This window comes from Scyliorhinus torazame, chromosome 5 (genome assembly GCF_047496885.1).
Source record: "Scyliorhinus torazame isolate Kashiwa2021f chromosome 5, sScyTor2.1, whole genome shotgun sequence".
Lineage (NCBI taxonomy): Eukaryota > Metazoa > Chordata > Chondrichthyes > Carcharhiniformes > Scyliorhinidae > Scyliorhinus > Scyliorhinus torazame.
In genome coordinates this window covers 294,981,052-295,103,941 of record NC_092711.1, presented here as the reverse complement: position 1 = coordinate 295,103,941, position 122,890 = coordinate 294,981,052, and the positions used below count along the sequence as shown (strand labels likewise).

The 122,890-nt window shown below is 48.7% G+C and overlaps 1 protein-coding gene across 1 annotated transcript; it reads left to right on the top strand.

Annotated features, from left to right (window-relative positions):
* The first annotated feature begins 8,092 nt into the window (after positions 1–8,092).
* LOC140421224 (uncharacterized protein CXorf65 homolog) lies at positions 8,093–95,860 on the top strand. Its single transcript, XM_072505776.1, has 9 exons — positions 8,093–8,150; positions 13,521–13,635; positions 19,746–19,832; positions 31,371–31,493; positions 38,051–38,119; positions 55,996–56,072; positions 81,214–81,305; positions 84,167–84,244; positions 95,731–95,860. The coding sequence occupies exons 2-9, from the start codon at positions 13,611–13,613 to the stop codon at positions 95,744–95,746; spliced, it is 567 nt and encodes a 188-aa protein (XP_072361877.1). The 5' UTR covers positions 8,093–8,150; positions 13,521–13,610; the 3' UTR covers positions 95,747–95,860.
* The last annotated feature ends 27,030 nt before the right edge of the window (positions 95,861–122,890 follow it).

Below are 122,890 nucleotides of genomic sequence, written 5' to 3'. Positions count from 1 at the left end.
CGTCTCAGGAGGTTATGCCGGTTTAAACCTTTGGCAGGTGGGGCAGTTGAGCACCATATTGGCAATGTCATCACTGATGCCCGGCCAGTATACCGCCTCTTGGGCCCTCCGTCTGCACTTCTCGACCCCCAGGTGGCCTTCGTGTAGTTGGTCGAGGACCAGCTTGTGCGTGCTGTGCGGAATCACAATCCGGTCCAGCTTTAGAAGGACACCATCAATGACGGCCAAGTCGTCTCGGACATTGTAGAACTGCGGGCACTGCCCTTTGAGCCACCCTCCCGTCATGTGGCACATCACACGTTGTAGAAGGGGGTCAGCCGCAGTCTCTCGGCAAATACGGGCCAGACTGGAGTCGTCAGCCGGCAGATTTGCCGATGTGAAAGCCACCTGCGCCTCGACCTGACAGACGAACCCCTCCGAATCTGGCGGTGTGCTCGCTGCTCTGGACAGGGCATCTGCAATGATAAGGTCCTTACCCGGGGTGTAGACCAGTTGGAAGTCATACCTCCTAAGTTTAAGTAGGATGCGATGGAGGCGAGGGGTTATCTCGTTCAGGTCCTTATTTATGATGCTGACCAGGGGGCGGTGGTCAGTCTCAACGGTAAACCAGGGGAGACCATACACATAGTCATGGAACTTGTCCAACCCGGTTAGCAAGCCCAGGCACTCCTTTTCAATCTGCGCGTAGCGCTGTTCTGTGGGGGTCTTGGCCCGCGAGGCATAGGCCCATGACGCAGTGTGATCCCGCTGTAGGAGCACCGCCCCAATGCCGGACTGGCTGGCATCCGTCGAGATTTTAGTGGCACGAGATGTGTCGAAAAACGCCAATACCGGTGCTGTGGTGAGCTTAAGTTTGAGCTCCTCTCATTCCTGCTGGTGTGTGTGTAACCACTGGAACTCCATGGACTTCTTGACGAGGTGGTGCAGTGCTGTCGTGTGGGAGGCAAGGTTGGGAATGAACTGCCCCAGGAAGTTGACCATGCCTAGGAAGCGTAGCACTGCTTTCTTGTCTGCCGGCTGCGGCATGGCTGTAATGGCACTCACCTTGTCTGCATCCGGACGGACCCCTGACCGGGAAATGTGGTCCCCCAGGAACTTCAGCTCGGTTTGGCCGAAAGAACACTTGGCTCGGTTGAGGCGCAGGCCATTTTCGCGTATGCGCGCAAAGACGCGCTGGATATGATAGATGTGCTCCTGTGGTGTGGTGGACCAGATGATGACGTAGTCCACGTAGACGCGCACCCCTTCGATGCCTTCCATCATCTGCTCCAGGACCCTATGAAAGACCTTGGATGCCGAGATTATGCCAATTGGCATCCGGTTGTAGCAGAACCTGCCGAAAGGGGTGTTGAAGGTGCACAGCTTTCGGCTGGACGGATCCAGTTGGATCTGCCAAAAACCCTTTGAGGCATCCAGTTTCGTGAAGATTTTAGCCCGGGCCATTTCGCTCGTGATCGCTTCCCGTTTCGGTATGGGGTAGTGTTCCCTCATTATGTTGTTGTTAAGGTCTTTTGGATCAATGCAGATCCGGAGCTTGCCGGAGGGCTTCTTAACACACACCATGGAGCTGACCCATGATGTGGGCTCCGTGACCCAGGTTAGGACCCCTTGGCCCTGGAGATCCTGCAGCTGCTGCTTGAGGCGGTCTTTGAGTGGCGCTGGGACCCTGCGAGGTGCGTGAATGACCGGGGTGGCGTCCGGTTTGAGCCAAATTCTGTAGGTGTAGGGCAGTGTTCCCATGCCCTCAAATGCCTCCTGGTTGTGGGCGAGGAGTGATTGGAGCTGTGCGCTGAACTCTGCATCCGGGAAGTCAGATGTGCCGTCTGGAGAGAGAGAGTGGACTCGTTGCACGAGGTGGAGAGCCTTGCATGCCTGTGCGCCTAGCAGGGTGTCCTTCGATGATCCGACTATCTCGAATGAGAGTGTGGCCGTGTGTGTGTTGTGTGTCACCTGGAGCTGGCAGGATCCCATAGCCGGGATAACGTTCCCGTTGTAATCGACCATCTTGCAACAGGATGGCCGAATTGGTGGTCTGACCTTCATGCCGTAGAAGGCTGACCATGCTATGAGGTTGGCGGAGGCGCTAGTGTCCAGACGGAATGTTATGGGTGATCGGTTGACCGTTAGGGTGGCACACCATTCATCACCCGGATTGATCGTGTTAACTTGCACCGGCTGGTGAGTCCTGGGTGGAGACATTCGGTTCCCATCAATGACCGCAACACGGAAGGCGTCCCGGTCGTCTGTGTCACTGTTCTGGATATCGTCTGGGCACAACTCGTAATAAGGAGGCTGAATGGGCCGCACATCCCTGCGAGGTTGTCGGAGTTGGGGAACATTGACAGGTTGAGCTGCTCGACAGCAAGCAGCGTAGTGGGCCACCTTGCCACTGCGGCGGCATTGTCGGGTTCTTGCGGGACATTGCCGCTTTAAATGTGCGGCTCCACAGTTGCCGCATGTCGTGACGTCATGGCGTTCGTTGCGCCACTGCGCATGCGCAGTTCGGTCTTGCGTCGAGCGCGCCTGCGCATCATGTCCCTCCATGTTGCCATAGATTTTGGCGTGCACAAGCGCGGGAGGCCTCGAAAAGCGCGCGAAATGGCCGCCCTCGTCCGGGCCGCGGGCCGGGAGGAACTCGATCGCCTAGACCCGTTCGGCTTCGTAAGGTGCCTGCCTCGCCGATCCGGCCGCATAGGACCCCTGCCACGCCAATTCGGCCGCCTGAAATTGGGTATAGCGGCTAGTCGCATTGTCGTGCAGGTCACAGGCTTCGATTGCGGAGGCTAAGGTGAGGCCTTTTATTTTTAAGAGCTGCTGGCGTAGGGTGCCCGAGGTGACCCCAAAAACGATCTGGTCCCGAATCATGGAATCGGAGGTGGTGTCGTAACCGCAGGACTGCGTGAGGATACGGAGATGCGTAAGGAATGACTGCAAGGGTTCATCTTTACCTTGCAGGCGCTGCTAGAAGAGATACCTCTCGAAGCTCTCATTGACGTCGACGTTGAAGTGTTGGTCGAGTTTGAGAAGGACCGTCTTGTATTTGGTCCTGTCCTCGCCTTCCGCGAACACCAGGGAGTTGTAGACATGGATGGCGTGTTGACCTGCGGTGGAGAGGAGGATGGCGATCTTTCTGGTGTCCGAAGCGCGCTCCTTTTCGTTGGCTTCCAGGAAGAGCTGGAAGCGCTGTTTGAACAGCTTCCAATTAACGCCGAGGTTTCCAGCGACTTGCAGCGGCTGCGGTGTGTTGACGGTGTCCATGGCGCAGGATGGCAGATTCCGGAGGATTTGTAGGTAGGTACCAAAGTAACTCCTGGTACTATGAAGTGTTGGGTGCTCTGCTACACAGACAAACCAACACGGTTGCGAATGGTACAACGCAGTTTTATTTCAAACATCTATTAACACTGGTAAACTGTTTACTGAGGTTCGATCATGACCCTTGAATCTGTGGACCTATTCCTAATTCTATCGTGTAGTGGCACTCAGCACATGGTGGATGTCTGAGTGGCTTGTAATGAGCTCTGTGCCCTGAGCCGTCTCCTGCTCGAGTGCCCAGGAAGTGTCGTGTTCCCCGTTTTGTACTGTGTATGCTCTTGCCTGTGATTGGCTGTCGTGTTGTGTGTGTTGATTGGTCCGTTGATCTGTCCATCAGTATGTATGTGCTATGATGTTTATCTGAATATCACGACATTGCCTTCTTGGGCTACTGCAGTTCAGCTGGACTTTCCGTTCCCGCCCGTGGTGTGATTCTCGGCGGAGGAGGCACCTCGCCATTGGCCACCGGCAAGATCTTCCAGCCCCGTCGATGTTTCTGGCATTTTACATGGCCGTTCCATCCTGTCGCACAGGAACTCCCAGCAGGCGGGCGGTCACCTTCGGTGGACCGGAAGATCCCGCCAGCAGGAAGAGCCAGGAATTCCTGCCCCGCGTGCCGTAGGTACACCCATTGGGCTGTCGGAGGGAATTCCAGGAAGCTGACCCTGCGACGGTGAAGGAAGGGTAATATATTTCCAAGTCAGGATGGGGTCCGGCTTGCATCGGATCTTGCAGGTGGTGGTGTCACTCCTGGTTTCCGTCAATGGAGGCCAGGCATGATGACCACACCCGGTAGGATGGATGGGGTAGTTCGGAGGTCATTGGTCGGGGACAGGGCAGGGAAATGACAGGGTGCCAAGAGCATTTCCAGTGAACCAAGGGGCAATATCAAGGGGCAGGGCCCGAGAAGGGCATCGCCATGAAAGGGTAGTATTGGAAAGGGCATGAAGGGGATGGGCCGAAGGGGGACTTGGGGGTGTGGGGTGGGGGGGGGGGTGACCTGAAAGGAGAGAGAGCCTGAAAGTGGGGCAGAGGGTCCTCAAAGGGTAAGCCTTAAAGGGTGGGAAGACCTTTGGCGAACCCAAAACGGGATGCCGATCACTTGCGGGAGTGGGGTGAGGGGAGGGGGGGGAGGGTGCCGGTACCAGCGAAGGTGGGGGTTGGGAGATGGGGTGGGGGGGGGGCACGGCTGTCATCTTTAGGCCCTGCACATATATTTCCCAGTGGGCATCTCCCCAGGCTCCAGAAAAGAGACTACGTGTAGGAGAATTGCAGTCAGAATCGCGTGGGGACCGTCAGCAGGATTCACATCAGTTTTCCTGCCTGAAAGTACACTTAAGACGCAATGTTTCCAAATGGCGACTAAGTGCACGCGGCAGCAAGAAAACAAGAGTGACTCCCACGGGCACTGGGAATGATCCTGACGTGCCATTCAATGGCACTTAGAATTTAGTTGTCCCTTATTTGGGTTTTCAGTGCCATTCAGTGGCACATCTAGGTTCTCGCTGGATCTGAGAGGGGTGGGACCTGATCTTGCTGACAGGTCCCCCTCCTCAGAGACAGGGGTGCCCTTGATATCAAAATGCTGCTGCAGCCCCCCCCCCCACCCCCCCCCCCCCCTCTGCTGGATCACTGGCAGGACCCCCCTCCACCCTAATTTCTGGAAAGGCGCACCCCTCCCTCAGTAATCCCCCTTCACCCTCCACAATCCCCCTTCAGCCCCCCACTGCCCTCAGCCCCAGTCCCCCCCACCCCTCATTCCCCCCTTCAAGTCCCATGCATTGGCAGTGCCAACCTGGCAGCTTGCTGTCCTCAACACCCCTTTCTAGGAAGCACTTCAGAACAAAGAGGCAGCCTCATTTAAAAACTAGTTAGAAAACCATCTCCTCCCCGGAGTTCATAGATTCCTGCAGAGCTATATAAATAAATAGTCTTATTCCCCCTTTGAAGCTGCCTTGACCTCTCAATCAAAAAGCTTTTTGGAGGCAATGGTACGTGATATTGAATGTAAATAATACAGTTCAAAGCTTTTAGTCTTCTAGACATAAAAACAGGTTTCAATACTTTATAGGGTAATGAAATCGACTGTGAGAAAACCACTTCAAATGTTTACACCACATTAAAGGAGTAAAATCCCTCCAGTGCAGAAGGCTATTTAGCCTATCGAGTCTACACAACCCTCCGAAAGAGCACCCTATCTAGTCCCAATACCCTGTCAAACCCACCGTAATCCTGCCTAACATTAAGACAAGGAGGGTCAATTTAGCATGGCCAATCCACCTAGTCTGCACATCTTTGGAATGTGGGTGGAAACTGGAGCACCCGGAGGAAACCCACACAGGCATGGGGAGAATGTGAAAACTCCACACAGACAGTCACCGGAGGTCAGAATCAAGCCTGGGTCCCTGGCGCTGTGAGGCACCAGTGCTAACCACTGTGCCACGTTCACCTTCATCTCACAGATCTTTGAACTTGACATACCGACTGAATGTTTAAAGGGTGTAGGGCCACAGATGGGAAGACTTCCACTTTAGTATGAGAGAACATTAATTTCTAGATACTGACTGACTGTTTAAAGGCGGCAGATGGGTAGAGCAGCCAAATTGCCCCATCTCAGGAAAGACCCCCAATCTGAGCCCTTCTGCCTAGCTCAAGCCTCTCTGATCCCCACCTCCCATGAGGGGCCCCCTCAGCACCTTGGAGAGAACTGTAGGGTGTGTTCTCACCACCTTGCCACCCCTCAGACTGCAGGCCACCAGGAACCCTTTTAAAATACTTGCACCAAATCATGCCCGCGTAACTCCCATCTGAGGGTGGGGCAGGAGCAACATAGGCAGCACTTGAATTAGGCTTCCAACCCAATAATAGCATTCAAACAAATGCTGATGAGCACTTTGTATGTTCCCACCACTGTGGGGCACTAAACCCGTTATGGCTGGAGGGGTGAGCTGGGAGACGTGCGACAGATCTGACACCTGGCGCGTATCCTGATTTTGGCCCGACGTAGGATTCAGTGGGCCATCGCGAATTCTGTTGCTTGCAGGCGACCCCAGAGGATCCTGGCCTTACACACTTTTTGGGAGAATTCTGCCAACCCGCCTCAACTGAATTGAGGTTGAGCTTCTGCAGAAGGAAGTAAACAGATAGATGATGAACCACACTATCATTTGGAAGTGGGAGCGATTGGTAAATCACATCCCATTAGCATCAGCTCTGACCATTGGTCAAGGGATTCTATGGTCAAGAGGATATTAGTTGGTAAAAATGTTCTTCTTTGAAATTTGCCACCAAGAACTCAACAATCGTACTCAGAGTATGGTCGTACATGCAGAGGGGGCATGGTTAAGAGGAGTTTAAATGTGGGCCTCAAGTTTTCAGATAGCGTGGCCCCGATCCTTTCCTGCCATCCAAAGAGTCGGAGGGGAACATATCCCAGCCACCTCCAAGAGCCTTGAATGAGCGTTAAGAGGCTGCAGGTGACACTTCCGCCCCTCGCTTGGGTGGAAGTCCCATTTTAGAGAGCTGCTGGTCAATCGGATTGTCTGGTAACTCTCCTGTCCCTGCTGCAACATGATGTGCAGTGGACTGAAGAGGAAATGCGACAACATGCCTGAGCCTAAGTCCTGGCACAGAGGAGGACAAGGTAAGTTTGAGGGCTTCCAAGAGGCTGCAAAGGAGGTGATCAGGGCATTGTGGCGAGGCCGGGGTGTGGGTGGCAAGGCATGTGGAGCTCCAATGGTCACTGGACCTTAAGGAAATGCGCTCCCCGTCTGAATGGGGCTTCTGATGGACGCCACCCCCACACCCCACCCCACTACCCGCCTGAGACCTAGGCCCATTCTTTTTCCCGCCTCCCCCATGCCGTGTAAGTCCTCTTGCCTCAAAAATGAGGCTAAGTGCAAAACGGACATTGAGTGGCCAATGATGGCCATCGAAAGGTCTCAACTGAGGCAAAGGTGGGGTTCCAATCTGAGGCCTTACCCACCCCAGCGTAAATTCACTGCAGAGTGTGTGGGAATCCGGAGGGAAACCTTTTCCTTAATTTCACGTGCCCCCTCCCACCTAAATACCTGCTGGCAGGTTAGTGTGGGATTCTGGCCATGGAATATGAAATCAGATGCTAAGAATTTGACAAAACGTGAAGTTCAAAGGATTCCGATTCTGATCTTGGCGTGTTTAGTGACTGGCGTTGACATGACGGGGTCACGTATACACCTGAATTCAAGCAATGGAAAAACAAACATGTTCCCCATATGTCTGCAGTTAAGGTGTCCAAACCATATCCCATTCTCGAGTTTGCCTGATGCATTCATGGCCTTTTAGATCTCGCAGTTTAGAGACCCAACAACTCAAAAGGGGAGATATCAGCAGCAATTCTGGGATTTGAAATGGAGGGGAGGGCGTCATAACACTCACTGCTTCAGTGTAATTTAACTTTGTTTGATTTAGTTTTAAGTGGCGCAAAGGAAAGCTCCATTGGTGTTAGGAGTGGCAGTGGGGAACATCCATTGTCAGAAAACTGTAGAAGAATATTTATAATATAATATCATCTTTATTAGTGTCACAAGTAGGCTTACATTAACACTGCAATGAATAGAGGAACGGGTCATTATTCCAGCACAGCCACCAGGCCGTATTATTCTGGGAATCTAATCTAGCTTCCACATTGTGGCTTACCTCACGACAGGTGAATACCAGTGACTTCAGCTAGCCTGTGATGCCCTTCATGGTTGAATGACCTGCAGCACTGACCACTCTCATCAATTTATAACGATCACTTCGGTGAGGAGCTGGAGGGCTGCCAATTCCATTCCAAAGAAAATTCAAGGGAGGAGGTAAGGAGGAAGAGAAATTGGACAAGAAAAGTCAAATGTACTTATTGAACATTAAGGTGATGTGGCACAAATCGATTTTGTGAATTTATGGACAATAAGAAGTATTTTCCACCTACCTGGCTGTGAATACAAGGGCTATTTAATTGCTTGATCACAATCATCTCTCCATTGGTGTCACTGTGATCAATAAGGGAGATTTGTTGTTCAATGCATATTATTCAATAGCAGCTGAGCAAGAGGAAGTGTAAGCACTCTCTGTTGTGTGACCGGATTAAGATAAAATGAAACGGCAAAGCTTGTCTCAGCTAGCATGTCTTATTTCAAGGCTCAACTATTATTCTTTAATGGAGATTTAATTGAAGTCACGCTGCCAAGTTGAGAATAGGCTTTACCAGCTGAAGCACAGGGTCGGAGATTAATGTCATTTTTCTCTCCTTAGGCCTGTTTTCCAATGAAAAAGTATAAAGAGTATAAAATAAAATAGTAAACGTTTACATTTTTAAAAATGCTATAGCTGTGGAATGATTGTAGAAAAACACTTTGAATGTCTGTAGTGCCTCACACAGCTTCTGGGCAGTCTGAACAATCGTGAAGTTTGTTTTAAGGCCTGGCTTTTCACTCCCAGGTTGGGTGTGGAGTAACAATATTTTCCTAATGTGGCCTGGGAGGGTTATTGCCTCTGGAATGAATGTGAAGGATGCTGGGGGAAGAGACAGGCTGGCCCAAAGGCCTGTATTGTGGAGAGACAAATGATTAGGGTTTACTAACAACAATCAATTAGGGCAATCAACAATTATTTTTAGGAATTTTTGAATTTATATAGTATGCTAGAGCAGTAAAGGACAATTTTGCAAGATGCCAGCTAAAAGCTGACATGGCACCATCTGTAGCCGTCAGCATAAGGGTCAAGCAACATGCTTCCACTTTTTAACTACTTCTAGTGACCTTAACAGCTTGTTCTTAAAACATAATCTATAAGTAGTCAGGATAAAGGTTAACAACATGTTTTCCAAACTCGACCTAAGAACCAGGCACATCTATTGGATCTAGCACCAGGTAGGGAAATTGGGGAGGAATCCATAGAAAAATGAAGAGTAGATAAAGGTAAATAACACTCATTCTGCCTGGGTACACATATGCAACTTGTTCAATGTAAACTTTAAAACAGATATGACCAAATGTAAACAATATCTGTGCCCACGTAACCTGTACTGTATAAAGGTTACTTGATTTAATGTTTTGGGCCGAGTTTCTAGAATGGGCCGTACCTATTGTTGCTGTCGTCAAACCAGACAAGACAGTTCACATTTGCGGGGAATTACAAACTGACTGTCTGTCAGGACAGGTGTCCCGTCCCCAAGATCGAGGATCTACATGCCAAACTAGCTGGTGGATTGACGTTTGCTAAACTCGACATGAGTCATGTTTACTTACAACTTGAGTTAGATGAATCATCCCGGGTGCGTGTGACTATCAACACACACACAAGTATACCCATTTACCCTTCGGAATATCGCTGGCATGCACACAGTGGAAAATTAGTTACAAGGATTACCTAGGGTTGCAGTTTATCTGGACGATGTGTAGATTATCAGTTCCACAGAAGAGGAACGCTTGGGCAAATTGGAAGAGATTCACAAATGCCAGAGCAAGCTTACAAAGAGAGAAGGGGAAATTTTTAGGCCAGTGAGGGAACCTATTTGGGTTACAAGGTAGACGCAAAAGGGCTGCAACCCTTGGAGGAAATAGTGAAGGCCATAAAGGAAGCATCCGCTCCTTGGAATACTACAGAGCTGAAATCTTTGCTCGGTATGGTGAACTACTATGGTAGGTTCATTCCAAACTTGGCCACTTTATAGCACCTCTGCACACCTTACTGAGAAAACGCCAAAGGTGGCTTTGGAACGTGCCTGAAAGTGAGGCCTTCCATCAGGTGAAGCAACAACTTCTGTCGACAAATCTACGGGTTCATTTCGACTTGTCCTTACCTGCGATCCGTCTCCATGTGGAATTGAAGCCATACTTTCGCACATATCAAAAGATGGGGCTGTGAAACTGATAACTTACGTATCAAGGACCCTCTCAGAAGCAGAAAAGGGATACTCCCAGATTGAAAAAGAAGGGTTAGCAGTGCTTTTTGACATCCGGAATTTCCACTAATACATATATAGAAGGCATTTCACAATAGTGACGGAGCATAAACTGTTATTGGGGTTATTTAAAGAAGCACCCACACCAGTGCCAGGAGGAATTGTAATGACTGTAAACTTCTTAGAGATGCTGCCAGTATCCACAAAACAATTCAGAACATGGATGCAAAGGGACCCTATACTACCAAAAATCAAGAATATGATATTGAGGTGCAGTCGCAATGTTCAAGCTTCAGAGACCTCAAAACCCTACTTGGCTCGAAAAGTCGAGTTAATCTGTGAAGACGGTGTAATCCTTTGGGGGTCACGCGTGGTTCTTCCCAATCCCGGGAGACAATTATTGTTGGAAGGATTGCATTGTGCCTACATGAGCATATCAAAAATGTTGGCATGAAGCTACGTGTGGTGGCCTGGCACTGACGCCGATATAACGGAGATAGTTAAGCAATGTGACTAATGTCAAAAACAGCGGAACTTACCCGCTGCTTCCCCTCTACACCCATGGGAATGGCCGAGTAGGCCTTGGCTAAGAGTGCGCATTGACTTTGTAGGCCCTTTCAGGGGCTCAATGTTTATTTTATTGGTGGACGCACGCTCTAAGTGGATAGATGTATACCAGATGAAGTCAACTACTTCATACGCAACAGTTGAAAATTTGCGTGAGTGTTTCTGCATCCATGGAGTACCAGAGGTGCTGGTTTCAGATAATGGTACTGGTTTTACCAACATGGAGTTTCAAAACTTCATGGCCTTCAATGGCATTAAATACATTAAAACCATGCCACCCATCGCCAAAACTTTGGAAGTGATCCTAGCTGGGTCTCAGGGATCGTCATAGCAAAGACTGGGCCATTATTATACAAGGTAAGAACCCAGGATCTTGAGGGAACATTTAAACCATTTGAGGAAAAAAGAGCCTCCAACAGAGCTGGTAGTGTCACCAATCCCAGATATGCCAGCCACTAGTACGATCAAAATGTTGAGAGAACTAAACACCACCGTGAACCCAGAGCCTGTTGCCGTGCGAGCTGAAGAGACATCAGCGGCGGATGTACTGGTACCAGGTGAAACAAATGGAGTGTCTGGCCCGAGCGAGACCACCTCCGAGGAGAAACCCCAACCAATGATATTTCATCTCTCTCAATATAGAAGGAAGTCCCCCAATAGACTGGGATATTGATATTGACAACCCGAGGTAATAGGGGAGCTGAAGGGGGAAGGATGTCGCTGCTATTCTCAGAGACTATGTAACTTCTCGTCCAATAGGATGGAAGCGAGCACAGTTTAAAGGAGAGCACAGGCTTTAAACCTGCAGTTTTCTGGCTAGACTAGAAGTATTGTATGAATATGGATTGTTGTTCCTGTGCCCTGTAAATAGTTTCCTGTAAATATATTTTCTGTATGTAAGTAAATACAGTATTGCCTTATTCGCTAACGGGCCGCCCACAGAGTGTTGACCATCCATTAAAAGCAGGGCAAATTCAATCCAGCCAATTACTGTCCCAATAGCCTGTGCTCAACCGTTAGCAAAGTCAGCAGTATGGTGGCACAGTGGTTAGCACTGCTGCCTCACCGCTCCAAGGACCCTGGTTCAATTCTGGCCTCGGGTGACTGCCTGTGTGGAGTTTGCTTTTTCTCCCCGTGTCTGTGTGCGTTTCCTCCGGGTGCTCCGGTTTCCTCCCACAGTCCAAAGATGTGCGGGTTAGGTGGATTGGCCAAGCTAAATTGCCCCTTGGTGTCTAAAAGGTTAGGTGGGGTGACGGGGATAGGGTGGAGGCTTAAGTAGGGTGCTCTTTCCAAGGGCCGGTGCAGACTCGATGGGTCGAATGGCTTCTTTCGGTGCTATAGGGATTCTATGAGATTCTATGACTCTATGATGGAAGGTGTTACTTTCAGTGTTAATAATCTTCTCCCAATTCATTGGCCGTTTCTACCTAAAAGGACAAGTGCATCTTGCACATGGGAGCAGCATCGACTACAAGTTCCTGGAGGGCAACCTGGAGATGATAAAGACCTTGGGGGGGGGGGGGGGATCCAATGGGAGCAAGGGTACCTTTAATGAGGGAATTGCCACTCTGCCCATCATCCTCCAAAGGATAACTGCCAGTCATGCTGCTTGGCATGGACTTCTCCAGCCACTGGTTAAATCCAGGCAGCGCTGGGATGAGGCTCTTCAGTGGCCATTCATCACCCATTTCAGGACCTCAATGATGCAGCCCCCACAACTGGTATAATTTCTGTGAATGGAGGGACAGGCAGGCAGGTATGCAGTGGGTGGGCTTACCCATTGGGCTAAACAATATAATAAGACCCCTTGCCTTCGAGCCCATTGATGGAGGAGGGGCACATTAAATCCAGCTCAATGTCACGGGGCTGTGACCAAATTTGCCCCTTCAATAATCACTCCCTCCTGTTCTGCTCATGACGTACACATTCTCCACCATCTGGCCATCCTGCTTGTTAATTTCTGTATCATCTACCGACCTTGAATGCTGCCCTGAACTTGTACAATATTCACGAGGCTTAACATCATTTGGTGTCTGACTGTATTTGTTTGCTTCAAAGATCCAGAAGTCATAGTCGGATTGGCGTAGAAGGAAACCATTTGCCCCATCAAGTCCACGCCTGCTCTCTATAGAACAATCAGTCCCATTCCCCTCACTCTATCCCCATTGGTCTGCAAGTTTATTTTTCTCAAGTGCCATCCAATTTCCTTTAGAAATCAAGATTGTGAACAATTGGCCCGTCGTTTGATTTCCAAAAGTAATTTTCATTTTAGTTTGTGCCTTGAGGCTATCTTGAATTTCGATTTTAGGCGTGAGCGATCTACTAGTTTGAATTTGCTTGACAAAAGTGCAATGATTTTATTAAATGTGGAATTTCCTCTTAACAGCAATGAAATAAAAGAACACTTCCCCAGCAGATAATGATCAATGGAATGAACTGAGGCTGAGGTCAATCCAATTCTCAAGGATGAGTCAATACCCCCATTGAATGGCGCCTGATCTACTGAGTGTTTCCAGCAAGTTTATATTTCAATTGCAATGCTGCTACTGCTTACTTTTTCTGGCCTATATTAGTGCATAGACAATTCTTTCATTCTATATGCTTGAAGGAGTCCCACAGAAAGTGTTTGAGAAAACTATTGTATAAGTTCTTGCACTTAAATTCTTATCCAGCTTGTTAACATTATGCATTTGTTATCCAATGACTTCATCAGGCTCCTTGATGTCACAAAGCTTTTGATGTCAGATAAACAAAGGGAAGGAAACAGAAATTTGATCCCGGAGAGGAGGCTTAGCAAGAGGATATGTTCATCTACATCAAGTATGGGGGTGAGCTGATCTAGCATTGTGCATGTCTGTGGAGAGAAAAAGAAAAAGTATCATTTACATTTCAAAATGACAAGCACATCAATACTTAATGTGACGAATAAAGCAGGCATTGCAGATGCTTAACCCACAATAAAAGCTTTGACACGTGTTCAGAAGCTGAGGATAAATCAATAAGTAACCGCAGAGGTCAACTAGCTTGGCCATCTTCACATGGTTGTTTTTAAGGGAATACAAATTATAATACTGATTATCGACTAATTATTTGTTTACATTACTGTATTTTTGTGTATAATCAGTCACTGCTTGCTAACCAGTGAAATACAATGTGCTACTGTGTTAAAACATCAAATTAGACTTTGGAAATAATGTTTAGCATAAGAAACGTACAGAGGAGTCTGATGAAGGTTGATCATATAGAAGGTAATGCTCTCCTTTAAGATACTGAAATTTGGAAGGAACTCACCAAGGATCTTTAAGCAGCACTTTCCCAACCCATGACCACTACCATCCAGGAGATCAAGGGCAGCAGACACATGGGAACGCCAGCGCCTGGAAGTTCCCTTCCAAATCATTCACCATCAGGACTTGGAGATATCATAGAATTTACAGTGCAGAAGGAGGCCATTCGGCCCATCGAGTCTGCACCGGCTCTTGGAAAGAGCACCCTACCCAATGTCAACACCTCCACACCCTATCCCCTTAACCCAGTAACTCCACCCAACACTAAGGGCAATTTTGGACACTAAGGGCAATTTTGGACACTAAGGGCAATTTATCATGGCCAATCCACCTAACCTGCACATCTTTGGACTGTGGGAGGAAACCGGAGCACCCGGAGGAAACCCACGCTCACACGGGGAGGATGTGCAGACTCCGCACAGACAGTGACCCAAGCCGGAATCGAACCTGGGACCCTGGCGCTGTGAAGCAATTGTGCTATCCACAATGCTACCGTGCTGCCCTGGACTCTGAATTTGCAAAGCTGCCAATAAGGTTCTAATGATTGAAGAAAGCTCATGCCTTGTGCAATAATTCAATTCAGTTCATGGGAATTAGGAATAATTAGGCAATGAGGAAGAAAACTAAGGAAAGGACCTCGAGTGCAGCATTTTCTAAAATGCAACCCATGCCACATGTTGCAAAACAGAAAATGCTGGAAAAGCCCAGCACATCTGGAGAGAGAAAATAGAGTTCATCTTTCGAGTCCATGTGACTTCCTCTGAGCTAAAGAAAGGTAGAAATGTGATGGGTTGCATACTGTATAGGAGCAGGTGGAGCGGTGTAGAAGGTCAATGATATATCGTTGTTCCTTCACAGCCACTGGGTCAAAATCCTGGAACTCCCTTTCTAACAGCACTGTGGGTGTATCTACACCACATGGATGATAGCGGTTCAAGAAGATAGCTCACCACCACTTTCTCAAAGGCAATAAACGCTGGCTTAGCCACAGAGTGTTCAGGGTGGTGGTGGTATTTGTAAGAGGAATGATTTCAGTTGGGTCTAATACTCCTCCGAGGTGTAAAACATGGCTCAGCAAAGGTAAATGGCTGTGTTTCTGTCGTGCCAGCAGCAAACCAGGAACACCAGGACAAGTTCAGCTGGGGACGGAAAAGGGGAGCCGACCATCTGACCAGGTGGAAGGGTGCCGAATCTTTTGAACGAATGCGAACAGAAGTCCAGGTACTAGGTTATGCTAAAGGATGAAAATGGTTGTAAATAAGCTTTGGAGTAAAGATCTCCAACCAGTACCAGCCAGTGAGAGACTCAACTCCTTACCATCTTTGGGCCAGTGTAATATTGAGTGGTTCCAAGGTCAATACATCCGGAAGAGGGAACTAGGTCAAGGGAAGGCCATTGAGTTGAGGGTGGGGATTGTCCAGAATGGCAGTATTATTATTCTGGAGCCCAGTGGAGCACAGCGCTTCCTTCAGGGACACGAGAAACCTCAGAGACTTACCATTTTAGGAACAGAGGGCCTCCAACATTTTGTGGCCTCTGCCTCACGACAACCATGGATCACCAAGCTAAGCTTCAGCCGCACAGGTTCTGCCCAGCAGACCCTCAGAATTGTATTAAAGGACTCTGAATTTGCAAAGCTGCCAATAAGGTTCTAATGATTGAAGAAAGCTCATGCCTTGTGCAATAATTCAATTCAGTTCATGGGAATTAGGAATAATTAGGCAATTAGGAAGAAAACTAAGGAAAGGACCTCGAGTGCAGCATTTTCTGAAATGCAACCCATGCCACATGTTGCAAAACAGAAAATGCTGGAAAAGCCCAGCACATCTGGAGAGAGAAAATAGAGTTCATCTTTCGAGTCCATGTGACTTCCTCTGAGCTAAAGAAAGGTAGAAATGTGATGGGTTGCATACTGTATAGGAGCAGGTGGAGCGGTGTAGAAGGTCAATGATTGGTGGGAGCTTGGAGAGAGTGCAACAAAGATGTGGAGGGCACTAGACAGAGGAAGCATTAATGGGTGGAGGGGGTGCCAATAGTTGCACAAAGGCAGGATATCAGACTGTGTTAATGGGAGAATAAACTTCAGTGCTCAACGAAAGCAAAACTTGAGAACAAGTGACAGATGGCCCGGTGGGGGAGGGGAAGGATCACCACATGTTAGTTAGGAAAGGTAGTGTGTGGCTAAGCATTTTCTGTAAAAATCAGGTTTCACATCCTCGAACAGAGAAATACTATTTGAGAACCACTGTAACTTCTGCCACCTCCAAACAGGAAGACAACATCGGAACGCCAACTTGCACAGTTTCTATAACCGCTTACGTCATCATTGTGTGCCCAGAAACCTTGATTCCTCCCCATTGTCCACTCTCTCCCACCCACTGACTGGTTCCTCGTGCTCTCTTCACTGCTCCCCCTGGCATCCCCACCCCGCTTCCTTTCTGCTCATCACTTCTCTCTGTTTTAATGTCAATCACCTCACAGGCTCCATCTGTACATGAGCAGAAAATGCCGCTCCTGGTGTTGTAGCACAATGGGAAGACGGTGGCATCATCGCTATGTGACTGGAGTCGTGATCCAGAGATCCAGGCTAATACCCTGGGGGCCTGGGTTCAAATCCCACCCTGAGACCTGACGTAATTTTAAATTTGATTCATAAAACCTGGTGTGTATTGGTGACCATGACAACAATCATTATCTGCCTCTTAACCGCTGTCTGCAATGGCCCAGCAGGCCACTCAGTTCAAGTGTAATTAGAGATGGGCCCACATCCCATGCAAGAATACAGAAAAAGAGCCCAAATAAAGGTACCCATTTTGAGAGGCCGGGATTTATAGATATTACTGGCTGCAACTAAACAAGAAAGTGGTAGATGTGTTAGCAAGATGAATAGATAGCATCGTGGGGAATATTTAAACCAGATGTGGAGTGGTAATGGAGGATGGCCTTTCAGCCCGCCACATCTATGCCGACCATCAAATGCCAATCTTTACTAATGCCATTTATCACCACTTGGTCCGTAGCCTACTCTGCCTTGACAATCTAAGTGCTCGTCCAGATGCTTCTTAAATGTTGCGAGAGTATTTGTCTCCACCACCCTCCCAGGCTGCATATTCCGTATTTCCACCAGCCTCTGGGCGAAGAAATGTTTCCTCAAGTTCCCTTTAAACCACTTACCCCTCTGGTCTTAGGCACCTCTGCCATGGCAAAATGATGGTTACAATCTAACGATCGTACGATGTCTTGGAAACAATCAACCAACGGTGTTCGTTGGACTGAGATTAGGGAGGTAATTAACATTCAGGTGGGAATCTTGAGGCTACACTCGCACGGTGCCAACCTGGCAGAGCCAACCTGTACCAGGGGCAGTGCCACAGGCAGGCTTCTATGATGTGTAGTGAGCATGGGGAGATCAGGGATGGGGTGGGGAATACTGGCGGTGAATGTCGTGGGGTGGTGGTGGGAAGAGATATGTCAGAGATGAATGTTGGGGGGTTGATTGGGGGGGAGGAGAGAGAGCCCCCAAACACTGCGATGTGTGCTGAGGGCCGTTTGGCTGCAGAGCTGGTCAGGGCACTCTTTAAAAATGGCTCTCCGATCTCTTTGGAGACGGTTCCCGGCTCTAAGAGGCTCTGCCTCGCCAGAGTGACGGTGTTAACAGCGCCCATTCAGTTTTTTTCATCAAAGAGGCTCAAGATTCCGTGATTAAACTGATCTGTGGAAATGGAGAGTCCCACACCATTTTTCTGTGTGAGCCTGACACGTTGCCATATTCTGGTAAGATTCCGCCCTAAGGTTACGCTGTGAAGAAGAAGTGATGGGAGTAATTGCTGGTTGTGTAAATGATAGTGTATGAGATGAGAAAGCTGTTAGTGTGTTGTGTGACGAGAGGTGAGTGAATAAAAAAGTGAAATGTTTGTGTAAGTGTGCGCCTTATGATTGTATACTGAAAGATGTGGTGAAGTGGAGGGAATCATTCAAAGTAGGTAAGGCGGCTTTTGAGAGGTGCCTGTGAGAGGGAATGGTGAGCCGAATGGCTGTACTCACTCTTGCTGTTCCAGTCAGACATTTCATTCCTTTCCTGTACTGAATGCAGCTTCAGCAGGAAACGCTCTCATCATTGGGCGAGGTGGTGGCATAATGGTATTAATAATAATCTTTATTAGTTTCACAAGTAGGCTTACATCAGCAATGGAATTACTGTAAAAATTCCCTAGTCGCCACACTCCTGTGCCTATATTGTCATGTGAGAGTACCTTTAAGAAATGGGTGTTTAAGAAATGTACCTTTAAGAAATGGGTGTTTATCAGTGATGTCAGAGTGTGGGTGGAGCTGGGTTGTCTGTCAGCTTTTTACTTTCATTTTAGGCAGTTTGCTGCAGGGTGTGTTTTTGTTTTGTTTTCCGTGTTGGAGCTGAAGCCAGACAGAGCAGGTGTACTGTTGATCTCTCTGCCCTGAAAAGATTATCTCTTGATCATTTGGTGAATTCAGAATTATAAATGTTCTCAGTAGTGAATGTAAACCTAATGTGCTTCTGTTAAAAGGTGTTTCTTTTGTCTTCTGGATGTTGTTTGGGAAGGTATTAAGAATTACTTAGTGTTGTATTCTTTGGGGGTTGTATTTGAATTAATGGTTGCTAAGGTGTTCACTGTATGTTTTAAAAAGGTTAACTTGAGTTAATACAATAAACATTGATTTGCTTTAAAAAATACTTTTCCATTTCTGCTGTACCACACCTGTAGAGTGGGCCGTGTGCTCCCCATACCACAATCTATTAAAAGTTGTGGGTCAGGTGAACTCCATGATACACTTTGGGGTTCTCTAAACCCTGGCCCATAACAATATTGTCACTGGACTAGTAATCCAGAGACCCGGGGTAATGCTCTGGGGACCCAGGTTCAAATCCTGTCTCAGCAGATGGTGAAATTTGAATTCAACAAAAATCTGAAATTAAAAGTCCCATGATGGCTCTGAAACCATTGCTGCAATAAGTGATGGCCCAGCCAGCCATGGCCACACCTCCTGAATGAATTTTAAACAGCTAACCCAGACTGCCAATGCTCTCCAGGGCTGCTTCATCACTGCATTGGGCATGTGCTTGCGGATTTATAATAATCGCTTATTGTCACAAGTAGGCTTCAATGAAGTTACTGTGAAAAGCCCCTAGTCACCACATTCCGGCGCCTGTTCATGGAGGCCGGTACAGGAATTGAACCCACGCTGTTGGCCTTGTTCTGCATTACAAGCCAGCTGTTCAGCCCACTGTGCTAAACCAGCCCCTAGCTTTGAAGGATTTGAAGGAAGAGCTGGAACCTCCTGGCCCACACTTCGTTGACTGGCTCTACGACTCATCAAGCCTTTTAAAAAGTCTTGCAGTATTCTTCGCTGATCAATCCAAACACGGGATGCCATCGCACTTCAGACTGGATTCCTGCCTCTTGAGGATGTGTTTCCTGACTTTGCCATGCATCAAATTCCACTGAGGCTTGGGAATTAAGCCTGTCCAGAGCCCACACTGGAATAGTCATGAAAGCTTGCTGCCCAGGCAATTTCTGTCCAGGTTTGAAAATTGAGCTTTTGTAATTGAATTTTAATTTATTGGAGGGCATTACTCTGCTGCATATATTTTGACATTTTTATTTTTCTGATTCCAGATGACCAGCATTTTCTTGCTAACCCTAACTGTAGTCTCATAATTTTCCGGAATTACTTGGAGGAAAAACTGAACATTCAGCATCCAGGTAATTGGATGAAATTAATTAGACATTCTGAGAATAACTATGGGAACATTGCCAGGATTTACCATTAGAGTAAATATGTTAAGGGATACTTTAGTGGTCCTGATGCACACTGGGATGGTGACAGGATGACTGAAGCAGGAACATCACCGGTGGTAGGCGAAGTCAATGTAACCGTAAAAATCTAACTATCCTTCCTAAACACCTTCGGTGAACTGAGCCTCATGCGACCATCCAATCGCCCTTGCCCCTGTCCCCAGTCGCATTACTGTAAGCCTAGAAACATAGAACAGGAGCAGATCTTAAGCCTCCATTCAAAATTATACATGTGGCTGGCACAGTGGTTAGCACTGCTGCCTCACAGCACCAGGGTCCCAGGTCCAATTCCGGCCTCGGGTAGCTGTGTGGAGTTTGCACTTTCCCCCCCGTGTCTGCGTGGGTTTCCTTCGAGCTCTCCGCTTTTCTCGCACTGTCCAAAGATGTGCGGGTTTGGTGGATTGGCCACACTTAGTGTCCAAACGGGGATAGGGTGGAGGCGTGGGCCAAGGTAGGTTCCTCTTTCCAAGGCTCAGTGCAGACTCGATGGGCCGAATGGCCTCCTTGTGCACTGTTGGGATTCCAAGCAAATCTTATCACCCTTGCTTAACAAAAATCTCAGTTTGGGAATTTGCAATTGACCCAGCCGCAACAGGGTTTTGGGGAGAGGGTTACAAATTTCCACCTCCCTTTTGTGTGAGAAACGCTTCCTCACCTCACGGTGAGCCCTAATTTTAAAACTATGTGTCCTTGTTTCACCCCCCACACCCCGCAACCTCCACCCCACCCACCCCACCTCCACCCTCCTCCCCCCAGAGAAATTCAATCTACTCTACCAAATCCGTTAAACGTCTTGAACATCCCAATTAGGTCACACTTTAATTTTCTGTGACGTCCAGCCTACGCAGCTTGTCTTCAGAATTAAACTGCTCTCAGGCGCTCTGCTCTGGTTAAAACTCACCGCGAATACATGGAGAAAACAGCTTTGGGAGATGAATCTGTGGTAACCAATGATGTACAGCTTCTAACCAATACCTGGAAAATATCAAATGGTCTGGACCAACCTACTGGAGACCCCTACAAAGTAATCACTTCACATCATCAACTCCAGGCCTCAGCCCACAGAAAGGTTGTAATGGGGCTAAGATGGAAGGATAGCAATCTGGCTGAAAGGATGCTGGGAATGTTCAGGAATGGGGGGCTAAATTGATTGAATTTAGTGTGATCAGCTCAAACATATCATGCAATAAGTCCCCTTTGTGTTTGTCACAAGACAGAATCTACTATAGTTGCCGGAGCAATATAATTGCACAGAGGCAGAGAATCCCCTCTCTCTCTCTTAGGTTGCTACTCCTGCTTCACACCAACTGTGTTTTATTGACTTCAGGAAATGAACCAAATCAATGGTGGAAAATGGACAGCAAATGTCCGGACCATTTGTGTGAAGAAACTTTGGATGCTGTGTTGGATGAGGTGTGACAGAGGAGGAAAGTCATGCTGGTGGCTGCATGTAGCCCCCTCTGCACCACAATGTGCATTGGGCATGGCAGGAGGTGTCTTATCAAGTCAACACTCTTCCGAGGAAGTTGCTGAAGACACTCTCTGTTTGTCAAAATACATATAGCTGTATGCTTGTCTGCTTTGAAAGGAAGAATCCATCCTGAACTACATGTAGATTACAAGTACAGATAGTGACCTTGACAACCCAATTAGACTGACAGCACATGAGTAACTAGCCTTGAAAAAGTTGGAGTAGAGGTAATTGAGAATAAAGAACAACTTGGTAGCTTCATGCGAACCTACACGAGTGAATTTTCACTTTAACTGTCGGTAGCTGATTGTTTCTCTGTTTAAATCCATTTCCATTTTATAAACTGGAAGAAAAAGACTTGAATTTATGTATAAAGCTGCTTTTATAATATGTAAATCAAATGTCTCCACAGTGGCGCTGTACTCAATGCATTGCACAGCATACCAGGAATCTGGCACAAACTTAAAAAAATCCAAGGAAGCTTACTTGGCAGCTGAAGCCTGCAATTGGGAGTTTCAAGCTTCATGTTGCCAGGGGAGTGAGGAGCTGCGGGCATTTCACCATGTTGGTGTCACCTGGCAGCCTGGTGACCACTATCCCCTATTTGTTGTCACTGTGGTGATACGTATAAGCAGAGCAATGTATATAATTTGGATGTACGACCTCCGACCAGCAGGTGGGGACGGTGATCCACCATGTGCATCCACGGGTCAGGCAGTTGGTAGTAAGTCGTACTAGAGGACATTCGCATTAGAAGTAGCTCCAGGAGAATTTAATTATTTGTTACCGTTTGTATAGGGGCAGCACGGTAGCATAGTGGTTAGCATTATGGCTTCACAGCGCCAGAGTCCCAAGTTCAATTCACTGTCTGTGCGGAGTCTGCACGTTCTCCCCGTGTCTGCATGGGTTTCCTCCGGGTGCTGCGGTTTCCTCCCACAAGTCCCGAGAGATGTGCTATTCAGTAATTAAGTATTCTGAATTCTCCCTCTGTGTACCTGAACAGGCACCGGAATGTGGCGACTTGGGCATTTTCACAAGTAACTTAATTACAGTGTTAATGTAAGCCTACTTGTGACAATAACGATTATTATTATTATTAGTTCTTTAGTTATCTTTCCACGTGACCATTTTGTTCATAGACTATCTTACTAGTCAAACAACTAGATGTAAATCTTTACCATGCCCACAACACACAACATAATAGTCACCAATGAGAGTAAGACATTAAAGAACATTCTAGAACAATGGTGGCAACCTGCTGCCCAGGGGTCACATGTGTTCTCTGAGTGCAGCCCACAAGACATTTTGTTGACCGTTGCCCACGCACTGGGTTGCCTCATTCTGCTGAGATTTTTCTTCCTACCGATATCTCTGAAGTGATAGGCACATAAAGAAGGGGCAAGTGAAGTGAGTTGCAGACCGATTGCACGCAACATTGACTGTGAGAGTTCCCTCTGCATCCAAAGTGTAAATAATTATTTTGTTTTTACCATATAAGTTGGTAGTTCTATTAGCATATAAATGATTAAGCATTTTCTGTAACTCGTTGTGAAATATTCGGTGTGGGGAGGCGTGGTGGCGCAGTGGTTAGCACTGCTGCCTCACGGCGCCAAGGACCCGGGATCGATCCCAGTCCTGGGTCACTGTCTGTGTGGAGTTTGCATATTCTCCCCGTGTCTGCTTGGGTCTGCGTCCCCACAACCCAAAGATGTGCAGGATAGGTGAATTGACTACGCTAAATTGCCCCTTAATCGAAATCTTTTTTAAAAATGTAATATCCGGTGTGTATTAAATGTATTTCATCTGATTCATGGAGTCATGGTTAGTGAACAAGCCAGATTTCAATCTTGCGGCCTGTCGTGTTGGGTGTTCCGATACACAAATGATCCAACACGGTTTTAGATGGTACAACTCTGTTTTATTGTCTTAAACAATAACAACTAATATCTGCTGGCTGAGGTTCGTGCTTCACCAGCTAACCCGTGGACCCAGCCCTTTCACTAGCTTGGTGATGCACTCAGCACATGGTCTATGTCTGAGTGGCACGCTGTGAGCTCTGTGCTCTGAGCTATCTCCTGGTAGAATGACCGGGAACTGGGGTGTTTCCTGTTTTATAGTGCGTGTGCTCTCACTGGTGATTGGCTGCGATGTTGTGTGTGTGTTGGTTGGTCCAACTACCTGTCCATCAGTGTGTGTGTGATTGCACCGTGATATGCTAATGTGGATATTATGACATCCCCCCTTTTCACAAGGATATGTGCCGACATGCTAATAAATAGAAATGCGTACTGAGTGCATCTGAGTATGTGTGTGCAATATTTACAACATGTACATGAGGCTAAACTATATACATAGGAAGGTGTCAGGTGCAACAGAGCAATGCGGTTGTACCAATAAAAAAACAAATGCAATCAGCAAACGACGAGAGAGAACTTCTGGAATGACAAGAAAGAATCACGTTAACAGTACTGAAAAACAATTCAGTGAGTCCAATGTGCTAACAGGCTCATAAGTCAAGTCTATCAGGTAGGCGACGAATTCGGGTTGACCGCCTCAAGGGTGGGTCAGGATCCACCGGCTGAGGAATGGGCCTGGCCATGGGCGAGAGACGAATAGGCAGAGTGGCAGGAAGCTCAATGAAGTCGACATCAGGAACAACAGGAGGGCGTGGCACTGGCGCATGATCTCGTAGCGAGCGCAGAACCAGATGAAGGGCCCGCCGATTATGTCGGCGAATGGAGCCATCAGGCATGCGAACCAGGAATGAGCAGGGAGCCACGTGGCAGAGAACCTCGGCGGTTGCCGACCAGCCAACCTCCGGTAGGTGTATGCGGACGTTGTTTCCAGGCGCCAGGGCAGGAAGATCAGTTGCCCGAGCGTCATGTGCCACCTTCTGCTGAGCACGCTGTTGTTGCATCCTTCGCAGTACTGGAGCATGGTCAGATTCAGGAACATGAATGGACGGCACAGTGTCCTGAGGGTGCGACCCATCAACAGCTGGGCTGGTGGACAGTGGGACCGAGCGATAGGCCGGCAGGGCTAAACAGAAGTCAGATCCGGCATCAGCAGCCTTGTAGAGGAGCCGCTTCACGATATGGACGCCCTTTTTCGCTTTGCCATTCGACTGGGGATGCAAGGGACTGGACGTCACGTGCATGAAGTTGTATGAAGTGGCAAAGGAAGACCATTCTTGGCTCGCAAAGCAAGGCCCGTTGTCAGACATAACGGTGAGCGGAATTCCATGGCGAGCGAAGGTTTCTTTGCACGCTCGGATGACAGCTGATGATGTCATGTCGTGCAGGCGTATGATCTCCGGATAATTGGAAAAATAGTCAATCAGAATGATGTAGTCCCTGCCGAGCGCATGAAAGAGGTCAACGCCCATCTTCGTCCAGGGGGACGTTACCAACTCATGGGGCTGAAGTGTCTCAGGGGGTTGCGCCGGCTGAAACCTTCGGCAGGTGAGGCAGTTGAGCATCATGTTGGTGATGTCGTCGCTGATGCCCGGCCAGTACACCACTTCTCGGGCCCTCCGCCTGCACTTTTCAACTCCAAGATGGCCTTCGTGCAGTTGTTCGAGGACAAGCCGGTGCATGCTGTGTGGGATCACAATCCGGTCCAATTTCAAGAGGACACCAGCAATGATGGCCAAGTCGTCCCGGACATTGTAGAATTGTGGGCACTGCCCCTTGAGCCACCCTTCCGTCATGTGGCGCATCACACGCTGTAGAAGGGGGTCAGCTGCATTCTCACGGCGAATGTGGGCCAGACGTGCATCAGTGGCCGGCAGATTGGCCGATGTGAAGGCTATTTGTGCGTCGACCTGACAAACGAACCCCTCCGATTCGGGCGGTGTGTTAACCGCCCTGCAAAGAGCATCTGCGATAATGAGGTCCTTCCCTGGGGTGTAGACAAGTTGGAAGTCGTACCTCCGGAGCTTGAGCAGAATGCGCTGGAGGCAAGGGGTCATATCATTGAGCTCCTTCTAATGATGCCGACCAGGGGGCAATGGTCAGTCTCCACAGTGAACTGCGGAAGACCATACACATAATCATGGAATTTGTCGATGCCGGTCAACAAGCCTAGGCACTCCTTCTCAATCTGCGCATAGCGCTGTTCTGTGGGGGTCATGGCCTGCGACGCATAGGCGACCGGGTCCCATGATGCGGTGTCGTCCCGTTGCAGGAGTACCACCCCAATGCCGGACTGGCTGGCGTCAGTTGAGATCTTTGTTTCCCGTGTAGTGTCGAAAAACGCCAGTACCAGGGCGGTGGTGAGCTTGACCTTGAGCTCCTCCCACTCACTCTGGTGTGCGGGCAGCCACTGGAATTCTGTTGTCTTTTTGACCAGGTGGCGAAGAGCCGTTGTCTGCGAAGCAAGGTTAGGAATGAACTTCCCCAGTAAGTTGACGGTTGACCATCCCGGGAAAGCGCAGCACTGCCTTCTTGTCTGACGGCTGCTGCATGGCTGCGATGGTTGCCACTTTGTCGGCATCCAGCCGCACCCCTGACCGGGAGATGTGGTCGCCCAAAAACTTTAGCTCAGTCTGGCCAAAAGAGCACTTGGCTCGGTTGAGGCACAGGCCCTGAAATCGTATCCGTGCAAAGACACGCTGGAGACGACTGATGTGCTCCTGTGGTGTGGTGGACCAGATGATAACATCATCTACATAGACGCGTACCCCTTCGATGCCCTCCATCATCTGTTCCATGATGCGATGGAACACCTCGGAGGCCGAGATGATGCCAACCGGCATCCTATTGTAGCAGTATCTGCCGAATGGAGTGTTGAAAGTGCACAGCTTTCTGCTGGACTGATCGAGTTGAATCTGCCAAAAGCCCTTTGAGGCATCAAGCTTGGTGAATATTTTTGCCCGAGCCATTTCGCTCGTGATTTCTTCTCGTTTGGGTATGGGGTAGTGTTCCCTCATAGTGTTGTTGTTCAGATCTTTTGGGTCGATGCAGATCCAGAGCTCGATGGAGGGCTTCCTGACACACACCATGGAGCTGACCCATGGCGTTGGCTCCGTGACCAGAGAAAGCACTCCTTGGTCCTGCAGGTCCTGCAGCTGCTGCTTGAGGTGGTCCTTGAGTGGTGCTGGGACTCTACGAGGTGCGTGAATGACCGGGGTGGCGTCCGGTTTGAGCCGTATTCTGTACGTGTAGGGCAGTGTGCCAATGCCCTCAAAAACCTCCTGGTTGTGCGCAAGGAGTGAGTGGAGCTGCGCCCTAAAGTCTGCATCCGGGAAATCGGACGTGCCTTCTGGAGACAGAGTGTGTACCCGCTGAACGAGATGGAGGATCTTGCACGCCTGTGCGCCTAACAGAGAGTCCTTCGAGGATCCAACTATTTCAAAAGACAATGTGGCTTTATGTGAGTTGTGTGTAACCTCGAGCTGGCAGGACCCTGTGGCCGGGATGACGTTTCCGTTGTAGTCAACCAGCTGACAGTGGGATGGCAGAATCGGTGGTTTAACCTTCAAGGTCTGGAAGGCTGACCATGCAAGGAGATTGGCGGAGGCACCAGTGTCCAAACGAAATGTGATCGGTGATCGGTTGACCGTTAGGGTGGCACACCATTCATCGCCCGGATCAATGCTGTGCACTGGCAGCGGCTGGTGGATTAGACTTGGGGACATCCGGTTCTTGTGGATTACCGAAATGCGGAAGGGTTCCCTGTCTTCGGTATCATTGGTCTGCATGTTGTCAGGATATGACTCAGTGCATGGAGGCTGAATGGCCCGCACGTCCCTGCGTAGCTGGCGGAATTGTTGAAAGTTGGCAGGTTGAACTGCTCGACAGCAGGCAGCATAGTGGCCCATCCTGCCACAGCAGAGGCATTGTCGCGCTTTGGCCGGACATTGCCGCTTTAAGTGTGCGGAGCCACAGTTGCCGCACGTCGTGACATCATGGCGTTTGTTGCGCCACCGCTAGAGCACGCCTGCGCATCCCGTCCCTCTGCGTCAACGTCCCCTCTTTTGACGCATACAAGCGCGGGAGTCATCGGAAAGCACGCGAAATGGCCGCCCTCGTCTGGGCCGTGGGCCGGCAGGAACTCAATTGGCTGGACCCGCTCCGCCTCGTAGGACCCCTGCCGTGCCGATTCGGCCGCCTGGATTTGGGAGTACCGGCTGGTCGCGTTCTCCTGGAGGACGCAGGTCTCGATGGCAGTCGCTAGGGTGAGTCGCTTTATTTTGAGGAGCTGCTGGCGTAGGGTGTCCGAGGTAACCCCAAAAACTATCTGATCACGGATCATGGGGTCGGAGGTGGCCTCATAGCCGCAGGACTGCGCGAGGATACGGAGGTGTGTCAAATAAGATTGAAAAGGCTCATCCTTACCCTACAAGCGCTGCTGGAAGAGGTACCTCTCGAAGCTCTCATTAACTTCCACGCTGAAGTGTTCCTCGAACTTTAGAAGCACCGTCTTGTATTTTGTCTTGTCCTCGCCTTCCGCGAATGCCAGGGAGTTGTAGATGTGGATGGCGTGTTGCCCCGCCGTGGAGAGGAGGAGGGCGATCTTCCTGGTGTCCGATGCATTCTCCCTGTCTGTGGCTTCTAGGAAGAGCTGGAAGCGCTGTTTAAACAGCTTCCAGTTGATGCCAAGATTTCCAGCGATTCGGAGCGGCTGCGGTGGGCTGATGGTGTCCATGGAGCAGGATGGCGGATGTCTGAAAGGGTGCAGGTAGGCCTCACAGTCGCTGGCTAGCTTCCACTACTGGTATCATGTCGTGTTGGGTGTTCCGATACACAAATGATCCAACACGGTTGTAGATGGTACAACTCTGTTTTATTGTCTTAAACAATAACAACTAATAACTGCTGGCTGAAGTTCGTGCTTCACCAGCTAACCTGTGGACCCAGCCCTTTCACTATCTTGGTGATGCACTCAGCACATGGTCTATGTCTGAGTGGCGCGCTGTGAACTCTGTGCTCTGAGCTATCTCCTGGTAGAATGACCGGGAACTGTGGTGTTCCCTGTTTTATAGTGTGTGTGCTCTCACTTGCGATTGGCTGCGATGTTGTGTGTGTGTTGGTTGGTCCAACTGCCTGTCCATCAGTGTGTGTGTGATTGCACCATGATATGCTAATGTGGCTATCATGACACGACCCACTGAGATGAAGGAGGGCTCATATGGCCTATTCGCGAACCTCGGTTGTCCATTACTGTTCTGGAAGGTCACAATGAAAACCTATTGCCTGCTGCCCATATCGAATCAGTGAATGATGAGGTACATTGGTTTACTAATCAGGTTGCAGTAAGCAAGTGGTCTATCAAGATTGCCTGGGCAATGCTATAACCTGCCTTAAGAACATGCAAGGAAGTATAGGAATGTGAAAAGTCTCCGAAGACTGCGGGCGGGATTCTCCGTTGGCCAACGCCAAAGTGGGGAAACATGAAAATGCAGCGGGTGCCTATTTGACGCCAAATCGCAAGTCTCCGTCACCTTGACAGCAACGTCAATGCATTCCGGAACACACGTGCAGTAAACACCGTTTACATATCATTAGTGGGCCCGACCCAGTATTCTCCGGCTCCTCTGCCTCCGATGGACCGAGTTCCCAACAGCGCGGTTCTCTAGTGCTTTTCAGAAGTGCGAAACCGGCATCGTAGCTGATGATGAGGGAGAGGGGGGGAGGTAGGACACGGAGAGGGGCGAACGTGGGCTGCCGGTCCTGCCACTGGCCGGGCTGGCTGGGGTGAAGCAGGTCCTGCCAGGGCCAGGGGTTGGGTGGGGGGGGGGGGGGGGGAACAGGCCGTGCGGCCGGGGTGACCCTCTACGGGACTGGAGTGGTGCCGAGGCATGGACCACCATTTCTGCGGCCTGCAAAGGCAGCCATCTTGCTGCACACCCCGCCCAGCCTCCATAGATCTCGAGGCTGCTCTCCTTGCTGCCAGCTTGTTGCAGGGATGATGTGTGTGAGGAGTGAAGTGTGTATATGTGGCTGGAGCTTGCCAGCCTCCCGAGTGTCAATCACAATGCTGGTGAATCCGGCACTGTTTCTCAGTGGAATCGATTGTTTTCCACGTGGCGCTGGTGCTAGTCATTTAACAGTCGCTGAACAGTCCAGGTGCGGCGCCAGCTTTACTGTCGTGGAACTCCACGAATCCTGCGCCTGTGCCAACACTGGAACGGAGAATCCTGACAAGAATTTTTTCAGCACTTGGGAGCTGGACTCAGAGAATGAGCCGCCATTTTGACAGGGTGCCCTCTTCAGGCCCCCTTAAAGGACCCCCCCCCCCCCCCCCCCCCCCCCCCGCCCCAACCCACCTCCTGGAGGCTCCTACTTACCTGCCCTGCACATCCCCACCTTCAAACCCCTCCCTCCCCCTTCACCGTCCTTTCATGGGCATGGCCCCCCTCGGCCCCTGACCCTTGGCAGTGCCACCCTGACACCCGGGCACCCTTGCACAGCCAGTCTGGCACCCAGGCAGTACTCTTGCCAGCTTGGCAGTGCCACCTTGGCACTTTGGCAGTGCCAGGGTGACCATGCCAAGGTGCCATCTGGGCCGTGCCAAGGTGCCCATGTTCCAGGGGGAGGGCCAGGGGGGCCACCCTGCATTGACCCTGACCACCGGTGGTCCAGGAGGCCCCCAGGTGCCTTCCTGCCTGGTCCATGTTCTTGTGGACCACCATTGAGGGAGGCCAATGAATCAAGGGAGGAGGTAGGTCCCAGGGAGGAAGGCCTTAAGTAGGTTTACGATCTACTTTAGTGAGTTACATTTTGTCCCGCCCCTTTTAGGCAGAGTTCCATCTCCGAAGCCCCGCGGCCATCGGGAAGACTATGGGAGGGCCTCATCGGGATTCTCCGGCCACGTTGTGTTCTCGCTCGAGCACAACACGGCCAGAGAATCGTGCCCTAAGGGTACTTTGGTCCAGTATGTATTGTTTGGCTGCTCTAGTAAGAATGAGTCATCATGTTCTTCAGGTAACCTCAGGGCGAAGGACGTTGGACACTGAAATTAAACCTTGTTACACCCAAACAAGGTAGAGCTATTTGAAAGAACCCTGACTTATTAGAGGTTAAATTAGCCACCAAACAGATTTCTAAACCAACTATCAATCTATACTGGTTTATATTTGACAAAAATAGCAACTCATGGTTTTTATGCCAAATTTCTTGATTTTTAAAAGTGTTTGCCTGATTCATGAGATGCCGAGTTGGCATTGTTGCAATAGCCGAGAAATTTGATCAGCCAAAAGCAGGCGCTGCAGGGTCCAGAATAAGGTGCAGTTCACATACCCACATTTCATGCTGCATGTGAACCCCACACCATTATTGGTTAGGACAAACTGTTGTCATCGAGATTATTGACCTGGAACAGGCATCAGGCCAAATGTCAATGCAAATTAAATACATTTTCTCAGGTCTTTCAAGGATGTTGCACGGAAAAAGGTCATTAAAAATATTTACATAGCGGAATGTGAAGCCAAAAGGAGTAAGAGTGCTTTCCCTAACTTGACATTAAAACTGTGGAGCACTGACAACCTGGTTCCCTCCTCCGCTCTCTTCCCACTCTCCTACCAGACACACGTTACACCAGAGCCAGTGCCTATCCTAGCAGATCGTCAGCTTCTTTGCAACCCCGGCCTCTGGAACCTTGTGCCCACCTCTGCTGCCACAATACTCATGGGAATTCCTGCCCCTTAGTTCTGCTTCTCTCCACAGGGTCCTGCTGAGTTTATCCAGCTTGTTCTGTTTTTATTTCAGATTTCCCGCATCCGCAATATTTTGCTTCTATTATCTAGCCATTAACTCATTATCTGCTTTTTGTGCAAATTGGCTGTCACGATTCCTACATAACATCAGTGACAGCACTTCAAAGGTACTTAATTGGCTGTAAATCATTCTGTGACCTCCTGAGAGCTTGAAAGATGCAGTGAAATGCAAGTCTTTCTTTATTCTTAGCTGAGCAGCTGGATCTATGGGAGTTTGGACCTTCAGGCTCGTAATCCAAACCTTTTTTCTCTGTAGACACAGTGGACTTGTATGATGACCAGATGAATATGAAGTTGCTGTTCCGAATGAAGGATCAAAATGAAAATCTTGAAAACCTGTTTGAGCCAAGAGGAACATACTATGCATGTAAAATCGAACGTAAGGATTCCAATGTTTCATTGCGGCTTTTATTTGAAGAGCTTTTACTTATTCAGGAAAGGGATGGGTAATGTTGCTGGTTAATGGAACACTTTTGACACCTGCTGTCAATATTCCATTAATCATGGGTTCTATGCAGAATAAAAAATCTTTCCCTCCCACACCAATAATGTACCTTAATCAGGATTGTCACTATTTTCCACATCAGCCATTCTTGTATTTGCCCTGGGAGAGTTGGAACACAGGAACATAGGAATTAGGAGCAGAAGGAGGTAATTCAGCCCTTCGTGCCTGCTCCGCCATCCAATCAGATCATGGCTGATCTCTTCCTGGTCTCAAAGCCAACTCCCTTCCTGTTCCCGATATCTCTTTCACACATTTTTTAAAATCAGAAATATATCTATCTCCCTCTTGAAACCATTTCATGATTTAGACTCCACCGCACTATGGGGCAGCGAGTTCTACAAATTTCCCACCCTCTGCGAGAAGTAGTTCCTCCTCATCTCAGTTTTAAGTCTACCGCCTCTCAACCTGTGACCTCTTGTTCTAGTTTGCCCCGCAAGGGGGAACATTTGGTCTACATTTACTTTATCAAACTCTTTTAGTATATTATATACCTTGATCAGATCCCCTCTCATCCTTCTAAACTCCAGCAAGTATAAGCCCAAACTTATACTGGGTGGGGTTACTGGGTTATGGGGATAGGGTGGAGGTGCGGATCTTGGGTAGGGTGCTCTTTCCAAGAGCCGGTGCAGACCCGATGGGCCGAATGGTCTCCTTCTACACTGTAAATTCTGTGATCTGTGAAAACTGGACACAATACTCCAGATGTAGTCTCACCAACACCCTATACAATTGCAACAATTCTTCTCTACTTTTATACTCCAGTCTTTTTGCAATAAATGCTAACATTCCATTTGCCTTTCTTATTATATTTTGCATACAGACTTTCTGTGATTCATGAACAAAGACAGCCAGATCCTTCTGCCCAGATGCATTATGAATCTGCTTTCCATTTAGATAATAATTTGCCTGACTATTTTTTCAGTCAAAATGGATAACCTCACCCTTATCCACATTAAACTCCATCTGCCAAATTTTGGCCCAATCTCCTAGTCATAGAACATAGAAAATACAGCACAGAACAGGCCCTTCGGCCCACAATGTTGTGCCGAACCTTTGTCCTAGATTAATCATAGATTATCATAGAATTTACAGTGCATAAGGAGGCCATTCGGCCCATTGAGTCTGCACCAGCTCTTGGAAAGAGCACCCCACCCAAGGTCAACACCTCCACCCCATCCCCATAACCCAGCAACCCCACCCAACACGAAGGGTAATTTTGGACACTAAGGGCAATTTATCATGGCCAATCCACCTAACCTGCACATCTTTGGACTGTGTGAGGAAACCGGAGCACCCGGAGAAAACCCACGCACACACGGGGAGGATGTGCAGACTCCGCACAGACGGTGGCCCAAGCCGGAATCGAACCTGGGACCCTGGAGCTGTGAAGCAATTGTGCTATCCACAATGCTACCGTGCTGCCCTTAAGAACAAATTAATCTACACTATATCATTCTACCGTAATCCATGTACCTATCCAATAGCTGCTTGAAGGTCCCTAATGTTTCCGACTCAACTACTTCCACAGGCAGTGCATTCCATGCTCCCACTACTCTCTGGGTAAAGAACCTACCTCTGACATCCCCCCTATATCTTCCACCATTCACCTTGAATTTATGTTCCCTTGTAATGGTTTGTTCCACCTGGGGAAAAAGTCTCTGATTGTCTACTCTATCTATTCCCCTGATCATCTTATAAACCTCTATCAAGTCGCCCCTCATCCTTCTCCGTTCTAATGAGAAAAGGCCTAGCACCCTCAACCTTTTCCTCGTAAGACCTACTCTCCATTCCAGGCAACATCCTGGTAAATCTCCTTTGCACCTTTTCCAAAGCTTCAACATCCTTTCTTAAATGAGGCGACTAGAACTGTACACAGTACTCCAAATGTGGCCTTACCAAAGTTTTGTACAGCTGCATCATCACCTCACGGCTCTTAAATTCAATCCCTCTGTTAATGAACGCTAGCACACCATAGGCCTTCTTCACAGCTCTATTCACTTGAGTGGCAACTTTCAAAGATGTATGAACATAGACCCCAAGATCTCTCTGCTCCTCCATATTGCCAAGAACTCTACCGTTAACCCTGTATTCCGCATTCATATTTGTCCTTCCAAAATGGACAACCTCACACTTTTCAGGGTTAAACTCCATCTGCCACTTCTCAGCCCAGCTCTGCATCCTATCTATGTCTCTTTGCAGCCGACAACAGCCCTCCTCACCATCCACAACTCCACCAATCTTCGTATCGTCTGCAAATTTACTGACCCACCCTTCAACTCCCTCATCCAGGTCATTAATGAAAATCACAAACAGCAGAGGACCCAGAACTGATCACTGCGGTACACCACTGGTAACTGGGCTCCAGGCTGAATATTTGCCATCCACCACCACTCTCTGACTTCTATCGGTTAGCCAGTTTGTTATCCAACTGGCCAAATTTCCCACTATCCCATGCCTCCTTACTTTCTGCATAAGCCTACAATGGGGAACCTCATCAAATGCCTTACTAAAATCCATGTACACTACATCCACTGCTTTACCTTCATCCACATGCTTGGTCACCTCCTCAAAGAATTCAGTAAGATTTGTAAGGCACGACCTACCCCTCACAAATCCGTGCTGACTATCCCTAATCAAGCAGCGTCTTTCCAGATGCTCAGAAATCCTATCCTTCAGTACCCTTTCCATTACTTTGCCTACAACCCAAGTAAGACTAACTGGCCTGTAATTCCCAGGGTTATCCCTAGTCCCTTTTTTGAACAGGGGAACAACATTCGCCACTCTCCAATCCCCTGGTACCACCCCTGATGACAGTGAGGACGAAAAGATCATTGCCAACGGCTCTGCAATTTCATCTCTTGCTTCCCATAGAATCCTTGGATATATCCCGTCAGGCCCGGGGGACTTGTCTATCCTCAAGTTTTTCAAAATGCCCAACACATCTTCCTTCCTAACAAGTATTTTCTCGAGCTTACCAGTCTGTTTCATACTGTCCTCTCCAACAATATGGCCCCTCTCATTTGTGAATACAGAAGAAACGTACTCGTTCAAGACCTCTCCTATCTCTTCAGACTCAATACACAATCTCCCGCTACTGTCCTTGATCGGACCTACCCTCGCTCTAGTCATTCTCATATTTCTCACATATGTGTAAAAGGCCTTGGGGTTTTCCTTGATCTTACCTGCCAAAGATTGTTCATGCCCTCTCTTAGCTCGCCTCATCCCTTTCTTCAGTTCCCTCCTGGCTATCTTGTATCCCTCCAGCATCCTGTCTGAACCTTGTTGCCTCAGCCTTACATAAGTCTCCTTTTTCCTCTTAACAAGATATTCAACCTCTCTTGTCAACCATGGTTCCCTCACTCGACCATCTCTTTCCTGCCTGACAGGGACATACATATCACGGACACGTAGTACCTGTTCCTTGAACAAGTTCCACATTTCACTTGTGTCCTTCCCTGACAGCCTATGTTTCCAACTTATGCACTTCATTTCTTGTCTGACAACATCGTATTTACCCTTTTCCCAATTGTAAACCTTGCCCTGTTGCACGCATCTATCCCTCTCCATTACTAAAGTGAAAGTCACAGAATTGTGGTCACTATCTCCAAAATGCTCCCCCACTAACAAATCTATCACTTGCCCTGGTTCTTAGCTTTTTTGATTCTATTTTAATAACTTTTTGCTGACCCCTAAAGTTCTCCCAATCCTCCAGCTTATCACTAGCTTTTGCAGTATGGTATGTCCTAGTTTTTGCCTTTATGTCCTCCTTAACTTCCTTGTTTAGCCACGGAAACTTTTTTTCATTTTACAATTCCTCTTCCTCTCAGGAATATACTTTAATTGAGAGGTATTTAATATCTCCCTGAAAATCTGCCATTGTTTCTCAACTGCCCTACCCTCAATTATATGTACCCAGTCTCTTTGGGCCAACTCTTTCCTCAGGCCTGTATAATTACTTAATGCTAAAACTCTAATTTGGCACTCTGTCCTCTCTCCCTTAATCTGAATTTGAAATTGTAGCATGCTGTGATCACTCCTTCCAAGAGGATCCTTAACGACAAGACTATTTATCAGCCCTTCTTCATTACATCATGCTTAATCTAAAATAGCCTGCTCCCTGATTGGCTCCATAACATATTGTTCTAAGAAACAATCCCTCATGCACTCTATAAAATCTCCCTCGAGGCTACCCTTGCCAATTTGATTAATCCAGTCAATATGCATGTTAAAATCACCCATGATTACCATTGTACCCTTCTCACCAGCCTTCATTATTTCTTGGTTTATACTATGTCCCACTTTGGAAGTATTGCTTGGGGGCCTGTAAATCACTTCCTACCAAGGCATTTTTCCCCTTGTTTTTTACTTCCACCCACATCGATTCAACATCATGGCCCTTAGTGCCAATATCACTTCTTAATAATAATAATAATAATCTTTATTATTGTCACAAGTAGGCTTACATTAACACTGCAATGAAGTTACTGTGAAAATCCCTTAGTCGCCACATTCCGGCACCTGTTTGGGTACACGGAGGGAGAATTCAGAATGTCCAATTCAGCTAACAGCACGTCTTTCGAGACTTGTGGGAGGAAACCGGAGTAGCTGGAGGAAACGTGCAGACTCTGCACAGACAAGCAGGAATCAAACCAGAGACCCTGGTGCTGTGAAGCAACAGTGCTAACCACTGTGCTACTGTACCGTCCCAGCCTTGTTGTCATCTTTAACCAATAAAGCAACTCCACCTCCTGTTCCATCCTGTCTATCCTTTCAGAATACGAGTATCCTTGGACATTTAACTCCCAATCCTGGTCCTCCTGGAACCATGTTTCAGTGATCCCCACCAAATCATACCCATTTGTCTCTATTTGTGCCGTCAGCTCATTGACCATATTCCGAATGCTGCATGCATTTAGGTACAAGGTTTTTAAATATGTCCTACTGATTTGCCTTTCCCTTATAGGATTTTCTTGTGCACTACGCTTTTCACACATTCTGACCTCCTTCATTAATCTCTGATAACAGAGCCTCATCCCCAACTTTCACTCACCCAGTCACCTTACATTCGGTTTTTTAATATTAATCATACAGCTGCCTGTTCATTCTATTAACCTCTTAACTTCTCCTCACATGCTGACCTGTTGCTCTGGTTCCCATTAACCATTATACTTCTTGTAGTTTACCGTTCTCTTCCCTCCCATTTGCTAGTTTATAGTCCTTGTGACCACCCTATTTATCCTTTCCGCTAATTTCCGCTAGTTGGCCAGTTTCTTGTCAAATGGTGAAGATGTTTTTCACTTTTAACATCCTGTAGTTAGCAGAACGAAACATCGTCCTATCAATCCAACATGGTCCCATAGTTGAGCAGATATCTCATGGGGCGATTTTCACTCCCTTGGACAGATGGGAATATGGTGATAAATGCTATTAAAATCTCAGCAGCATTCTTGACCCACTTATCATTATTTCCAACTGGTCCTGGAAATGGGCAACCAGAGTATTTGCCTGGCTCAGCTGTGCACCTCAGTCAGGCATGCAAATCATGGGTCTGATGCTATTCATCGGCTGTCACTGGAATTTCTGAACACCAGTGGGCAGCGACCACTGTAGGGCACCCTGGGAACAGCACAGGTAAGGTTTTGAAATTATTTCTGCAGAATGTTTTTCTTGGTCCTGCAAAAATCCTCTGGCTCACTGTGTCCTCCATCCCAATTTCCTCATGCCTTCATCAAGTTGTAACTTCCCGCTTGGCTCCAAGGAGGGGCTACCAGGTACCACAGCCCCACCGCTCATCTTGTCCCAACCCAACCAGTAAGCTCTCCACGAGGTCTGGTTCAGCGCTTGCAGCTCATAATCAGGTGTGAATGAGATTGTCCACTGAGGATATCAGGCGGGTTTCATGATGTTCCTTGCCCTTTACCTGGCCAATTATGTTCGCCAAGAATGAAAATTGGCTCCATTGTTCATTTGAAAAGAACAGATAATATTTAAATCTCTCAGTTCCTCGCAAGCTTGCCTTGATTTGCAGAGACTGAAAGACATCCAACTCCTTTGATGGCTTGGCAAACACATGCAGAGCCTGATGTGATGCTAAACCATAGAGATTAGCAAAGTCCCATGTTAAATTCGAGAATAATGGCTTTACAATCAGTCCCAGCAGCCCTGTGGCACAGAGCATAAAAATCTGTCAGCACACATGCCCCTGTTAAATAGCAACATGCACATTTGTGTCAAGTGAGGACAAAATTGCGCTTGCCTACATTATCTCGCACAATCAAATGGTGTCACATTTGCTAACTTCACATATGAGAATAATGGCAAGTGGGATGAGGTGATCAAACTCGTGGAGCCATACAGCAATAAAATTCAGCACCTTCAGTTGGAGAATAAATTAATATAAAAGAAACTGAACTTTGTCTGTCATGTTACAGGAAACGAAGAAGACAATTCCTTTAAATCGGTTGTTCCACTTGACAACAATGCAAAAGCAGAATCAATAGGTACAGTAATCATTATTTCCTAACAAAGGCTAGAAGATGCTGGCATTGGGACATACTTTTTTGAGCAGGCCCGGTGGGGGGTTACCGATTTTGACTGGATCTATCCCTGGAGATTTCATCACATGACTTTCCATCTCCAACTGCTCCACCCCACTCTTCTGCCATTGACCACCCAACACATCCATCCTCATAACGTCCTGCCTTCCCACATCCAATTGGAAAGCGAAAAGACGCTTCATTACCCAACTGGATATTTCAAAAAGGTATTCTTTCAGAGGATGTATCACTGGCAGAACCAACATTGTTGCCCATCCCTAATTTCCCTTGAGAAGGTGGTGGTGAGCTGCCTTCTTGAACCGCTGCAGTCCATGTGGTGCAGTAAGACCCACAGTTTTGTTAGGGAGGGAGTTGCAGGACTTCAACCCAGCAACAATGAAGGAACAGCGGTGTTGTAATTCCAAGTCAGGGTGGTGTGTGTGACTTGGCGGGTTACTTGTAGATTGTGGTGTTGCAAAGCATCTGCTGCCCCTGTCCTTCGAGAAGGTACAGGTTGTGAGCTCGGAAGATGCTGTTGTGTGAGACTTGGTGAGTTGCTGAAGTGCACCTCATATATGGTACACACTTCTGTCACTGTGCGTTGATGGTGCAGGGGGTGAATGTTTAAGCTGGTGGATGTGGTACTGATCAGTGGGCTGCTTTGAGTGATCCTTCGCAACCAGTGAAACAGCCTTTTCTTCCAATCCTCAATGTTTTGATGACTAATTGAAGCGTTGAAAGAAAATAATCAACACATCTTTTTTTAATGCCAGGACGATCAGGATCAACCCTGGTGTGATTTCTCCTCTCCTTGGCCCTTGGCTCGTTTTTTTAGAATTACTTTGAAATTGGTAATATAGAGACTCTTTGGCCCAGGCAGTCCATGTGTTTTTAAAAATAAATTCCAAAAATATCCTTTCCATAGAATTCATAGAATCCTACAGTGCAGAAGGAGACTATTTGGCCCATCGGGTCTGTACCGACCATCCAAAAGAGCAGCCTACTTAGGCCCACAACCCACCCTCCCCCCGTAACCCTATAATCCTACCTAACCTTTTGGACACTGCCTTTCGTGCAATTTAGAATGGCTAATCCACCTGACTGCACATCTTTGGACTGTGGGGGGAATTGCGCACCCTCTTATTCAGCGACTGTGCACTCTAGTCCTGCACTCTCCTGTGAGTGGAAACATCCTCCCATCATTTACCCTGTCAAACCCCTTAAGGATCTTGTATGTTCCGATCATTATACCTCTCGCTCTTTTGAACTCAAAAGGATTACAAACCCAACCTGTTTAATCTTTCCTCATATGGCAATCGCTCTGTACCCGGGATCATCCAAGTAAACCTCCTCTGTACTACCTCCAATGATAATACATCTTTCCTTGAATAAGTGGACCAAAACTGTACTCAGTATTCTAAATGTGGCCTCACTAGTATCTTGTATAATTGCAGCAACACCTCTACTTTTATACTCCAGCCTCCTTGAAATAAAAGCCAGCATTCCATTTGCCTTCTCTATTACCTTCTGCACCTGTATGATAGCTTTCTGGGTTTCATGAACAAGGACCCCCAATCCCCTCTGTGCTGGAGCTTTCTGCAGTCTCTTTCCACTTAAATAATACTCCTCTTTCTTATTCTTTCTTCCAAATTGAACAATCGCGTATATTCCCACATTGAATTCCATTTTCCAGTGTTCTGTCCTCTGACTTACCTGTCAATATCTCTCTGTAAACTAATTATATCCTCCTTACAACATGGCCTCTCTCCCACCTTTGTATCATCTGAAAATGTTGCCACAGTACGCTCTCTTCCCTCCTCCAAATCATCAATATATATTGTGAAGATCTGCAATCCCAGCACTAATCCCTTAGGCAATCCACTCGTTACCGCCCTCCAACCTGAGAAATACCCACTTATCACTACTCGCTGCTTCCTGTTAGTTAGTCAATGGTATAACCATGCCAGAATATTACCTCCAACACTATAAGATCCTATCTTGTAGCCTTTTGTGCGGTTCCTTTTGAAAATTCAAATATACAACATCGCCTGGTTCTTCCCTATCTACTCTAGCTGATACCTTGTCAAAGAGCTCAAGTAAATTTGTAAGGCACAAAACCATGCTGACTTTGCTTGATCAGATTAGACTTTCCAAATGCACTGCTATTCTCTCAATAATTGATTCTAATATTTTTCCAATAACTGAAGTTGGACTAACTGGCCTGTTGTTTCCCGCATTCTGCCTCCTTCCCTTTTTGAACAGTTTTCCAATCATTTGACACAGTTCCAGAATCAAAGGATTTTGAGGAAATGACTACCAATGCATCCATGATCTCTGTAGCTACCTCCTTTATGATCCTGGGTGCAAAACCATCAAGTCCAGGGGACTTGGCAGCCTTTAACCCCATTGGTTTGCCTAAAAAACAGAATTATCTGTTGATGGTGACTGTACCTAATTCCCCTGACCCCCTACATTTGTTTACTAATTCTAGGTTGTGTGTGGTATCCTCTACAGCAACGACTGATGCATTATATCTATTGAACTCCTCTGCCACTTCTTTGTTCTGCATTATTACTTCCCCAGTTTCATTCTCTAAGGCGTCAATGCTTGCTTTTACGTCTCTCTTCCCTTTAATGTACTTGGAAAAACTCTAATTGTCTGTTTTTTCCAGCTTGCCTTCATAGTCTGTTTTCTCCTTGCTGATTATTTTTTTACCCCATCTTTGCTGCATTCTGAATCTATCCCACTCTCCTGGCCTACGACTAACCTTTGCCCTAACAGGCCCGAGCACTCAGGACTCACACTTTAAATCCAGATACACAACCTCAATTTCACACACCTACCAATGCTGCCGGTCCTGCACCCATCTCCCGCAGCTGCCCCGCACCTCCAGCTGTTCAGCTACGGTAGTTACATCACCCAAACACATTGTTACACAATCACTAACATTCTTCCCTGTCTGTTGCAGGGCAAGGCAGTACAGAATAGAGAGTAGCAGTGATGAACTGCTGGGGGACAAGAGCGACAGCACCCCCTGAGCTCTAGTTATTGCATTGTGCCGGCAGCATTAGTGCCTGTGGGATCCGACTTGGCTCAGAACGGTGCCAATCTCAGCATGTTCCCGGGAAGTAATCAATTCCCGGCACATCCTCATCCTACTATTTATCTCGATGAACAGGCGTGGTGTGACCTTGGCCCTCTTGATTATTGCGACCTCAAACCCGACCCTCACACTAACCTTCCCATCTGAGTTCCTGCTCTCAGGCATGTGGGAACTGCTACTTGACCTGCAACCACAAGAGCCTCAGGAAGAAGAGAGGGGGCAACACTACAGCACAGCTGAAGGATCTTTGTCACTTGATTTAACACAGCCAAAATCTCAGATACTGACACCAGAGTTGAGATTTGCACTTGGATGAGTCATTCGGGCATGAGTGATCTGTAACCAGGCCAGGGGTAAAGGATAGTTTGGTTATCTGTGATGTGTTATCTGAGTTGGTTAAACATTGACTGCAACTGGATGCAGTGAGACTAGAAACAGGCTTCCGACACAGGAGATGGTCCAACATTGTTTTATTGAAGCTGCTGGTTGCTGTACATAATCTGCTGTGGGTTGACACTCTATTAATCTAAACTGACAACCTCTGACTGGCTTGATCAGACTAGCTCTCTGTCACATGGAGACAGTGCTCACGGCCTTGTGCACTCTAACTATCTCTGTAGCTGTATCCTGTGAGAAGAGGGAGAGTCTTAATGCCTTGTGTGTTTTATAGTGGTAGTGTCCTGTCTGGTGATTGGTTGTTCTGTGTCGTGTGCATTCATTGGTTATCCTGTGTGTCAATCACTGCCTGTCTGTAACTCAGTATATACATGAGTGGATATTATAACATCTCCCCTTTTTGAAATAAATTTTGGAATGTGGCTGTATATACATGCATGAGGGGTTGCCCTGTATGCCAACAGCGCCAGGTTAAAATCAGAGGCTGAGTCTGCAGCCTTGCAGAGCAGCCGCTTGACAATATGGACCCCCTTCTCGACCTTCCCGTTTGATTGCGGGTAATGGGGACTGGATATGATATGCCTGACGTGGTAGGCTCGTGCAAAGTCGGACCACTCTTGGCTGTAGAAACATGGACCGATGTCACTCATTACTGTGAGTGGTATCCCGTGCCTGGCAAACATTTCTTTGCAGGCTTTGATGACTGACTTGGACGTGAGGTCCGACAGTTTCACCACTTCCGGGTAGCTGGAGAAGTAGTCGACTAAAAGCACGTAATGATGCCCATTTGCGTGAAGGAGGTCTATCCCCACCTTGGACCATGGAGAGGTCACGTTCTCGTGCTGTTGCAGTGTTTCCTTGGGCTGGGATGGTTGGAATTTCTGGCATGTTGTGCAGTTGAGGACCGTGTTGGCAATGTCCTGGCTGATGCCAGGCCAGTAAACTGCCTGCCGAGCTCTGCGTCGACATTTCTCGACCCCAAGGTGACCCTCATGGATCTGTCTGAGCACCATGGTTTGCATGCTTTGGGGGATGACGATTCTATCCAGTTTAAGAAGGATTCCCTCAACAACCGTTAACTCGTCCTTAACGTTGAAGAACTGGGGGCACTGCCCCTTTTGCCAGCCATGGGCGAGGTGTTGCATCACACGCTGCAGTAGAGGATCTTTGGCAGTTTCTTCACGTATTTGGACAATTCGTTCATCAGTGGCTGGGAGGTTGCTGGCACACAACTGTACCTGTGCCTCAATGTGGTGAATGAAATCGCCCTGTTCACATGGCGTGGTGATGGATCGGGATAGGGCATCCGCGATGATCAGCTCCTTAACCGGTGTGTAGACGAGTTTGAAGTCATATCGGCGGAGACGAAGAAGAATTCGCTGCAGCTGAGGTGTCATATCATTTAAATCCTTCTGGATTATGTGGACTAAAGGCCAGTGGTCTGTTTCTACCGTGAACTTTGGCAGACTGTATACGTAGTCATGAAACTTGACTATTCCTGTCAGGAGACCCAAGCACTCTTTTTCGATCTGGGCATTCTGTTGTTCGGTCGGAGTCATGGCCCTGGATGCATATGCCACTGGAGCCCAGGACGAGGTGTCATCTCTCTGGAGGAGCACCGCACCAATGCCGTCCTGGCTTGCGTCTGTGGATATCTTGGTATCCTTGTTCGGGTCAAAGAACGCCAGTACTGGGGCTGTGGTGAGCTTCGCCTTCAGCTCAAGCCACTCCGCTTGATGTGCGGGAAGCCACTGGAACACTGTGGACTTTTGTACGAGATGCCGGAGGCTGTGGTGTGGGATGCCATGTTAGGAATGAATTTTCCGAGAAAATTTACCATCCCAAGGAAACGTAGGACCTCCTTTTTGTCCTCTGGGGTCTTCATGGCATTGATTGCCAGTACCATGTGAGCATCAGGTTGCACACTTTGCTGTGAAATGTGGTCACCCAGAAACTTAATAGCGGACCGACCAAATGAGCATTTGACCCTGTTGAGCTGGAGGCCATTTTCATGGATCCTCTGGAAAACCTGTCTGAGGCGAGCGATGTGATCCTCGGGCGTCATGGACCAGATGATCACGTCGTCCACATAGATTCACACCCCCTCGATGCCCTCCATCATTTGCTCCATTATTTGATGAAAGACCTCGGAAGCTGAAATGATACTGAAAGACTGCGGTTGTAGCAATACCTGCCGAACGGAGTGTTAAACGTGCACAGCTTCCTACTGGACTCGTTCAGCTGTATCTGCCAGAAACCACGTGAGGCGTCCAGCTTGGTGAAGAATTTGGCATGAGCCATCTCACAGGTTAATTCTTCTCGCTTCGGGATCGGGTAGTGCTCTCACATTATGGTGCGATTCAGGTCTTTGTGATCAATGCAAATGCGGAGTTCACCAGAGGGTTTCTTGACGCAGACCATGGAGCTGACCCAGTCTGTTGGTTCCGTGACCTTTGAGATGATGCCCTGGTCTTGAAGCTCTCGTAACTCCGTTTTCAGAGGAGCCGGCACCCGGTGTGATGCATGGATGACTGGGATGGCATTCGGCTTGAGTAGTATCTTGTCGCGATATGGGAGCGTGCCCATCCCATCAAACACATTGTGGTATTGCGTGAGAATGCATCTGTCTCAGCCTGTAGGTTCGCATTGGGCGAGGCAGTCGCCGGTGTCGAGGACATGGCATGGACTCGCTGGACCAGATTTAGGGGTTTGCAAGCGCGAGCACCGAGCAGGGATGCCTTGTCAGGCTGGACGATCTCAAATCTTAACGTCGCCTTGATTGCCTTGTGAGATACACCTAGCTGACACGATTCACTGGCAGCTATGACATTGCCATTGTAGTCAAGGAGCTGGCAGGCTGGTGGAAGAATGCTAGGTTGGTTTCAGATGCTGACGAGGTCTGACTGTGATATGAGATTCGCAGACGCGCCAGTGTCCAATTTGAATCGGATGCGAGACTGGTTGACCGTGATGACAGCACACCACTCGCCGTCAGGATCCACACTCAGGATTGAAAGGTGGTTTGCAGGCACGGTGGAGACCAGCTCGCGTGTGGTGATGATGCCCACCTGATATGGAGACTCGAGGCAGTCAGCATCGGGGTCCATCGGACATTCGGGATCAGAATCCTGTATGTCTGCACTGCAGCTGGGATTGCTGGCTGTTGCTCAGTGGAGCGGACCTGCAGAGGGCTGTATAATGCCCATGCTTTCCACATTGTAGACATCGCCTGCCTTTGGCTGGACATTGCCGCTTTAAATGGGCGGAGCCACAATTTGGACACGTCATGACACTGACGTTAGCACGTTCTGTGAGCCGTCGTGCATGCGCAGTGCGGTCGGCCGACGTTCGCACATGCGCAGTAGGGTCTTCGGCCTCATCGGCCTCCCGGTCGTGGCGGGCATGCATAGGGACCCGGGAAAAGCGCGCAAAACGGCCACTCTCCTCGATGCTCAGGCCTTGCATTTTTGCGATGGCCTGTACCCTTTCTGCCTCGTGGGAGGCCAGTTTTGCAGTTTCTGCCACCCTGATGCGGGAGTAACGATTTCTGGCATGCTCATGGATAACGCACGTTTCAATGGCGACGGAGAGGGTCAACTGTTTGATTTTGAGGAGCTGCTCCCGCAGGGAGTCGGACTGGACCCCGAAAACGACCTGATCCCGGATCATGGAATGCCGATTCTTAATGACATGACTGCGCTAGGATGCGGAGATGGGTGAAGAAGGACTGAAAAGGTTCATCCTTACCCTGAAGCCTCTGTTGGAAGATGTACCGTTCAAAGCTCTCATTCACCTAGACTTCGCAGTGGCTGTCGAATTTCAGGAGAACTGTCTTGAACTTCGTCTTGTCTTCGCCATCGGCAAACGTGAGCGAGTTAAAGATGTGGATGGCGTGATCCCCCGCAGTCGGCAGGAACAGCGTGATCTTCCTGGCATCCGATGCTGCCTCGAGGTCGGAGGCCTCGATATACAGGAGGAACTTCTGATTGAAGACCTTACAGTTGGCACCGAGGTTGCCGGAGTTGCGGAGGGAGCTGGATCTTTTCCATGCCGCTGGATGGTTACTTGCTGGTCGTTGCAGATTCACTCGAGGTAGGTTCGTTAGAGTTAATAGTTCCCTGGTATCGTGATGTGTTATCTGAGTTGGTTAAACATTGACTGCAACTGGATGCAGTGAGACTAGAAACAGGCTTCCGACACAGGAGATGGTCCAACATTGTTTTATTGAAGCTGCTGGTTGCTGTACATAATCTGCTGTGGGTTGACACTCTATTAATCTAAACTGACAACCTCTGACTGGCTTGACCAGACTAGCTCTCTGTCACATGGAGACGGTGCTCACGGCCTTGTGCACTCTAACTATCTCTGTAGCTGTATCCTGTGAGAAGAGGGAGAGTCTTAATGCCTCGTGTGTTTTATAGTGGTAGTGTCCTGTCTGGTGATTGGTTGTTGTGTGTCATGTGTGTTCATTGATTATCCTGTGTGTCAATCACTGCCTGTCTGCATCTCATTATATACATGAGTGGATATTATGACAATCTGCTCACCAGCTGGTGAGATAGTGGACATGTAATGCTGCAGAGCACTCAGATGCACCAACATGCAGGGGAACATTGATGGGCATGCAAACCGAGAAGTTGAATACATTGATTGCCCCTTAATGGGAAAAAAGACGAATTGGGTTCTTTAAATCTAAAAAAAGAAAAAGTCTCTGCTGCCAGCCCTGAAGGAATCATATGTATATAAATTAATAGCCACAGCCACTGGAAATGTTTTAACTAAAATGTTATCCTTGCCCTACTCTGAGGTTCTTTTTGCGGCTGCAACAGGTGACAAATTTCAGGGAGGACCTCCTTACTGAAGCATGGCCGTTTCACATTTTGTCACTTTTATCAGGTAGGAGATCTGACCTCACCCCCACCACTCCCGCTCCTGAAGCTTGGCCCGCTCTGCCCTCTGCAAATTCTCCAAGCCATTCTGCATTTCAAGCAAAGGTCCTGCTCCTGCACCCAGTTTTAGGAGCAACTGATGTGTGCAGAGGACTCGAATTCAGCACCTGCCACCCCACCCCCCCCTGTAGAATTTTGAAACAACGACTGAATGTATCAAAACTGTGTAGAACTGTATCAATTGGGCGAAGAAATCACCCAGCAATCTAACTCTAAGTTGTTGCTTTTAAATAGTGCTGGAGTGGGCTTCTTCATTCTACCTAATGTTTATTTAGCTGTGCTAGGTTAAGACAAGGCATTGGCTGGAGTGTGGAGCTGTGAAAAAGCAGCAATGACATCATGGATTGCCTACTCTGCATAGCTCCAGCGAACATTGACTGCTTATGCACAAACAGCTTTGCAAGATAGCATCAAGTGTGCTTCACATCAGAGTATGCACACCCGTCATGGAGAACATTTTAAATCCCGAGCAACACTTGTATATTGAGACCAAGTTCTTGCCAATAATGTTTCGTCAGCCCTTTCCTCTCATTAAAGCACTGACTTCTGCAGAACACAAAAGGCTCTGCAGCCCATCGCCTCTGCACTGGACAAAAACAACCACCTAACTATTCTAATCCCATTTTCCAGTACTTGGCCCTGTAAGCCTTCTTAAATGTTATGAGAATCTCTGCCTCCACCACCGTTTCAGGCAGTAAATTCCAGACCCCCACCACCCTTTGGGTGAAAATCTTTTTCCTCATATTCCCTGTAAACCTCCTGCCCCTGCCCTTTAATCTGTACCCCCGGTCATTGATGCCTCCACCAAGGAGAATGGTTCGTCCTGTCTATCTATACCTCTCATAATTTTATACATCTCAATCATGTCCCCCCTCAGTTTCCACTGCTCCAAAGGAAACAACCCTGTCTATCCAATCTCTCTTCATAGCTAAAACTCTCCAGCCCAGGCAACATCCTGGTGAATCTCCTCTGCAACCTTTCCATTGCTATCTTATCCCTCCTATAATGTGGATCCCAGAACTGCACACAATACTCTAGCTGTGTCCCAATAACGTTTTACGCAGTTCCAGCATAACCACCCTGCTCTTAAACTCTATGCTTCAGCTAATAAAAGCAAGTATATCGTATGCCTTCCTTACCACACGATTCACCTGCCTTGCCTCCTTAAGGGACGGGTGCACAGGCACACCTAGGTCCCTCTGATCGTCGGTGCTTCCCAGGGTCCTTCAGTTTATCATGTATTCCCTTGACTTGTTTGTCCTGCCCAAGTGCATCACCTCACGCTTTATCCGGATTGAATTCTATTTGCCACTGATCGGCCCATCTGACCAGCCCGTCTATATCCTTCTGTAATCTAAGTCTACCCTCCTCACTATTTCCACCCCACCAACCCTCCTACATTCAAGTTTAGATATTGTATGTAAACCACAGACAGCAAAGGTGCTGGATTGCAGCTCTGCCAGTGGCAAGTGCTCTCCAGTCCCCTCACTGAAGCGGTCACCTTCATGTTTGAGCATAGGCACGATGAACCTGCAGGACATTACTTCATAAGAAGGCATCACATCCAGTCTGACCTAGTCCTCACCTCAGGCTCTGTGCAAAAGCATTTACCATTGAATGGCAGCCGAGAGCAGAAATCCTAACTGGTTTATTTCTCTTCTCCCTAGTTCAGAGGTGGCATCGCCATTGCTGCTTTGGCGAGATCAGTGCACTCAGCTCAGAGCAGAGTTCAAACATCAAACTTCCCGGTGCTACATAATTCCGTTTCCTGCTGGAGAATAGACATTGAGACCCAATGGGCACATTTCAAATATATCAGAAATAAAAGTTAACATGAAAGAGGACTCACCTTATTTTTCATATTCAATTTGATCCTAAGTTCCTTATGTAAATACATTGATTTCTAAGCACATGACTGTGTTTTGGATGGTTCGCCCTGATCTGTGAACTCTTGGGGTGGATCTTGGTTGATTGGTATACGTGATCTATCTTCCCTTAGCCAAATGGTAGTCATATTCTGGCATGTTGACCACAAGGACGTTGGAGCAGATGTTGGCCACTCGGCCCATCGAGTCTGCTCCACCATTCAACGAGATCATGGCTGATCTGGGGCTGGATTTCCCGTTCTGGAGACGGAATGCTCCCACCAGCGGATACTGGTCTCTGCTGGTAATAGGAGTGGCGCCCAGGTGTGATTCCCTTTACTTTACTATGCTGAATTATGCTTGGAGGAAAGCTTGCCGCATTCTGTCGGTTTCTCAGTATCGGGCCGTCATTTCGAGTAGGTGGCCCGATACCGAGGTCTGGCAGCCTTCAACCCCATTCAGAACCCCACCCCCCTCAATCAAGCCCCCCCCCCCCATCAGACCCCCCAGACCCCAATCAGAGATCCCCATCAGAGGCCCCCATCAGATACCCCCCCAACAGAAACCCCCCATCAGATACCCCCCCAATCAAACACCCCTTTTGGTGGGGTCGGGGTGGGGGCAGGATTTGAGATGGGGGGGGGGGGGAGGGCGGGTAGCCTTCTGATGGATTTGTTGGGGCAGGCACTGCAGTTATGCATTGACCCCATTTACCCACCATGGGGTCCACTGCATCAGGACCACACTCCAGATATCTTGCACCAAATCCCACCATGATGATTTCCCACTGTAGGGATCAGTGCATAGCCGGGGGGGGGGGGGGGGGGGGGGGGGGGGGGGCCTAATCGTCGCTATATCGGGAAACCCGCTACCAGCATCGGGCAATGGAGAACCACCCCCAATATAATCCTCAACTCCACTTTCCCGCCTTATCTCCATAACCCTTGATTCCTTTACTGATGAACAACCTGTCTATCGCAAATTTGAACATACTTACCAACCCAGACTCTGCAGTAAAGAATTCCACAGATTCACTATCTCTGAGAGAAGAAAATTTATTTTCATTTCTGTTTTAAATGGGATACGCCTTACTCTGAGATTATGTCCTCTAGTTCTAGACTCTCCAACACGAGGAAATATCTTCCTGCAGCTACCCTGTCAAGCCCCCTGAGAATCCGATATGTCTCAATAAGGTCACCTCTCATTCTTCTAAACTCCAGTGAGTACAGGCCCAGCGTACTCAACCTCTCCTCATAAGAAATTGCTTGGAACAGGTTTAGATCATACTACATCCAAAAATATTGGAGTAGGCATGCTACTGGTGTGTTCCACTCACTCTCTCCTGAGTGTAATACATGACTGACTGATGTCGGTAATACATCATCTACGTAATTGATTAGCATGCCCATTCTATTAACCCTTACTCGACACCTTCCCGCATGTATATTATCTGCTTTTTAACAATAATATGAAACGATAAGACTATAGACCATAAGAAATAGGAACAGGAGTTGCCTACTCTGCCATTCAATGGGATCATGACTGATCCGACATTTCTCATGTGCACTTTCCTGCCTTTTTCCCGTAATCCTTGTTTCCTTTACTCATCAAGAATCTATCTACCTCAGCCTTAAATATACACAGGAATTCTGCCCCCACAGCTCTCTGACTAAGATTCCAAAGACTTACGGATGTGGTGCTAAGAGAAGAAATTCCTCCTCCTCTCAGTCTTAAATTGGCACCCCTTTATTCTGAGACTATGCCCTCTGGTCCTAGACTCTGCCATGAGGGGGAAACATCCTCTCAGTATTTACCCTGTCATGCCCCAAGATATGTCCCATATCTTCCTGGCTCCCCAGTGTCACATTTGGGAGGTACTATTGATGCGCTGGGGTATCCCTCTAGGACGTTCTGACAAAAGGGTTTACCCACTGTTATTACCCGGACGGTCTTATAAGGTAGAGGTGATCTATACCCCGTGGAGTTTGCAGAATACGAGCTCCCTGATAAGGGAGAGGGGGGGGGGGCCCTTAACAAAGCTCATGTTCCTTTGTATAAATATAGAGTCAGTCAGTCAGGCACTGACTAGAGAAGACCCAGGAGGAGCTGTACATAATAGTTAGCGCATTAAAACAAATACGTTTTTTTTCTCTGCAACTCGTTGCCCATTGCAAAACTGGCGATGAGGTTGCAGACTGGTTCGCTATTGACGCTCTGAGCCACCTCCCCATTTTTCTTGGGTACAGGTTGGAAATTTTCTTTCATCGTGCCTCTTTTTGGACGTTTGGATGTGTTTGATGCCGGACTGGAAGATTGGAATCAGTACGCACAGAGAATGCGGTACTTTCTCAGGGCCAATAATATTGCCAGACTGCCAGGTAGTCATTTTGCTTACTGTCTATGTCGCACATACGTTCAGAGTGATATGGAGCCTTTCCTAACCAGCGGCCTCAGACACTTTTGATGAGCTTGTGGAGATAGTGGGGCAACATTGTAATCCAATCCCGTCGGTAATAGTACACTGGTACCAGTTTAATATCGCTGAAAGAACCCCTGGTGAGTCCATCATTGAGTTTTTAATCGAGGCTGTGAAAAATTGCCCAGTTCTGCACAATGGTGCCACCTTATCTGAAATGCTGCGTGACCGCTTGGTTTGCGACATATTCAATGTGGCCTCGCAGAAGAAGCTGCTGGCCCAACCTTCCCTAATCTTGCAACAGGCTGTGCAGATTGTGCTCACCTGTGAAAACATGGAACAAAGAGTGCAGGAGATGCAAGGGATGGAATTGAATGCCTGAGGACACACCCTCTCCCTGCCTGGGGTCCCACCCTGTCCTGCCACCATTCTCTGGACCGAATGTTGTAAAGGCCCATCCTACTGGCCAAAGATTGAGTCTTCCCCGGAGTACATAGAGGGGAGCCAGGTCACTGTGGCAATTGTGGTTGCCGATCCCGGTGTGGCTGAATGCCACGGCAGAAGCCACCACCAGCCCACGACCCATACTTTTCACTTAGACTGCAATCCGTGTGAATGGTCACCTGCTAGACCTGGAGTTGGACGCTGGCACAGCTGTCTCCGAGATCAGCCAGCAGACGTTTGACCGCATTGAGGTGGGAGTTCAGAGCCTGGATTTGGAAAGTACCCAGCCCAGATTCACTACCTACACAGGCGAGCTGTTGGATATTACTCTGACCCCAGTGGTTTATGGGCACCAATCAGCACGTCTCACTCATCGTGGTAAAAGGGCATGGGCCCGGCTTGTAGGGCTGTGACTGGCTGCGTCACCTCCAGCTGCAGTGGCAGCACATTCTTAAGACAAATTCCAGTGGTTTGGCCGAGGTGTTGGGGAAATACCCCAAAGTGTTCAAGCCCAGATTGGGGAGGATAAACGGGGCCATGACCCGCATACAAGTCGACCCAGAAACCCCTCAATATTTCCGGGTTCGCCCAGCCCCTGATGCCTTGCTCAAAACGGCAGAACAGAGCTCAGTTGGTTGGAGGCCTTGGGTATCATCAGGCCTGTCTGTTTCGCTGATTTGGCAGTGCTGGTGATACCGGTCATGAAGCTGGACAAAATGGTCCATTTATGCGGAGACTACAAGTTAACAGTAAACGTGGCTTTGCGGTAAGGCCGCGACCCCATTCACTGCATTGAGGACCTCTACACGAAGCTTTATAGGAGCATTTGATCATGAAGCCTGACATGAGCCATGCCTCTTTGCAGCTTGAGTTGGATCCTGCCTCTCGCAAGTATATCAACATCAACACACACTGGAGCCTATACGAATATACATGGCTACCTTTCTGAGTGTCTTCCATCTGCACTGTGTTTCAGTGCATGATGTGGGGGCACCCTGAGGGGGCTCCCGCCTGTAGCTGCTCATTTAGATGACATGCTGGTCATGGGTGCTTCTGAAGAAGACCGCTTGGGTAGCCTGGAGGCTGCGTTGAAGCAGTTTGCTGAAGCTGGTGTCTGCCCACAGAGCCCACAGAGAGCCAAGTGTATGTTTAATGCAAAGGTGGTGGTCTACCTTGGCCATCGGGTGGATCGTCACAGAGAAGGGCCATGCCATCCAGCAGGACCCCAGCCCAATGAATGCCTTGGAGTTTCGATCTTTCCTCAGTCTCATTAAGTTTTACGGGAAGTTCCTTTCAAACGTGGCTACCACATTGGCTCCCTTGCACCTCCTTCTGAAAAAGGATCACATTTGGACTTGGGGCCGGCCTCAGGAAGCTGCTTTTCGGCAGGTAAGTGGACAGTTGTTGTCTTCCGGGGTACTCACCCATTTCAACCCTGCCAATCCCTTGTTTATCGTATTTGACACTTCCCCTATGATACTGTGTCGCACCAAATGGAGGACAGAAGGGAACAGCCGATAGCTTTTGCCTCACATATGTTGGCGGTGGAGGAAAAAAAATACAAGCAGATAGAGAAGGAAGGCCTGGTGACGGTGTTTGCCGGGAAACGCTTTCATCAGTATGTCTACAGCTGCCATTTTACGCTGGTTTCGGATCATAAACCTTTACTCGTACTTTTCAGAGAGGATAAAGCGATTCCGCCTATTGTTTCCGCAGTGCAGACTCGATGGGCTGAATGGCCTCCTTCTGCACTGTTTGGATTCTATGATTCTATGATAATAGTTTTATTTAAATTCCAATTTATTGTGACCAATCCACCTACCCTGCACATCTTTGGATTTGTAGGGGTGAGACCCACGCAGACATGGGGAGAATGTGAAAATTCCATGCGGAAAGTGACCCGGGGCCGGGATTGTCCTCGGTGCTGACCACTTCGCCACCGTGCCGCCCATAATAGTTAAAGTGTTAAAGTAAATCATTTTTGTTTTTCTCTACAACTCGGTGTGGACTTGTTTTGTTGCCCCTTCCAAAACCCGCCAATTATCCTGATGCGCTAATGACTGCGCTGGGCTGGGGATCATCTGACAAAGCGATTCAAATTAAGATGGTTCTGCTAGTTACTCTGAAATAGTTAGAAGGAGAAAGGGCCTTCTAACTCGAGGGTGAGCATTTGAAAAAGCCAGGCCGGTCCCGCATGGCGCCACCACAATCCACCAGTGGACACCCGCACTTTGCCAACCAAGCACACACCCAGGCCAGACACCGGACACACCCTCCCCACCGGTGCAAGCCCACCAACTCCCGCCTCATTTCTCCCTGTCCAAGCTACCCCTCTCTTGGTCCAATCCCCTGCTTCCTCGCTGCTGGTACAATCCTAGTCCGCTGAAGCGCTGCCCCAAACTCCCAACTGCCTTCGGTGCCGGCTGGAACGGCGCCAACCCCTCCGGCGTCAAACTAGACCCCGGAAACTTGGAGAGTTCCTCACTTTCGGGGGCTGTTGACACCGGAGTGGTTGCTGCCGGTTTTCCCGCCGGCATGGGGACTTAGTCCTGTCATGTGAGAGTACCTTTAAGAAATGGATGTTTAAGCAATATACCTTTAAGAAATGGAGCTGATCATATTACTGAAGTGATGTCAGAGGGTGGGGGGAGCTGAGCTCACTTCTGCTTTTTGAGTTTCAGTTTGAGAACGCAGCTGGGAGTGTCTGTGTGTTTTGCTCTGAGCTGCATGAAGAAACACAGAGCTGGTTTGTTGATTTCTGCAATCCAAAGACTAAACATATTGAATGTAACCTAATGTGCTCCTATTTTTGAAGGTTTGAAGTCTTTTGGATGTTTAAAGGAACGGTTTGAAGGATTATTTAGTGTTGTAGTTTTTTGGGGTTATCTTTGAAGTAATGGGTGTTAAGATATTCAATGTTTGTTTCAAAAGGTTAATTTGAGTTCATAGAATAAACATTGTTTTGTTTTAAAAACCACTTGTCCATTTCTGCTGTATCACACCTGTAGAGTGGGCCGTGTGCTTCCCACACAACAATCTATTAAAAGTTGTGGGTCGGTTAAACTCCATGAAACACTTTGGGGTTCTGTAAACCCGGGCCCATAACAGTCCCCAGAAGGGAGAATCCTGCCCATTGAGTTGCTCAAACATCAATCATCATCTGATTTTCCCAGAATTCTTAGAAGTATGGCAACAAGTCAACTCAATAAGGATGTCTGTTAATTATGGACAACATAATAAGAATTAATAATCTGTCGCCCCTTGTAATGAAGAGAATGATTAGCCTGCCTTTTATTTGCCGTTTTGGGCCTTGTAATTAGGCTGGAGTCAGTCGAGATCATCTGTCAGTATGTTGATGCCAGCTCCAGTATCCATTTTACAGGTTGTATTGATGCCTTTAACTTGCATTGTAACTGACCAATGGGCTTGACTAAGACTACTAACCTCTCCTAGAAACTTTCATCTTTGCCTTGATATCCATTTCCTTGGATGGAGTGTGTTTCAGAAATATTTTTTTCACTTCTACCTCGGTTGAAGTTGTTGGATTTACAGGAATGCTAGAAATGTCCAGTCTTCCTGTACTGGAAGCATTCCACACCCCTTGCTGGGTGCCTATGCTGATTCTTAAGCATCTCAAAATAACTGGCACTGCGGAGTTTCCCACCCGTTTGCCCAATTTGGTAAGCTTTCATGTGGGTGGGGGCCACGATCCATGCACCTACCCAATCAACTGAGTCATGTGAAGGTTTGGAGTCAATCAAATTCTAGGCCAGTTTAGTTCCCTAAACTCAGCCTGCCTTGCACACTGGACCGCTTAGTCTAAAGTAAGGTGATCTGCAGAAAGTCAGAGAGTTTTTCATCTTGGTTGCCCATGATTATGCAATCATGGATGAGCTCCTCCTTCGGTGTCCTGTATTCATGAGCTAGCTTGGCGAGAGAGGTTGGTTAAAAATAATTCAACTGATCCCCCAGGTCGTTGTGACCTTTGGTTAACACGTGTTCTTTCTATTACTAAATTTTGCTTCCGGCTAAAATAGGTGTCAGGAAAGCCTTGAGAACGTTATCAAAATCCGCAGTGACCTACCTCAGGGCAATGGTGTCTGCAACTGGGCCTACAGCCTTCATTCATACAGCATAAAGAATGAAACTTGCTTGAAAAGTTTGCTCCTTTGCATGAAGGCCTGATGCTGCTGATGTTGAAGGAACACCCGCAGAAGCAATTTGTTTATCCATTGACAGTTCAACTAGCTGTAAGGGACACCCTTCATGAGGTTGCACAGTTTCAAAATAAGGGATTGCCCGTTTAAGTTGGAGATGAGGATTTTTTTTTCTCTCAAAGGGCTTTTAATCTTTGGAATTCACTGCCCCAGAGAACAGTGGAGGTTGTGCCAATGAATATAATCAAAGCTGAGTAGGCCAATCTATAACGGGGTTAAGATTATGGGGGGGAGTGGGGAGCGGAAGGAGGTGGAATGTGGGGGGGGGGGGGGCAGGCAGGAAAGTGGAGTTATGGTCACAGTCCGATCAGCCATGATTTTATTGAATGGTGGAGCAGGTTCGAGGGGCGCAATAGCTCAATTCTGCTCCTATTTCTAATGTCCTTATGATAGATGGATGTGTCACGTCAGATCGTAGTCTGTTAACTGTGTATTGTCTTTTGTTGACAGATGCTCTTCAGATTCAGTGTGTCACTTTGGAACATCCAAAACAGAAAAGGGTCACCAGGAAGATGTCTTTGACACCTGTAATAATTACATTTTCTAATCTATGTTATTGTCTTGCTTTCCCGTTCCTGAAGATGACATAGTTATGCTGGAGTATAGTAGCTATTTAAATAGTCTTTTCCAATGTCTGAATGTTGATAGTGAGTGTTGACAAGCTACATTACCTCAGAGGGCCACAAATACATAGGAACATAGGAACAGGAGGAGGCCATTCAGCCCCTCGGGCCTCTCCGCCATTCAATCCGATCATGGCTTCAATGCCCTTTGCACCCACTATCCCCATAACCCTTTATGTTATTGTTAATCAGAACTCTATCAATCTCTGCTTTAAACATCGGAGGCAATTTTAACCCACACTAACCATCAGTGAGAAAGGGCTCAGAATCCGAAGGGAATCGGAAAACGCGATTCGCTCCGGCATGATTGGGATTTCTGATTTTCTGCCCCCTCACGTAACACGTGACCCGAAACCCATCACAAGAGCCCGGGGACCTAATTTTAATATATTAACGTGTCATTAATGAGCACTCAGTCCGGACCCTCTCCCCTCACTGAATATTCAGCGAGCGCCAGTCTGACATAAACGTGAACCTGGCGACCTCACCTCTGTGGTAGTATGCATTAGGGGTCATGTGGGACTGTGAAGCCGTGATGTCATTGGCTGACAGATCCTGGGTCCTGGTTGGCTGTTGACCTCTAAGGTGAGCACTCAGGCAGCCATGAATATCCAGGGTGTTCAATGCTCGGGGTGCACCAGAGAAGACGCGGGAGGGGAGACAGATATGCTCAACTCGGGGCCGGGCTGGGGTTCAGTCTCTCAACCTTGGGGGGGAGGTGTTGCTTGCAGGCCTTACCTTCCTATCATTTTTGGGCTCCTTGCTTTCAGATGATCTGGAGGTTGGCATGCAGGCCTCGCTTCCTGTGACCTCCTTACTGGGCCTTTGCCCAAATTGCTGCTGAGGGAGTGCCCGTCCTTAAGTGGGAACTGGAAGGTGAGTGGGGGGAGGTGAATACGGAGGGTCAGCACTGGGGGCGACTGTGAGGTTCTTGGGTGGGGTTCCGTGAGAGGCCGGCCTGCAAGGGCTCAAAAATGGAACTCAAAAATGGGTTGCACCCTGCCTCATGAGACAAGAAGATCCTTTCACTTGGGAGAGGAAAACTGCTCTGTGAGTTGAACCCCACACTCGAGCTGCATTGTGAGCACAAAGCGATTAAGCTGTATGGAAGTTCAAATCCACTTCTTAAGGAAGTCTGACTGGCAGGAATTAGTGTTGGACTGGAAGCTGATGGAAGGCTTGTTACATCTGTAGCATTGTAAACTGGGAGTATCTAGGTACCTCTAGGTATGTGCTTGTCAGGCAAATAAGCTGTGCCTCATCTGCCACAGGAGGCAGTCATTTTGCTGACATGCTACCTTGCACTTCTTTGAATAGTCAGTAGTGGCAATGAAATCTGCATAGCTAAACTTCGGTGCCACTGATTGGAGCCATGTTTTTAACCCTTCAGAAGCATTAGCTGCAAGTATTGAACTCTAATGTTCATATAAGTGTTAACATGACACAAATTAGGCTTACGTGTAACCCAATGCATGGCGTGTTGGTGAAGTCTGTCATCAGTCACCCAGCTCAAGGTCATGATGGTGCATTGTGAGGATGCAGACGCTGGTCCCGTGCATCGACGCAACTGCTCTTTCACCTAACGTCAGGGTTGGGGAGCGGGTTGGGTAACGGTCAGGGGGAAAATGCCACTGAGACTCAAGGGTCCCGGTGCCTCATCCTGGTGGAGTTAAGAGGGCCTAAGTAGGGAGGCGGCTGTGGAAGGGGGGGGGGGGGGGCGGTGAGACTTGGTGGAGAGGCACTCACCAAGGGGGAAGAGCATGGGTGGATCTCCCAGAAGTGTGGAGGGCTGATGGCTCTGTCAGGAATCCTCAGAGCTCACTTTGGTGTTCTCTTTTCAATGCATGATTCTGGAAAACAATGGTGCCGATTGAGTTGGCTTTCATACTCATAGCGATCGAGCAGCAGCAGAGTCAATAACATGCAGCGGCATGTGGCCAGGACCAGGGCCCTGCAGAGGAAGGGGAGGCTGGGCCAATGGCTAATCCTGATGCAGCACCACAGAGGGTGGAACCCTGGAGGAGACACTACTAGCAAAGGATGTTCTGCTGCAGGTATCAGCGGCAGAGAAGACTGCGTCTGTCCCGGGGATGGTGGACCACTTTTTCTCGGTCCTGCAAGAGCTGCAACCACAAGAAATGGGAGGGCATTGCCCATCACCCTTAAAGTTACCGTTGCTCTGAACCTCTATGCCAGCGGCTCTTTCGGGCAGCACCGGTGATCTGTGCGTCATTTCCCAGTCAGCTGCACACAAATGCCCTTTGGTAACAGATGCGTTTTAAGCGAGTGCCCACGTTCATGTAAACTTGAAGCAGGACCAGGTGAACCAGGATGGCACTGCCATGGGTTTCGCCTACTCAGCAGGCATTCCCCTGATGCAGGGTGTGATAGACTGCACCCACATGGCGCTGCGGTCTCCATGGCATCATGCAATGCCATTTGTGAACCGTATGGTGAAGTTAAAAACTCACCACTATTCTTAGAATTCCCCCTATACCAAAAAAAGGGTCGATATTCTAAATGGTGAACAGGAATTCTTACTCCCCGACTCCGATGCAGGCTTCAGTGGGTGCTATTTAGGTCAAACTATATTTTCAAGTTATCCCCCAGTATAACCCATACCTTCACCAAAGAATTTTACCTACTTACCGCTCAGTAGCATTGATATCCTGGGTCCTTCATTGCTAAGTAAGTAAAGTAGGCTAATAACCACTGTTTCAGGTTAAAACTTTTAAGTTATTTTATTATATATTTTTTTCTTTTTAAAAGATGCAACTACTGTCTTTACAGGAAAGTAAAAAGATCTTGCTTCTGGATCCTTCTGGTTGGTTGAAGGGACCTTCAGGCCCAACTTGACAATCAATCTTCTTTTTAAAATCTGGTCTTCTTTAGATGTATTCGCTGATGAGCTCGGTTGCTGTGTCCTATCTTTCCCATGTACCGAGCTGTGAGAGCTGGCTCTGCTGGCTGTTCCCTTCCTTCGGGTTTATATATTTTTCTAACAGTTATCTAGTTTTTATGACTTTATTGTAAAGTAACTCTTGATTTTCTTTGATTGTAAAAAGTATCTTTGGTCTAAACAGTCTAATCCAACTAAGTATTCATTTTGACATAACCTCATCTCATAGATCTGATTACATTGTGTCCTTTGTGATATTCAAAAACGCTTTGACTTCAAGAGGTGTTACTTTTAGTTTGGTTCCTGTCATTTTTATAGTTTTATTTTCCAATTGTGTCCTCGGCTCATAATTTTGACTTTGATTTTGGCTTTGAATTATGTTTCTCGTAGACTGATAGTCTCCAGTTTTCTTTAATTTACCTGGTATTAGCAAAATTTCACACTTAGAATTGTCACCAAATTCAACTGAACCTCATCCATGCTTTTCCAGATGCTTACTAAGATAGTTACTTTCAATGAAGGTGTGAGCCATTGTTTTTGGCTTCATTCAAAATCCTGTTTGTCTTGTTTGCTTGACCAAGGCTATCTGCATTTTACAATCCTGCTCTTTGCAGCTGCTGTTAACCATTTGTGGGATCTTTCCCTGTATCCTCTCATGTTTCTCTCAGACCAGATATTGCCAGACTTCCATGTTTCAAATGACACATCTTTCCATATTTTCAATAACACCCCGTCTTGACATTTGAAACATAACTATATCATTTGGTCAATTATCCCCCCCATCTAATTGTACTGACTAACATTTATCCCCGATCTTTCTCATTTGTATGTACATGTTTTGTGATTTTAAATTGTGCCCCAAAATCAATTCGTAAATGTATCCATATCACAGACCAGTGTCTTTTTTCATTCTTTCCTCAAGTCCAATTACCGTGAACCATAGCCACAGCCGCTCAGGAAGGTAACACAATAACTATATCCATGTGTTCCACTACCTCCAAAGCATTTTACTTCCTTGGGGTAGCGGCACCGTAGAAGCTTCCTCATGTCCCTTAGAAACAGTACACAACTCAGTCCATCAGTAACCAAAAAGGTCTTTTGTGCATCACTGGCTGTTAAGTGTCCCATTTTTCTGTCATCCAAATTGCTTACCGTTTCTCATCGGAATGGTAAATTATGATATCATGTACCACCCACTGATTCCCTTGTTTCATTAATTTAAAAGGTTCAATTGATCCTGCTTCTATCCCTGACTTCTCCACATTAATGTCTAACATTGTCCTGAACCATGTATGTCTGCCAGCCCCTGGTGTACATGAGAGAATATCTTTCTGACAAACTTCCTTCAAATCCCGATCGTCTGTTATCATTTCCCTTACAACTTTTGCAATACAACATGCCGACAGTATTCGCAAAACCACATCGAACTGTCACTATTCTTTTTCCAAATAAATTCTCCCTATTGTTAAATACACAGTACAAAAATATTAAGCCTTATCTTAACACATTACTCATCACCTAACCACACAAATAGACCGTGTGTTACAACTTTACATATTTGCAACTGTTATCACAATTCCAATGCTAAAAATAAAGTACAGTATCGACAAATCCCTTCGTGGCTTTGGGACCAATAGTCATTACATACTAAATATGGTGTGTAAACAACAATCAATATTATTTGTGATGTTCTATGTAGTTAAACACACTAAGCTACCACTATTCCCCCTCTATTAAAACATTCACACAGTTTAGAAATGCTGATCAAGTTCTTGAACGGCACACATACCCCCATTATCATACATAACAGTCCCTACCAATTTACATGACATTTCTTCCTTAATAATTATTACAGCTCGTCAATGCAATATTGTTTGCTGCATTGTTAATAATTTTCCCGTTGAGGCATCAAGCTACAAAAATTCTTAAACTTTTGTAATTTATCATGTTGGGGTTCCTTGTCAGTCGCTGCTGTCTGCCGAGACCCTTAATAACTCCACCACGTAGTACATACCCCGTGGAGACCTCAGATCATCCATCAGCTGATGTCCAATTAGAGATGTCTGACCGGAGGTTTCACTGTTCAGTAATAATTTGATATTTTGATTTGTTTCTAACCCGTAATGTTTTCCTCCTGGCTCTGTCATTTAATTCCCTCAAATATGTAGCCAATTGTATCATTAGTTTCCCCCCAATCCTGTCTAAAACATTCTTCTCTGGAGTGCTGCTCTCTTCCTTCTTGTGAACTGGTTTGTCTGGTATTTACTTTCTTCATCTGAAAAATCAAATGAACAGGTCAAGGGTGGAGAGGGCCCTATTCTTTAATTTGTACTTTCTATCTTCGTTTGAACACTCCAGAAGTGCCCTCTCCAGGACTTCTGGATTTCTTTTGCTACCATTTCTTTCATTTTTATTTTAAACTGGTTTATTTTCCTTATCCTTTATGTCCTTCATACAAATAAAGCCTGTTAAGACTCCTCCTTCTGTCATTGCACCCCTGAGTGAGATTCGAAGAATCTCAAACTCCTCCTCTTTTGCTCACTCAGTGATCCAATCTGGTCAAAACCTTACCCTGATACATTCCTAATATTGCTACTGCATTTACTTTAATTACTTTATTTTGATTATGACCGGATTTTTATGAAGGTAAGTTCCAAACATGACATTTTAACTTTATCATCTGTCCAATCAATGCTGCTCACAGGTTTTAATTCACTGTCTTCCCACCAATTGGGTCATGTGTTTTAATTGTGATACAGTTTATTTTGCTCCAGACACCATGCTTCTCTAATTCAACTGTATGTTTACCCAGATTCTGAACAATCTTGTCTTTACATTTCACAGCTTCACTGATTATTTTCCCTGCAGTCTTAGTTGGTAGTTTCACCCACACTTCCTCTCCTACTTGATAATTTCCAGATTCACTTGGGTCCCGTTGTCCCTGGGAGACAGAGGTTCCAAGATTACTATTAAGATCAAATTCTATTCTCTCAATGTCTTTATCCCAGCCTTTATCATTCTGATTCTTTATTATCCAATCCTTTACTTTTCTTACAGACCTCTCAGCCATTTCATTATTTTCCGGCGCACATTTCATGGCCCAATTGATTGCTATTCCTCTGTCAGCACAAAAGTTAATAACGGTATTATTTCTAAAGTGCGACGCATTGTCCACCCGGATCGATTCTGGCCTACCTCTTGAGGTCATCATTTCTGCCAATACCTTTTTGGTAGTGGCTCCATTTGCTTTGCTGGTTGCTCTGAGGTCAATTTCTCCCATGCAGCTATCAGTTTTGACTAAAAAGTACAAATTACCTTTGCTGCTTCTAGGAAAAAGCGGTCCTGCATAATCTAATGATCATTCTTGCATTGGTTTCTCAGTTTTTATGCTCCCATATGTTTTATTCCCTCTCTGTCCTCCACAGGCCATACATCTTTCACATTTTCTCCTGACTGCCATTAAGTATTGTCTCCAATAGGCTATTTTAATTCCTAATTTTTTCAACTCCCTTGCGACTACAACATGACCTCCATGCCCTGTGGCTTCATGTATTTGCTTAATTACCATTTGAAGGTCGGCCGCTGTGTTCCCAAGAGTCCCCAAGATTATCGTTCTAAGTCTGGCTAATTCATCCACTTCCTGATTCCCCTTACACAGCTCCCAGTTCCTTTTGTGTGTGCTTTTTGATGAATTGTCTGGATTTCCATATCCGCTAAAATTTTACCTATCTCTTCCCACTGTTCTTTCTGTTCCAGTAGTTTATTTCTACTGTTCGTCCAACCTTTTCGTTTCCAAAACTTCAAGTCTTTCTCCAATCCTTGCTGCACAAAAAAGCTATCGGTGACAACGGTTACTTCCTGCAGCTTTCTCTTCTGACACTCCTTTAACTCTTGCAATACTCCCTCTACCTTGGCTGCCTGAGCTGACCCAATGATTATTCCCCGTTCCTCCACTACTTTCTTTCCTGAATTTTTAAAAATGAATGCCCATCTGGCTTGTTCTTCGTCCTCCATGCCTTTACTACCATCAGTATATAATACCCAAGCATTCACCAACTCCATTTTATTAACTGGTTCATCAAGTTTCTGTCCCTTTTTAATGTTATGAATAAACATTAAGTCAGGGTTTAGAAGAATGGTTTCCCATCCTTCCCATCAAGTTGTATTTGCACCTTGCTGACAAATCTGTCTCTTAGTTAGCTCTTTTAATTCCAAAAACTCAGTTGTGACATAAATTTTCTTACCAACCGGCAAGTTTTCTATCTCTGCTATTCTTTTTGTTATAGCTGCCAGACATTTCTCGATGTCTGAAAATTTTTGTTCAGCTCTCGACCAGTTACCTGTCAGATGTTTGATAGGTGTCTGATTGCTATGATTAGCGAGCACCATACCATATCCATTTTTATATATGTCTAATTTAATGCTTAAATCATCCTCTTCTTGCCTCCCAACTAATGGTCCCGATATTGCAACTGCTGTCTTTAACTGATATAACCCCCTCTGGGCCTCTCTGGTCCGAATAAAATCCCCTTTCAACATTTCATAAATGGGTTTAGCATAAAGACTGAAGTCCTTCACTACTGGCCTTAAATATCCCAATATTCCCATTATTTTTTGAACCCCTTTTCTCGAGACGGACGCAGTAATTTCAGCTACCTTCTTCCTCATTTCAAGACTGGCCTCCCTACCTTCCTTTGATACTGAATAACCTAAATAGTTGACTTCGCTTCTCCCAATTTGACATTTCTTTAGTCCTATTTTAAAGCCTGCTTCACTAAGTGTCTTAATAATCCTGGCCACTCTTTCCACATATTTGTCCTGATCGTCATCTCCAATTAATACATCATCGATATATACTAAAGCCAAATCGTCTTTTATCAGTTCCCTGACTATTGCCTGAAAATGATTTGGAGAATTAACATATCCTGTGGCAGTCTACAATATACGTAATGCTTAGTGCCAAAGGTGAATGCTGTTTTCTCCCTGCTGTCTGGGTCTAATGGAACACTCCAGAATCCATTCGCCAGATCTATATTAGTTAAGTAAGTTTTCCCTGCGACTTGCTGTCAGGTAGTTTGTGGATTCATCAAATATCTCTTATCCTTTTTCGTGACTTTATTTAGAGCTTTGTAATTTGTTACCGTCCTAAATGTACCATCTGGTTTACTGACTACTTGAATTGGACTATTTGTCGAGGAATATGTGACCTCTTGAATAATTCCCTGCTGCTCTAATTCCTTGATTGTTATCTCCAGCTCGCTCTTAGCTCCTCGGGTCAAAGGATATTGTTTTTGTGATCTGTGTTGTCCTCCGTGTATTGTGTGTTGGAAACTCTTGCTAATTAAACCTGTGTCATTCTTTCCTATCGCTAGGTTTTCTCCCATTAATACTTCTTCCGTCTTCTTCCAAGCCTCGTCATTTAAAATACTTTTTTCTTTCTGTTTCCTTATTTCCTCCATGTTATCAATTGGTTTTAATATCCTTATTTTTCCTGTATCGATTTTTATTAAATCTTTTCCTGCCATCAGATTCTCATTACCTGATATTCTCCTAATCTAATTTCTAGTCTAATATCCTTATTCCCTAATTCTCCTTCTACTATGTATTCTTTTCCTGTAAGATTTCCAGCTTCTTCCCTTATCATTGATACCGCAGCCCCGTGTCCACAATAAACCTCTTTCCCTTGTATTCTACTCCTAATTCCCCTTTTTCTGTTTCTATTGTTTGATTTTGGATAGCCTGTTTAAGGGGAGAAGCCGAATCTGTTCAATTTATACCGGGGCCTCCTCTGCCTCTTCCTTGGAATCCCCCTCGGGAGGGTCTCGAGTACCACTCTGGTGGGTGATACCTACCTTGCTCAATCCTCCCCTGACCAGCTGCTCTTCTTCTCCTATCCTCAATGAATCTGTCTCTTTCCTCCCGACTGAGGGCTAGGAATTGTTCCCTTGGTAAGTAATTTAGATTTTGTGGTGGGGGTGGTCCTTGTGACTGCGGATTATACCCGTGTTGTGACATTGCTGGTTGGGATAGATTTTGTTCCCTTTTGTCGGGTATCTGTCGATTCGGTGGTCTGGTCTCAGCATTTTGTGTTGAAACATTATTTTGGGCAGCTGCTGCTCTTCTTTGTTCCCCTTTTGTTTGTTTATCCTTAATTGCTTTGCCTGCCAAATCAAATTTGACCAGTTCTCTTCCTATTTCTTTTCTGGGGGTTGTTAGCAGTATTGTTGAGAAGATATTCCCTCCTGGAATCTTGGGTCCTAATTCCCTCAGGAGTCTGACTACATCGGCCCCCTTATTAACCTCATATATTCGGTCGACATATGTTGTGAGGTGTTCCCCTGCATATGCTGCCTCTGTCATTTCTTTCATTAATTTAGCTCTCTCATATCCCAAATCTAACTCATTTATTAAGTCTGAGACTTCACCTGTAACTATTTCTCCCACTGTATGTAAATCAATCAATTTGGTGGGTTCTCCTGATGCCCCCATTTTCTTCGCTAACTGTTTACCCTCTGTGAATACTCAATTCTACTCTCCCCATCTTTCTTTGGGCCTGCTGTCTTCATTACTGCTGCTACTATTTTATACGGTACCATACCTCCCTGTCCTTCCTCTGGACCTGGTGTAAATGGCCGAACTACTTTCTCACTTCTGGGGCACGGCGTTCTTAAAGAGGCACTTCTATTTGGTTCCCTATATTCTGAGAAATGTATTTGTCGTTGTACCGGTTCTTCTGCAAGATAGGGGGTACCCTGTTGTACAAAATCTTCCACCGGTTCTATATATTCATCGAACGTTGCAATTGGTACTTGGCTATCCTGTGGAGCAAAACTTACCCTATCTATGGGAGTAGGTGCAGTTATTTGGGGTCTTGGGAGATTCTGTATCCTTTCTTGTGGTCTTAATGCTGTGCTGTTCCTTACTCTACTCATGGCTCTTCCGAAACTATCGTACCCTTTGCTCATTTGCCAAATTTTAGCTTTGGGGGTAACGTTTGGTAATCCCCGTAATTTTGTAGAATCAATTTGTTGACTTCCTCCTAATATTTCTCCTATTTTAAGTCCCCTAGATATAACCTCTCTTTCCCATCCTTCCTGATATCAGTGGTGTACCATTTTTGCCTTTGGATTATACATATAATATGGTAAATCCTTATTTATTGGTCGATAAGTGGAAGGTTGTTGTTGTTTCCAGTAATCGCTATAATTCCCTATTTCTAATGGTTTAGAATTTTTTCTATTCCCTTTTCTTCTCCTTGGTTTTAATATTTCCTCATTCTCTGATGAGGATGATGATTCTTCCTGTCCCAGCGCAGGAGGCGCAATAATCCCAACTAGGCTTTGTTCCTCTTCACTTTCTTGTTTCAAAAAGATAATCTATAAAAGCTCCTTCTTTATGTGTGGCAGATTGCCTAGGCCAATTTTCTTCCCGAAATGGACTTAAATCTGGGTATTGAGAATGGTATCCCTTTGGGAAATTTTCAAAGGGGTCCGAAATCCCTTGGTTATCTGGGGCTCGGGGACGTGTTTTTTCTGTCTCTGACAGGGGTGCTGGCACTTGGTTGAATTGAAATTCAGATTGCTGTCTTGTTCCTGCTGTGTCTAAAAGGAATTGTGGCCATTGCTCTCGCCAAATCCTTATTATCTGACCTACCCTAGCCGGAGGGGTTAATGCACATGTCTTTATTATCGCTCTCAGAGATTCCCTTGAATTATTTTTGAATATTCCGTCTCCTAATAATGTCATATCAACATCTCTCCCTACACTATGTCTCAGGATTCCTTCCATGTTTGCTTGATTTACTTCTGTCTCATCCATCATACTATACTGCTGTCCGGAATTGTTTAGTGATACCACATGTATAATCTTTGTCCCATGGCTCAGAGTTGTGGCTCTAGCTATCCCTTCTTTAAATTCTCCTCTTAGAACTACCTCTTCATCCATTTTTAGCTGTAACTCCGGATTGTATCTATGAGCCAATACCCCTGAAATTCCAGCCCCTAATTATCCCTTTCTATTGGAAGGATTAACTCGTACATCCTTTTGGGCATTTGTAAAGTCTCCTTCCACTAAGTGGATCTGCTTTCCTCCTACGTACATTTTTTTTATAAGTCTTGTCTGCTCCCATTCATCTTCGATTTTACTTGGCGCATTTGTTTCAAGCCCTACTGTTTTCACTGTGCTATCTAATTCTAGGACTGATTCCTCATCATTTTCCATTTCTAAAGCTTCATTTTTCTGCAGCTGTTTACTATATTCGTTTGCCACTTCAGACTTACTTTTGTGTTCACTAGGGACCTGTATTATTTCTTTCATGTTTTCTTCGTCAATGATTTTAACCAGTTTAGAGCACTCTTTGCCCACTTGAGCAGCTGCATGCTTCTGTCTGTGTCCGAACAAAATTAGTGATTCAGCTTGCTTTTCAAATGCAAATTTACAAAGTGCTTTAAGAATCCCGACTGGATCTCTATATTGCAGGTCTTTAGGCACTCTAACAAGGAAGGATACGTCTTGATACGTCTCTTTCTTCCAAGATTTATTTAGCTCTTTTAATTTCTTCCATTCTTGTTTCATTGCTTCATCTCTCTTGACTGTATTCCAGGGCAAGAGAATTACCCTAACTGCCATTTTTTGGAATTCTAAGTTCTGTTCCTGGTTGTCCCTTTAAGGTGCACTCTGAAAATAAGGATAAGTACCCTTTCTGGGCCCTATCCAAGGCTAACTAAGGCACTATCTTCCTGTTTTAGTTAAGGGTCGATTAGTTATTGGTCTCTAAAGGTTTCTAGGCGTGCCCTATTTCTCTAGGACGTTCCTCACTATCTGCCTCACTCTAAGGATGATTTATTTTTGGGCCTCCTTTTACCAGTAATGGATGCAAGATTTTTAGTGCTGTCACCAAGATGTCTTGCCGACTTTTTCTCAGGGTCAGTATCTTCTAGTCTACTGATTTTTACACCCAACCTGAGTTTTATGTCCCCTTGATCCACAGAATACCCTTACAAAAGTCAATCACACATGACTTTCCAAACTAAACTGGGCAGATAAAGTTTGACTCACCATAGACTAGAAACTTCTAATATTCTAGCCTTTGTGCCAGTTAGAAACTTCCAATATTCTAACCGTTGTTTGGGAACTAGAAACTTCTAATATTCTAGCCCCCACTCTGCTTAACTAGAAACTTCTAATATTCTAGCCTCGCTTGACCTAGAAACTTCTAATATTCTAGCCTTTGTGCCAGTTAGAAACTTCCAATATTCTAACCGTTGTTTGGGAACTAGAAACTTCTAATATTCTAGCCCCCACTCTGCTTAACTAGAAACTTCTAATATTCTAGCCTCGCTTGACCTAGAAACTTCTAATATTCTAGGCCTCCACGCTGGGCGCCATGAAGTTAAAAACTCACCACTATTCTTAGAATTCCCCCTATACCAAAAAAGGCTTGATATTCTAAATGGTGAACAGGAATTCTCACTCCCCGACTCCGATGCAGGCTTCAGTGGGTGCTATTCAGGTCAAACTATATTTTCAAGTTATCCCCCGGTATAACCTATACCTTCACCGACAAATTTTACCTACTTACCCCTCAGTAGCATTGATATCCTGGGTCCTACATGGCTAAGTAAGTAAAGTAGGCTAATAACCACTGTTTCAGGTTAAAACTTTTAAGTTATTTTATTATATATTTTTTTCTTTTTAAAAGATGCAATCACTGTCTTTACAGGAAAGTAAAAAGATCTTGCTTCTGGATCCTTCTGGTTGGTTGAAGGGACCTTCAGGCCCAACTTGACAATCAATCTTTTTAAAATCAGGGGCGAAATTCTCCCCCAACGGCGCGATGTCCACCGACTGGCGCCAAAAACGGCGCCAATCAGACGGGCATCGCGCCGGCCCAAAGGTGCGGAATGCTCCGCATCTTTGGCGGCCTAGCCCTAACATTGAGGGGCTAGGCCGACGCCGGAGGGATTTCCGCCCCGCCAGCTGGCGGAAATGGTGTTTGTCGCCCCGCCAGCTGGCGCGGAAATGCGGCGCTTGCGCGGGAGCATCAGCGGCCGCTGTCAGTTTCCCGCGCATGCGCAGTGGGGAGAGTCTCTTCCGCCTCTGCCATGGTGGAAGAGGATCGGTGGGCCCCGATCGCGGGCCAGGCCACCGTGGGGGCACCCCCCGGGGTCAGATCGCCCCGCGCCCCCCCCAGGACCCCGGAGCCCGCCCACGCCGCCTGGTCCTGCCGGTAAATACCAGGTTTGATTTACGCCGGCGGGACAGGCAATTTCTGGGCGGGACTTCGGCCCATCCGGACCGCAGAATCCAGCGGGGGGTCCCGCCAACCGGCGGGGCCTGATTCCCGCCCCCGCCCAATCTCCGGTACCGGAGACTTCGGCGGGGGTGGGGGCGGGATTCACGGCGACCAACGGCCATTCTCCGACCCGGCGGGGGGTCGGAGAATGACGCCCCTGGTCTTCTTTAGATGTATTCGCTGATGAGCTCGGTTGCTGTGTCCTATCTTTCCCATGTACCGAGCTGTGAGAGCTGGCTCTGCTGGCTGTTCCCTTTCTTCGGGTTTATATATTTTTCTAACAGTTATCTAGATTTTATGACTTTATTGTAAAGTAACTCTTGATTTTCTTTGATTGTAAAAAGTATCTTTGATCTAAACAGTCGAATCCAACTAAGTATTCATTTTGACATAACCTCATCTCATAGATCTGATTACATTGTGTCCTTTGTGATATTCAAAAATGCTTTGACTTCAAGAGGTGTTGCTTTTGGTTTGGTTCCTGTCATTTCTATAGTTTTATTTTCCAATTGTGTCCTCGGCTCATAATTTTGACTTTGATTTTGGCTTTGAATTATGTTTCTCGTAGACTGATAGTCTCCAGTTTTCTTTAATTCACCTGGTATTAGCAAAATTTCACACTTAGAATTGTCACCAAATTCAACTGAACCTCATCCATGCTTTTCCAGATGCTTACTAAGATAGTTACTTTCAATGAAGGTGTGAGCCATTGTTTTTGGCTTCATTCAAAATCCTGTTTGTCTTGTTTGCTTGACCAAGGCTATCTGCATTTTACAATCCTGCTCTTTGCAGCTGCTGTTAACTCTTTGTGGGATCTTTCCCTGTATCATCTCATGTTTCTCTCAGACCAGATATTGCCAGACTTCCATGTTTCAAATGACACATCTTTCCATATTTTCAATAACAATGGGATGACCCTTGCAAGGAATCCCATTTCCCCAATAGAACTTGGAACATTACAGCGCAGTACAGGCCCTTCGGCCCTCGATGTTGCGCCGACCTGTGAAACCACTCTAAAGCCCATCAACATTATTCCCTTATCGTCCATATGTCTATCCAATGACCATTTGAATACCTTTAGTGTTGGCGAGTCCACTACTGTTGCAGGCAGGGCATTCCACGCCCTTACTAATCTCTGAGTAAAGAACCGACCTCTGACGTCTGTCCTATATCTATCTCCCCTCAATTTAAAGCTAGGTCCCCTCGTGCTAGACATCACCATCTGAGGAAAAAGGTCTCTTACTGTCCACCCTATCCAATCCTCTGATCATCTTGTATGTCTCAATTAAGTCACCTCTTAACCTCCTTCTCTCTAACGAAAACAGCCTCAAGTCCCTTAGCCTTTCCTCATAAGATCTTCCCTCCATACCAGGCAACATTCTGGTAAATCTCCTCTGCACCCTATCCAATGCTTCCATATCCTTCCTATAATGCGGCGACCAGAATTGCACGCAATACTCCAAATGCGGCCGCACCAGAGTTTTGTACAGCTGCAACATGACCTCATGGCTCTGAAACTCAATCCCTCTACCAATAAAAGCTAACACACCGTACGCCTTAACAACCCTCTCAACCTGGGTGGCAACTTTCAGGGATCTATGTACATGGACACCGAGATCTCTCTGCTCATCCACACTGCCAAGAATCTTACCATTAGCCCAGTACTCAATCTTCCTGTTATTCCTTCCAAAATGAATCACCTCACACGTTTTTGCATTAAACTCCATTTGCCACCTCTCAGCCCAGCGCTGCAGCTTATCTATGTCCCTCTGTAACTTGTAACATCCTTCCGCACTGTACACAACTCCACCAAGTTTAGTGTAATCTGCAAATTTACTCACCCATCCTTCTACACCCTCCTCCAGGTCATTTATAAAAATGACAAACAGCAGTGGCCCCAAAACAGATCCTTGTGGTACACCACTAGTAACTGGACTCCAGTCTGAACATTTCCCATCAACCACCAGCCTTTGTCTTCTTCCAGCTAGCCAATTTCTGATCCAAACTGCTAAATCACCCTGAATCCCATGCCTCCGTATTTTCTGCAGTAGCCTACCGTGAGGAGCCTTATCAAACGCTTTACTGAAATCCATATACACCACATCAACTGCTTTACCCTCATCCACCTGTTTGGTCACCTTCTCAACGAACTCAATAAGGTTTGTGAGGCATGACCTACCCTTCACAAAACCATGTTGACTATCTCTAATCAAATTATTCCTTTCCAGATGATTATACATCCTATCTCTTATAAACCTGTCCAAGATTTTGCCCACAACAGAAGTAAGGCTCACTGGTCTAGAGTTACCAGGGTTATCTCTACTCCCCTTCTTGAACAAGGGGACAACATTTGCGATCCTCCAGTCTTCTGGCACTATTCCTGTAGACAAAGATGACTTAAAGATCAAAGCCAAAGGCTCAGCAATCTCCTCCCTAGCTTCCCAGAGAATCCTAGGATAAATCCCATCCGGCCCAGGAGACTTATCTATTTTCACACTTTCCAGAATTGCTAACACCTCCTCCTTATGAACCTCAAGCCCTTCTAGTCTAGTAGCCTGAATCTCAGTATTCTCTTCGACAACATTGTCTTTTTCCTGTGTGAATACTGAAATTAATTTAGCACCTCTCCTATCTCCTCGGACTCCAAGCACATCTTCCCACTACTGACCTTGACTGGCTCTACTCTTACCCTAGTCATTTGTTTATTCCTGGCATATCTATAGAAAGCTTTCGGGTTATCCTTGATCCTACCTGCCAAAGACTTCTCATGTCCCCTCCTGGCTCTTCTTAGCTCTCTCTTTAGGTCCTCCCTATCTAACTTGTAACTCTCGAGTGCCCTAACTGAACCTTCATGTCTCATCTTTACATCAGCCTCCTTCTTCCTCTTGACAAGTTTTTCAACTGCTTTAGTAAACCACGGTTCCCTTGCTCGACAACTTCCTCCCTGCCTGACAGGTACATTCTTATCAAGGACACGCAGTAGCTGTTCCTTGAACAAGCCCCACATTTCCATTGTGCCCATCCCCTGCAGTTTTCCTCTCCATCCGATGCATCCTAAGTCTTGCCTCATCGCATCATAATTGCCTTTCCCCTAGATATAACTCTTGCCCTGCGGTATATACCTATCCCTTTCCATCACTAAAGTAAACTTAATCGAATTGCGGTCACTATCACCAAAGTGCTCACCTACCTCCAAATCTAACACCTGTCCTGGTTCATGACCAGTACCAAATCCAATATGGCCTCGCCTCTCATTGGCCTATCTACATACTGTGTCAGGAAACCCTCCTGCACACATTGGACAAAAACAGACCCATCTAAAGTACTCGAACTATAGCGTTTCCAGTCAATATTTGGAAAGTTAAAGTCCCCATAACCACTACCCTGTTGCTTTCGCTCCTATCCAGAATCAGCTTTGCAATCCTTTCCTCTACATCTCTGGAACTTTTCGGAGGCCTATAGAAATCCCCAAACAGGGTGACCTCTCCTTTCCTGTTTCTAACCTCAGCCCATACTACCTCAGTCGACGGGTCCTCATCAAACGTCCTTTCTGCCACCGGAATACTGTCCTAGACTAACAATGCCACCCCTCCCCCTCTTTTACCACCTTCCCTGAGCTTACTGAAATATCTAAACCCCGGCACCTGCAACAACCATTCCTGTCCTTGCTCTATCTATGTCTCCGAAATGGCCACAACATCGAAGTCCCAGATACCAACCCATGCCGCAAGTTCACCCACCTTATTCCGGATGCACCTGGCATTAAAGAAGACACACTTTAAACCACCTTCCTGCCTACCGGTACACTCCTGCAACTTTGAAACCTGACTCATGACCTCACTACTCTCAACCTCCTGTATACTGGAGCTACAATTCAGGTTCCCAAACCCCTGCTGAACTAGTTTAAACCCTCCCGAAGAACATTAGCAAATTTCCCCCCCAGGATATTGGTACCCCTCTGGTCCAGGTGTAGACCATCCCATTTGTAGAGGACCCACCGACCCCAGAATGAGCCCCAATTATCCAGAAATCTGAAACCCTCCCTCCTGCACCATCCCTGTAGTCACGTGTTCAACTCCTCTCTCTCCCTATTCCTCGTCTTGCTATCACGTGGCACGGGTAACAACCCAGAGATAATAGAACATAGAATGATACAGCGCAGTACAGGCCCTTCGGCCCACGATTTCATAGATTTCATAGATTTCATAGAATTTACAGTGCAGAAGGAGGCCATTCGGCCCATCGAGTCTGCACTGGCTCTTGGAAAGAGCACCCTACCCAATCCCACACCACCCTATCCCCATAACCCAGTAACCCCACTCAACCAACGCTAAGGGCAATTTTGGACACTAAGGGCAATTTAGCATGGCCAATCCACCTAACCTGCACATCTTTGGACGATGTTGCACCGAAACAAAAGCCATCTAACCTACACTATGCCATTATCATCCATATGTTTATCCAATAAACAATAATAACTCTGTTTGTCCTAGATCTAAGTTTCCACCCTAGCTCCCTGAATTCCTGCCTTACATCCCTATCCTTTTTCCTACCTATGTCATTGGTACCTATGTGGACCATTACTTGGGGCTGCTCCCCCTTAAGAAGCCCGAAAACACAATCCGAGACATCACGCACCCTGGCACCTGGGAGGCAACAATATCCAACTCATTTGTGACCACATGATGCGCATAATGTAGGTGTGCGCCCGTTTCCCGGGGAGCGTCATGACAGTTACATCTTGGGGTGCTCTGAGATCCCAGGTGTATTTGAGGGAGAAGAGTGGCTGGAGTGTTGACTCCCCGGGGAGGAGCATAGTTGCCCCCGGCACCCGAAGGGGTGAGGATTGGCAGGAGCACAGCCCAGGCCCCTCCATCCATGGGACCCTGGGGATGGTCAGCCCATCTGAAGCTCTCTTCTCTGTGAAAGGTACCCACTCATGTGTGGCATCTTGCAGGCTGATGACGCCAGTGAGGAGGCCACAAACACCTCGAGCTGATGTCTGACTGCCTGAGGATGTAACTGTTATGGACACTCCCTGGGAAGTATGCACACACGTGCATTACCTTCATCTGATTGTCGCACACGAGCTGAATGCTGAGGGAGTGGAACCCCTGTTAACTTCGGGCATTCCCAGATGGCCCAGTGAGCACAGGGCAACATGCGTTCCATCTATTGCTCCCGGACAAGGGGCATCCTGGCGATGGCGGAGAAACTTGCTGTCCAGGCATCTTGGTGGGCTTGGTCCATGTCAAAGATGATGTAGATTTCCGCCCGGGCAAACAGGGCATCTGTGACTTGCTGGATGCACATATGGGCTGTGGCCTGTGAGATACCACACAAGTCCCCACTCGAGCCCTGGAATGAGCTGCAGTGACCTTGACGGCCACCGGGAGTGGGTGTCCTCCTCCTTTATGTGGTGCCATGTCGGCGAGGACATGGCACAGCTGCCACACCACCTCCTTGTTGAGGTGGATTCTCTTGCGGCACGTTCTGACGGTCTTTTTTTCAAATGACCAGCGATGCCCATAAACCCTGGGCCGTTGCGGGACTCCCCCGCTGGCTCTCACCCTGGCCTGATGGGTTTCCAGGTCCTCAGGGTGTGGGGTGGGGTCCGGCACATGGACCGCCGCCTCGAACATCTGCAGACGCTGCTGCTGTCTCCGGCGTCTGGCTGTCCAGCCCAGCAAGTTCTGGGTCTGAAATCCCTGCCATAGCGTTCAATATCTGTAAGGCATTGGGAGAGGGTATTAGCTGACAGACAGCGTTGGCTCCCACCCCAGGACGCTCCATTCCCCCATTGATGTCCCCCCTCCCTCACACCCAGCACATCATGCCCAGGCACTCCCTGCCGCAGCAGGCCCCCCTCACTGGACCCCAGACCCTGTACCCGGACACCCGCTCATAGCGGCACCTGGACTGGGCACTGGTCCCCTCCCCTTGCCACTCACCCACCCTCCACTGTGGACATGTCCCCGAAGCTGTGTCCTAACCCCTGGGTGTTCAGATGTTGGCTGCTGCGTTTGTGGAGTTGCCTCCCGCAGTGTTCAGGCACAGTGCCCAGGCATCACGGTCTGATTGGGATGCTAGGCAATGACTCCCACATGCTCCATGGCCCGACCACCCACGGGAATCCACTTAGGATGTGTGAAGTGCTCAGTTAACCACGATTGCAAATTCCCTGTTGGCAGTAGCCTTCAGCTGCACGGCCAGATGCCTCGGCAGTCTGAGGGAGTTAAGGGTGGTCGGTGGGGCAGCCGGGCAGTGTCAAGGGTTGCCCCTGGAATGGGTACGCACGATCCAGGGATTGGCATGGTGGTGCCGCGTGTGGTTGACCCCCCCATTATCTCACCCCCAGCCTTCCATGGTGGCCCACCCCGGTGGAGGGTTCCCCACACCCTTACGAGCATTGGCAAGCCCAGCAACCCAGGCTCTTTGCCTGTGGGCTACTCACCTTCTCGCCCCCCCCCCCCCCCACAGAAGCACTTCTGCCAGATTCACGTTTGTCAAAAGGAGTAGTAATTGGCGCCAGCGTGACCACTTGTTGGGGAGGCCGATGAATCGCGGGAGGCCATTGGATATGGGGTGGCTCCCGTTAATTGTATGGAAATAGTGTTTAAGTGGTGATAATTGGTTTCTCGCCACGCTACGGCGAGATCCCGACTTCGCTTAGGGGAGTGGGCCGATCGCATCGCAAACTGTTTGCCGCCTGGCGCGATTCTCGTTTTCGGACTCTCCTGTTATTCACCGGCCTAGTTTTACTCGAGCGAGACACAATGAGGCCGGACAACCACGCCCATGGTCTCCCAAATGGTGAATCTCGCCCTAAGTCTTTCTTGCTGAATCATATTAGCTATTTGTATTGTCTTTATATGTCAACCTATAAAATAGCTTGGGCTGGATTCTCCGTTTCAGCAGCTAAGTGCCGGCTCAAACGGAAAATATGCGGCAGGTTTGCGATGGAAAAATCAGCGCCAGCCCCTCACCGATTCCGAGATCTGTGAGGAGCTAGTAGCGGCGCCGGGTGAAACTCCCGCTACCGCGCCAAAACATGCTGATGGTCCACAGTGCTTCATGGATGCCCTGTTCCGACTTGTTAGATCTGTTCGATGTCTATCCCATTTAGCACGGTGGTAGTGCCAGACAACACGACAGAAGGTATCCTCAAAGTGAAGATGGGATTTTGTCTCCACAAGGACTGTGTGGTGCTCGCTCCTACCGATACAGTCATGGACAGATACATTTGTGGCAGGCAGGTTGGCGAGGATGAGGTGTAGTATGTTTTTCCCTTTTGTTGGTTCCTTCACCCCCGACCATAGTCCCATTCTAGCAGCAATGTCCTTTACCTGGCTAACTCAGCCTGTAGTGGTACTACTGAGCCACTCTTGGTGATGGACGTTGACGTTCCCCATCTGGAGTACACTCGATGCCCTTGCCCCCTCAGTGTCTCCTGCAGGAGGAGTACAGATTCATCAGCTGAAAGGGGGACAATGGTAATCAGCAGGAGGTTCCCTTGCCCATGTTTGACCTGAGACTTCATAGGATCTAGAATCGATGTTCAGGACTCCCGGGGCATCTCCATCCCATCTGTATACCACTGAGATGCCATCTCTGCTGGCTCTGTCCTGCCGGTGACACAGAACGTACGCCGGATAGGTGATAGTGATGTCTGGGACTTTATCTGTAAGGTATGATTCTGCGTCAGGCTGTTGAATGACTAGTCTGGGAGACAGCTCTCCCAATTTTGTCAAGGGTTGCTAATAAGGAGGAATTTGCAGGGTTGACAGAGCTGGGATTTTTATTGTTGTTTCGTTTCCAAGGTCGATGCCGCGTGGTTCATTTAGTTTTATTCCTTTGTGTTCCATTCATAGTGGTTTTGATACAACTGAGTGACTTGTTAAGCCATTTCAGAGGGTATTTAAGAGTCAAAACATTGCTATGTGTCTGGAGTCACATGTAGACCAGATCCAGGAAGGATGGCAGCTTTCTTTCCCTAAAGGACATTAGTGAACCAGATGGTCATTTTTACGACAATCGACAATGGTTTCATGGTCATCATTGGACTTAATTCCAGATATTTTATTGAGTTTTTAAATTCTACCATTTGCCACGAGTTAGCAGGTGGAAAGCAATATATCCCACCAGATTCCCCATAGTGGAATTCTCTAATGGATTTTCTGCAATGGAAGTGAACCGTGATGGACATAAAATCCTGCAGCCCATCTGCGATACAATAAAAAATGATAGTTGTTACATCAACTGTTTATATTTATAGTCAATTGGTAGTACAGGATGTGAGTATTGCTGAAAAGAGGGGCATGTTGAAACTTTTACTCATCAGGCCACTTTGCAAGTATCTCAATATAAGGGAAAAACAACAATTTATACTGTATGAGAAGAGAATGCTGATTGGTTGGCAAGTGAACTCTGATTAGTAGAGACATTGTTATGGAGGATGCATCAGTTGATACTAACTGATACTTAACTGACGAGCATTGTTTGAAATTTAAACCAGGCAGCATGACACTGATTGGCCCTGAGGAATGAGTCAGCAAATGGCTGTGCAAGATGGAAAACTTCAACATGTCCCTTTTTGCAGCAATCCTTGTACTTTATATTGTAGCTTCTGTGCAGATACTATAAAATTGTCTAAGGTATAATTGAAATATATTTTATTACACATATATGATTTGTTTATTTTAAATAAATTTCCTTTTATTTCAAAACCTTTAAAATTATATGAAAGGTGTTTTTACGTAAGATTGAATCTTTTTGGACTCTTTTGAGTTCCTTTGTTTATTTTATACTAACTTCTATTTCTAAAAGTTTTAAAATGATGCGAAAAGTTTTTTATTAACTATTTTTTCAGTAGGTTTATTACACTTTCAATGTCCAGTGTAATCTATTTTACATTGGTGGATTACGAGGAGAGGTTGAGTAGACTGGGACTGTACTCGTTGGAATTTAGAAGGATGAGGGGGGATCTTATAGAAACATATAAAATTATGAAGGGAATCGATAGGATAGATGCGGGCAGGTTGTTTCCACTGGCGGGTGAAAGCAGAACTAGGGGGCATAGCCTGAAAATAAGGGGAAGTAGATTTAGGACTGAGTTTAGGAGGAACTTCTTCACCCAAAGGGTTGTGAATCTATGGAATTCCTTGCCCAGTGAAGCAGTAGAGGCTCCTTCATTAAATGTTTTTAAGATAAAGATAGATAGTTTTTTGAAGAATAAAGGGATTAAGGGTTATGGTGTTTGGGCCGGAAAGTGGAGCTGAGTCCACAAAAGATCAGCCATGATCTCATTGAATGGCGGAGCAGGCTTGAGGGGCCAGATGGCCTACTCCTGCTCCTAGTTCTTATGTTCTTATGTTCTTATCTTTATGTGCCGTCTGGAATGGACATGGTTTTGGGTTTCCAATGAGGATTTATGCCTGCTGGGATCAGATAGTTGGAAAATCAATGTTACAGCCCTGTGTTTGATAGCAAGCACCCAGGTGGGACAATAGCATTGGAAAATTCCCCATTATATTCTGAACATAACCAGCAGAATGACGTTTTCTGCATTATATCCATTAACTTTCTAAATCAGCACATTTGGTGAGTCACCATGAACAAGTGGCTCCAATTTGTTAATAGTGGTTAAATAAGATCAATGATTTGATGTGCATTTTGCAATTTTGCTGCTTTCCAGCTGCACTCACCACTATTCTTGTTCTCTGCGTCAGTGTTTCACACCCTCAGGTCAGGTTCAGCATGGGTGTGACGTAAAACAACTCCCCCCCCCCCCCCCCCCGTTGCTCATGAGGCAATCATTTTACAAGTGTATCCTTGTTGCTTCAAGGCGATGTGTTCATTCCTCAGACCATCCCTGTAGTTGCTCTGGCCCCGATTTTAACTCCCTCCTGCCTGGCGGGAACTTTACTCACTCTGAGCCTGCTGCCTTTTTACTATGTCTGATCTTAACCTTCTCTTCGGTGAGCCTGACACCCTGAGGAAGGCAGTGGGATCCTTTTTAAATCCGGAGATCAGGGCCTATATTGTTGTTGGGACCTGTTCTGCATTGTTAATTGGAGGCCTGTCAGGAGTAACCTGTCAGGAGCGAAGTTGTCGTTCAAAAGCAGGGCAGCAAGGTAAATTATTACATTTTCTTTAAGGATATTCTGGGCCTCACAAGGAAGTCAAGAGCCTCTGCTACCCCATGCTCATCCCTCCCTCAGAGCTTCTGATTGTGCCCAAAGCGACCTCCAACCCACCCCCCCCCAACATTCCACCATCCCCCAGTGTCATTGACTGCTGGGAGCAATCCTGTGGGCCTTCGCTGAGGCCTGGTGTTGTTGAATTCCCTATCCCACCTGGCCTCAGTCTGGATGCACATTTGAGACAATTTATGATGAACTAAAATGGGCTGGGCCTCCCATCCTCAGGCGTGCTTTCCGTTTTGGGGCTTACATACTTTATACAAGGCGCAAGAGTAGGGCCCTCTAGCCAGCTCCGCCATTGAATAAGACCGTGGCTGATCTGACAGTAAGCTCATATCTGCATCCCGCCGACCCCTGATAACCTAACACCCACTTGTTTACCCAGTCTCTATCCACCTCGGCCTTAAAAATATTCAAAGACTCTGTTTCCACTGCCTTGTCAAGAAGAGAGTTCCAAAGACCCACGACCCTCTGAGAGAAAAACATTGCCTCACCTCCATTTTAAATGGGTGACCCCTTACCTTTAATGATGTGGAGATGCCGACGTTGGACTGGAGCCTCACCTGATGAAGGAGCTGCGCTCCGAAAGCTAATGATTCCAAATTAACCTGGTGGACTTTAACGTGGTGCTGTAAGACTTCTCACTGTGCCCTTACTTTTAAACACTGACCCCTAGCTTTAATTCGCCCAGAAGAAGAAACATCCTCTCCACATCCACCCTCAGGATCTTACAGGTTTCAATCAAGTTACCTCTTCGTCTTCTAAACTCCAGTGGACACAAGCCTAACCTGACGTCCAACCCTTGGCTTTCCCTTCGTAAAATCATGCTGACAATGGTGGATTGAGCTTTGTCTTTCCAAATTTTCTCTTCTCTAATGATTGATTCCAACTAGGTTGCCACCACAGAGGTCAAGCTAACCGGTCTATAGTTTCCTACTTCTTCCCTCTCTCCTTGATAAATAATCTAATGGGCTGGATTCTCCGGACCCCCAGCTAAGTGTTTCTCGGTGACGCACCATTTATTGGCGGTAGGATTCTCTGTTCCCGCTGCTGTCAATGGAAGGCATTGCGCGATGCCAGGAAGCCCAGGGGCGGGGGTGCGTGCTGCCAGCGGGAGCAGGGAATCCCAATGACCAGAGAATTCCGTAAACGTTTGACCAATAAAGAGAATGTTGATGGAGCAATTCCACTCACTGATGCGATATTGGCGTTGCTGATTGAATCCTCACCACTCGAGTCCAAAGCTTTCCCAGAGTGAAGGCAGAAAGGAAGATTAGAGCTTGGGGCAGTTTTCCTCCTTCTTGGGAAACTCATTACCAAGCTTCTTTGGTGTAATCATGCAAATAGGCTGGATCTGTGGAGAGAGAAACAAAGGGGGGTGGGGGGGGGCGGGAATCCGTGGCCGGGAAAGCTGGAGGGGGTGGGGAATCCAACGTGAGTGTCCAAATGGTTCTTGTGCTGGCAGAAAATCCCGGTCTCTGTTTTTATTTCAGTTTTCCAGCATCTGCAGAATTTTCCATTTTTGGTAGAGAAATGGTTGGGATTTGAGGGTGAGGAAGGAGGAAGCGCTTTAGAGGCTGGAAAGTCGAGTAATAGTTCCACGAGATTCGCGTAGAAAAAACTCTAAACTATTTTATTCTCTTTATTCAGCAAATGAAAAAGGGGAAAGGAACTGCAAAGGTTACAATGGACGAAACGTCTGCAACTAGCTCTGGGAGGTCCAGGCCAGAATCGGGAAAAAAGTATGGCAGAGGTTAAACATTTGTTCAACTTTCTAGCACTATTGTTTCCAGTTCGGAAATCACAAGTCCACACTTTTAGCAAAACATATTTTACTGTATTACTGAGGTAAAAAGAAAATGAGCTGTTGTATCTATAACTCCTTGCACATCCTCAGTACAGCTCCAAATATAAATGATAGATGATACCAAATCGTATTGCTTTAAGGAAGAGCAAGCGAACAATGTATTCTCCTGCCCCTTAGCAATACAACTGTTAGCCATGAATCGACAATTTAGGGCAGCACGGTAGCACAAGTGAATAGCACTGTGGCTTCACAGCACCAGGATCAGAGGTTCGATTCCCCGCTGGGTCACTGTCTGTGTGGAATTTTCCTCTTATCTGCGTGGGTTTCCTCCGGGTGCTCCGGTTTCCTCCTACAGTCCAAAGACGTGCAGGTTAGGTGGATTGGCCATGATAAATTACCCTTAGTGACCAAAAAGGTGAGGAGGGGTTATTGGGTTATGGGGATAGGGTGGAAGTGAGGGCGTAAGTGGGTTGGACCAGACTTGATGGGCCGAATGGCCCCCTTCTGCACTGTATGTTCTATGTTATGATACATTGGGGTAGGAGAACAACTTACATTTGTATGAAAATTTCTATAAATGAATGCAAAAACAGGAAATTTCGAATCAAGAGGGAGGTTAGAGTGTTAGAACAGGTTGGAGATGTTAGGACTGCTTTTCTTTGAGAAACTGTGAAAGAATAACAAAAGAGAGGGAACAGATTTAAAGTAATTGCCAAACGAAGCAAATGCAACATTTTTTGTACGAGTGGTTGGTATCTGGAATGCCTGAGTGCGGTGGAGGCAGTTTCAATCGACTTATTTAAAAAGAAAGAATGTGCAGGATGAAGAGGAGAAGGTGGGAGAATGGTGCTCAGGGGATTGCTCATCCGGGGAGTTGGTGCAAGCACAGTGGCTTCCTATGATGTAACAATTTTGTGATTCTGTGAAATCTGGATTACAATTTCAATCTCCATTTTTAAAACAGGTGGGGGGGGTTAGGGGCTGCTTGGAAAGTCGGCCTGCTCCCAAGAGGCAAGTTGATCATTTAAATAATAGAACAGGTCTACATGCCTCATACTTATGGACCACTTTAAATTTAACTCTTGTTGGCTTGATTTCCTATACCTGCAGCTCCTTGGAGCCAAGATCTACCGCATCCATGGGTTAAATGCCTTTCTTTAAGAATCCAACGTACCTGCTTCAAAACCGTCTGTGACTGGACAACACCCTCCCAATCTTCTTCCCACTCTCTGCCGAGCCCTCCAACATCCCACCTCCCCACCCCAACGATATCCGATCCCCCACCCCAAGGCTTCTGATTGTCTCCTCCGGGATTAATGGCCACCCTGATTGAGACGAGCTTTCAGTTCCAGATTTTTTTTGTTGTTACTAATTGAATTTAAGATCTATCAGCTGCCCTGGTGGGATTTGACCCCGTTTCCCTGAGCATTAAACTAGGCCTCTCGATTCGTAATCCAGTGACAATCTACTCAAACACCACTTTCCATTTCCCCCCCATACCCCTGCAAATCTTTCCTCTGCTTATCCTGGTCCAATTCTCTTTTGAAAGCAACGACAGAATCTGCCTCCACGACACTCTCAGATAGTGCATTCCAGATCCTAACCACTCGCTGTGTAAAAAAGAATTTTCTTGTGTCACCATTGCTTCTGTTGTCAATTGTCTTAAATCGGTGCTTGGAATATAGTAATCTATTGGCAAGATATTTAACTCTGATGAATTCATTGTGAATTATCAGGACAGCTGTTGAATGATTTCTAATAGATTCTTAATTGTGAGAAACGATTTATGGAACAAAGACTTGGGGCAAATTCTCCGTTTGTGAAATTAAGTGCTGACGCCGGGATTGAATTGCGCCTCTTCAAAGTGGAGGAAAGCAGTGACGGTCCCGGAGCGATTAAGGTTCCATTAATGGGCTAGCACCAGCGCCAGGAAGAACTTGCGCAATTCCAATGCATGCCGACCCTCATCCCAGCTGAGATGACGGCACTGGTTGCACTGGAGCACACCCCATCCCGTTGATGGGTCGGCTGGGGCCAGAGAGTACCAAGGGGGTGACCTGGGTGGGCCGCCCGTACGACCCATGGCGCTAAGTTCTCAGTGGGAAGTCAGCGGCGTGCGCAGTCGCACGGCTGCATTGCAGGCTGTGGCAATGGCGGTCTGTGCTCCTCCACCCCAATCCCACGACCCACCTCCTAGCCGGCTCCCGTTACTCCCCCCAACCGTGGCAGACGCCCCCCCCCACCCCCAAACCCCGGCCAGAGGCACAATTGTCAGCACACTCGATGTTGGGCATTGTTTGTACCCCCTCCCGTACCCTCAGTAGCCACAGGCGAATTCTCCGCCCAATTGTGTTGCCAGATTCCGGCATCAGCCGATTGAAAAACCCGCCGTGTATTTCTGAGAGTTTGGAAAGAAGATTACTTGCCATGTATTAAGATTTTTTTTTAAACGGTGGAAATTGAACTCTTAAGAGCAGGCAATAATCTAAATAAAATTAATTCTGCAGCACTCCCAACTTAACTGTACTTATGGCTGCTATAATTGGTGTAGAGGGAGAGCAATGATATCCTATTTTAACTTCTATCTCTTGTTCAAATCCATTCATATGTTCGTTATTTTCCCACCTTTAAATACTTGTTACTAAATAATTTATTTGGAATGACCAACTTTAATGTCTTTCTGGGTTAAATAATGTCCTGTGATTTTTCTTCTTAACCATTTGAATGAACTTCGCAAAAACATTTCCCAGAAGAATTTGCTCTGAAAACAATCAATACGTTTTCCTTTATTTATAGGAGGGCGGTGATGTACCTTGAACATCTTTTGGACTGGAGATGTCAGTTTTCCTGCAAAGCAAGAGTAAATGGTGCCAGGTGAGTGTCTGATATTCTTTCCCCCCCTATTTCCTCTCTCTTCTTCGATCCACAGAGTCGCAAACAGACTCATTCCCAACAGCACAGACAACCACAGTTCCTCAGTCCCCACTTGGGTCAGACACCAGGACATGAATTACTAACCAGATTGCTACCCTTTTCACTGGCCCCTTTTTAAAGGGGCACCCACAATAAGCACCCAGATCATCCAAGAGAAAGGAACCGTAGTGTGGTAGTCACCACTAACTGTATTAGATGTATATTAGATGTAGTACAGTAAGACTCCTGTTTTAGAGGTACATGGGTAAATCCCTGCCTGCTGGCTCCGTCCAGTAGCCAGCGTATAAATGTGTGTGCTCGCTGAGGCTGCTCCCATTCAGGTAGCAGCTACAGGAGGCCACACATCTTTGCTCAATAAAGCCTCGATTATTCACTACTCTCATCTTTGTAGTAATTGATAGTGCATCAATTTATTGAGCAAAGATTTTAAAACGATGGAAATTCGCATCAAGCCTGATCGCCTGCAGCTGAACCCTCAAGCAGCCAACGCTACGTCCGCTTTTGACCACTGGCTAGCCTGCTTCGAAAGCTACCTCCGAACATCTGCTGAAGAACCCTCGGACGCACAGAAGCTCCAGGTCCTTTATTCACGGGTGAGCCCTGGCATTTTTCCTCTCATCCGGGATGAGCCTACTTACTCTGAAGCAATGGAACTCCTGAAAGGACATTACGTTTGGCTGGTCAACAAACTATACGCCAGGCACCTCCTGTCCACGAGACAGCAACTCCCTGGTGAGTCCCTAGCCGATTTTGGGCATGCCCTGCACATCCTGGCGAGGAACTGTGACTGCCAGGCAGTTTCGGCAGTCGGGCATACAGAACTTTTAATCAGAGATGCTTTTGTTACAGGCATGGGGTCGGCGTACATCCGCCATCGCCTATTGGAGGGGGGTACGCTCGATCTTGAGGGGACTAGGCAGCTTGCAAACTCGTTAACAGTGGCCTCCCGTAACGTCCAGTCGTACGCCCCTGACCGCATAGCACCCTCATGGGCATCATGGGCTCCACCAGCTACCGACCCCAGCCCACCGCAAGCCTGCGCCGCGCGGCAGCCAGCCAACCCCGGGGGGCCCAAATGCTACTTCTGTGGACAGAACACCCCCGGCAGCGCTGCCCGGCACGGAGCGCAACCTGCAACGTCTGCGGAAAGGAGGGACATTTTACTGCTGTGAGCCAGGCCCGGTCGGTCGCTGCTGTTTCCAGGCCCAGCGTTCCTACACTCCCCACGTGCGGCCCGTGGGCGCCGCCACCTTTAATGCAGCCTGCCATGTGCGCCCCATGGGCGCCGCCATCTTCGGCGCCACTTTGGACGGCGCCTCAGGACCCCTGCCCGTCGGGAAGCTCGTCTGGCCGTTCATTGCCTGCCACCACCGCTGACCAGCCCGGGGCCTCCCAGCATCGGCCGCACCTCGCCTCGATCACCCTCGACCAGTCCTGGCCCCACAACCTCGCAACCGCAACGACAACGGTGAAAATCGATGGGCACAAGACCTCCTGCCTTTTTGACTCCGGGAGCACGGAAAGCCTCATCGACCCCACTACGGTATGGCGCTGCTCCCTCGCGGTACACCCCGTTACTCAGAGAATCTCCCTGGCCTCCGGATCCCATTCCGTGGAAATCCGAGGGTACTGCATCGCGACCCTCACCGTCCAGGTCGTAGAGTTTAGCAACTTCTGGCTCTACGTCCTCCCCCACCTCTGCGCTGCCCTGTTACTCGGCCTGGACTTCCAGTGCCACCGCCAAAGATTAACCTTAAATTCGGCGGACCCCTACCCCCCCTTACCATATGCGGCCTCACGACCCTTAAGGTCGATCCACTTTCCTTGTTTGCAAACCTCACCCCGGATTGCAAACCCGTCGCCACCAGGAGCAGACGGTACAGTGCCCAGGACAGGACCTTCATCAGGTCGGCGGTCCAGCGGCTTCTGTGAGAAGGCATCATTGAGGCCAGCAACAGCCCCTGGAGAGCCCAAGTGGTAGTGGTGAAAACCGGGGAGAAACACAGGATGGTCATTGACTACAGTCAGACCATCAATCGGTACACGCAGCTCGACGCATACCCCCTCCCACGCATATCTGATATGGTCAATCAGATTGCACAGTACGGGGTCTTTTCCATAGTGGACCAAAGTCCGCCTACCACCAGCTCCCCATCCGCAAGGAGGACCGCCAATACACTGCGTTCGAAGCAGGTGGCCGCCTCTATCACTTCCTTAGGGTTCCCTTTGGCGTCACTTACGGGGTCTTGGTCTTCCAACGTGAGATGGACCGAATGGTTGACCGGTATGGACTGCGGGCCACCTCCCCGTACTTAGACAAGACACCATCTGCGGCCACGATCAGCAGGATCACGACGCTAATCTTCGCAAATTTCTCCCCACCGCCAAACTCCTTAATCTCACGTACAATAAGGAGAAGTGCGTTTTCCGCACCAACCGCTTAGCCATCCTTGCCTATATTGTGGAGAATGGAGTTCTAGGCCCCGACCCCGACCTCCTGGAACACCCCCTCCCCCACTGCCCCAAGGCCCTGCAACGATGCCTGGGGTCTTCTCCTATTATGCCCAGTGAGTCCCTAATTATGCGGACAAGGCCTGCCCACTCATTCAGTCCACAGTTTTTCCCCTGACGGCCGAGGCCCGCCAGGCCTTTAATCGCATCAAGGCAGACATCGCCAAGGCCACGATGCACACGGTCGACGAGTCCTTCCCCTTTCAGGTCGAGAGCGATGCATCGGACGTAGCTCTGGCCGCCACCCTCAACCAGGCAGGCAGGCAGGCCCGTGGCATTCTTTTCCTGCATCCTCCGAAATTCAGCATTCCTCTGTCGAAAATTAGGCCCAAGCCACTGTGGAAGCTGTGCGGTATTGGAGGCATTACCTGGCCGGCAGGAGATTCACTCTCCTCACTGACCAACGGTCAGTTGCCTTCATGTTCAATACTACACAATGGGGCAAGATCAAAATTGACAAGATCTTGAGGTGGAGGATCGAGCTCTCCACCGACAATTCCGAGATTTTGTATTGCCCCGGGAAGCTCAAAGAGCCCCCCGATGCCCTATTCCGAGGTACATGTGCCAGCGCACAAGTGGACCGACTCCGGGCTCTACACGATGGCCTCTGTCACCCGGGGGTCACCCGGTTCTTCCATTTCAACAAGGCCCGCAACCTGCCCTACTCCATCGAGGAGATCAGGACTATCACCAGAGAATGCCAGGTCTGCGCGGAGTGCAAACCGCACTTCTACCGGCCAGATCGAGCGCACCTAGTGAAGGCCTCCCGCCCCTTTGAGCGCCTCGGCATGGACTTCAAAGGGCCCCTCCCCTCCACCGACCAAAACACGTACTTTCCGAACATGGTCGACGAGTACTCCGTTTCCCTTCGCCATCCCATGCCCCGATATGACTTCTGCCACGGTCATTAAAGCCCTCCACAGCATCTTCACCCTGTTCGGTTTCCCCGCTTACGTCCACAGCGTATGAGCGATGAGCTGCGTCAGTTCCTGCTCAGCAAAGGCATTGCCTCGAGCAGGACGACCAGCTACAACCCCCGGGGAAATGGGCAGGTGGAGAGGGAGAATGGGACGGTCTGGAAGGCTGTCCTGCTGGCCCTACGGTCTAAGAATCTCCTGGTCTCCCGCTGGCAGGATGTCCTCCCCGACGCGCTCCACTCCATCCGATCGTTCCTCTGCACTGCAGCTAATGAAACCACCCATGAACGTCTTTTTGCCTTCCCCAGGAAGTCCACCTCCGGGGTCTCGCTCCCAACATGGCTGGCAGCTCCTGGACCCGTCCTTCTTCGCAAACACGTGTGGACCCATAAGTCGGACCTGTTGGTCGAAAGGATCCAACTACTGCACGCGAACCCGCAGTACGCCTCCGTGGCACACCCCGACAGGCGCCAGGACACAGTCTCCCTCTGGGACCTGGCACCCGCTGGATCCCCACCCACGGCCCACCACCCGACACCCTCCCCTCCAGTTACCCCTGAGCCACTCACCCTCCCCCCAGCGCACCTCACCGCAGACCCCTCCCCAGGAGGATCCGTCCTCCCACTGGTTCCACTCGGGGGCGATGAAGACGAGGACAACACGCTCCCGGAGTCACAGGTAACCAAGTCGGCGCCCGCATCACCACCAGGACCGAGGCAATCGCAGCGGAGGATCAAGGCTCCCGACAGACTGAACTTGTAAATTTTTCCACCACCCGCGCCGGACTCTTTTTTTTAACAGGGGGGTGAATGTGGTAGTCATCACTAACTGTTTTAGATGTATATTATATGTAGTGCGGGAAGACTCCTGTATTAGAGGTACATGGTTAAATCCCTGTCTGCTGGCTCCGCCCAGTAGGTGGCGTATAAATGTGTGCGCTCGCCGGTGCTGTTCCCATTCTGGTAGCAGCTACAGGAGGCTACACATCTCTGCTCAATAAAGCCTCGATTATTCACTACTCTCATCTTTGCAGTAATTGATAGTGCATCACGTAGCAAATTAAATGAGAATATTGTTTTGTTCTATCCGCTACATCCTGCAGTCCCTCCTGTGTCAATGGCTGTGGAGGTTTTAATCAGACGGGCAGAGACTGTGTGCCCCTTCGTCAAGACCTTCTGGGTCTTGAAAAAAGTCTGTATAAAAGACAGACAGAAAGTGCACATTAGTAAGCATTGCGCAGGTCAAGGAGACACAGCCTGAGTGAGAGAGACACAGACCGAGTGAGAAATTGGTAATTTGGTGCAGTGAGGTAATTCGGTGAAGAGTGGGAGAGGGTGCTTTTTCCCCTACTGTTTTGTTCTCTCTCTTTCTTCGGGCCTAATTTCGGGAGCCGTTCGGAGGAGGAGGAGCAGTCTCTGTGAGTATAAAAACCTAACGGTAACTTCCTGTTTTCCAGTTTTTTTTCCAAAAGTGACGTCAGAGGGAAGCTGTGATCTTCCCTCAAATCTGCCCCAAATTTAAAAAAAAACACAGCTAAACTCATAAACTTAAATTAAACTAATTAATTAATTAGTGATGGCTGGTCAGGTGATGTGCTTGAGCTGCTTGATGTGGGAGCTGGCAGATCCCATTGCGAGCTGCAGCGACCACATCTGCAGTAAGTGTTGGCTGCTCGAAGAGCTCCGGCTCAAAGTTGATGAGCTGGAGTCTGAGCTTCAAGCACTGAGGCACATCCGGGAGGGGGAGACTTACCTGGACACTGTGTTTCAGGAGGCAGTCACACCTGTCAGAGTAAGTAGTTTAAATCCTGCCAGTGACCAGCGACAGCAGGGTGTGACTGCAAGTCAGGCAGGTAAAGGGAACCAGCAGTCAGGAACTCAGGAGCCTCAGCCCTTGACTCTGTCCAACAGGTATGAGGCACTTGCTCCCTGTGTGGATGGCGAACAGGGCTGCAGGAAGGATGAGACAGCTGACCAAGGCACCATGGTTCAGCAGGCCATTCAAGGGGAGGGAGTAAATAGGCAAGTTGTAGTTGTAGGGGATTCTATTATCAGGGGGATAGATAGTATCCTTTGTGAGCAGGATAAAGAGTCCCGCATGGTATATTGCCTGCCCGGTGCTAGGGTGCGGGACATCTCTGACCGGCTTGAAAGGATACTGGAGAGGGAGGGGGAGGATCCAGTTGTTGTGGTCCATGTCGGTATCAACAACATAGGCAAGTCTAGGAAAGAGGACCTGTTTAGAGATTATAAAGAGCTAGGATTCAAATTAAAAAACAGGTCCTCAAGGGTCATAATCTCTGGATTACTGCCCGAGCCACGTGCAAATTGGCATAGGGCGGCAAGAATAAGGGAAGTTAACATGTGGCTGAAAGAGTGGTGGGGAAAGAGGGGTTCCTTTTCATGGGACACTGGCATCAGTTTTGGGACAGGGGGGACCTATACCGTTGGGATGGTCTCCACCTGAACCGAGCTGGGACCAGTGTTCTGGCGAAAAGAGTAAATAGGGTGGTCAATAGGACTTTAAACTAGAGACTGGGGGGGGAAGGGAAAGTCAGGGAACCAAGAGGTGAAGTAATCAGTGGGAAGCGTAGCTGCTTAGGAATACAAAAAAGCACGAAAAGACAAAACTCAGGAGAGGTTACGATAGTCCCCATCCCACAAAATATGACACAGTGTATGGAAAGGCTCAGTAAACCAAGGTCCACCACACTAAGAAAACAAAAAGAGACGGTCAATAGAGAATTAAAGGTGCTCTATTTAAATGCGCGCAGTGTACGGAACAAGGTAGATGAGCTTATGGCCCAGATTGTGACTGGCAGGTATGATGTCGTAGGCATCACAGAGACATGGTTGCAGGGGGTTCAGTACTGGCATTTAAACATCCAGGGATTCACAACCTATCGAAAAGACAGAGCGGTGGGCAGAGGGGGCGGGGTTGCCTTGTTAATTAGGAATGAAATTAAATCAATAGCACTAAATGACATAGGGTCAGATGATGTGGAGTCTGTGTGGGTAGAGTTGAGGAACCACAAAGGCAAAAAAACCATAATGGGAGTTATGTACAGGCCTCCTAACAGTGGTCAGGACCGGGGGCACAAAATGCACCACGAAATAGAAAGTGCATGTCAGAAAGGCAAGGTCACAGTGATCATGGGGGACTTCAATATGCAGGTGGACTGGGTAAATAATGCTGCCAGTGGACCCAAGGAAAGGGAATTCATTGAATGTTTACAGGAGGGCTTTTTGGAACAGCTTGTGATGGAGCCCACGAGGGAACAGGCCATTCTGGACTTAGTGTTATGTAATGAGCCAGATTTGATTAATGATCTTAAAGTAAGGGAGCACTTAGGAGGCAGTGATCATAATATGGTAGAATTCAATCTCCAATTTGAAAGAAAGAAGGTAGAATCAGATGTAAAGGTGTTACAGTTAAATAAAGGTAACTACAGGGGCATGAGGGAGGAACTGACGAAGATCGACTGGGAGCAGAGCCTAGTGGGAAAGACAGTAGAACAGCAATGGCAGGCGTTTCTGGGAGTAATTGAGGACACAGTACAGAGGTTCATCCCAAAGAAAAGAAAGGTTATCAGAGGGGGGATTAGGCAGCCATGGCTGAAAAAGGAAGTTAGGGAATGCATCAAAGCAAAAGAGAAAGCCTATAATGTGGCAAAGAGTAGTGGGAAGTCAGAAGATTGGGAAGGCTACAAAAACAAACAGAGGATAACAAAGAGAAAAATAAGGAAAGAGAGGATCAAATATGAAGGTAGGCTAGCCAGTAACATTAGGAATGATAGTAAAAGTTTCTTTAAATACGTTAAAAACAAATGGGAGGCAAAAGTTGACATTGGGCCGCTCCAAAATGACGCTGGTAATTTTGTGATGGGAGACAAGGAAATAGCTGAGGAACTAAATGTAGTGCACAATGACTTACGAGAGAGACGAGAAGTGATGAAGTCGATTCAGGCTTTATTAAGCGAGACTTGTCCCCAGCAGTTCAGCAACAGAATGAAGCGGCGGGGAGAAGCTCGGGTTCTTATACTCCGCCTTCAGGGCGGAGCCAGGAGTCAGCAGCCAACCAGGACCCGGGATCTGTCAGCCAATAGCATCACGGCTTCACAGTCCCACATGACCCCTAATACATACCACCACACTAAATAAGTACTTTGCGTCAGTCTTCACAGTAGAAGACATGAGTAATATCCCAACAATTCAGGAGAGTCAGGGGGCAGAGTTGAATATGGTAGCCATCACAAAGGAGAAAGTGCTAGAGAAACTAAGAGGTCTAAAAATTGATAAATCTCCGGGCCCAGATGGGCTACATCCTAGAGTTCTAAAGGAGATAGCTGAAGAAATAGTGGAGGCGTTAGTTATGATCTTTCAAAAGTCACTGGAGTCAGGGAAAGTCCCAGAGGATTGGAAAATCGCTGTTGTAACCCCCCTGTTCAAGAAGGGAACAAGGAAAAAGATGAAAAATTATAGGCCAATTAGCCTAACCTCGGTTGTTGGAAAGATTCTAGAATCCATTGTTAAGGATGAGATTTCTAAATTCTTGGAAGTGCAGGGTCGGATTAGGACAAGTCAGCATGGATTTAGTAAGGGGAGGTCGTGCCTGACAAACCTGTTAGAGTTCTTTGAAGAGATAACAAATAGGTTAGACCAAGGAGAGCCAATGGATGTTATCTATCTTGACTTCCAAAAGGCCTTTGATAAGGTGCCTCACAGGAGACTGCTGAGTAAAATAAGGGCCCATGGTATTCGAGGCAAGGTACTAACATGGATTGACGATTGGCTGTCAGGCAGAAGGCAGAGAGTTGGGATAAAAGGTTCTTTTTCGGAATGGCAACCGGTGACGAGTGGTGTCCCGCAGGGTTCAGTGTTGGGGCCACAGCTGTTCTCTTTATATATTAACGATCTAGATGACGGGACTGGGGGAATTCTGGCTAAGTTTGCCGATGATACAAAGATAGGTGGAGGGGCAGGTAGTATGGAGGAGGTGGGGAGGCTGCAGAAAGATTTAGACAGTTTAGGAGAGTGGTCCAAGAAATGGCTGATGAAATTCAACGTGGGCAAGTGCGAGGTCTTGCACTTTGGAAAAAAGAATAGAACATAGAACATAGAAAATACAGCACAGAACAGGCCCTTCGGCCCACGATGTTGGCCGATAGAGGCATGGACTATTTTCTAAACGGTGACAAAATTCATAATGCTGAAGTGCAAAGGGACTTGGGAGTCCTAGTCCAGGATTCTCTAAAGGTAAACTTGCAGGTTGAGTCCGTAATTAAGAAAGCAAATGCAATGTTGTCATTCATCTCAAGTGGCTTGGAATATAAAAGCAGGGATGCACTTCTGAAGCTTTATAAAGCATTAGTTAGGCCCCATTTAGAATACTGTGAGCAATTTTGGGCCCCACACCTCAGGAAGGACATACTGGCACTGGAGCGGGTCCAGCGGAGATTCACACGGATGATCCCAGAAATGGTAGGCCTAACATACGATGAACGTCTGAGGATCCTGGGATTATATTCGTTGGAGTTTAGGAGGTTGAGGGGAGATCTAATAGAAACTTACAAGATAATGAATGGCTTAGATAGGGTGGATGTAGGGAAGTTGTTCCATTAGCAGGGGAGACTAGGACCCGGGGGCACAGCCTTAGAATAAAAGGGAGTCACTTTAGAACAGAGATGAGGAGAAATTTCTTCAGCCAGAGAGTGGTGGGTCTGTGGAATTCATTGCCACAGAGGGCGGTGGAGGCCAGGACGTTGAGTGTCTTTAAGACAGAAGTTGATAAATTCTTGATTTCTCGAGGAATTAAGGGCTATGGAGAGAGAGGGGGCAAATGGAGTTGAAATCAGCCATGATTGAATGGTGGAGTGGACTCGATGGGCCGAATGGCCTTACTTCCGCTCCTATGTCTTATGGTCTTATGGTCTTATAGACAAGGCCAAGGAAGATAAACAACCAGAACAAACAACCCCAGCATTTGCACCAAATCTGGTTCTGTCTTTCGACACCTTGGCCAAACCTGAGCACAGTCAAGAGGAGATTGAAAACCAATTTCTAACGCCTCTAAAACATGCCTGAACTTGCCGGGCTATTACTGACAATATTTGGTAGATTTTGTCCCCTGCAAGCTGCAACTATTTAGCAAAGTCTTTTTCGCAACTGCACAGCTGACTGTGATTTAAAGAGTGCTGGAGAAATCTTGAGGAACTAAAGGTAAAAGGAGTTCAAACCTCAGAATTACTAGATAATGTTGACTTTGGTCTCGTGCCTTGGCAAATGTGCAGAATCTGTGCAAGAGCTCAAAATATAGAGAGTGACGGAGATACAACCCCGCTTCCCCCCTCCACCCCCCCCACCCCCCTTAACCACATAAAAGACTGATGCAATAGGCCAGATTGATCCAGTGGGTTTCAGGACCACAATGTAAGGATATTGTTTGGAGTTCCCAGACTCACTTTTGCCAGGACGGGGACAAATTCATGATTTTACCAGGGGAAACCTCAGAACGGACCATCTCCGAGATTGTCACCCAATTAAGAATGGCAAGTGGGCATCCAGTGCTGCTCGCTAAATCAGTGGGCTGGCTGTTCCTCCTGGAGAGGCGGCCGCTGCTGGGACACGCTCCAGAGGATCGAGAGAGTGTCTCTCTGTGTTGAGCCTCTTTGGGACATGGAACTGCCAGTTTAGATTACTTCCCCTGCCCCCTAGTGGATGACTGCAGGAAGGCTGCTTCCATGAAGCATGCTTCCTCCCCAGGCAGGGGGATGTGCTGCACCATCAGCTCAACGCTGGCGAGCCCGAAGAATCGACGCGACTAGGGTCCTTAAGTATTTAAATGGACTGCCTGGCAAACAGTGGTGGGTGGCTGCTCTACGTCTGGTCTTGGGACTGGAAAACAGTGCTGACTGGTGTCAGGACTGCATTGGAGAGCACTCTGCTATTTTCCTACACCATCCCCACCCCTTGCCCAACAGGGCTGTGCAACTCCTACACAATATATATGTTTGCAGGGGTGGGGGGGGGGGGGGGGCGGCGGGAGAGGTCAGCTAACAAGGGTGCAGAATTTAATTGCAAATCTGCAAGATGGTTTGAAGAAGGGAGATCAGACACTGAGTGGAAGTTATGGAAGAGACAGGTGAGGTAGCCTGTGCATAAGAAATGCAATAAAATGATAGCTCTATTGGGTTGGAGAGGGAGCAAATGAAAGTAAATCGCACTAATGTTCTGTGACCCTACTGCAGGACTCGTTATCTTCCCGGTTGAGTCAGATGGTTTTGAGTGAGGGGAAGGTTCAGGCAGGAAGAGATTGGTGTGTTTTTGTCACGATAACCCTCTGCTCTGCTAATTTAACAAGAATAATTGACATAAATCTTTCCTCTCAATCTCACACAAAATATATTACAGGAGGGATATTATGTTGCATTGACCACAGACCTGAGGATCGTTAGACATCATTTTTAGGCTTTCAATGTATTTTTATTGTGCTTGAGATGTGAATATTATTGTACAAATAATGAGTATTTTGTTAACTGATTGTGATAATGAACTGTAAACACTAGGGGACAGTAAAAGGAAAGAAAAGGATTATTTTGCATCGTCTATCCTTGTTTAAGGGGAGTTTATACAGCAATTGAAACTTGCATTGGTTTCAATTTCTGACTTAATTTTGTTCACAGTTGTGAATAAATGTAAAATAAGAAAAAATCAAATCATAAAATGAAAAAGGAGGAAAAAATCTGGGAAGAGTGGTACAATAGGAAAACAGTTAGTTATATTCTTTCAAACTGATTCTTAAAAAGACTTGATGGTGTAACTCCCTTAATAGCAAAGTGTCTTCCATCCTTCTAGCTGATTTACACCATCTGCACTGTGACACTGTGATGATGGTTGATGAGATTTTTGCACAGTAGGGATCTCAATAATGCCTGTAATTTATTCCACGGACATCTGTTCATTTTTTGTAATACAAGGTACTTTTCTTTCCTTCATAAAGAGCAATTGCAAATTAGTCAAAATACTCATCCCTGGGAGACAACACTGAGATTGCTTTAGCACGCGGATGTGACATCTTTTCAGGACGAAAGAGAAAGTGCGCCACATAAAAGTGTCAAGTACCAACTGAACCTTGTTTATTCTGATTTCTTTATATACTTACATTCATACACAAATGTCCACAAGAAGACACAGTGAAACGGTATAAGAGTATGTCAAGCAATAGAAAAGATCAGAATCTTTGCAACATGGAAATAGCCAGCTAGATTGTGGCAGAGGCTGCACTTTGATTTTGCTGAAATTGAAGGACAATTGTGATATATAGCCATTCAATGTGGGTTGAGGTGTTTCCAATGAATCAAACAAAATTTAGTATAGTTTGTTTGCTGCTTATGAGTTGCCAGAGGAAACTGTGTTTGACAACAGACCTCAGTTCTGATCAGAATAATTAGCAACATTCATGAGGGTGAATGGGGCAAAATGCATCGTATCATATCATCCTGCTTCAAATGGAGCAGCAGAGCGTACATACAAAGTGTTCCCTCCCACCTTAATGAAAAAGTTACACTGTTGCATTATGGTGCTTCACCGTTATAGGTTCGGCTGTGGTGTCTAAATGATGAGATCTTGAGACTTGCATGTTTAAACGTGAACCATTTAGGATGAATCTTTAACTATTTACAGATCCAAGTTAATGTCATACTGTTGATCTCCATGCAGGCTGCTTCTAGAATGTTCTCTGATTCTATTACCATGTGACTCTACACATAATACTGTGGGCAGGTGCTATTCTCCAGTCCGACATTAACCCTTGCACCGCTGACCTTTACACTACAATAACATGCAGGCACATAAAACATCACACAACCATATACAAAAGTTCAAATTCGCTACAGCTTATGTACATTTCTTGTTTCTCAGTTATTTATGAATTCAACTTAACCACTGGTTTCCTACTCCAAAGAGGGTATCTCCTTTCTTGACCTAAACATTCAGAGCTTGGAAAGAATCTTGACTCATTTTGACCTGAGTCTGAGGGGAGAAGTCATTTCCAACATGGACTGATTTTCAATTGGGTTTTCCACTTTATCAGATATGTCTGTCCATCTCTGACTGAATCTTCCTGGTAGCCACTTCAACCACTTATGGTGAGCTTTCACTCTAACCTGCTGGTTGAAAGTCAGACACTCTTTCTTTAGCTCTACCCGTACCGTGACTGTCTTTTTGCCAATATTGTTTTGTTTTCCACTGACTGTGCTGAATGTGGCTTCAGCAATGAAAACCTTGTTCTTGATTCTCTTCTAAGAAACAATTCAGCTGGAATTCTACCATTACTGTGTGGGGTGTGTAACTTTCTAAAATGCTAGTTGGTGTTTCTTTTTTTTAAAATATATTTTATTGAAAATTTTTTCGATCAAAATTTTTTTCCCTTTACAGATCAAACATAACAGTAAAGAAAGTTTAACAATAAACAAATGGCTAATCAACATGGTAATCTAATCATTTAACATAAACTAAAACTTCCACCCCCCCCTCCCTCCCCCCTGGGTTGCTGCTGCTGGTCATCTGTCTTCCCTCTAACGTTCCCCTAGGTAGTCGAGGAATGGCTGCCACCGCCTGGTGAACCCTTGAGCCGATCCTCTCCGGGCAAACTTTATCTGCTTCAGTTTTATGAACCCCGCCATATCGTTTACCCAGGCCTCCAGTCTGGGGGGTTTCGCCTCCTTCCACATGAGTAGAATCCTACGCCGGGCTACTAGGGACGCAAAGGCCACAACGTCGGCCTCTTTCGCCTCCTGCACTCCCGGCTCATCCGCAACTCCAAATAGAGCTAGCCCCCAGCCTGGTTTGACCCTGGCCTTCACCACCTTGGAAATCACTCCCGTCACTCCCTTCCAATACCCCTCCAGTGCCGGGCACGACCAAAACATATGTGCGTGGTTTGCCGGGCTTCCGCCGCACCAACCACACTTGTCCTCCACTCCAAAGAACCTGCTCAGTCTTTCTCCCGTTATGTGTGCTCTATGTAGCACCTTGAATTGAATCAGGCTAAGCCTGGCGCACGAGGAAGAGGAATTTACCCTGCTTAGGGCATCAGCCCACATACCCTCCTCTATCTCCTCCCCTAGCTCTTCTTCCTACTTTCCTTTTAATTCGCCCACCAACTCCTCCCCCTCCTCCCTCATCTCTCGGTATATCTCTGACACCTTGCCCTCTCCCCCGAAAGCACTCTGTCCTGAATCCCCTGTGCCGGGAGCAGCGGAAATTCCCTCACCTATTGTCTTGTGAACGCCCTCACCTGCATATATCTAAGGAAGTTTCCCCGGGGCAACTTATACTTTTCCTCCAATGCTCCCAAGCTCGCAAACGTCCCATCTATAAATAAATCTCCCACCCTCCTAATTCCCAACTGGTGCCAGCTCTGAAATCCTCCATCCATTCTTCCTGGGGCAAACCTATGGTTGTTCCTGATTGGGGACCCCACCAGGGCTCCCCGCACACCTCTCTGTCGCCTCCATTGTCCCCAGATATTCAATGTTGCCGCCACCACCGGGTTCGTGGTAAACTTTTTTGGTGAGAGCGGTAGCGGCGCCGTCACCAGCGCCTCTAAGCTCGTCCCTTTACAGGACTTTCTCTGCAGTCTTTTCCACGCCGCTCCCTCTCCCTCCATCATCCATTTACGAATCTTCGCCACATTGGCGGCCCAATAGTAGTCGCCCAAATTCGGTAGCGCCAATCCTCCTCTGTCCCTGCTACGTTGTAGGAACCCCCTCCTTACCCTCGGGACTTTCCCTGCCCACACAAAGCTCGTGATGCTCCTGTCTATTTTTTTAAAAAAAGGTCTTCGTGATTAGTATAGGGAGACATTGAAATACAAATAAGAACCTCGGGAGGACCATCATCTTAATTGCCTGCACTCTGCCCGCCAACGACAGAGGCTGCATGTCCCACCTCTTGAAGTCCTCCTCCATTTGTTCTACCAATCGTGTCAGATTAAGTCTGTGTAAGGTTCCCCAGCTCCTAGCGATCTGAATCCCCAGGTATCGGAAGTTTCTTTCCACTTTCCTTAGAGGCAGGCCTTTTATCTCTCTACTCTGGTCCCCTGGGTGTATCACGAATAGTTCACTCTTCCCCATGTTAAGCCTATATCCCGAGAAATCTCCGAACTCCCTCAACATCAGCATAACCTCTATCATCCCCCCCGCTGGGTCCGACACATACAACAGTAGGTCATCCGCGTATAACGAGACTCGGTGTTCTTCTCCCCCTCTAATCACCCCTCTCCATTTCCTGGAGTCTCTCAACGCCATGGCCAGAGGTTCAATTGCCAACGCGAACAACAGTGGAGATAGCGGGCATCCCTGTCTTGTTCCCCTATATAATCGGAAATACTCCGATCTTTGCCGACCCATGACTACACTTGCCGTTGGGGCCCCATAAAGAAGTTTGACCCAGCTAATAAACCCGTTCCCGAACCCAAACCGCCTTAACACCTATCATAAATACTCCCACTCCACCCTATCAAATGCCTTCTCTGCATCCATTGCCGCCACTATCTCTGCCTCCCCCTCCACTGGGGGCATCATTATCACCCCTAATAGTCGTCGCACGTTGACATTCAGTTGTCTCCCCTTTACGAACCCTGTCTGGTCTTCGTGCACCACCCCCGGGACACAGTCCTCTATCCTCGATGCCAGTACCTTTGCCAGCAATTTGGCATCCACATTCAATAATGAAATAGGTCTATAGGACTCGCACTGCAACGGATCTTTATCCCTCTTCAGAATTAGCGATATCGTCGCCTCTGACATTGTCTGGGGTAAAGTCCCTCCTTCCCTGGCCTCATTGAACGTTCTCACCAACAACGGGGCCAACAAGTCCACGTATTTTCTATAAAATTCCACCGGGAACCCGTCTGGTCCCGGAGCCTTCCCTGCTTGCATGTTCCCCAGCCCCTTAATAACCTCGTCCACCCCAATCGGTGCCCCCAGGCCTTCCACCTCCTGCTCCTCCACCCTCGGGAACCTCAATTGATCCAGGAACTGCCGCATCCCCTCCTCTCCCTCTGGGGGTTGGGACCTATACAGTCCCTCATAAAAGGTCTTGAACACCTCGTTTATCTTCCCTGCTCTTCGCACCGTGGCTCCCTTTTCGTCTCTAATTCCCCCTATCTCCCTTGCCGCTGTCCTCTTTCACAACTGAAGAGCCAGCAGGCGACTAGCCTTTTCCCCATATTCATACCTCCTCCCCTGTGCCTTCCTCCTCAGCACCTCCGCCTTTCTGGTGGTCAGGAGGTCAAACTCCGTCTGGAGTCGTCTCCTCTCCCTGTACAGTCCCTCCTCCGGGGTCTCTGGAAATTCCCTGTCCACCCTTAAAATCTCCCCCAGTAATCTTTCCCTTTCCTCGGCCTCTGTTTTCCCTTTGTGGGCCCCAATGGAAATCAGCTCTCCTCTGACCACCGCTTTTAGTGCTTCCCATACCACTCTCACACGGACCTCCCCGTCGTCATTGACCTCCAGGTATCTCTCAATACACCCCCGCACTCTTCCACACACTCCCTCGTCCGCCATCAATCCCACATCTAATCGCCAGAGTGCTCTCTGCTCCCTTTCCTCTCCTAGTTCCAGGTCCACACAGTGTGGGGCATGGTCCGAAACCGCTATGGCTGAATACTCAGCTTCTTCCACCCTTGAGATCAACGACCTTCCCAGAACAAAAAAATCTATCCGCAAGTACACTTTATGGACATGGGAGAAGAAGGAGAACTCCCTGGCCCTAGGTCTAAGCAATCGCCATTGATCCATTCCCCCCATTTGGTCCATAAACCCCTTGAGCACCTTGGCCGCTGCCGGCCTTCTTCCGGTCTTTGATCTGGATCTATCTAGCCCTGGGTCCAGCACGGTATTGAAGTCCCCTCCCAATATCAAGTTTCCTACCTCCAGGTCCGGTATACGACCCAACATCCGTCTCATAAATCCCGCATCGTCCCAATTCGGGGCATATACATTAACCAACACGACCTCCATTCCCTCCAGCCTGCCACTCGCCATTACATATCTACCTCCGCTATCTGCAACGATGTTCTTTGCTTCAAATGCTACCCGTTTCCCCACCAATATGGCCACCCCTCTATTCTTTGCATCTAGTACTGAGTGGAACACCTGTCCCACCCATCCTTTCCTTAACCTAACTTGGTCCGCCACCTTCAGGTGCGTCTCTTGGAGCATAGCCACGTCTGCCCTTAGTCCTTTCAAATGCGCGAGCACTCGGGCCCTTTTAATCGGTCCGTTCAGGCCTCTCACGTTCCACGTGATCAGCCTCACTAGGGGGCTACCTGCCCCCCTCCCGTGTCGACTAGCCATCACCTTCTCTAGGCCAGTCCCATATCCCGCCTCCGCGCTCCCACTCGCTCCCCAGGCGTCGCATTCCATCCCCGTCCACCTACTCTTTAGCCATTTCCTTTTTGATTTCCGCCCCCCCCCCCCCCCCCCCCGCTAGATCCCTTTCTAGCGTGATTGCTCCCCCCATATTACTTCCGCAAGTCAGCTGACTTCAACTGACCCCGGCTACTCCTGCTCACTCCTTGACCCCCCCGTGTGGGGAACTCCCATCCGCCTTGCGCCTGTCTTCCCGCCATAATCTTTCTGGCGCGGGAACATCCCTTTATCTGACCCGCCTCTTGTGGCGCAGCTCCCTTTCCTCTCCCCCTCCCATTCCTCATTCTCCGCCTATGTCCCTTCTTTCCCCCCTCACCGGCGCCCACATTTCCTAGTGTCTCCCCCCATCCCAATTTACTTCTCTATTTACATCAACCATAACAATAACAATAACATTCCCTACAGTATCAGTCCCTCAGTTCCGATCCAATTTCTCCTCTTTAATAAAGGTCCATGCTTCTTCCGCCGTATCGAAATAATGGTGTCTCTCCTGGTACGTGACCCATAGTCGTGCCGGCTGCAGCATCCCGAACTTCACCTTTTTGTGTAACACCTCCTTGGCTCGGTTAAAACTCGCCCTCCTTCTCGCCACCTCTGCACTCCAATCCTGGTACACCCGTACCACTGCATTCTCCCATCTGCTACTCCGCACCTTTTTAGCCCATCTCAGGACCTCTTCTCTATCTTTAAGGCGGTGAAATCGCACGATTGTCGCCCTGGGTGGTTCTCCCGCTTTTGGTCTTCTCGCCGGGATCCGATGTGCCCACTCCACCTCCAAGGGGCCCGTAGGGGCCTCAGCGCCCATCAATGAGCTTAGCATCGTACTTACATAAGCTCCACAGTCCGCTCCTTCCACTCCCTCAGGGAGACCCAGGATCCGAAGGTTCTTCCTTTGCGCTCTGTTTTCTAGGGCCTCAATCCTTTCAATGCACTTTTTATGGAGTGCCTCGTGCGTCTGTGTTTTGACCGCCAGGCCCAGGATCTCGTCCTCATTATCCGCCACCTTCTGCTCCACCACGCGGAGCTCTGTCTCCTGGGTCCTTTGTGTCTCCTTGAGCCCCTCAATTGCCTGTAGCATCGGGGTCAGCACCTCCCTCTTTCGTAGCTCCACACACCGTCTCAGAAATTCGTCTTGCTCGGGCCCCCATGTCGCCTGGGCTTTCTCCGCCGCCATCTTGTGTCTTCTCCCTTTCTGTCCCTTTCGTCGACGATTCCTTGCGCTGCAGCCGCCGCCGCCGATATTTTCCTCTTTCGTTGGGGGGGGGGGGACTCCCTATTCACTCACCCCACACCGGGTTGCGTCGCCCAAAAAAAGCCCGAAGGTCCGTTGGAGCTGGAGCTGCCGAAACGTGCGGCTAGCTCGGCATCGCCGCAACCGGAAGTCGTCGCTTCTTGGTGTTTCAATGACGTAAGACTTTTCCCCCATATTGTTTCTCACATTTTCTTAACAAGGGCGTTCTTAGCAGTTTTACTGTGAGCTCTGCTCTTTTGGGAAGAGCTACAAGCAGCTACAAGCAACACAAAATATCAAGAGTTTTACTCTTTGTTGCTCAATTCATTAGCACCTCTTGATCCACTTTGATTAGTTATCTATCACAATGAATCACTGTTTCCCTTCAAATTCTATAAATCTAAGTGCAGCCAAAGCCACACTTTAGCTCGTAATTTCCATGGTCACGAATGTACTGATGGTGGTTTGTTTTCTGTTGTTTAACATACTCCACACTGTTGCACCATGTCTTCTAGCTACTTATCTAACCCTGGCCACCAAAGATAGCCTCTCACTGTACTTAGTCAAGTTCAATCCAAAGTGTTGACCATGAAGATCACATAGGGTGGCACAATGGCACAGTGGTTAGCACTGCTGCCTCACAGCACCAGTGTCCCAGATTCACTTCCAGCCTTGGGTGGCTGTGTGGAGTTTGCACGTGCTCCTCGTGTCTGCTTGGGTTTCCTCCGGGTGCTCCGGTTTCCTCCCACAGTCCAAAGATGTACAGGTTAGGTGGATTGGCCATACTAAGTTGCTCCTTAGGTTAGGTCAGGTGGGGATATTGGGTTACAGGGATGCAATGGGGTCGTGGGCTCAGGGAGGGTGCTCTTTCAAAGGGTCGGTGCAGACACGATGGGCTGAATGGCCTCCTTCTGCATTGTGATGATTCTATGATTCTTCGTACGCAATGGTAGCAGTGAGGGAGACTCGGGTATTCAGCAGGTCACCTACCTTTTAATGCTGTGCTCCAAGGCGCATGTATGGAACCTTTGGGATGGGTAAGTGAACTCTCTGATGAGCAAAACATTTGCTCTTACCCTCCTTTGTACACACGCAGCACCTTGCTCTATAGAAAGCTAGGCACTAATGTTCTGCACTCCAAGGAAGATAGCATGTGCAGGTTAGGTCGATTGGCCATGATCAATTGCCCCTTAGTGCCCAGGGGTGTGCATGTTATGTTTTGGGGTTACAGGGATAGGGCGGGTGGGTGTGTAGAGTGTTCATTCAAAGGGTTGTTGCAGACCTGATGGGCTGAATGGCCCTCTTTCTGCACTGTAGGGATTCTACGAACCATACTAAGTACCTTTCAAAAATTATAACCCTAGTTCCCCACAAAATACCCCATTTATCAACTGACAACTCATTCTTTTGCATGAATGAGACCAGGGGCGAATTTCTCCAGTATCGGCGCGATGTCCGCCGACTGGCGCCCAAAACGGCGCAAATCAGTTGGGCATCGCGCCGCCCCAAAGGTGCGGGGTGCTCCGCATCTTTGGGGGCCGAGCCCCAACCTTAAGGGGCTAGGCCGGCACCGGACGAATTTCCGCCCCGCCAGCTGGCGGGAAAGGCCTTTGGTGCCTCGCCAGCTGGCGCGGAAATGACCTCTCCGGGCGGCGCATGCGCGGGAGCGTTAGCGGCCGCTGACGGCATTCCCACGCATGTGCAGTGGAGGGAGTCTCTTCCGCCTCCGCCATGGTGGAGACCGTGGCGAAGGCGGAAGGGAAAGAGTGCCCCCACGGCACAGGCCGCCCGTGGATCAGTGGGCTCCAATTGCGGGCCAGGCCACTGTGGGGGCAACCCCCCGGGGCCAGATTGCACCCCCCCAGGACCCAGGAGCCCGCCCACGCCGCCTTGTCGCGCCGGTAAGGTAGGTGGTTTAATCTACGCTGGCGGGACAGGCATTTTAGCGGCGGGACTTCGGCCCATTCGGGCCGGAGTATCTCGGGTGGGGGGGGGGGGGGTGCCCGCCAACCGGCGCGGCGCGATTCCCGCCCCCGCCGAATATCCGGTGCCGGAGAATTCGGCAACCGGCGGGGGCGGGATTCAAGCCAGCCCCCGGCGATTCTCCGACCCGGCGGGGGGTCGGAGAATCTCGCCCCAGATTTCTACTTCCAGTATCTGTGTTGGCCACCCATTTGCAATGTAGTCAAATGTCCTTGCCAACATAGGGTCCTTACAAGTTGTTCTATCAATGTAATCTTCTGTGGCTGGCAACTCGTCTATGCATGAAAAGAAAACTACAGCTCCCTGTTGGCTCTACCTCTGATGGGGATGGTAATTTGGACATCACGGGCGTCATTCTCCGACCCCCCAGAGGGTCGGAGAATGGCCGTTGGCCGCCGTGAATCCCACCCCCGCCGGTTGCCGAAGTCTCCGAAGGGAGAAAAGTCGACGGGGCGTTAATGTCGCCGCTGCCGCGGAGAATGTCACGGGTCTGCCCAAGGCAGACGATTTTCGGCCTGCCGATATTCTCCCTTCCGGATGGGCCGAAGTCCCGTCGACGTGATGACCGTTCACGGCGACGTAAATTAAACCTCCTTTTCATCGGCGTGACCCGGTGCTCCAGGCTCACGCCGACCAGCGTGGAGGTGAGTGACGGCCTGGGGGGTTGGCTCTGGGCAGGCAATGGCGTGGCCGCAGTCTGAATGCGTGAGGAGAGGTGTGTCTCGGGTTGTGTGTGTGTGTGTGCGGCGGGGGGGGGTGGGGGGTTGGTTAGAGTAGGCTGGGCTCCGGGGGAGGGCCGGGAGGGGGTCCGTGCCGGGGAGGTGGATGGGGGGTCCGTGCCGGGGTGGAAGTTGTGGGGGGGGGGGGCGTCCGTGCCGGGGTGGAGGTTGGGGGGGGGTCCGTGCCGTGCCGGGGTGGAGGTTGGGGGGGGGGTCCGTGCTGGGGTGGAGGTTGGGGGGGGGGGGGGTCCATGCCGGGGTGGAGGTTGGGGGGGGTCCGTGCTGGGGTGGAGGTTGGGGGGGGTCCGTGCCGAGGAGGGGGATGGGAGGGCAAGTGAGTTGGTCCACCTGGCCAGGTGCCAGCCTCCAACAGTTGGACCCATGCGGTCCATGCCACCTGGCTGGGGGAGGAGGGGATATGGGCAATGATGACATGTCGTCGTTCCCCTCCCCCCCACCAGGCCGTCATGTTTTCAGATCATCCAGCGATGTTGGCCGCCGTGGTGGCAGCCGCTCATGTCTATGTTGCCCTGGATGAGGAGGAGGAGGAGCGTGCCAGAGAGGCGGCGCAGGCTGACGCAGAGGGGCAGGCGGCAGCCGCCCAGGCTGGAGGGACACCTGACCGACAGCTCGAGGAGGGGGAGGAGGACGTCGCGGCCCCACGGCAACGGAGGCACCCGAGGGCGCCCCGTGTGTACCGGCCCCGGCAGTCATACCAGGACCTCACGGACCGGGAATGCAGGAGGAGACTCCGGATGAGCCGGGAAACCGTGGCACACCTGCCACCTGCTGGCACACCTGTCACCGCGTGGCACTGGCGGGGGACACCCTCTCCCCGTGTCCATCAAGGTTACGGTGGCCCTGAACTTTTATGCAACGGGGTCATTCCAGGCACCGAGTGCGGACCTGTCCGGCATATCGCAGACATCGGTGCACCGGTGCATCCGGGCAGTGACAGATGCCCTTTATGCCATGGCGCACCGCTACATCCGCTTCCCCGTGGACCGGGCCAGCCAAGATGCCCGGGCCGTGGGCTTCTCTGCCGTGGCCGGGTTCCCCATGATCCAGGGCGCGATCGATGGGATGCACGTCGCCGTGCGGCCACCTGCAGATAACAGGGCCGTGTTCACTAATAGGAAGGGGACCTATTCGATGAACGTACAGGTGGTCTGCGACCACCGTATGATGATCCTGCACGTCTGCGCCCGTCACCCAGGCAGTGTACACGACTCATTCGTGTTGTCGCGGTCATCCATCCCCGGCATGTACGAGGGACGCCATCCCCGGCTGAGGGGCTGGTTGCTGGGCGACAGGGGCTACCCATTGCGATCGTGGCTGATGACGCCTATACGGAGGCCACGCAATGAGGCGGAGAACCGCTACAATGATGCCCATGTAGCGACAAGGGGAGTGATCGAGAGGTGCTTTGGCGTGCTGAAGATGCGTTTCAGGTGCCTGGACCTCTCTGGGGGCGCCCTCCAGTATCGGTCAGATAGGGTCGGCCACATCATTGTGGTGTGCTGCGTCCTGCACAACATAGCCCAGCAGAGGGGCGATGTGCCGCAGGCAGAGGAGGGCGGAGTGGAGGAGCAGCTGGAAGAGGCCCAGTCCTCCCCAGATGAGGGGGATGGGGGCAATGGTCAGGGCAGACGGGGTAGACACAGGCGGGTGGCAGTCCACCGTTACCGGCTGGCCCAGCGGGCACGGGACACACTGATAGACGCCCGCTTCACTGACTAGATGGGCGTGGGAATCGGGTAGTATGGCCACAGACCGCACACCATGGCAACAGCCGACCACCCACACCCCCCACCCATCCACCCACCCAGCACCCTCACCCCCCTCCCCAACCCCACCCACCCCACCCGCATGCACACCACCCCCCCCCCCCCATTGCCGATCCACCTGCGGCACAACGGGCCGGGCTCACCCAGTTGCGGGTGGACGCGTGTCTATCGCAGGCCATGGAGGATGATGACAACCGCCCTGCGATGAGCTCCTGGCTCTACATCGTTGGACTATGTCTGACCCATGGCCACAGTACCACCATCCACCCGGACCATCCCTGCATGCGGCTGTGACACTGCAGCGCACGGTCCCGTCCTCTGCCCGGGGGATGTTGATGGTGGCCCAGGGGGAAGGGGGCAGACTCACCTGGGGCTGAGGTAAGACCACCCCTCACACACACACTTGCGCTCAATGTACATGACACCCCCGCACACTTTGGACAGAGCACAAAGGCAGCTTCGGTAGGTGTAACATTGACTTTAATAACCAAAGGAGTTCATGCACGTGCCCTAGCCCCTAAAACTCATCTGTGCCCTGCACCCGTGCCAACTTACTCAGTGTCTAATTGTTTGGCCTTACGGGCCCTTTGACTACGTCTACGTGGTTCCCCAGACGGTACAGCAGAACTGGAGGTGGACTCCTGTGATTCCTGCCCTCTGACACTGGATCCCTTTGGCGGCCGTTTCCTGGGGCGTCCTGGCCTAGATGGGCCAGGCTGCGGCCCGGGCGACTGGGATGGCGAGCTGCCAGCCTGTCCTGCCCGTTGCCCACCCGATGCACCTGGGACGGAAGGGGGGGAGTCCGAGGTGTCGCGGTGTACCGGGACCTCCCCTACAGAGGGAGCCGGGACGGACCACACCACCTCCTCCTCCCTCGTGGTGCCCGATGGCCCCCAGGCCTCTACATGGGTGGGGGATGTGAACGGACTGGCCATCCGACGCCCCCCCCGACATCTGGCGCTGCCAGTCCTGGAGGCCCGTGCTGGTATCGACAGGGGTCTGCAGGTTTGCAGCCATGGAGCCCAGGGGGTTGGCAAACCCTGTCTGTGACAGTGCGACGCCGGTTCGCACATGGCCACTGGCGCCGATGCCCTCAGCGATGGCCTGCAGAGACTGGGCCATGGCCTGCTGAGACTGGGCCATGGCCTGCAGAGACTGGGACATGGCCTGCTGAGACTGGGCTATGGCGTTGAGCGCCTCTGCCATCTGGCGCTGGCACTGGCTCATGGCCTCCTGTGAGAGGGCAGCCATTTCCTGGGCCACAGACGCCGCCTGCACGGAGGGCCCCAGGCCTCGCAAACCGTTCCCCATGTCTGACACCATCGCACCCATTGCCTCCACCGCGGACGCCACCCGTGCGGTGTCGGCCTGGGTGGCACGCATGACCGGCACCACTCCCAGCTCCTGGACGCGGGTGGACTCCTCCACCTGCGACCGCAGCCGCTGCAAGCCGCCCGTCACCCTCTTCGCTCGTCTCCGGGTCGGTGGTTGCACAGATCTATGTGTGGGTGTGGTAACTGCAGGAACCCGGGATCCATCTGGGCGGCAGATGTTCGCTTGGGCTGGGCTGCCCTCCGACCGCCCGGTCCCTCTGCTGCTCCTACCTCCACCTGCTGTACCGGGACGGCTGTGTTGTGCGCACCAGTGAGTGTACCAGACACCTCATCACTAAAGTGCCCAACCGTGGTGAGTGTTTCTGCGATGGTGGAGGGTGTTGGTGACAACAGTGGCGTTGTGTCGTGCTCTTCGTCCCACTCTGAGTCCATGGCATTTTGGGGTGGGGGTTCGTCTCCACCCATCCACTCTGAGTCACTGTCCAGTATTTCGTCTTCCTGGGTAGTGCTGTCCCGGGTAGGGGTGTCCTGGGTAGTGGTGTCCTGGGTAGTGGTGTCCTGGGTAGTGGTGTCCTGGGTAGTGGTGTCCTGGGTAGTGGTGTCCTGGCTCGGATGTGACGGGGGCCTGTGGCTGCCCCCCTCGTCGCTCCCGCACGTGACGGGGGTGTCGTCTCCCTGTTGCTCCAGGTCTCTCCGTCTCACGTGGTGTGCGAGGGGCATCCTGCGGGCGTCGCATGCTGGAGGGTGCGGGACTCTCCGTCTCCTGTGGTCTCCGAGGGGCATCCTGCGGGCGGTCTGCATCTGCGGGGATGGGTGCCTGGACGTTTGGTCCTGCGATACACAATGAAGCATGCATGGTTAGACATCAGGCAGTGATCAGGTGATACGGGGGAGGGGGATATAGGGGAGGGGGGATATGGGGACGGGCTGTCGGTGGCTCACTCGCTAGTACGCCCCCGACCTCTGCATCAGCAACCTCCCGGTCCTCAGGTCCGCCAGCCAGTTCCAGGGCCCTTTCCTCGTGTACGGTCAGTGGCCTCTCATCAGCGGGGCCTCCTCCAGTCCTCACATGCTCCCTATTGTTGTGTGCGCGCTTCTCCTGTGGGGGGGGGCAGGGGTAAAAGGCAACAGTGTTAGGCAGGTATATGAATGCACGCCATCGGTTGCGCGTGCATTGCAGAGGTTAAGGTTAGGGCTGGATTCACTTGGGGATATGGGGAGGGGGGATATGGGGGAGGGGGGATATGGGGAGGGGGGGATATGGCGGAGGGGGGATATGGGGGAGGGGGGATATGGGGGACATGGGGGAGGGGGGACATGGGGGATATGGGGGAGGGGGGATATGGGGGACATGGGGGAGGCGGGACATGGGGGATATGGGGAGGGGAGATATGGAGGGGATATGGAGGGGATATGGGGGAGGGGGGATATGGGGAGGGGGAGATATGGGGGAGATATGGGGGAGGGGGAGATATGGGGGAGGGGGGAGATATGGGGGAGGGGGAGATATGGGGGAGGGGGAGATATGGGGAGGGGGGATATGGGGGAGGGGGGGATATGGGGGAGGGGGGGATATGGGGGAGGGGGGGATTTGGGGGAGAGGGGATATGGGGGATATGGGGGAGGCTCACCCTGCCTGCTCTGACGAGGTCGTTCACCTTCTTGTGGCACTGGGTGCCTGTCCGTGGTGTTAGGGCCACAGCGGTGACGGCCTCTGCCACTTCCCTCCACAGACGCCGGCTGTGGCGTGGGGCAACTCTGCGGCCGTGCCCGGGATACAGGGCGTCCCTCCTCTGCTCCACCGCGTCCAGGAGCGCCTCCACATCGCGTGACTCGAACCTCGGGGCTGAGCGACGGCCAGCCATCCAGTCGGGTGTTGCGATCGGGTGTTGCGGTCGGGTGGGGGGGGAGCAGCGCGGCCTTATGAGCCGTCACGCCGTGCGGCGCGTATGACGCTGCACGGCGTGAACCACTGCGCAAGCGCGGATCCCGTTACGTCGCTGCTAGCCCATTTCGGGCCGGAGACTATCGACCCATTTTTCCGACGTGACGCAAGTCGGATTTGCGCCGTTTTTTGCGCCGATCGGCGGACTTTCCGCCGATAACGGAGAATTTTGCCCCACATCAGAATTACAATGCTCTTCTGATTGTCTGCACTTAATGTCTTATTGATTAGCAGACAAAATCAATGCCCATTTCTACATTCTGACTGCAGCTAAAGTGGGTACTGGAGACATGGATTCAAAATAGCCGTCAATGGGTCATGATCGGTTTTGATTGTGAAACTTTGATGCTACAGTTTTTGGGAGCTGCATGGTGGCAAGTGATTAGCACTGTTGCCTCACAGCACCAGGGGTCCGGGTTCAATTCCAGCCTTCTGGGTGACTGTGGAGTTTGCACTTTTTCCCTGTGTCTGCGTGGGTTTCCTCCGGGTGCTCCGGTTTCCTCCCGCAGTCCAAAGATGTGCAGGTTAAATGGGGTTACGGTAATGGGGTGGGGGAGTGGACCCATGTAGGGTGCTCTTTCAGAGGGTCGGTGCAGACGTGATGGGCTGAATGGCCTCCTTCTGCACTGTAGGGATTCTATGGAATCTTCTTACTCCAAAAATCAAAGACAAATGTTTAACATTCTATCAAATTCCGCTCACCGACACTGAGGGTGCATGAGGCAAATGCAGTTGGTCTCTCCTCACCATTGACCAACACATGAGAGATCACAGCACCTATTCAATATGGAGAGGAATCACATGACAACTTAATATTTTTGTAATATACCAGCATCTACAAAGTGACTTTCACACAACCTGAAAGTTTTGTCACACTCTCTTGTCCAGTTCTATGGAGCACCTTTCCTCAATTGCATGCAATTGTATGAATTTACCGTATAAATCTACTAAACGCAAAAAAAAAGAACTGAGCCGGAATTCTTCGGCCATTGCGATTCTCTTTTCCCGCTGGCAGCGCACCCCCGCCAATGGGTTTCCCGGTGGTGTGGAGTGGCTTCCATGTGAAATCCCATTAAGAAGCGGCGGAAGGAGAGAATCCGGCCACCAGAGAACTGGGCGCCTCCGAGAAACACACGGCTGGGCGACCGGAGAACCCAGCCCCTGAACTCAGAGAGACCCTGAGGGTGTAGGGTGATTCTCATTGCTTGAGCCTTACTCTTGGTAGGACGCAACCCACCCTTGTCTACCCTGTGACCCAGATACTCTACAGAGATCTGTAACATTTCACATTTGTGTGCCTTCGCCCAAACTCCATGCTTCTCCAAACATTGCGGCATCTTTTTCAGTCTCTCATCATGGGTCTGCCTGTTTGGAGCCAAAATAACCAATTAGCAATTACTCCCTGAATTCCTTGCAAAATTTGCTTCATTACCCCTTGAAAACATCCGGGGGCTTAAGAAAAGCCAAATGGCAGCCAAAGAAACTGAAAAAGATCCGTGGGTGTATAAATAGTAAAATATGACTTGGCCTCATCGTCGAACACAGGTTGCAGATAGACATTTACCAGATGAAATGAAATGAAATGAAAATTGCTTATTGTCACAAGTAGGCTTCAAATGAAGTTACTGTGAAAAGCCCCTAGTCGCCACATTCCGGCGTCTGTTCAGGGAGGCTGTTACGGGAAGATAAGTGTCAAACGCAAATTTAGTAGTGTTAATAAAATTAGTACAAAGTCTTACAACACCAGGTTAAAGTCCAACAGGTTTGTTTTGATGTCACTAGCTTTCGGAGCGCTGCTCCTTCCTCAGGTGAGGAAGGAGCAGCGCTCCGAAAGCTAGTGACATCGAAACAAACCTGTTGGACTTTAACTTGGTGTTGTAAGACTTCGTACTGTGCTCACCCCAGTCCAACGCCGGCATCTCCACATCATTAATAAAATTAGTTTAGTTCATCAAAAGAGCTTTGTGTATCTTTGTAATCACTACGCATTCCATCCTGGAAACCCCTCACAAAGATCACCACAAACTCTTGTTCTACTTCCTCCCTTTGAGCATAGGCTACTGGACAAAGCTTGCAGTAAGCTTGCTCTCCTCTGAACCGGTTTCCAATTTCAACAAACATCTGAGGATACTCAGTGATCACATCATCCTGCATTGTGAATTTTGTCTTTGCACAGAAAACCTTGTTTCAGTTTAATTTAAGTGCTGTGAACCAGTTTCTTCCCAACAAGGCTTCACCAGAATGATTCTGAGAATATTATCAGCAAATTCATCGATGTGTTCACTGATTTTAGTGCACTACCATTCGTCAATGAGATACAATTTGAAGACGATGCATTATCTAAGGCACCGATACAAACTATTAGTAGTGAAATTGCTGAAGCTGTAGATCTGCATGTCAATCTCATTTCTACCCTACCACCCGAAACCATAAATTATCGAGAAGATAGAAGAACCTACCAATGGGGTAAATTCCATGGTACGTGTGGAATAAAAAATGTTAATGCTCATATCGGCATGGATCCCAAAGATCCTTGTGAAAAAAGTGTACGTATTGTAAAACAAACATTACAGAAAGCAATGGACAGCCAATCTGATCCATGCCTCATGAAATCACGTTACAAAGTGTTACATTGTCACATGGTAGATTGCCAGCAGAGTTACTCGTGAATAGAAGGTTGCATACTCAGGAAAAAAAAGAGGAGAATATGATGGACACACAGTGGGTGGCTCAAGGGCCAATGCCCTCAGTTCTATAATGTCAGAGATGATCTGGCGGTAGTAGACGGGGTTCTTCTGAAACTGGACCACATTGTCATCCCGCATAGCATGCGCAAGCTCATCCTGGAACAGCACACGAGGGCCATCTTGGCGTGGAAAAGTGCCGCCGACGGGCCCGAGAGGCAGTGTACTGGCCCGGCATTAATGAAGACATAGCCAACACAGTGCTCAACTGCCCCACTTGTCAGCGCTTCCAGCCGGCCCAACCACGTGAGACCCTGCAGCCCCATGAGTTGGTCACGTCACCTTGGACCAAGGTGGGTATCGACCTGTTCCACGCACTGGGGAGAGACTATGTCCTGATCGTGGACTACTTTTCAAATTACCCAGAGGTGATATGGTTGCACAATATCACATTGTCTGCAGTCATCCGTGCCTGTAAGGACACCTTTGCTCAACACGCATCCCACTCACGGTTATATCGGACAATGGCCCCTGCTTCGTAAGCCAGGAATGGTCCAACTTTGCCCGGTGGACAATTTTGCCCATGTGACATCCAGTCCTTGTACCTCCAATCCAACGGCAAAGTGGAGAAGGGAGTCCACATAGTCAAACGGCTCCTCTGCAAGGCTGCCGATGCTGGGTCCAATTTCTACCTCGCCTTGCTGGCCTATCGCTCCGCCCCACTGTCCACTGGCCTGTTGCCAGCCCAATTGCTCATGGATCGTATCCTGAGGACGACGGTGCCGTCCATTCATATCCCAGATGTCGACCACGTTCCGGTCCTTCGACGGATGCGGCTGTCTCGTGCACAGCACAAGGCGGCTCATGACTCCCGTGCAGCTGATCTCCCTGCTCTGGCTCCAGATGACAATGTCCGCATCCATCTTCCGGATGGTGGCTGGTCTGCAACCGCTGTTGTCCTTTGGCAGGTGGCCCCCCGCTCGTTCCTGGTTCATCTACCGGATTGCTCCATTCTGCGTCGATCTGCGCCGTAATCGACGCGCCCTTCGTCTTGTTCCACTCTCGCTACGTGATCCTCCACTGTCGCCTCGCCCTCCTGCTGACCCTGCCATGGACTATGCAGAGATCCCTGTCACTCTGCATCCTCCTCACTCTGACGCAGTCCAGCCCGCTCCTCAGCCGGCGGCTCCCGACCCACCCTTGAGGCGGTCAACCAGAATTTGTCGCCCACCTCAGAGACTTAATTTGTGAACTTTGTGGACTTATAGACTTTCTGAATTGTTCTGTTCTTCCGTTTGATAGTTTACATGGTTTGTATATAGTGTTCATCTCGTTATTCTTGTTGCATACTGTTTTTCTGCACCAGGCACCTTCCCATGTAAATAGCTTAGTTCTCATGTGCATAGTCCTGTAAATATGTCTTTCGCACACACGTAGTCAGGGACATTCTCACCATACACTATTTATTGCCACACATGTACATTCTTTTATAAAAGGGGGGATGTCATAATATACACCAGTATATCATGGTGCAGACACACACACTGATGGACACACAGTGGGACCAATCAACACACACAACACCGCAGCCAATCACCAGTTAGAGCACACGCACTATAAAGACAGGGGGCATCAGAGTTCCCGCTCATTCGAGCTTCAGCTAGCTAGTAGGACAGAGCCTGCAGCACAGGCATTCACCATGTGCTGAGTGCATCGACTGGTTAGGACAAGGCAAAGGTCTTTAGTTAAAGCTAGTATCATGTTAACCCACAGTGAGAGTATGTTAAACAGTTAATGATACAATAAAATAGTCTTGCACTATTTCAAGTATTGGTGACCTGTATGTGTTCCACGGATCCAGAGCGCCCAACACAACAGAATGCAGTGGCATTGCAGGAAATGCAAAACATTAAAGCGAAACAAAAGCAGTTCTATGATGAGTGCCCAGAACTTTACCACCTCTGAGAAGTGATGACATTGTGAGAGTAGAAGATTCAGGCAATTGGTCAAGAAAAGCCATTGTACTTGAAGATGTAGCATCTCGTTGCTACAATTGCTACAATATACCGACAGAGGAAGGTTTGGTTTTGAGAAGAAATCGCCGCGCACTCTTGAAAATCAGAGAAGATTTTCACAACAACGTGATGGATGATGAATCTCCGTCAGAATCAACGTCAGTTCTAGTGTAAGATAGTTCACCAGCTCCTGGGCATGAGAATGTCACAGAGAACATTGAATCTACAAGTTCTGAGCAGCAAGGTCAAACTTTGAGAAGATCAACCAGAGTCAGAAGAAAACCTTATCGACTCAATTTGTAGATTTGGACTATTTGTACTATGCTTCCTGTTCTTGTATAATATATATATATATATATATATTTTTTGTTAAACCAGTTTTAGAAATAAAATAAAAAATAATACTGTTTGACTCACAGGCTCATGATATCACCTGAAAATATACTGATGATGATGTATTAATTTATTCCTTCAAAGGAAAGGGGATGGAGTGATCTCATGGTTGTGTTGTAATTCACCGACTGACCACTAGGAGTCTCACTAGTATATAAGTGAATGTTAGAATCAGGTGACCTCAGACTGACTGGAAAGCAAGGAAGAGAGAGGTTGTTTATGCATGATCATACTGTTATTCATCTGTTGTTTTGTACATAGTTGACCCACAGTTCATGTTAATAAATTGTTTACAGCTTTAGCTACAAGGGTTCTTGAAATATAAATCAGGCCACCTGACAAGAACATTACAAATACCACTGCACCACGCCTCCCCTTAAGGGCTACCTTTGTGTTACAATCAGTAGGTGTTGGAGAAGACGCAAGGACTTGTTTAGTTTTCCTGGGACTCAGCTATTCATTATTCTGCATATCCACAAAGAACGTAATCATAGAAATGCACAACCGCTATGCTTTCAATATCACCAGAACTGGCCAGAACTCATCGAAGCCATGAGAATATTCGTCAAGTAATTTAAACTTAATTTGACTTCCAGCGTTCACAACATTTGGCTTATACATTGGTCAATTGGTTTTGTGGTTAAATGCGAAATACTGCCACTGGAACATCAATTCAAGTCCACCCTACAATGAGAGAATTAAAGTTCCCAATGTCCGCTGGCTGAAAGGGTCATATATGATATGAAAATAAATAAGTTCAATGGTTTCAGTCAAGCTCTGAGACCGATAGCACAAAACTGGTAGCAAATCAATGATTTTGCCGAGCATGTCACAGGGTGGTTAGGGTAGAAGGTGGAATGCTTTCACACTGGTGTACTTGGACTTGCTCTTTGGAAGTTACAACTGAGGCACATTGTTGGGCCGAACAGAATCTGTATTCCGGGCACTCCTCGCTGGGATCCTCAGCCAGTGGAAGTCCATTTGGATAACTTCCCTTGACATTCTGTCCATCAAGAGAGGTTTCCCAACAGGCGCTATTGGGTGGTAAGACTCCCTACTGGGAGCACACATTCAATAAACCAGCCCTATCTAGTAAAGAAGGGAAGGCTTGACGATGGCAATGGATGTTGAAGATGGAGTCTGTTATTCCACTGTATTAATATCCTCCACCTCAATTATCACAGAATTCATAATAGGAAAGTAAAGGAAATAGTATAATGGTTTAAAATAACACAGCTCTTTATTCTTTAAAGTTGGAGTCAGGCAATGACTGGATTTTATGATTCTGTCAGGAAACAGGTTTTTTTACGTAATCTAAGGGGAGCGATCGAACGGAAGCGTTTCTAAGTGTCATTTCAGGCGGGTTTGGCTCGGAGTTTCACCTCGGCTCCGTCGGTGAGTTCCTAACCACTATCTATCTACACTTAAGTCACTTTTTTGGGCCCTGGGGAGTTTCTCATTGGTTTAACCTGCCCTTAGAGCTTGATTTAATGGCCGCGTTGTGCTCAAGCGGGAGCCCGACAAGGCCGGTAGGTCGTGGGAGATGCCGAAAACGAGAACCACGCCGGGCACCGACGGGTTTGCGATTTTTCGGCCTGCTGCCATTGGCGAAATCAGTAATGCACCATAGTGTGGTGAGAATACAATAATCAGCACTTCAGGCCAATCTCCATACAATGGGTGCAGTTTAATGGCCCCGCAGCTCCTGAAAAGTAGCTCGCCATGGCACAGCGAGGCTGATAGAAACCAAGAGAACCCGCTCTCGAGATCCACCCTGCTCAAAATGCCGAGCGAGATCTAATGTGATCTCACGAGACCCTGCGATGGAAATCCTGCCTATTGTGGGACCACTTTTTAACAGACAGAATGGCACTCATGGGGGTCACCCAGGGGATCGGAGGCCGTCACGTGCATGCCCTTTGGGCAGGATGGTACCCTGGTACTGCTGATGCCACCTATGCACCCTGGCACTGTTAGTCTGGCACCCTGGCAGGCTGGCAGTGACACCTGGGTGCCAGCCTGGCACTCCCAAGATGACCAGGTGGCACTTCCAGCTGGCAGGGGAACTGCCAGGGTGCTAGGTTTGCACTCCCAAGGTACGAAGCTGGCATTTTCTATGCGGTTGCGATCGGGCCGGAGATGCCCTGCGTGATGTTGGGGGGGGGGGGGAGGGGGGGGCTGGCGGGGGGGACCTTCCCATTATTCATTTGGGCTTGAGGTGATTCGGAGATCTGGTGCTCGTCATGTACAAACCGGGCTCTGTGCATCCTAGGCCCCTTATCAAACACGAGTCACGTTTTATAGCCTGCGAGTGCCGGCAGAACATGTGGCTAAACCTGCTCACTATGGTACTTTATTCTAATTTAAATAAACCGCGCCTAATTAACGGGAGCCACCCCCTATCTAAGGAGTATCCGTGATCTAACCGCCTCCCCGGCAAGTGGTCACGCGGGCACCAATTAGTAAACCTTCGTAAAAACGTGAAGCTGGCGGACGGGCTGCATGGGGATCCAAGAAGGTAAATAGCCGGGGGCACTGCGGGTTTCTGCCCCGGCGCTAAGGGTGGGGCCAGCCCGCCGGGGGCCAGTATTGGTTAGGGTGTATCACCATTGCTGGTGGGGGCGGGGTGGAGGTGGGCGTTTCAGCGCCCACATGTCCACCATGCCACCCCCTGAATCGTGTGGTCCCATTCCAGGGGCAACCCCAGCCTCTACCTCTGCCCTACCGCACACCAATAACTCCCACTGATCCCGGAGGCTTCTGGCTGCGCAGCTGAAGGCTATTGCTAACAGGGAATTGGCAATCGTGGTTAAGTGAGCACTTCACACTTCCCAAGTGCATCGCCTTGCCCTGTAGCAAGTGGGGGTTATTGCCCAGCATCCCAGTCAGACCGTGATACCTGGACACTGTGCCTGCACATTGCGGAAGGCAACACCACAGATGCAGCAGCCAACATCGGAACATCCAGGGGCTGGACCCCTGCACCGGGGTCATCTCAGTGACCAGAGGGTGGGTGTCTGCACTAGGGAGGGCATTAGCGCTCGATCAGGACAATTATGTGCAGGTGTCAGGGATACAGGCTGTGGGGTCCGGTGAGCATGGGCTCCTGTTGTAGCCGGGGGTGCGTGAGCAGGGCGTGTCGGATGGCAGGGACTGGGGGTGTTGCTGGGATGAGGGGGAATGGAGGGTCACAGGGTGTAAGACACCGCTGGTTGTCAGTCTCACACCCTCTCCTAATCCTTACAGATATTACGCGGGGTGGATGATATCGTGGACCCCTCGGAAGCCGCCCTTGTGGTGCTGCTGGCAGTCCATACACCGGACAAGGCCGCAGCAGCAGCGTCTGCACAGGCTTGAGGTGGTGGCCCATGTGCAGGGCCGTACCCAACATCCTGAGGACCCAGCCGCCCATCAGGCCAGAGAGGGACCCAGAGCGGGAGGCTAGCAACAGCACAAGGTATACAGGCATAGGCAAGCACGGTGGCGCAGTGGATTAGCCCTGCTGCCTCATGGCGCCGAGGTCCCAGGTTCGATTCTGGCTCTGGGTCACTGTCCGTGTGGAGTTTGCACATTCTCCCCGTGTCTGCGTGGGTTTCGCCCCCACAATCCAAAGATGTGCAGGGTAGGTGGATTGGCCACGTTAAATTGCCATTTACTGGAAAAAATGAATTGGGTACCATAAAATTTTTTTTTAAGGTATACAGGCATCACTGGTCATTTGGTCAGATAACAATAATAATAATCTTTATTGTCACAAGTAGGCTTACATAACACTGCAATAAAGTTACCGTGAAAAGCTCCGAGTCGCCACATTCTGGCACTGTTCGGTTACACAGAGGGAGAATTCAGAATGTCTAATTCACCTAACAGGACGTCTTTCGAGACTTGGAGGTGGAAACCGGACACCCGGAGGAAACCCACGCAGAATGCGGGGAGAGCGTGCAGACTCCACACAGACAGTGATCCAAGCCGGGAATCCAACCTGGGACTCTGGCGCTATGAAGCCATAGTGCTACCGACTGAGCTACCGTGCTGCCTTGATGATGGATAGCGTGTGCCGCAGGAGGCTCTGCCTCAACAAGGGGACGGTGCGGCACCTGTGCCATATCGTTGCAGATGTGGCATCACGTGGAGGAGGTGGATACCCACACCTGGTGGGCGTCAAGGTCACCGAGCCCTGAACATTTACACCTCAGGATCATTACAGGGTTTGAGCAAGGGCTTGTGCAGTATATCCCAACAAACAGCCCACAAGTGCTTCCGTGAAGTCACGGATGCCCTGTTTGGGCAGTTAACTATATAAACTTTGACCTTGACCAAGCCCATCAAGATGCCCGGGCAGCAGGATTCTCCGCCATCGCCGGGATGCCCCAGGTCCTGGGGGTAATAGATGGCACGCATGTCACCTTGCGCGCACCAGGGCGTCAGGGAACACCCTACATCAACAGGATGGTTCCACCCGCTGAATGTCCAACTTGTGTGCGACTTGTGTGTGCAAGCTTCACAGGAAGTGTGCATGGCAGCTATATCCTGGGATACTTGGAGATCCCCAGCATCTTCAAAGGACACGCCACGGTGACCGGTTGGCTCTTATGGGATATGGGGTACCCGCTTAGGACCTGGCTAAAGGCGCCAGTACGGAAACCGCTGACCGATGCGGAGTGGGAGGGGGAGGATCCAGTTGTTGTGGTCCATGTTGGGACAAACAACATAGGGAAGACTAGGAAAGAGGACCCATTGAGGGATTATCAGACACTAGGAATGAAATTAAAGAATAGGTCCTCAAAGGTTATAATCTCTGGATTGCTACCCGAGCCATGTGCGAGTTGGCATACGGATGAGAAAATTAGGGAAGTAAACACGTGGCTAAAGAAGTGGTGCGGGAAAGAGGGGTTCCATTTCATGGGGCATTGACATCAGTATTGGGACAGGAGGGATCTGTACCGTTGGGACGGTCTCCACCTGAACCGATCTGGGACCAGTGTTCCAGTGGAAAGGATAAATAGGGTGGTCATAAGGACTTTAAACTTGCAAGTGGGTGGAAGGGATGGGTAAAACTACAGCAAGTATAATGGTTAATGAGAAGCAAAGCAGGTTAGCACATGGGGCGGTGGGTTCAACTACATGGAACATAAAGATCTAGAGGTGAATCAGCTGTGCAGTTAGCCAGAGGGAGGCCTCTGCACTCTGATGCATGCCAAAAGTTGGATTTTTAAAATAAATAAATGCTTTTTTTGTGAAATCGCAATAAGTCAAGAAAGGGAGTGCTGATATTGGACGATTAATTGAATCAGTCAGTAAGAATCTATTTTTTGCCAAAGTGGAGAGGCGTCCATTTGCAGTACGGCAAAATGCAATGGATCATTTTATTTGTTTGTGGCAAGATTGCAAAGGATTAGTTATGCTTGAAAACAACATTTGCGTTTTATGTTTTTTTCCCCCAGGTCGAGTTGGAATTTTGGAATTCATCTTTGAGGGTCCCGATAAGACTCTATTGGTGCAAACCATAAATAAGAGGCCCTGCTTTAAATGAGGATCTTGGGAGCATCCAAAACCATCACAGTCAAGAGCTCCAGTAATTCATTACAACTCTGCTCACAACATCAATCAGTCTTGCCAGAAGTAAGCAAAGCGAAGATTGAGAGGCTTTTCTTTTCATCTTCTCCGCGGGCTGTTTATTCAATCAGGGTGATATTAGGGATTGAAACATGCAGCCTGAGGCTGCAGCTGAGGAATACAAACACTGCTCTCACCTCTCTGCTTTGGTCAGAAGTTCAGTTTCCTGTCAAGGAGTGAGTTTGAAAGATGGGATCCATCTGTGTGCGCTCAGCTGGTTAGTAAGCCTTTGAGAACCAGACTAGGATTTCATTATTGCATCCAAGCACAACACACAAAGAGAATCTTGTCTGCCAAAGAGGTAGTCCTTGGGTCATTGCTTTGGAACGGCCTGAGATTCATCTGCTAAAGGACAAATTCAGTTCAATGTGTATATTATTATTATTATTAAGTTCGATAGGATTGCCACCTATTTATGAGTTCAGACAGGGGGACTGCAGAGAGTTTGAACAGAGGACTAGGGTCATGACCAATTCTTCAAACACAGTGGCTCGGATTTTAACAGCCCATTGGAGATGGGCAGGGAGGCAGGAGGGGTGGTAAAACGGCGGCAAAAGGTGCCACAAAAGGGGAGCCTGAGATGCTTCCCTCATGTCATCAGTGAGCACCCTCTCCAGATCTTCACCCGTCATGGAATATTCACCGGACACCAGCATCACGTCACGCCGCCGTCATTTACAGCAGATTTACAAAAGTGTGAACCTGGCCGCTTCACCTCTGAGGGGGATATTGGGGGCGACTGTGAGGTCCCTGGGTAGGGTCCCATGAGAGACCAAGCTGCAAGGGCAGAGCGGGTGCCTCAGGAATGGGTTGCATCCCTCCCTCATGAATAATGAAAAGCCTCTCACTTGGTAAAGCAGAACTGAACTGTGCGCAGAACCTCACACTCAGGCAGCACTCTGAGGGCCAAGGGTTTGAGCTCTATTGACTATCAGTGAATATCAGTGAGACTCTCGAGTGTCCAGGCGCGTAATCCTCATGGACTAGAGAGGGACAGGAGTGGGGATAGCCCAGTGTGAGAGGGGAAGGTGTGAGACTTAGCGAAGAGACAATCACTAAGGGGGAAGTGCATGGTGGAGGCGCCAGAAGAGTAGAGGGTTGAGGGGCAGAGCTTTCTCAGGAATCATCACCGCTCACTTTGTTTTTCTTCGTTTTTCAGTCAACGATTCTGGAGAATCATGGAGCCTATCAGTGGGCCTTTCACACCCTATTGCCTGAGATGAATTTGGAGGGTGTCCCCTGGGCGGCCTGGGAGTTGAGAGTCTGGGCGAACTCGAGCAGCACAGATGTTGCAGTTCTGCCCTCCTCGGTGTACGGGACTGGAGGTGTGTCGCTCACAGGCAGGAGGGTGTCAGATGGGTTGGATACCCCAGAGTCTCCTGGATGGAGGGTGCCAGGCTACGCTCCGGCTGATCTTCTTCCCTTTAGGTGTCCGGGGGTCCCTGTGTTCCTCTATGGGAGAGAGGGGCAGCTAGAGTGAGATCCTGAAGCCCCGCAGTCTACTTCCCACCAGCACCTGCACCATGCAACTGAAGCCCACAACCATGGAATGGACAACCCCCCCACCGAGTACACGTCCTGCACCAAGGTCTCCACTGCAGACGCCACCCTCGCAGTGTTGGCCTCATTGCGTAGGAGTGACGGTGAAGGACAAGAGCAGCAGACACCTCAGAACCCCACCACCTGGAGGTTCCTCTCCAAGTCACTCACCGCCCTGACTTGGAAATATATCGCCGTTCCTTCACTGACACTGGGGCAACATCCTGGAACTCCCTCCATAACAGCATGGTTGGTGTATCTACACTTCAAGGACCGCAGCGATTCAAGAAGGCAACTCACCACCACCTTCTGAAGGGCAACTAGGGACGGGCAATAAATACTGGCCGAACCAGCAATGCCCACATCCCGTAAATGGGTTTTTAAAAAACATCTCCTCGGATAGCAGGTGATTGGTCGGCCTTGGAGTCTGAGGGATGCTGTGATCTCTTCCTGATTCTCTACCTTTGCTGTTCCATC

Bases quoted from the DNA above. Each gene is read 5' to 3' on its own strand.
- LOC140421224 (XM_072505776.1), top strand. From the start codon at position 13,611: ATGTTCATCTACATCAAGTATGGGG. The intron at 31,494-38,050 runs GTAAGGATTCCA...GTCATGTTACAG, and splicing joins CTATGCATGTAAAATCGAAC to GAAACGAAGAAGACAATTCC. The intron at 81,306-84,166 runs GTATGGCAGAGG...CTTTATTTATAG, and splicing joins AGGCCAGAATCGGGAAAAAA to GAGGGCGGTGATGTACCTTG.